Source organism: Vicugna pacos, chromosome 9 (genome assembly GCF_048564905.1).
Source record: "Vicugna pacos chromosome 9, VicPac4, whole genome shotgun sequence".
In the NCBI taxonomy this organism is placed as follows: Eukaryota; Metazoa; Chordata; class Mammalia; order Artiodactyla; family Camelidae; genus Vicugna; species Vicugna pacos.
Genome location: NC_132995.1, coordinates 42,343,015 through 42,487,193, shown reverse-complemented (window position 1 = coordinate 42,487,193; position 144,179 = coordinate 42,343,015). Strand labels below are relative to the sequence as shown.

General features: G+C 43.4%; 2 protein-coding genes across 2 annotated transcripts; one reads left to right on the top strand and one right to left on the bottom strand.

Moving 5' to 3' along the window:
• The first annotated feature begins 6,978 nt into the window (after window positions 1-6,978).
• On the top strand, window positions 6,979-15,493 carry PSMD7 (proteasome 26S subunit, non-ATPase 7). Its single transcript, XM_006203756.4, has 7 exons — window positions 6,979-7,176; window positions 9,294-9,385; window positions 10,271-10,363; window positions 11,064-11,161; window positions 11,739-11,819; window positions 13,732-13,823; window positions 14,542-15,493. Exons 1-7 carry the CDS (start codon window positions 7,103-7,105, stop codon window positions 14,984-14,986), a joined length of 975 nt encoding a protein of 324 aa, XP_006203818.1. The 5' UTR covers window positions 6,979-7,102; the 3' UTR covers window positions 14,987-15,493.
• A 10,113-nt stretch (window positions 15,494-25,606) lies between these two features.
• Window positions 25,607-143,136, bottom strand: WWP2 (WW domain containing E3 ubiquitin protein ligase 2). The gene is made up of 24 exons (XM_031680766.2): window positions 143,054-143,136; window positions 125,721-125,805; window positions 119,878-120,025; window positions 119,406-119,527; window positions 95,001-95,138; window positions 93,114-93,210; window positions 75,110-75,237; window positions 65,154-65,364; window positions 53,239-53,328; window positions 45,459-45,633; window positions 39,437-39,491; window positions 36,038-36,119; window positions 35,307-35,435; window positions 34,889-34,964; window positions 34,520-34,591; window positions 34,206-34,294; window positions 32,194-32,353; window positions 30,887-31,020; window positions 30,479-30,619; window positions 29,711-29,831; window positions 29,269-29,373; window positions 28,246-28,342; window positions 27,981-28,053; window positions 25,607-27,493 (listed from the first exon to the last, which is right to left on the bottom strand). The coding sequence occupies exons 2-24, from the start codon at window positions 125,788-125,790 to the stop codon at window positions 27,394-27,396; spliced, it is 2,613 nt and encodes an 870-aa protein (XP_031536626.1). The 5' UTR covers window positions 125,791-125,805; window positions 143,054-143,136; the 3' UTR covers window positions 25,607-27,393.
• Between the last annotated feature and the right edge of the window lie 1,043 nt (window positions 143,137-144,179).

The window sequence follows — 144,179 nt, the reverse complement described above, 5'->3', positions numbered from 1 at the left end:
ACTACTAACCATCTATGTTCTTCTGCCCTGCTAATATGACAACCTATTTCCAATGATTTCTACTGAAAAACAGTAAGAAGACTACAGAAAAATTGGAAAACCTAGAACAGTTAAAAGAAACAAAAAGAAATATACTACTCATTGTTTTCAAAGACAGCAACCATTAGCAATTTTATTTCCTTCCAGGCTTTTTTCTGAAGCATTATCTAGTAATATTTCATATTAATACTTCAGCCTTCATAGAGTACTTTTTTAAACTAGTATCTCTTTCGTCTTACACTTATAAAGAACCTCACATCACTGTACATTATGAGGCAAAACAAAGCACACCTTCGAAGAGGTTAAAGTTTAAGCAGAAGGTAGTAGACAAATTGAAGGCCATGTTTGCAAACTAGCCATTATTTTTGCATATAGGCTTATTCAAAAGTAAAGAAACATTAAAAACATTCAGAATCAACTGAAAGGTCAGCAGACTCTGCATAAGATCTCTTAGCAATATAAATGTTAGTTTACCTATATTCTGTAAAGAATCAAAAGTAAAACACAAAATTATTAGAAGTTTCTAAAAACATGGCTTCAAGAATTTGACTCATTCAACAAGTGTTTATTATTGGGTGCTATTATGTGTCTGGCACTAACCCACTATGCAATACAAAAATGAACAGTACAAAATCCCTATCTTTTTGAGCCTCTCATTCTACTGTGGGAACCTGAAAATAATCAGGGACTGAATAAAATAAGTGCACGAACAGACCATGTGCCAAATGTTTGAATCTAACTGTCCTGGGGGCCAAGGTCTTCACCAAGGTTCCTGAATTCAAAGGACTCAAAGGACAACTTAGAGGTTCTATAAGCAGACAACAGAAGGAGGAACACTGTAGGCTGAGAGATAATATATGCACAGTCACCAAAGCATGAATGAGCATGGCACACCAGAGAAATCATTACTCTGGTCGGTGTTCACAAGGTATGTAAAGAAGCAAGAAGGGCAGGCAGGTGCCAGACAGTGATGAGCCTTTTAAACCACTTGCAGGGCTGATTAACCAATCAGATTTTTGTGAAAAAGGAATGGAAAATCTAGAACAACATGCAAGTTTCTGACTAAGACACTAAGTTTCTGATTTAGCATCTGCTAAGCTCCTACAGAAGAAAAAGCAACTTTTGGAAGAAAAATGGCAAGTTCATTCAATTTTATCCCGCTCAACTTGAGATGCTTGTAGGACACAGGGCATGTGAGGGGAGAGATCCTATAGACAGAAGTCTGTCCTGATCTAGAATTCAGGAAAGAGTTTTAGGCATAAGGTATTTTAATAAACTGCCTATCACCATCAACCAGATTATACGTGACTATAGAAAATCCATACAAAACTCAGGGTGGCTCAACTAAGTTTTCCCCAGAAATTAAAGTTTTTGTCCTCACACCCAAGATACACTACTCTAGTTTCCACATACTGTCTCCATTAAGGAAAAAGAAAGTGCAGGGTTTGGGGATTACAGTACCTACTGACATGGGGGATCACAAATTTGACTCACATTTAATTTGAACTTCAAATGTGCCCAGAACCTGTACTCTTATTTTTGTCTATGACTAACCTTCCTTCACAACCCTCCATACGCTGATTAACGTGGGGAAAATAACTTTTAAAAAATTAAAGGTCCAAACTGGCTTAAGTTAAACAGTCCCTTTAGAATAGTTTCCATCACTTAGGTGGTTTTCTCCTAAACTCCTTTTTCTCCCTAAGATTGCTGGCATACAAGAGAGGTGTGGGGTGTACAAGACTTGGTAGCAATGGAGGAAAGGGGCCTACTCCTTGTGCTGGTCCCTGGATGTATGTTGGCCAGTATCTGCTGGTCTCTGATACAATGTCACCTACAGCCTGGTTGCCAGGGGCCTTGCTGACCTCCAAAGAACATTTCATGACTGGTGTACTTGGGACTCTTCCTTGTGGCTAAGCTGCTCTAGGAATGCTCCCAGACCAACTGGCCCCATCTCAGCACCTCTGAGGTATACTGTTTAGGAGCAAATCAGGCATCCTGTGCTACAGGATTTAGTGCGGAGCACAGATCTGCCCTACTTCCCACTCATGGGTTCTGTCCGTGCCATACCAGAACCAACAGCAGCTCAGGCAGTCAAACGTGAACGCCTTCACTCCACTTCCCTCACTGTGCTGTCAAATCAATGTGACTGTGCCCAGGCAGATACAGGGCAATCTATGATCTTCCTGAGTCCCAAACAAGGTACAAAGAACTCATCCCTGCCTTTTAGTACCCTCACTCATCCAGCACACTTCCCGCTGAGACAAGGAGACAAAGCTCAAAGAAAGGAAAACCAAAACACTCACATCTGACCACCTTGCTCATCTCCTTCCGTCAGTTCCCTTGGGAGGAAAAGGGGTGGGGTTTTCTTTTACCTCCCTCACTTCATTTCTTCATTCTTCCTGACTCTGGCTAAGCCTTCATGGTGAGTGGGGCATTTCCTTAAACTACATGAAGACCCTATGAACTAAAATCTCCAAGCTAGGGTAGAGACAAAGAGAATAAAAAGATTAGAAAATTATCTCTCAAGACAATGTCCTGATTTTCAAAGGTATTCACTTATTGAATAACCTAATTTTGCATGTTGGAAGGTAAATATCACCTCTTTCTCTCTAACTTCTTCTTGACCCACATCCTCCCCACAGATGGAAGCCTTTCAAAAACTAGAGCAAATGTTTTGTATGGGACAGGCAAAAGACAGGAAGGATATTAATAATTCTCCAAAGATCACCTCCATTGCACATATATAATAGCCTCCATTAGAACAGATAATCTCATTTTAACATAATCACAGTCCAGGACACACATATATATCCCTATAATGCTTTTTGCCTTTGTACACATTACTTCTAAAAACCTTACTTTTTCATTCCCCAATGTTTCCTTGTATGTCATCAACTTTGATTAACATACTACTAGAATTTTTAAACTATTTTCTTACTTTTATTATGAGATGATTAAAGAAAAGTTAAAGGACTCCTCTTAGGAAAAAATGTTTTTTAATGACCAACAGAGGACTTGAGCTATGTATGAAATTTGCAATAGGCAGTGAGATGTTTTTAGATAGTCTTTGTTGAATACGTAATACTATCCTATATACACATAAAATCAGTGTTTCATTGGCCATTGCATTCCACTTGTTACTGCAAGACTTTACTAAGCTTCTCACACCCCAAATGTTTCTCAGAAACTCAGAGATGTTGTACATGCATACAAGAAATGAGCATCCTTGGTTTTATTTTTTCCTGCTCTATGTCAAAACAACCCCCAGGCCTACTAACACTGATAGACACTACCAACTCCTACAGACTAGCCTCCTGCCACCACTATTGTTCAAGTACTGGTGCTTCAAGGGGCCAAAACTGCAATCTGCGTAAGAAGGCGTCTCCTCACGTTTTCTGGTTACACTCTCTTAGAGAAGTATCATAAGCAGAGCTCCCACTTGTGCCAAAATGTCTCACAAAGCTTTTATGAAATAGCTCTTTCAATTTTCTCATAAAGCTTATCCAACATGGCTTTCTGGACTCAGATATAAGTCCATGATGGGTTAAACTGAGAGGTAAATCTGAGTGGTAGATTCATACTATCTCAAGAATCAATGTTCTCCCTATAAAGATGAAGGTTTGTTTCTGGGTCAAACTGGTCTACCTGACTCTTAAGATGAGTTCCATTCAAGGTTTCTCAGTGACTCATGCAAGTAGAGTTCTGGTGGTCCTACCCTGGTGGTCCATCCCCAAGGATGCCTGAACCCCAACAAAGAATACAGCTTAGGCTAAAGGTGGTATATCTTCCTTCTTTTTTTTTTCTTCCAAATCTAATAAGATGATAAATAGAGTCTACAGAGTTCAAAGTATTGCTGTCATACTTGCAGGACATTTATTCCATGTTCTGGACCTTACAAAAATAAGAACTCCTTCAAGATGACTAGTGTCTGTGGGGCTTATTCCCCTAAATTGAAAGACAAATGTGGACTAGAGTGAATGACATGAACAAAACAGTAGTATAGGAATTCTAGCACTGATTCCTCCCCTATGAAACATCAATTTGAACAAGTATCCACATGCAAAAACACCTTCACATGAGGTAAGAATTTAAGGTAAGGGATTACAGTACCTAATCCAATTTTAAATTGGGCAGAGGACCTGAATAGACTTTTTTTTTTAAAGATGACATACAAATGACCACCAGGTACATGAAAGATGCTCAACACCACTAATCATCAAGGAAACACAAATCAAAACCACAAGATATCACCTCACACCTCTCAGAATGACTATCATCAAAATGTCTACAAATGAAAAACTCAAAAAACTAAAAATATAACTAATATATGATCCAGTAACCCACTTCTGGGTATGTACTCAAAGGAAACAAAATCACTACCTCAAAGAGATGTCTGTACCCCCATGTTCACTGCAGCATTATTCACAATTGCCAATACATGGATATAACCTAAGTGTCTGCTGACTGATGAACTGATAAAGAAAATGTGATGTGTGTGTTTATGTGTGTGTGTATGTGTGTGTGTATATATATACATACATACACACACACAAATATTACTCAGCCATAAAAAAGAAGGAAATCCTGCCATTTGTGACAACATGGATGGACACTGAGAGCATCAGGCTAAGTGAAATATGTCAGATAGAAAGACAACTTGATAATCTCACCTATATGTAGAATTGAAAAAAAAATTGAAAATTCACAGAAATGGAGAATAGAATAGTGGTTGTCGGAGGCTGGGAGTAGGGAAAGCTGGAATTGGTGATCAAAATGAACAAACTTCCAATTATAAGTTGGAGATCTAAGGTACAGTATGGTGGCTATATTAACAATACTGTATTATATATTGTAGCTCTTAAATGTTCTCACAACACCAAAAAAATGGTAATTATGTGAGCTGATGGAAGCATTAATTAAGATTATTGTGGTAATCATTTTGCAGTATATACGTGTATCAAATCATCACATTGTACACCTTAAACTTACACATTAGATGTCAATTACATCTCAATAAACCTGGAAAAAGGAGAATTTAACATTAAAAAAAAAGAAAGACATAGGGGAGGGGATTAAGAAACACAAACTACTTTGAACAAAATAAACTACAAGGATATAATGTGCAACATGGGGACTACAGACAACAATTTATAGTAACTGTAAGTGGAGTATAACTGTTTAAAATTTTGAATCACTATATAGTACACTTGTAACTTATGTCATACTGCACATCAACTATACCTCAATTAAAAATAAATAAAATAAAACTACATCTTAAAAAAAAACACAAAGATGGTCAAAGGAAAGTAATAGCCTTATGCTCTCATCAGATCCTCTTAAAGTTAGGTCCAGAATTAAATTAACAAAAGAAATGAATTTCTTGTATCTCCTCCTGCACTTCTCTGAATGAATTCAGCCCCCAGCAGTGGCTACATCAGTTATGATTTCAAGTCAGTTCCATTAAAAAAAGAAAGAAAGAAAGAAAGCAAGCAAGCAAGCAAGCACCATGGAAAATACCTTCCCTATGATTTCACGTTGCCTTCTTTATACTGTTTATATATTTTAGTACAAAAAAACTTCCTTTAGACTCCAATTCTTATGCCTTATTTGACACATAAGAAAAAATCAAAATAAGTCTTGGATCTTAAAAATTAAGGGGAAACCCTTCCAAGCTCTTTTCGTAACAGATATATGTCTACTCTGCGTAGAATAGCATCATACAAAAGACGAAACAAGAATGTCTACTTTGAAAGGCACTAAATACCAACAAGCATGCTTTAACACATCACACAATGTGGCTGACTTAAATTTTCTTAATTTAAAAGTTTTACTGTCTTAAGAAGTAGCAGCAATCTTCTGATAGCCAAATCACAAATATTAAAAGAAATGAGGAAAATCCAGAGTGTTCCCAATAGTAAGAAGAGTATATGAAGAAAGTGATGGGTAAGACCCAGAAAGAATATCAAAAGCCCCCTGGTTATACTGGAAAGAGGCTAAGATTCAGAGCAAAAGTCACTTGGTCATTCTTCAGAGAGGTCAGATCCTCTAGTGATAGAAGGTAAAAGGTGTTTAAAGACAGGATAAACAGTAACTAAACAATTCAAGCTGGTGAAGAATTGTTTTTGTTTAAATAACAGCAACTTAAAGTCAGACAGAAATATAAACTTGTATGAATTTTAAGTCATTTGCCTCCTTCTGCAAATAAGCTTAAGTCCTCGTCTCTAAAGTTTCCCCTTTTAGTGCTCTTTTTTCTCTTTCCCAGCTAAATGAGAAAACGTATTTCCTTACTGCTTTTCATTTTTTCTTCAACTTTTTTATTTGAAAATCAACCTGAATGATCTGACTCTAGGCACAAATTGCATTCTTCTAGCCCTTAGTAATATAAAGACAGGTAGAAAACACAGACGGGTAGATTATTTGCTAAGTGTCCACAGTAAAGATTCCCTGACAATAAAATGACGATAATGAGATAAATTACCAAACCTACTGTAAAAGCATGCCCTAATGCTAGATATTTAAAGTTAGTTCCTCTAAAAAATAAAAAAAAAATTTTTTAAAAAAGCTAGTTCCTCTAAGAAGTTCTGGAGGATTCTGACTGGAAGCAAAGGTGAACATTTTTTGAATGGTGGAAATATTAGTTACTACTATTTACATTTTTTCTCAGTATTTTCTCTAGTCTTCAGGTGGGGGCGGGGGGGGCGGACAGCTAGGAAGGCACTGAGGCATAAAGCCTCCGCGGGTGACGGTACAGGCCAAACACCAGGAGGTCAACCTTTATCAGTCTCCAGAATCCCGTTAGCTTTCAAGACCTGGGAAACCCGCAGTCAGTCAGCCGAGGCGGGTCCCGCCTTTCAGGGCACTTGCTCTCCTCACAGTGGCGACGGGAGCGACAGTCGGGGCCGGCGCGCGCGGCATTCTGGGAGCGGAAGAAGGGGCCGCGCGGCGGCGGCCCGGCCGGAAGAGGAGGAGCCGGGCCTGGAGGATCCCAGAGAGTCGTCGCTCCTCAGGTTGCCCGTGTTTGCGGGTCGCAGGGAACAGGGCCTGGCGGGCGGCGTGTTTCGCGATGCCGGAGCTGGCGGTGCAGAAAGTGGTGGTCCACCCCCTGGTGCTGCTCAGTGTGGTGGATCATTTCAACCGGTGAGCGGGCGGCATGGGGCGGCCTACCGGGATCCGCGGCGCCGCCGCTGCTGAGTCACGGGCGCGCTGGGGACGGCGCGGCGGCCGCGGGGCGCTGATGGACCGGGGTAGGATCTGAGTCTCCGAGGGGCCCAGACCAATCTCCTTTCACGAAGCCCAAGTCACCCGGCATCGTCCCTCCCGACCCCCAGCCGGCACTCCAGGAACTAGGCTGCTCGTTCCTTTTACCCAGTCCGTACGATGCCAGAGTATGGGAACCAAGGTTCCTTTTGGCCCTGATCCCCAGGCTTCATGCCCATCTATCACCTCGTCCGCCCCGTTTCGCTTAAAAGACTTGATGTCTCGTGGGAAAGCCCTTCAGACTCGCCTTTTTTACCTAGGAAGGTTGTCACCGAAATTCTGGTCTCAGCGCCCCGAAGGGCTCCCTGGAAGACCTGTGGCTTTAACTTGTGAAAGTTTCGAAGTGGGAATCTGGTTTGACGATACCTTAAAACGTAGATGAGTTGTAAAGATTTTCTTTTAAAATGAGACTAGGAGATTTTAGCATTAATGAGTAAGATCATAAATCATCCCAGAGATGTTTCTTCCGACTTCGCTTGCTTGTTTTTGAGCTGTTCCTCCTGCTGGACCTGATACACGTGTTCATAAGTTTTACGCGATAATTACTTGAATTGGAAAATTGTAAAGAACCAGTTGGGAGCATCTGCTGTAAAGCCATAGTTGCTGTGTCCATTCTCTTGCTACTTGCTTTGTTCAACTCCTAACTGAACCAGAGCCAAAAACAAACTCAAGATTTCTGTGAGGTTTAGGGCCCCCAGTTAAGTTCCACTGTTTTGTAGGACCCTTAACCTAACAGTATATGTGAGCTGTACAATAATTACTATTTTTCTCCCATTAGTGGAGGTGCTGAGGGGGCAGGCATCATTTCAGTTATATTCAGTAAGTTCAACACTTGTTAAGAGCGTAGTACAGCAGACAATGCAAGTTGCTGTGTCAGATAACAATTGTAGGGTTTTTAAAAGCACAAATGGATTTTTGTAGACCAAAAGAAAAGCCCATGAGTTTGGAAGTTTCCTTTGAATGGTGATTTTCAAAAACATCAGAACCACCAGAATACAGAATCCTTAATTTTGTTTGATCCAAACCCTAAATATAGTATTTATAAATTTGCCAAACCATAGGTTTAGATAAATACAGATAAATCAGTGTGAAAGCCACAACTTTAAGCAATTGTAGTTCATTTCACAGTGGCTTTGTCTTTCCTTTGAACATAGAATTGTATTGTTTCTGTATGTCACATTTGCTCGTGTTTAAAGGAGAATCCTACATGAAGACCAATGAAATGAGATTGTATAATTGAACTACTTGTAGCTCCTTAGCACAAAGTCACTGAGGAGCTTTGATAGGGAGATAGAAATTCTAAAGTAATCTTCCTCACTCATTGAGCACTCCTCCCAGTACGCTTAGTCACCAGCTCACTTCCAGCTTCTGTGTAATTAAGCCATTCAGAGAAACCATAAATGGCACACACATACCTCCGGGTGAGAATCATTTTCTGAGCCCCTAGACAGTACAAAGAATGATAACATCTAGTGGGACTTGTTGACACAATAGATGTTACAGAGAACATTTGCAAGCTGGCATAAAACTGGTTATACTTCAGCATCTTAATCCCTGAAAAGATTTTGAGGCTAGAGAAGATGGGGAAAGTTTAAAAGAGAAAGAAAGGTAAGCTGCAAAGGAAAAAAAAATTAAGTGTGGTAATATAACTTAAGTGTGTTTTCAGACACCAACCATATAACTTAAAACCTTGAGATCCGGGGATTTTTCATTTTCCCCATTTAAAATTTCTATAAAGTTTGAGATCTTTTCCCAAGCATGTATTACTTTTCAGTCAACAGTGAGCAAAACTGCCAGTGTACAAAGTTCATGAATTACCCATCATATTTATTAGAACTTAATTATTAAGGACTAACCTATTAACATTTGCTTAGTGGGATTAGTTCCCAGCTAAGCTAAATTGTATCTGTACCATTGATGTTTCCCGTTGAGTATCTTATTGTTGGGTCCATTTCTGTCCATACCTATCCAGACTGACCTTCTGTTTTCTCATTCAGAATAGGCAAGGTTGGAAACCAGAAGCGTGTTGTTGGTGTGCTTTTGGGGTCATGGCAAAAGAAAGTACTCGATGTATCCAACAGTTTTGCAGGTAAAAGAAAAATTTGTAAATTATACCTCAGTTTTTAAAAAAATAGACAAATTTTATATTTTTCTGAGTATGGTTAAAATGTCAGTTAACTTTTAAAAAGAAAGAAATTTCCGTGATCTCCATTTTTTACTACAACCAAGAGATTCTATTTCAGAATTGCTTAAGTGAAGAAAAGGGAGGCTGAAAGCCACGCACTGAACTGAATAGTCAGTGTTTTAAACTTTTAGGCCATACGGTTTCCACTGCAACTGTTCAGCTCTGCCAATGTAGCAGGAAAGCAACTGTGGACAGTATGTAGACAAACGAATAGCTGTGTTATATTAAAACAATTAAAATAGGCAGCTAATAGAGTTTGCAAACCCCTGCACTGAACTGTTAACCGTAGTTATGGGTAGGCAAGGGGGAGCTAAAGACCTTATTTTTCACTCTGTTTCATGAATCTTTACAAGAAGGTATCCATATATTTAATGATTAAAGCAACAATAATAAAGAACAGAATAATTGCTGGCATGTCCACTAGACTAGAGATCCCTAACTCCAGTATCTAAAAGGATCAGGCAGTAATGTAATTTGCCAGATGGGAAGTATTAGGAAGTGATAGAGCTTTTAGCAAACTGAAGGACATGTGTCCTTTTCAAAGGAGGTGGCCTCTGGCTATAGCCAGTTATTGCTGGACCTTCCAGTTTTTCAAGAGAACCTGGAAGTCTGGATTTGTATGTGAAATCTCCCAGGTTTTAATAAAGCAACTCAAAAATAATTTTAATACTATGTCAGACAAACCAAACACATGGATTAGATCTGGCCTTGGAGTTCACAGTTGTATAAGGAATGTGAACTCCTTAGAGTTCTGTCCAGCACCCTAAACTGTTTTTTTTTTCCTTTTAGTCCCTTTTGATGAAGACGACAAAGATGATTCTGTCTGGTTTTTAGACCATGATTATTTGGAAAACATGTATGGAATGTTTAAGAAGGTCAATGGTAGGTGGCATTATGGCATTGATGTGTGTGTGCGTGTGTGTGTATGTGTGTGTAAATGCTCATGCATGCTCCTGATGCCTTTTCTAAGTATTTGCTTTTTTCTGTTTAATGTCAAAGGCCCTTTCACTTAGCTAAACTATGACTAATAGTAGGAAAGGAATGAAATAGAATAAATGAGAAACTAGAGTAACAATTTAAGGCCAGCTAGACCACCTAGGTTTCAGGGGAGAAAGCCAGCTCTCTGCAGCAGAAAAGCAAAGAATGATCAAATAAAATCCACCTGCCCCCAGAGTTTTAGTACCACTAGGGTAAATATCTCTTTCTGTTCCATTTTCATTTTATTTCATTACAGCAACCACATTGCTTTGGAAATGAGTATTCCCACAGCATTCACAGTTGCAATCTATGTGACATGAACTTGCATTTGTTTATATATTGCCTTGGAATTGTTTTCTAGTTGTTTCATGTATGACTGATCTCCTAAACTAGTCTGAGATACGGATGTCTCTGGATTTCCCTCACTGCTTTTTTTCTGAGAATCTGTTATTTGAGTTTTAGATTTCATGAGTATGTCAAGGTTTAGATGTCTAGAATTTTTGAAAAAGGTACGGAACATAACTACTGTAGTTCTTACCCTTTTTGAGTGAATTATATAGATCTTTAGGTAACAATTCAAACTCACTAATATTTTCCTTCCCAGCCAGAGAAAGAATAGTTGGGTGGTACCACACAGGCCCTAAACTACACAAGAATGACATCGCCATCAACGAACTCATGAAACGATACTGCCCTAACTCAGTAAGTGTACTCTAAAACTCTTGACTGATAGTCTTTGCCAGCTAACTCAAGTAAAAGTGCATTCTAGGAAGGATTTGGGTAATGAATCATTTCACCACTTTTTCTCTGTAAGCTTCCTGTGTTAATTTGCAGTGTTATGTGTAGTATACAGTAACCCAATGGATTTAGTAAATTATAGTAAACATCTGCTAAGTGCCAGGTATATGATTATCTTCCTTAATCCTCTCAATAACTATACGAGGTTGTTATCTTCTTTACAATGAGAAAAGTGAGATTCAGAGTGGTTAGGAAGGTCTTTTAAGTATGGGGTTGGGATTAAAATGTTGGCTGTATTGACTGTAATTTCCTTCTGCTTGGTAACCCACTGTACTACTACTCAGCTTGTTAATGGATGGGGTTGAAGAGCAGAGCAAATGATACGATAATTTGAAATGTACAGTCTTTTTTTTGTGAAAATTCTGGCTCGCATCTGGAAAATGAATGAAAAAGCTTCAGTAATCGTTACCATCAGAATGGCTGCAATTATTCCTTATGTGTTCAATGTGAGATGGTCTGCTGAGATGTTTTTTTATGCCAGGTATTGGTCATTATAGACGTGAAACCAAAGGACCTGGGACTGCCCACGGAAGCATATATTTCAGTGGAAGAAGTTCATGATGTAAGTCATCTTGCTGTGAACCTAGGAGAATAGATTCGCTACTTTTTGGGCCGTTGGGTTTTTTCCCCCCATTTTCAAGTCAACAGATACTTTGTAACAAAGAAAAGCTTGTTGACTTCTGTCAACAGTTTGATATCACCAAGTTTTAGGTATAGAGAGGACCAAAGAAATCTAAAGCCCCTTTTTACAAGTGAAATTGAGGCTTTTACAGATGGAGTTGAAAGCAGTCAAATGACTGCCCAGAGATGGTCTCAGTAAAGTGAATGCAGAGCCTGGTGAGCTTGTTTTAATCTAGTATAGTTTCCACTGTTGGTCCCTCCTGTGACAGTCTTCTCCTTAAAGATTTCTGGTCCCTATAGACTAGATCCTAGGTTTTCAAATAGAGTAAGTCAGAGCTGCCAGGAGCTCGATGGCAAGACCTGTCTATGTGACTCGACACCTGAACAGTCAGCTCCATGGCATTCATCACCTGCTCTGTGTCCATGAGCTTGTGCCTTGGGTATAGACATGAAGAGCTGCCAGAGTGGCTTTTCTCTATTTTTCCAGGAAAATTGAACTCAAATTCTAGGATAGGATTTGATGTGAAACTGTACATGAGTTTTGTTGGGAGCATAAAATATTTGCACTTAGGGTGTACAAAGAGTTCAGTCGTGAATTTCCAAAGTCAAAAGTTGGAGGGATAGATTGAAGGCTGTCTTTCTTCCTTACAGTTATCCATATATTCAGTTTTAAAATCTGGAAAAGGCTATTTTAAGTTAGCTCCCTACCAATGTTCCTTGCACTGAGCTCTAGCCTCCTGTTTCTCTTTGCCTTGCTACCAGAGAGTCTAGATCCAAATTGTTGCCTAGTTGCAGTAAGGCTTTCATCCCTGGTCTTGATACAGTTGTTTTAAGTTAAATTTTTCCCTGCTTCTTTCAAAAAGGGATTTGAAGCTGTTCTTACACACACATATGCAAGCATGCACACACACACACACACAGCAATGAAACATGGCAGAGGGGATGTAACAGTCATAAGATGAAGCCAAGGAAAAAATAGTACCTGAAAAGACACTCCATGAAGTCCTGCAAGATTGTTAAAGGCTCTGACCATCGTAGCATACAAAGCCAAGAAGAAAATGCCATTGCAGGATTCATTACTGTCCTGGCTAAAATAATAGCAGCTAATGTTTATACTACTTGTTTAAGTGAAGTGACTTTCCCAAGGTCTCACAGCTCCCTTATTACATTCATGGCAGAGCCAGGCTTTGAACCTAAGCAGTCTGGCTAAAGTCTGTGCGCTCACTGCTATGCTGCCCTGCCTTGCAGACGTTTTACAGACTTTACAGGCAATATACAGCCTCTTCTGGCACAAGATCTGAGAAGTTTCTCCTGAGTCCCATCAAGAGGTCACTAGGTAATACAGTGAACCACATCCACTAATGGGTTCCTTGATTAATTCCAGCCACCAGCAAGTCAATTATTCTGACTACGTTGTTATGGTGCTGTAATCATTTGATCTAAGGGACAATAGATGGTTAAAAGTTACATTTTCTCACATGAGCTTGCCTCAAGTACAGATATTCTGTTTATTGCCTATTTTTGAATGAACTATTATAGTCCATAAAATTCAGCCTAACCGAGACTTCCCTAAGTGTCCATCCCTGCTGCAGGCTTGACAGAATATCAGGATTGTTCTCAGAAACAAGCTAATGATGATGCCCCAGCACAGCTCATCACTGAGCAGGATCACTGGGACTTTAGCTTAGAAGACTAAGCTTTCAAAGCAAACTTTACCCACCTTTGCCATGGAAAACACAATAATGCACCTACAAAGTGATTTGACTTAAAAGCAGAAGAATCAAGGCGTGAAAATGAACATGTGCCAGTTTGTTCATTTGTAAGTAAATGACTAATTAAGTCTCCTCTCCCAGGATGGAACCCCAACCTCAAAAACATTTGAGCATGTGACCAGTGAAATTGGAGCAGAGGAAGCCGAGGAAGTTGGAGTGGAACACTTGTTACGGTGAGACTTAGCATCAGAATCAGAAGCAGCCCAAGGGGCTGTTCGGTGTAGGGAAGACAGCCATGTCAGGAGTACAGAGGCTCGGGTTCTCGTCCCGGATCATCCCTAAAGTGTCCTGAGTTACGACTTACGACTTTGGGCAGCACGCCTTGTCCGGAAGCTGTCATGCTGACAGTGACAGGAACAGATGTGAAAAATAAAAGCAAGCAAGTGCTCTTCCAACGTACGTCCTTTTCAGTGAATGTAGCTAACCAGTTTCCTGCATCTTGGGGTGGGTTTTATTTTAAAATACTCCACTTACATAACCCTGACTTACGTGAAAGGGTCAGAGATGTTCTCAAAGAATAAGATTCCTTCCAGTTCAAAAAGTTACTGCTAACTGATATAAAAGCTTCTTACAACATTGTAGATGCAGGTGGAGAAAATGCCACCCTTTTTAGGAACAGAGAAGTTCAAGTAGAGAGCCTGTTTTTTTTTTTTTTTCCAGAGTGAAAATGGCTTCATTTTAGTTCTTTTTCTTTTGAAAAATGCCCTGTGATGAGAAAGACAAAGTACATGCCTCCAAATAAAAACAAAATTAAGACAGTTTACACTCAAATCTTAATCATATGGAGAAGTAACATTTTTCTTTTGGAAAACTGGGTGTTTTCTTAGAATGTGAGAAACTGTGTGATAATACACTGATGTGTTTTCCTGCCTTTCTCATGGGTTACTACAGAGACATCAAAGACACTACAGTGGGCACTCTTTCCCAGCGAATCACAAACCAGGTCCATGGTTTGAAGGGACTCAACTCTAAGCTTCTGGATATCAGGAGCTACCTGGAGAAAGTGGCCACGGGCAAGCTGCCCATCAACCACCAGATCATCTACCAGCTGCAGGACGTCTTCAACCTGCTGCCAGATGTGAGCCTGCAGGAGTTTGTCAAGGCCTTCTACCTGAAGACCAACGACCAGATGGTGGTGGTGTATTTGGCCTCACTGATCCGTTCCGTGGTCGCCTTGCACAACCTCATCAACAACAAGATTGCCAACCGGGATGCAGAGAAGAAAGAAGGGCAGGAAAAAGAAGACAGCAAGAAAGATAGAAAAGATGACAAAGAGAAAGAGAAAGATAAGGAAAAGAGTGATATAAAGAAAGAAGAGAAAAAGGAGAAAAAGTAAAACATGTAGCTTTTTAATTTGTAAATTAAAATCTTATAAACTAACTCAGTGTGCCACCAGAGGGTTCTTTTCACTGTAAGCGCTTGTTAAAAAGCTGTACTGATGAGAGCTCTCTGGATAGAGGGACTAATCTTGTACCTAAACTGCAGCTTAGGCTGCTGTGAGGTGGGGATGTGATAGCTCAGGCCTCACTCTATGTGAGAAAAGAGAAGACAAGTAAATGTAACATTTTTGGTACTCTTCATTCTCTTACCTATAAAACCAGGAGTTGAATTTTCCCCATCTCAAAAGACTTGGGATCTGTTTCTGGCAGTCTGCAAAAGTGCAGGATGGAATGCACAAATTTCATAAGTTGTCTACCTTGGGACACCTTGAGGTCTGACCCTCTGGACTCGAGAGTACCACCCCACGGGACCTCTCAGACACATCGCTCTGGCATTCTTGGGGCTTGGGCTCCAGCTCAATATATTTACCTTCAAAGACACAATTAAATGGCTTGGTTTTTAAGTCCGTGTTCTAGTCGTTTTTGACTGGGAGTGGCGATCCATTGTTTTCAGAAGCAGTTGAGACAGTCTTCAATTGAAGCTGCCTTGAGAATTATCTTAGATTTGGAATCTTTTATGAAAGTCTCATTCCTTTTAAAACAGACAGCTGTAGTGAGAACTCTCAACTAAGCCCAGAAGACCTGGGTCCTGGTTAATGCCTCAGATTCTTCATCTGTGAAGAAGTTCTTAGAGCAGTTTTTCATAAGAGACACATTCACTTATTCTGCAGTTGGTCTAAGTACATCAGACCACAAGTTTAGCGGGGATAGAACCAGGTTTCCCCAAAGTAAGTGTTCAAGGTACTTAATCTTTATCCACTTGGATATTGGAACCTCCCTAAGAGTTCTCTAATGTACGATATGGACTACCAATGTTCACACATTTAACAATGTAATAACATAGAATAAAAACTAAGTCAGTTAAATCCCAGAGGCCACTTCATAATGTTACAATGCCTCAAAGTTACCAGATGCATCCATTTTCAATCCACCTACCTGCCTGCCAAAGAACTAGTTAGGGGAAATTTTGGGGCTGATGTAGAGCCGAGCTTTTATTCTACATAAATAGAAGCGCCCACATCAGTGGTCACTTGAAGATACATTAAGATTCTGAGATTAAAAGAAAGTACAGGGAAAAAAACTAGGGAACCAAGTTGTATTTGTCTGTTGCAGTAATCAAAGTGGTCAGATGGTTGTTAGACCTAACTGAATAAAAAATGTGAAATACATAGTTCAAAGCTTGAGATGTATTTTAAACCACAGGTGTGTGTTGAAGTTTTTGAGATTTGGCTGCCATGTTTAGAACAGACTGATGTGAGAAAGGGAACCTTTCTCCAGGGTGGACAGGAAGGAGCCGGGATGCGGTGGTTCTGAAGCTAGGCGGGGAAGGAGGAAAAGGTCACCCTAGGGATCCTAGGTAGGATCAGGGGGCAAACGTGAAATCACACCAGATTCAGGTCTACCTTTAGTAGAATGATCTGGACTTCAAAAGTTTTCCCAAAGTCTAATGAAATAAGGCGATGCCACAGGCTTTTAAGTTTGTCACCGTTTGATAAACTGGAATGTTTACTGAGCATATAAGAACATGGGAATACCCAGGCATTTGTTATATTTAATAGTTTGACCCACATACGGACAAAATTGGCTTCTACCTTCCTAACAGGATCTTCAATTCCTGCTTCTAACAAAAATCCTTTGTAGCCTCCAGAGTCATTTAGGCTCATTTTCTAAGGCAAAATTGCTGCCATGCTGTATAAGAGGGTGAACAGAAATTGCTTTTAGTAGCTGACTTGACTACAAAACCCACAACCTTCACTCAAAATAAAGCCATGTGTTTGGATAGCTTGGCAATCTCAAGATGAGATTTCTAAACTATTTTTGTTGTTTTTGAACACACTGAATAGGTATCCTGGAGAAATTCTGATCCCAATTCTGGATGTCATATCCAGAGTTGTGACATTACTTTTGCTTCCTTTTCAAAACATTTCAGAATGACCTACAGAGTTCAGGCTGCTCTTGCTACACATGTTACAGAGAGGATGGCATTTATTCCTTACTGGTTTTCTGTTTAGTAACTAACATTTGAAATATTTCTGAACTTATAGGTTAGTAATCCCTAATGAAGGGATGGGTTCTATCAGGGTGGAACAACAGCTTTGGGCCCACTAATTAAATGTTCTTTAATTTTACTCAGATCATCAATCACTAAAGAGACAAAGGGAAGTAACCTTTACTGAGGGGCTACCATATTACTTCTCCAGGGTGCAAGATGCAAAGTAAAAACCTTTCTAGTAGGAATGAGCAACCCCAGAATTTTACTCCAGTTTTTGGAGGACCCTCTAGTCACAACATACACAATTACTTAAACTTCAAATAAAAGACAACACAGGCCTTCATAAAAGAATGAAAGACCCCATTCACTGGGAAGTTGTGAACAAGACTTCACAAAGATATCTATGAAGCAGAAATAAAACTTGAGAATGAATTTGGATTGTCTATTACACTACAACATGCTAAGCAAACTACTTTATCTGCCTGTCACAGGAAATAGAAAGGATATCGGGCATGTTGGAAAAGCAGAGAAGCATTTGATTTATGTGACCCACAAGAGAAGACTGCTACAGTTTCCCTAAGCAAATTCATTCCAAATCATCATACATAATATAGGCAAGTGCTGATTTGCATATCTATGCCATGCTAACTCAGCATTTGGTATTATTTTGCCTAGGAGCAACACTGAGTTCATATCTTTCAAAAAAGAAAAAACACACAAATGGCTATTCTCATTGGGGGAGTAGGTAGAAAATGACCCCAGAAATAGGGAAATGGAAGTAGGAAAAGATAGGAAGAGGAAACTATGTTAGTTAATGTTTCCAAGGCCCAAATCAAGAGACATCTTTCTATGCATTCCTCTTTGGAGCCAATCTGTTCTTCAACGCTAGATGGCACCATTAACTAATCTCACCTCTGCAAGAGAACCATTTGCTTGCCAGTTCAGCATGGAATTGGGAACTTTCCCCAAAGGTGCTTCCCGCCATTTCTGTTTTTGGCTGCAACCATGCAGGCAAAATTTTGAAGAAGTTTGGAGAGCATACAGGTACAAAAGGATTGGGTCGAGTTGCCACACCTCCACCCTTGCTGTATTCTACACAACTACTCGGCAATGAATAGACAAGGTTTTCTCTGCCCTTCAGATAGCTCGTGCTTTGATTTTCCTCACTACTGATACTCCTGATTTCTTTCAGAACCATACTCAGCAGTGTGCTGGTAAATGTGTAATAACCAGTTCTCTGAAAAAAAGAAAGAGGGGTGTTGATTTGTGGCCTTTGCCAACTTCCCTGGTGTAAATATTCCCACCATGGCTGATTTCAAGATACCAGCATGAATTAGGAAAAGATGCACTTTAGCACAGCATTACACAGTATTACTTAAAAATGGATACAACAGCTAAAAATAACCTCAAGAACACACATGATAGTAAAATGTAGTAAAAGCATTGATATGATGCCTTTTGAGTATTTATTACTCTTTACAGATATCATTTATTGCATTGTAAATTTATACAATTTGCCTCCTGCATTAAAATCTCTGGGAATCTTTGTTTTTAAGACTCCTTCCATGTGGTTTCTGCACATATGGAATTAAATACCCAAGGCATGTAAACAACCTAAATGTCCATCGACTGATGACTGGATAAAGAAGTTGAAGTTAAAATGGAATACTACTCAGGCATAAAAAGAATAAAACAATGCTATTTGCTGCAACATGGCTTGACCTGGATATTGTCATTCTAAGTGAAGTAAGCCAGAAAGAGAAAGAGAAAGAAAAATACCATATGAGATCACGTATATGTGGAATCTTAAAAAAAAAAAAAGACATAAATGAACTTACTTACAAAACAGAAACAGACTCACAGACATAGAAAACAAACTTATGGTTACCAGTGGGGGTGGGAAGGGATAAATTGGGAGTTCGAGATTTTCAGATACCAACTAATATATATATAAAATAAACAACAAGTTTCTATTCTATAGCACAGGGAACTATATTCAATATCTTGTAGTAACTTATTATGAAAAGGAATATATGTATGTCTATGTATGACTGAAACATTATGCTGTACACCAGAAATTGACACAACATTGTACACTGACTATACTTCAAAAAATAAAAAAAAAAGAAGTTCGAAGACCTTTACTTCAATGTAGATAAATCTACCAAATGTTTGCCTTATGGTTAGCCCTGTGTGGATCATAATTAAGAAGTCCTTTCCCAGCTCAAGATCTCTCCTCATACATATGTGACTGTTACACTCCACAAAGTGTCTTCCTTCTCTGCAGCTTAGCACCAGCATTGACCTCTATCTATACGCTACAGCTAGTGTCTGATCAATACTAACATAATTTCACCAATCTTTTAACCAAAATAACCAACTAAGATATTTAGTTCATCTATTATCGCCTCTTCCTCACTTTCAACTCCGGCTTTATCCCCACCTCCTACCCCTCAGCAGATAGCCTTCGGTACTGTATCGTATACTTGAATGTCACTAAGAGAGTAGATCTTAAATGTTCTCACCACAGCACAGACTTAAATGGTCTCAACAACAATAACAAAATGTAACTATGTGAGGTAATGGATGTGTTAACTAACCTTACTGTGGTAATCATTTTGCAGTACACACACACACACACACACACAGTTATCAAGTTACCACACTGTACACCTTAAACTAACACACTGTATGTCAATTATATCTCAATAAAGCTGGAAAAAATACTTATCCAGGGGCTTCCTGTACCCCATGGCAGACAGCCGATGCCTCGGGGATGTGTGCTCCTGTTCAAAGTAGGGACAGGATAAGAGCCAAAGGTTAGTGCGTGAGCCACTTCTCCCCCACCCCATACACTCCATATACCCCATATTTTAACCAATGTGAACGAATCACAAGAGGTAGCAAACAACAATGACTCTAAAAACTGAAAGTTCAAGGATGAAATGAATTCCCTTCTGGAAGAAAAGAACACTTCTATGCCCATGGTCCCCCAGGGGATTCTTATGAGAAAGGCTCTATTGGGTAGGAGATGTGTCCCTTGAACCAAACCCAGTGGGAGTCCTGGGGCAGCAAAAGCCATCCTTCTGGCTTATTCACTGCTGCAATGGCACCAACTACCCTACCACTCACCCTGTAATTATACAGGAAATGGACCCAAAATTGTGCCTAAGAGATTGGACATGACTCTTGCCAACTGGGTTTGGCTGGAAGCCCAGGTAAGCACTAATGACATACCAAGGCAGAGGGCCACAGTCGCAGGCTGGTCCAGACCCAAGGCCTCTGAGACCCTCAGTGCCACCTGGGAAGCGATGTCAGGCCACAGGCTGGAGGCAAGGACTCAAATTACTACCCCCCCCCCAGTATTTTCTTTCCCCAAGAAAAGGAAGAAGAGTGATACTGGTACCTTTCTGCCTGTATTCCTTAGTGTGATTCCTTGATCTTCAGATAGACTCCATGCCACAGCTCTTTCATTTATTAAAAATCATGACCACATTCAGGACCCTGGACATGGAAGAAATGCTAATCCAAGGACATTTAATCTGACCTGGGATAGTGTATTAGTTATCTATTGCTGCATAACAAATTTCCATAAACTTTAGCAGCTTAAAACAGTACAATTATCTCACAGTTTCTGTGGGTCAGGAACCCAGGCACAGTCTAGCTGGGTCCTCTGCTCAGCGATGCTCACAGGTGGCAGTCAAGGTGTCAGCAGGGCTCCTGCCGTCTCAAAGTTCCAAGAGGATATGGTTGTTGGCAGGATTCAGTTCCTCATGGGATGTTAGACGGAGGGCCTCAGCTCCTCACTGGCTCTTGACATGAAGAGGCCCTCAGTCCCTTGCCATATGGGCCTCCCCACCACGGCAGCTTGCTTCATCCAAGTACACAAGCCAAGAAGGCGATGGAGAATCAGCTAGTAAGAAGTAGATCATAACCCTTTGTAAGTTAATCACAGAAGAGCCAGCCCATCACCTTTGCCACATTCTGTTGGTTAGAAGTAAGTCACTAGAGCAGCCCCACTCAGGAGGAGGGGATTACACCACGAGGTGTGCATCCCAGGAAGGGGGCGTAGGGGCCACCTGAGAAGCCTGCCTCCTACAGATATAAACAAGAATTCCCCAGGGTAACCCACAAGTGGGTTTTTCATTTTTAATTTCAGTACCTAATGAAAGTCTTAGAACAAAGATATTGTTAATAGAAAATGTAGAAGTAAACATCCCTCTCATTTATAAGCAGGACTACCTATTGCTGACAGTGGCTCTGGAGATAACAAGACAAAGCAAAACAGAACAAACTCTTAGTGTTAGGAACCAAGCCAGTGCTCTTAAGAGGTGAGGTGCAAAATCATGACTGATTAGCAAAAATCAGTTCTGACACATATGTATGTTTTCTCCCTGCCAAGACCCCACTACAATGAGTGAATGAATGGCAAACACTTCTCATTTTGCCCTCACCATTTGACCCAATTTGAGAAGTAGCATCTGAGAGGTGGACAAAGGAATCTGACACATTTCTAGAAGAAGGAAAGCAGGAACAATGGCCAGGCAGCAGGAGCCCCAGCCTCAAATTCACGTGAAAGGGGCTTAGCCAACGAGGGTTTGTTCTGAGCGGGGAAAGGAGTTAGTGCCATGGGGGTAAACACAGCAGATTAGCTGAAACTCAATATAATGAAACATCCAAGCCCCAAGTGGGACCTCTGTGCACAGCTGCAAGCCGCCCGCAGGCAGACCTATCGAAGGAAAGGAAGTTAACTGATAGCAGATTAAGCATCTCTTCTCCCTCTCCAGCCTCGCTAAAGTCAAGAAAGCTTTATGAAAGTCTTAATCCACAAGGGCAAAAGAGCAGAAGAGGATTCAGGGATGGACAAGGTTGTTAAACAAAGTATTCAGAGGTGGGAAGCAGGTGGAAGAGTGTAACTAAGCAGAGGGAGGAGTTAGACAGGAAATGAGCGAGTCCTCAGAGACTCAGTACTTGTGGGCAGCAGGAAGGCAGGAGGAGAGGTGAAAACTGGGTAAAGCTTCCACACAGAAGAATGGGATACCCAGGTCCCCAGTCAAGCCCCATACATCTTGGCTACCTCCCCTCTGCCAGCTGCAGGAGACCAGGGGTCAAGTGAAGCCCCAGGCTCAGGGACTGGAGTCAGAGCAGAGGACTGAGGGTAGAGAAAAGGTCAAGTCAGTGACCAGGACTCTGAGAGCCCCACTCCCTCCTGCTCCTTGTTACCAGGAAGCCTACAGGCAGGTTACTGGCTCAGGTACAGTCTTCCCCTCAGGCAGGGAACAGAGGGGTCACCTCTGGAGAAACTGGTCACCCGAGAGAAAAGGCCTCTAAACAGGGCCATTGAAGGCCCCCATGAAAAGGCCCACTTGCCAACTAATCCCCTTATAGCAAAGACCAGCAGGCAAGAGACCACTCATGAGTGTCCTTCTCTGAAATCTGGAGCCAAAAAAAAATTTTGAGTAAGGAATTGTTCTTTAGCTCCTTCTCCGACTGCGCTCACTCTTTCCTGTCTAATGGTTTTGCAGCTGCCATGTCGTGTCCTGCTGGGCTTCCATCCAAGAGCCTGGGCTTTGAGTGCAGTTTGGGACTGTGGCCTGGGGTGACCTGGGAAAGTCATAGATTCAGGTCAGAACCAGGGAGATGGTTTGGCTTGATGAGTTTCTGCCTCCTTGGGTCTCCCATCTTTCTCAGAGCCATAGCTGGGTACACAATGGTGCCCACCCCCCATCTATCATGGAGGATAATGAGACCCCTTGCTCCAGAGCAGCGGAACTCTGCCACCACTGCCAGGCTGTAGGTGCAGCAGGCCCACAGCTTCAGTCTCGCTCAGCGCTTTGCATCTTTGTTTTATTTCTAACACATGAACTTATTCATATTTGAACCAGTCTTTTTCCACCCCCTTCTCTCTTTTTATATTTTATCTTCTCTTTTCATATTATGTGTTTGGAGCAGAGAAGCTGATCAAGTCATGAGTTCATGGTGCCACCTTGACAGAGCCCCATATTTTGGTTTCTAGGAGTATTTTACACCAAAAAGAACCAGTGCTCCTAGGGAAGTAGTTGATTTTAGGCAAGAGAACTAGAGTTGGGACTGGAATATCATGCAGACATTCAAAGACATCCAGAGGGGTGACAAGAGAGTCGAACTGAAGGGGTCAAAATTGTGATAAGCATTAAAAAGAGAACAGTAATTACTGTCACTAGGACCAGCTGAGTTGGAGTTAGGCCCTGAGTCCATGATGATGCTCAAAAGGTAGAAATAAGAGAACATGTGCCAAGGAAAAGTCACATGCTCCAATCTGAGTCAGCTGATTGGGGCTTGACTTGTGCACCATGGACCTCAGGAAACTGAGCTTGTGGCTGTAGAACTCGAACCAGCCTCAGGATCAGAGGAACCTGGAGAAAGGCATATTTAAAATTATATTCTTGGGGAAGACTGTAGGGAAGTGAGCTGGGGGTAATAACTTAGGGCACTGACTCCATTTTCTTCCCCAAGATGAGGCTAGAACCTTGTTGCTGCTTAGTTTGGCTCAAAAACAAGAAGAACCTGCTATTTGTAAGCATTCCTCTGAATGGAAGATCTTTAGTGTAAGTTTTTAGAGAAAGGTGATGTGAGTCCCAATATAGAAGGGCAGCTCGGTAGCAAGAACTGAGCTTTCCAGAATCAGTGAGGTCCCAACTGACACTAAGTCCTGTGGGCACTTGGAAGCCCCACTGGGGGACCTTGGGTGACAAAGGAAGTCCTATCTGCTCTTCACTCCCAAAATAATTTTATAGCTTTGGTTAATTTTATCAGGAACTAATTACAGCCCACAGGGTGGGGAGTCTTCCTGCCTACTAATTTAACTTGCAACACTTCAGAGTAAGAAAAAAATGAGGATATAATAAAAGCAAAGATCGGTAATTAAAACCCCTAGGGTGACAGAGCTGTATGAGGAAGAAATAGTTGTACTGCGTTATACTACTTACTTCTGGGTAAACAGCAATTATATAATCACAGTAATGTAAACAATTTTGTTGCTTTCAGTTTTCTGAATAAACTTTCAGAAAAAGTAGACTTCACTATAGAACATACTCGGTTAAAACAACAACAACACTTTGATCACGTAAAAGTCAAAGGGCAGATGCCCAGAGTTACGAGACGGAAAACTGACAGAAGAATTGGAAGGACAGACAGGGAGCTCACAGATTCACAGGGTGGGGTGGCAAGGGGTCCTGTCCATTACCAAGGCTGGTAAAACAAGAACCTTTTTGAAGGGCAACTGAGCGGAATCTGTTGGGATTTTTAAAGTTTATCTGGAAGGATCCAAAAGAGGCCAGCAACAATGGTTGCCTCTAGAAGGTGATCAGAATGGCTGAGGAACAAAAGAGGGGGTTTCCTTTTGGATCCTTCCTATCTGGAATTTTAAACCTTTATAAAAATTTTTTTTACCTAAAAATAAAGGTGGATAACCAACAATCCAACTCCAGGACTGCCCCCTCCTGGAAGAGCAGCATTGGTGCACAAGACCTGGCTGAGAGCAGTCACAAGCAAACTGGGGGACACAAATGCAGTGCCCGTTAGGACAAAGGCAGGTGTGTTACAGAACGACCACGACAGGGAATATCACACAGTAAAGAATTCATTGGACCTATGTTGACAAACATGGAAAAGTGTCCCTAGTATCTCATTTAATAAGATGAGTTGTTCAACATGTGTTAAGATCTCATTTCTGATATATGTTTAAATTATATGTATATATGATTTTCACACACGACAGTCTGGAAGGACAGCAAATGGAATGGCAGTTACTTCTGGGGATAAGACAGTAGAGAACAGTTTCCACTTGTGATGTCTTATTTGAATTTTTGATGAGACGTCTGTATAGTGTATAGATAATTTCCTCAAAGTATAGCATTGCCCTGTCAAGGGAAAAAAGGCTTTGGAGCTGGGGGGTGGTGAATTCAGGCGATGAACTCTGGGGTGGAGGTGCTCTGCACATCTCTGCCTCCCTCGGAAAGCAGCCCAATGAGAGCAAAGCTTGATCCAGGACAAACTCATTTCACGTCTGATGCATCAAGACCACACTGATGGGTCCCATCTGAACCTTTAAATGTTCAAAAAAGTGGGTGGCAAGCCCTTGTTTGACCATGAGTTCAAGATTGGAGAGTGCCTCTAACATCAGGAACTCAAGGAACCCCAGGAAATGTTTCTCAAATGAGTATCTGCTCAGAACACTATTCCCAGGACCTCATTCCCGAAGCCTGTCCAACCTGCAGCCTCAGCCGTTAGTGCTCTGGCCCCATGGCAACTGCTCAAAGAAATCCAGGCCACAAGGGTGCTGTGAGGCCAGTGACCGAGGGCTGAGGCCCGTGATCCCTGGACAAGGACTCAGCCGCCCATCAGAATGGTGGCTGTCTTGGTTAATGACACACACACCTCCTCAAACCAGCAAGTTCACGGAATTTCCACCCCATCCAGACCTGGAAGGTCTGTGGCACCTGGAGGACAATGATTTGGGACACATCCACGCCAACACCACCCACAACTGCTGATTGTTTATTGCACAAGAAACTGGCAATACCGAGGCAAGGGGGTGGGCATTACAAAACGATCCGGTGCCAACTCAGAGCTACCAAAGGGCATTCCGTACAGACACCTCAGTTACATACACGTATGTACACACGCACGCCCACATGAACACACCCTGCATACCCACGAGCCTGAGGCTTCCAAACCTCGCATGGCAGCTTGCACCCCAACCCCCAACATGGTGAGACGCTGCAGGGAAGCACAGCAAACGATTTGAGGGAAGAAAGGCTGAGCTGCGGTGAGCTGAGTCACTCAAATCAGCACACGCACCACGGGCCGGGGTAAGGATGAGGACCTGGGAACATGAGACTGTCCTCAGAAGGCCCCATGACCGGTCTGAGGGCCTGCCTGTGGACCCAGGAAGCTCCAGCTAGTCTGCAGCTGGTGCTTGGAGCTAGAACCCTGAGGGCCTTAACTGGGGAGTCTGCGACAATCACGACCGCAGCATCCCAGAGGAGCATGTTCACCTTGAAGATCTCCACATGTGGCAGAATGCCCACGGAAGGGACTGGTGCGAGCTCGAGAAATCAAGTCAGACGGTGTGCAGCAGCTCAGGGCCCTCCTGCTGGTTTCCAAGCACATCACTTCTTATGTGAAGGGAAAGCTTCACTTCTAGGCAGAGTGCGCACACTCCACAGGTGGCTGGGATCCACTGCATCCTCAACCCGGACGAATGGCCCCACCTGGAGGTCCGGGGGCCTGGCAGGTCAGCCGCATGTGCCCCATCACTACATCGAGCAAAGGGAGTTCTTCTCTACAGAGGTGGCGAGGCTGGGGTGGCGCTCGGGACAACAACCCTCTTCCCACTCTGTCCAGACTTGGGGACGAGGCTGCCGTGAAGCTGGGCCACCAGGGCGAGCCTGCCTCAGCTCACAGAACTGCCAAGCGGGTTCCTAAGAGGAGCAGCTGTTTGGGAAGTTCTTGGACCAGCAGAGCTGGGTCCCTCAAGGTCCCAGCCACACCTGGTGCGCCAGCTCCTTGACAGAAAGTGACAGCAGCATACCAACAACAAAACACAAAGCAACCCTACACACCAAACGCTTCAAGTTCATGAAAAAGGGAAAAGAAAGTCTGAGGGAGTTTGCTGTTTTCATCCCACTGACACCCAAGCAGCTGGTATGACCCTTTCTCTGCTGGAGAGAACAAACTAGCCAGCACTGAGTGGAGGGAGGGGCCTTGCTGCTCAGCCTCCAGTGGAGAGCCAGCTAGGGAGGGATGCGAGGCAGCCCTGATCCAGAGCTCCTCTCCCTCAGACCTTCATTTGTACATCTCACCGGAAAAGTTCTATATAAAACAGAACCTCTTTTACTGGCAAAGACCCTGGGCTTTCTCAGCCCAGAATGGCTACCCCAAATGGCTGGTCTCCTTATCTAACCAGCCTGTGAGGCCCAGGGCTTCTGACGCGGCCCCTCCCTTGCACACTCACACATGCCTAGGGTTGGTCTCAGGGGAGAAAGGTGAGCTCTGCAAAGAGGGTCAGCCCTCCAGACTTTGCAATGGGTGATGGGGCCAAAGGTGACGTGGGGGCTTTATTCCAGACTGCTACCAGTGGGTAGGAGGGAGGAGCAGGCAGGGCCTCTTGAGGTCAGGCTCTGCTGCCACCAGTCTGATGACAGTGTGGTCCCATGCAGGGCCACCATCTGCAGGGGCCTCCCGGGGGCTGTGGGGCCAGCGGCCTCTTGGGCAGGGAGGACTCATGATTACATGTGCGCTGGGGGGCATGGGAGGGGACAGCCTCGATTACTCCTGTCCAAAGCCCTCAGTCTCCTCGATGGCATACAGCAGCTTCTCTTTCAGCTGTTCGTAGCTCTTGTACGGTGGGAGATCCAGCCGGTTGAAACTGTTGAGAAAGAAGAGTGGAGCAGTCAGCACAGGGAGGTCAGAACTCCGACAGCCTGGCCCCAGCGGGTCAGAAGAGTTCCCACGACTGTGGCTTGACCACAGTACCAGCCAGCCAGACACCAGAAAAGGGTCTTTGAGAGCCCTGCTGTGTCCCTGGACCATGAAGGGGTTAGGGGAGGAGGCAGGGCTGCAGGGGAAATGGAAAACTGCAAGGGGGCACTTGGACAGTGGTTCTTTGCCTATTGGAATGGGAGTGTTTCGATATTTAAAACCTGGTATGGCTCTCAGGGCACATAACTGCTGTCACAACTCCCAAAAGATCAGAGGCCCAGACACCCCCAGCCCCTCCTCTCCAAATCTGACACCTGGGAGCCCCAAAGAGTTGCCAAAGTCAAAGCCCTGAAGCTACCCCGCCCATGGGCTGTCCTCAGGGGCTCTTGGGGTCTCAGGTTCTGGTTACCTCCCACTGAAACCAGCACACTCACCAGGTGTGGCTTCTGGGCAGCCAGGTTTCCTTGCCAACCTTGTCAATGCAAAACTTCTGTGGTCCATTGCTACCTATATCCAAAGAAAAATTGACTGTATGTAACAGGACAGTCTCTTCCTAAGGCAGGACCCTCCGATTCCTCCGACTCCTCCGGCTCTGCCCCACCCCCATTCACTTGCCTCCAGGAAGACACTAGGTTCTGCCCCTACTTTGAGCTGTCCTCACTCCACCCAAGGGCGCCAGCAGAGTAAAGGAAAACATACCAATGAGTTCAGCAAAGCCCCCAACAGGCAGGCGGCAGGTCCCAGTAACAAACTGCAGCAGCCGGATCCTCTTCTCATTGTCCATCTCCTTCACCACCTGCGAGTCCAGAGCCCAGGCAGTGTCAGGGACCCCCTCAGCCCAGCACTTTGCCTGACCCGTAACTCTCCAGTGAGTCAGGGCCCCTCTTTGGGGCTGAGAACACAAAGCCCGGGTTGGACAGGGGATGACAGCTGCCACCAGGGAAACCCCAAAGCCACTCTAAGAGGCTGGGTTTGCAGACCATTCCCACCAATCTATGACATTTCTTGGACTCGAGGATACCTCGGGGCCAGATACTCTCCTTCCTATTCAGGTTCTGCTTTCAAAAACGTACTGAGGATGGAAGTGACTGCTTAATGGATATGAGCTTTCCTTTTAAAGGAGATGAAATGTTCTAGAATTAGATAGTGGTGATGGTTGCACAAAACTGTGAAAAGGCGTTGTAAAAGCCACTGAACTGTCTACCTTAAAATGCTGAACATGGTAAATTTTATGGTATGTGAATTTCACCTCCACAAAAAAACCTTCTTTCTGTATGCTATACTTCATAACGACCACAATGCCAAGACCCCCAAGTACAAAAGCACCTATTCATCACAGCCAGGACAGTGAGCTCGTTCGGCCTCTCTGGAGCTTTCCCGTCCCACCTGGCTGCAAAGAGGCCACATGACCTACAAGAGCTTTCCTTCCTGCCTGCAGGCTGCCCCTCCGCACACCAGCATATGGAGCTGGCCCACGGCTGACCACTGTCAAATGCAGTGGACACAGTCCAGCTGCAACAGCTCCTTTTGTCCCAAGGTTGGGTTTCTCATCTCCTTTTGCAAACTGGGGGAGGCGAGGAGCGTGTCAAACATGAGGGAGAAGATAACACAACAAGCGTCCTCGAGGTGGGGGTCGAATCATGTCTCGCGTCCTGTGGGGACTGCTAAAACGTCCCTGCCAAGACCCTTGCCCTGACCACGGGGACCAGTGCCTGGGCCCACCTGCCAGAACCACTGGATCTGCTTGCTGTTCTTGGTGTAGTGCCGGTAGATGGTGTTCTTCTGCCAGTCGCTCATGTCTATCTCCTGCATGCCGCACAGCATCAGCTGAGGGGCGGAGGGGAGAAAAAGTGTCAGCGATCCAGCGCCAGCTCCTCTCCCACCCGCCCACAGCTTCATCCGCTCCCTGGCAGATGAGACCATCCCACACATCTTCAACTATTTCTGCTAGCAGTTTTAAAAGTATGGATAACACGTCTTGCACGTGGACCCTCTGAAAGTAAGGGTAGTGTGAGACCCAAATCAAAATTATCCGCCAGCTGCCACAGTCCTGGTGGAGTGTGGGGTTCTGCTGGTGAGCTGCTGTGGGGATACAGTGAGGCTATCAAAGAGCAGGGTTGCCCCAGAGGCAGGGGTTGAGGGTCCCAACAACCTTGGCTCTCACCTCCAGCTCTTTCTCATCAAAATAGCGCAACCACTCCAGGGGGGCCACCTCGTTGAAGCCGTCCAGGAAAGCTTTGGTCTGCTCCTCCACGCCCCGAGTGAAACGCCAGTCAGTTAGCAGCCTAAAACCAAAGGCCAGCCATCAGTGGAGCCAGAGCTCACTGCTCAGGAGCCGCTCAGGGCTTCCCGGGAGGTCACTGTCTCAGCTGAGAGTTGACTTCAGGCAGGCGGGGAGACCCTTTAAAACCTCACAGTAACATGGAGACACTTAAATCTTGGAAATCTCCCCCACCTCCCCCCACTGCCGCTGACTGAACCTCAGATCGTGGAGGTGAAAAGACGGGACCAAGGGATCTGAGTGCTTGGGCACACTTGTGCACAAACACACGTGAGATAGTGGATCGAAGCAGGCAGGACCCTGACAGCCTCTCAGTTAGGAGAAAGAAGAGGGAGACGTCTAAGTTTTAAACCTCTTCAAAGAAATTTATCCCTACCGTCCTGAAGTCTATCACCTGGAAAAAAAGAGCAACCCAGAGCTGGAACAGAGGGCCTCGGGCTCTAGCTCCCCTGGCCCTGGTCAGCATTGTGACTGGCCATGGTAGCCACCTCAGGTCAATGCAGACTGGGACGTTCTTCCCATCCCTGGTGACCCACGGGCCAGGCATGGGGGCCTGGCTGAAGGAGGCCCCAGAGCCCCAGCGGGAAACACTAGCCATGTCTCCGCACCCCCGTGCCCAGGCCCGCCGGCTCCCTGGACCTCGGGACTCACATGATGTACTCTTCCTTGTTCTCTTCTGTCACTCGGATGCTCTCACCACCTTCCTTCAGCTCGTGGGTCGTCACCTTGCCCAGGATCTCCATGTCCTGGATGAAGTACAGCTCTAGGCCACACTCTTCCAGGTTGTTCTCTCTGGGGGCATGAGAGACCAAGAGGGAAGGTGTCTGTCTTTGAAGGGTCTTCCCCTGAGCCTGCTCTGTCACTCACTTAAGTGCCCATAGGACACAGGGACTCACAGGTGGCCTAGAACCCAGCATGCTGGCACGGGACATCTCCCCGATGCGAGGAGAGAGTTCCAGAGCTTCCTGCCTGGGGGACCTAGACCTTGTGCGGCTCCACCTGCACGTCTACCAACCAGAGAGCCCTCCCCTTCCAGCCTGGGCCAGGGAAGGGACTCACTTGATCCAGACAATAGAGTTGTAGAATTCGGGGTCGATGGATTCCAGGTCTTTCAGGGTTGGTCTCTTGTTTAGCATCCGCTTGTAGAAAGGGAGGGTGAAGCCTGTATCAATGAACTTCCCATGGTACAGAGCCTGAGGAAGGCAGACAAGGCAGAGGGGCTTGGTTTCCCTAGGATGCAAGTAACAAAGCCCAGCTACTGCTCCTTGCCCTCCTGAGCATCCAGCTACCCCAGGGGGCCGACGGGAGGGTCTGGGAAACAAGCAGCACTCTCGGTCCCAGCTGCAGACTCTCATCCCACCGGCGGACCTCAGGGACGAGCAGAGTTGGCCTGCTCAGGAGCCCACCTCCGGCCCACTGCACGCCGGCTCCCGACTCTAGCAGAGGCCTGCCCCGCGCACACGGAGAAGACCCAGTCAGGGCAGCTCCAGGTGGCAGCCCTGACTCACTGACGCTCAGAGCTGGGCGGCAGAGGCAGCCAAAAATAATGCAGACTTCGCTGCTGGCGGGCCAGTGGTGAGTAATAGTCTAGAGTTTTACTGGTCTGTCCTGTCAGCTGCAGGGCCAGGCGGGTCTCTAGACCTGGGAAGAATGTGCCCACTTCCTGAGCCCAGCACCTTGGCCAAGAACTTCCAGACAAGGGGAAGGGACATACTTAGTCAGGCAGGGCTAAGCACTCACTTGGGAAGTCAGGGGAAGAAGCAAAGGAAAGTCAGCAGACACCTCAAACTACCAAACACGGCAGCGGGTCTGTGGCTCCCACGGGCTCTCCCTCCTCAATCTTGGTTCTCTTCGCTCACGAGACATTCAACAGGACACACGGGACGTGACCCCCTTTCCATAGTCACGCTCAAATATCCGATTTCCCTTGCCTACTTTGCCCTCCTCCTGACAGATGCCTCCTACATCTTGTACCACCTGGCCTACTAGGGTTCTGTTCTAAGCTACTGCAGATTCCAAACCCCCTTCCAGAAGGACTGAGTCTCAGTCAGACACTCCCAAATGCTGCTACCCAGCTCGTGGCAACAGCCGGAGATGGGCAGCAGGCAGGGAGTGCCGGTCATCGCCCACCCTCAACGGGGAGGTGCGGAATGTTAAGTGCAGCCTTTGACCTGGGGACCCTGGGCTTTCACGTGACAAGCCTGACACGAACGAACACAAAAACCTTCTCAACACCCTGGGGTGGCCACTGAGAGAGCTCTGAACTACCTCCAGAACTGTCGCTAGCTTTTTCAGTTTTAATGAGGAGTTCTTGAAGGATGAGGGGGGCGCCAGTCTGCAGGGCTGCTGCTGGTGTGTAGTCTTACCATGGCAATGAATCTGCCAATAAAGCGGAAGTAGGTGAGGTGGTCAGGGTTGATGGAGGAGGCGGGGTTGATCTGCAGGCAGTAATTGTTCTTCCCAGCGTATTCAAATAAACAATACATGGGGTTGAGCACCTCGTGGGACAGGAGGAAAAACCACTCTCTGTGAGAGAAGAGAGAGAAAAACAAGACTATTGGATCTCTCCCTGGGCACCCACACTGGAGATGCAACTGTCCTCTGCCATCCTATTGCACCCAGTCTGGAGACATGTGTCCTGGGGAGTCATCCCCACTGGGATCAGCACCTGGGCTGACCTCTATGAACAACTGGTCAGTCAGTGAACAGGGTGGGGTGAGACCCAGGGTGGACCAGAACAACTGCACTTGATGATGACGCTCAGGAAAATCTGGGTGTGTGCATGCATGTTGGCTCCAGGTGCTGCATTCCAGGACTTTCCATCTGATATCCAGAGCATCTGACGGCAAAGGGGTTCCTTGCATCCTGAGCCACCATGCACAGTTGTCTAAGCTGTGCACTGCACAAGGGCACTATATTAAAATATCATAGATTTGTACTTTTATCACAACAATTTTCCTGCAAACAGCAATCAAGCTGTCTTTTTCTGATGAAATCAGTATATCATGAACATTTTCCAACACATAAGTATCTTGAGAAGGGGCATCTTTTTCTAAATCTTGCAGATGCGCTATATGAAGAGCAGGCACCCTGTTTCCACCCTACCTGAGTAGGCAACATAAAATGAATACACAGTAACATGACCCTAACTCCTGACGCACGAAAACTCTGTAACCTGTCCGGCATCTACACCTCACTCCCACCAGCTATAGTGTAGATATCTCTCTGCCCTTGCACTTTGCCATCCCCTCACCCCAGGCCCCACCACCACACCCTTTCCCATACTTTCACGCATTCATCTGAACCAACACCCATGCCTTAGCATCTCTGCGCCCTAGGTACAAGCCTCAAGCCAGAAGTCAGTCTTTTCCAGCTAGAGCTAAACCAGCAAGGGGATGTCCCAAGGAGGTCAGTCCCTGGCTGCTGGCTGTTTGTGGCTGGGCAGACGAGGAGTCCTTCGATGCAGAGGGTGCCCCGGTATCCTGTCCGTGGTTCTACCCTGTGGTAGAACAGCATGACGTAACCTACCATAGGGTAAAACCACTGGCAGGACACAGAGAGACAGACACACACGGGGCGGGAGCCACACCACCAAGCAGAGCCTGGAGAGGAGGTTACCATGATCACCAAGGGAAAAAGAGCAATTGATCCACGGGGGCCAAGACAGAGGGCAACATCACCAGCAAACAGAGGACCAGAAGCAAGTTAACCCAACACCAAGCGAGAAGATGTCCCCACACCACAAGAGGTCAGTAAGCTGAGCGGTCACCACAGGCAAAGATGTGCCTTCTCTCTGCTGGGGCCCCGGTGCCCCACCATCCAAGGCAATGTTTTACCAGAGAGTATGTTAACTTTTGTAGGTGGACTGGGGTCAGGGCAAGACAATGCTCTGAGCTCTTTTTAGGATTACATTAGCTACTTTAATTTTATTGACCCTGAGCACATAACATGCAGCTTCATATTGATCAATGCCCTTTGGGCTGTGAGACGGCTAAGACATGCCAAGTAAATAGCAGGACACCCAGGCCTCAAGAGGAAGGAAGCCCAGGGTCGATTTTAATGGACACCCACATAATACCGATGTTTAACCACTGCCCACTGGCGCAGCCGGACTGGTTAAAGTACAGAAATAATGACATGTTGGTTGGTAGAGAGTCAGAGCCCTGAGTGCCTCCCCTGGAAGCTCCCCATGACCCCAGCAGGGGACCCCAGGACCCAGCTCCAGCGCTCACTCAGACCGGCCATACCCATGCCCGTTCCTGAAGATGCAGGACAGCTCTGGCAACAGTCTGAGCAAGAAGGAGGCAGCTTTCTGGCCATGGGTCCTGTAGCCTGGGAAAGCGGGGTGCAGCTCAGCCTCCCAGGGCGCCCAGCTCACCTGGCGATACCGCCATAGTCCAGGCCCTCCTCGCCGCGCATGATGATGTAGAGCCGGCGGCGCAGGTCGTAGGGTTTCATGTTCATGATCTGGGGAGACAGGAGATGATGGCCAGCCTGCTGCGCCCGTCCATGGCAGGCTTGGGGCAGGGGGCAAGGTATTCCCAGGCCTGCTTTTCAGCAGATACCAGTCACCAAGGCCCATGCCTTGGGAACCCGACCATTTGGGCTTAACAGGCCACATGACAGAAGACAGAGCAGCAGGAGCAGCCTTCTGCCTGCCCCTGGTCTTAGACACGATGATTATTCTCTAACCTGTTGGAAAGAATCCTCGAAAAGAGTTTGCCTGGAAACACTGATCTTCACGTGGCTGGGGAGAGCATTTGACTGAAAAGAAAAAAAAAAGGCACAAACCTCAAATCGGGCCCTTGGTGGTAACGATTCAGTCTGGTCAGCTGTCTGTCTGAACAGGCTTCCCCATCCCCTGGGCTGGGAAGGGAGAACTAGTTCTCCTAGGAATGGAAGTTAGCTTCCTGGAGACGAGGTCACATAACTGCTCGGGGTGAGACAAGTGACCTGCTCCCACCTAAGACAAGCATTCTGACACCTGCTGCTGGGCTAGGAAACTGCAGAAAGAACTCTATAACCCCAGTCTCTAAGGGAGGTGCAGGTACCACAACTCACATGGCAGAGGAAACGGAACTGGTGATACTTCCACCGAAAGCTTCGGTCGTAGGCACCAGGGGAACCTTGTTTCGCCCTGGGAAGAGCAAAGATGTTCTGGAATCCATGCGCTTTCTCAAAAATTAGCAACGTATCTTGTTAGCCCTAAGGAAAGCTGATGCTACGTTAATTTAAAGACGAGGAAAGTGAGGCACCAAAAGAAAGGAAGTGACTGCCACTATTTGAGGATTAGAAAGAAAATCTAGAAATAAAGCCAGCCTTGCTTTTAGAGAAAGACCACTAGTGTTACTCTGAATTGAGTAGCCCCTTCCCCCTCATCCCCACCAGAGTGATGTCAAAATTGGCCACTAGAGGGCAGTAAGAGCAGCACTATCCAGCCTGTGCTTACACAGTGATGTCACCTGCGCCAAGTCCTTACCCAGATTCAAACCCGGGGCGAGGATCTTTAAAGGTGGTGGTGCGGGTGTTGTGGTCCACAAAGTAACGCACCCCCTCGCTGGTGTACTTCATCTCCCACCCTGGGGGCAGAGCTGGTTCCTGGATCATCCTGGAAATATGGGAAGAGATGGGTGAAGGGCTGGCATCACCTGCTGGGCCCCTGCGCTAAGGGGGCTGGGGTCCCCTACATGCTGCTTTCCCTCTGCTTTTACCCGGGCCCTGAGGAAATGCACTTGGCAATACCCAAGTCCTGAGGACAGTTCTGCAGCAGAGAGAGGTCATTCACTGTCTCAAAGCCAAAAAACCAGTCCCACGTGGACGGCCGTGGCTCAAGTGGCCACCAGCAATCCCGAGGCACCAAGTTGCCCAGTCCCAGACTAGCTTCTTGGGGGTGGGGAGTATAGAGTGTCTGAGGAAGGGGGTAGTTCTCAACCCTTCTGAAATCACATGATCAGCAGCCTGCACAAGTGGCAGAGAACAGCAAGAGCTGCCAGCCAGGCCACTCTCCATCCATGAGGAAAGTCAATTCAAGGTGCCATCTGCAAGCTCTCACCGGGCCGACACTGTATCCTAAGGGTCACAGGGCACTTGTGTGTGGCTAAAGGTGCCAGAACATCGGCCATGGAGAACTAATGCAGTCCAAGGCCATGAGGCCAATGCTGGAGCTGCACAGAGGCCTGGCCCAGCTCCTCTCCGGGCCTGCTTCCTTACCCCTGGGTCCGAGGGTCCTCCCATTGGGTAGTGCGTGTGTTATGGTTCACGTAATACACCCGTCCGTTGTCCTGTCTCTTCTCTGCCAGGGGAGAAGAAAGAAAAGAAGACATTCAGATTGAGACATTTGAGACCATGTCATCTGCCTTCTGGCTCCCACCTCCTAGGTGCCAGGTCTGAATGTCTTTCCCCTATTCCCAACCTGTTAGAGAAGTTGAACCAGCAAAAGCCTGGCTCACTCAAATCTGTCACTGACAAAAATGACAAAGACATCTTTCCCTACTGCAGAGTAAGGAGGTATATACACATTTTTAACTCCACATCAAGCACCGTCTTTGGTTGGTTGATTTGCTGGAGGGAAGGGGGTGGTGTGGCAACATAAAGGGGGAGCAGCCCAGCTGAAACCAGAGGCATAATTGCATCCAGCTGTGTGCAAAGTGGAGCCACAGCCCAGCCTCCCCTCAACCCTGGCCCCCACCCCAGTCCATCACAGCTGCTCGCTGGTCCTATAACCGCTTTGTCCACTGGAAGCAGCCGACCCAGGTGCTTCTGTCCCACAGGCAGGGTCTTTGGGGGGCAGCTCCATTTTCCCTCATCACTCTCTGATCAGCTTTCTGCACCACAGAGCCTGTGAACCCTGGTGCGTAAAGGCTAAGTTTTGCTCTGAAACTCCCACATCCCAGCAAAACCTCTATGTAGCAAATGTGCAAAGAAACACCTGGGGTTGTGGCACTTACAAAGCCATCTTGGTCTTACACCTAAGTGTGTGCTTCAAGACGGGGCAGTGTTTGGGGAGCTCAGACATACTCTCACTCTCCTCTGGACAATATTTACTCTCTTGCCCTTTACTGGTGTAGTAACGATGGCTCTGAGTTGTTCGAGGGAGAAAGTCTGGGCTCCAGGGGCACACACAACTCCAGCTGGCGATTCTGGTCCTTGAGAGGGATTGAAAGGGGCACCCAGCAGCTCTAGGTGGATGGTGGGCAAGACTCCGAACCCAAGAGCTGTCACCTTTCCCAGCTCAAAGTTCCTGAGTTTTCAAACCTGTTTCTGTCCTGGAAACAAATAATGCTAATAGACCTCCTTCTTTTATAATGACAGGGAGAAGTTAAAGAAATTTTAAAAATCAGTTCCAGAAGCCACAGGGAAACTGAAAGCTGAAAAGGGCACAGAACTGGGGAGCCCAGTCACCTCTCCTCAAGTATCAGGCTGCAGTGTTCACAGTATCAACCCAGGGTCCCGGTCTCTCTCTGCCTTACTGGTACTTGATGAAAATTCCAAAAACACAGACAAAAGGAAAGAAAGAAAAGAAGGTGGCCGGCCTTGCTACAGAGCTACCACCACCCAGAACAGCCGGTGGGACCATCCCACAGAAGACAGGCTTTCTGAGAGGGTTCTGAGGGGAGGGAGGACCTGCTCCCAGCCCAGAAGCTTCTACTTTGAACTAGCTCCCCTACCAGTGTTCTGCCAAGGGCCAAAACCAAGCCTGGGAGATCTGTCCAGCCGACCAGTGTCCTGTGGGGTTCTCCCATGGCCCACCAGAACCACCTCGCTACACACGGTATTGTAGTTTGGGGTCTGGAAACGTCCTTAGGTGACCTCATTTAGGAAGAAACGGATTTGGGTGTGTTCAGAAAGGGACCCAGGACTGGGTGCAGGAGGACACAGGGGACTTGACAGCAGGCTTGTGCTAAACGCAGTTCTCCTACGGTTTTGCTGCTCTTTCTGTTCACTCTTAACTCTCCCTGGGAAGATGGCCCTGCCACCGCCCTGGGGAAGCCGACACGAAGTCCGAAGGATTTGATCAGGCAGGTTCCTGAGGCCTCAGCCAGATATTCTTTTTCTCGTATAGTCTTCTGTGTTCTCCTGATCATTCGTAAACAGCACTGACTCCACCATGGCTCCTATTCTCATCTCTAATATTTCACACTTGGCTTCTGGAAGCTGTTTTCAAGACCCTGTAGCTGCTCTTACTTGGTGATCATTTAACAGAACTGGTACAGAAATAAATCACTTGACTCTACAAATCCAGGAACAACTCTGGGTCCCCTGCTCTAGGTCACGGTCTACTGGCTGCCAGACAGCCTCACAGATTCTTACTCTGATGAGTCTTCCACTGCCCAGCCAGGAATCCTGTGTTTGACCCTCCCACATTCGACAAGCTGCCGATCTCTGAGCTACAAATGACCTTTCATCTGTACAGGGAGCCAGGTGGGTCACCTGTATGCATAAGGGATTCCCTAATAGAAAACCAAGCTCTCTGTGGGGACCTCTTTCCCACTAGGAGAGCTAGGAGGCCCTTCCAGTGCTCTGGAATGCAGTGGTAAGTGACTAAGTGATACTCTGCGGGTCCAAGGGGGCAGATGCAACCTTGCAAATCACTACCAGGGAGGAGCTGTATCTGCAGCGAGAGGATCCAGCTCAAAAGCTGCAGTTTTCCAGGAGATGCTCATCCCATCATCGTCAGCTTCTTCATCTTTGTTAGGGAGCACCCCCCTCCAATTTAATACCATCTGAGAACACCACCAAACCAGCAGTCACTGTCTTCTGCTGGCCTAACAAATAAATTCAACCTGATATACACTGATTCCTGCAAAAACTGCCCTCTTCAGCTCCCGGGGGCTCTTGCACACTGAACAAAACCCTGATCCAGCTCAGGGCTGCAGGATGCACTGAGGGCCACCATCTCTCATGACCCCTTTGCGCAGGCCCACTCCTTCCCAGAAAAGCCATAAAGCTGCCATCTCTCCTAAGTCTTGCATGTCCATTCCTCTAACTCATTATTGGCAAATCACACCAAGGACTTGGAATTCTCCGATGACAAGGAGAATCCAGCATGGCATTATAAACTAGCAAAGATGCACTTTCATAACGTCACCAGCCCACGCTCAACTCTCTTATCTGCTTCCCTCTGGCCTCTTTCACAGCCGTATAGAAAAGTAAAAGGTGGCTTCCATTAGTCAAAATTAGGCTGAAGTCCTCCAACATCTCAGCTGCATAGAAACGTTTGGTAAGGTGGCTCCTTCCAAGCAGACAGCCACAGACCTGAAACAAATGCACCTGGGAATCAGCCTTAGTCAATGATAGGATGGATTCTTGAGGAGTCATCTTGCAAGTCAGCACCAAAACCCAACAGTCCTATGGCTGCTCAGGGATTTCTTTTGTAGGGTCACCCTCCTGCAGCTACAGCAGGTGAGTGCTACAGGGGTGCAGGGGAACCCGGTTACTTTCCCCATCACCTGTAAATGCTCCAGCTGGGCCTCCCCAGAGGGTGTGCTGGAGGGAGCCAAAATGGGAAACTGAGGCATGAGAGTGAGGAAGAGGAGCCAGGAAAAGAGGATGGAGCAAGGTAGACCATCAGCTGAGGTGGCTGAGGGCACAGAAGAACTCAGTACTTACCCCAGCCAGGAGGGAGAGGGCCCAATGGGTCATGGTCAGAGGAAGCACTCGAAGACTAAATACAAGAAACACAGCAGAACACAGAGGTTTAAAAAAGCCGCTGGTTAAAAATAAATCAACCGATAAAAATAAAAATGCCAAGGACTCATTTCCACATTTTAGCTCTTTGCAAGGCACACAGTGAGCCTTAGGTGGCATCTGCTCCTCTCGGGAGTCTTCTTCGAAAAAGAAAAACCAAAAAAGAACCCTGCACGCTGAGGGCCCACTTAAGTTTTGGAGAGGGTGGAGCAAGGGGGAGGGAGAAGTGTGCGGGGGGGAAGGTGGGCCAGGGCAGCCAGGCGGCCCCAGGCGTGGCAAGAGGGCCCAGAGCGGGGCTGCCGGCAAGCTCAGCCGGGTGCCTCTGCTCGGCTCCTGCTCGGCCAAGGCGACTGAAATCACCACCACCTCCAACTTTCTCCAAGAACCACACACGGGAGGGGAAAAAATATCGCAGGCCTTTCCAATGAAATCATTCCCACAAGCCCTGCCCACGCCCAGAGCTTCCTGGCTAGGGGCTGGCCCTCCTCCTCCACCTCCCTCGTGGGTGCAGGGGAGAGGGGGCAGCGGCGGTGGGCCACCTCGGCCCAGACTGAGGGCACATTCAGGCCCCAGGCCCCTCGCCTCCCCCAGGAATGTTTTGCTTCCCTTCACAAAGCACCTTTCTTCTCCTCCGGCCTGAACCTGAAGTTGTTCAGTGTTCTGTGTGTGCCTGTCTGCAGGGGTGGGGCTGGGGGCGAGGTGGCAAGAGAGATGGGGAGACAGGAGAAAGAAGGGGGAGCCGACTCCAGGCCTCCAGGGTCACTGTTTACATTAGAACCCCCTACTCCCCGCCTGACTGCTTCGAGGTCCCTGGGGCAGGGCTGCAGTTGCCTGAGAGTTCTCATATCCTGCGGGGAGGGGGTGCTGTCAAAAGACTCTTCATAGTTAAATAAAACAAGTATTGTTCTGTGCTTGCTCTCTCTCTCTCTCTCTCTCTCTCCTTTTTCTCTTTTTTTCCTTGCTGAAGCATTTTTATTTCCCTTACTAAAATTTAATCGTTACATTAGGGGGATCAAGTTCACAGTGCAGACTTCGGGCTGCCTGGCTGGCCCCGTCTGGGGGCGAGGGAGCCACACACGGGCAGGAGGATGAATGGAGCTCAGTCTCGGCTTGAGAAAACATTGGTAGAACTTAACTGCCAACAAACCCCCTTCCACAGCCCTCCCTCCACCCCAGGCTGAAAGGACAGAGAAACTTTCTTTCTAAGGTGGCAGTACAAGCAACTCTTCCAAAGCAAGTTCCAACAAAGACGTTTAAGTCTTGAAACCATAGGTTCCTTGATGGGACGGAGCCCCCTTTCAGCAAAGGGTCTCCCAGCCAGGAAGAATGCAACTGCTCGAAGGTGCGGGAAGCTGGGCTGTCCTAGACTTAGGGCACATTGCCCTCAACCTCAAGGGTGGGCTTACAACCTCCACCACAATTCAGATTTGTCTGCTGGTTACTGAAAAAAATCTCCCAAATTTACAGAGGTTATTTTGGTGTCTGTGGAGGGGGGAGGGGGGTAGGGGGTCAGTATCTTATAAAATCCAAGCTCCTGCAACTTTGTTTTGTAGTTAATACATAAAAACAGTAGGGATAAAAGCATTTGGCAACGGAAGGAAAAGAACTACCTTGTGAAATGTGCAAGCGCTTCAGATAAGGAGGCCAAAGAGGAGAAGGCAGCGGGGAAGTGCTGAGCTGGAGCAATGTCCTTGCAAAAGGGAGGGACTACAGAAAAGGTCATTTTAAGAAATCAAAAGAAACAGCATTTGGTGTAAAATTGTTTGCTGATTTGGGTCTTTTTTTTTTTTTCCCAGAGTACGTGGGTAATCTGCAAAGCATTCAGGAACTAGGATAGGAAATTAGCTCCCAACTGGTACCAACTGGGCTTCAGTGGGTTTAAGTCATCTCCTGCTTAATTTTACAAATCAACACACCAAAAAAGTCTTTCCTGACCGCCTCCGTGACCTGCACTGAACTAGAAATAAAAAATGTTTCTCAGCTCCTTTCTGAACCCTTGCCTTTTTTTAATGTCAGAAAGTTCACACAATGTTGGCTCTCTTTCGTTAAGGTGGTTTTTTTTAAAACAATTTCGTCGCTCTCCTCTCTTTCCCATCCTATCCAATCATCTCCTCCCCAAACCTGTAAGAGGGGGAGAGAAGAGGAGGCAGAGAGGATGAGAGAAAGACCAGAAATGGATAAACTCAAACAACACATGAAATGGAGTCAGCAGAAGCTGACGCTCATCACAATTTTCCCTCTTACAGTTAAAGCAAAACACTTGATTATTTTGGATACTTCTTCCCCAATGTATATAGTCCAACTTGAAAAATTTTTAAAAGAAGCAAACAGAAGCCAAAGAGATACAAAAAATTAAAGTTATGCATCATGGCCAGAAAAAACAAAACCCACAAACCCCCCATCTCCAATGAGCCAACTATCCCTCCTCTCCCAGCACATCTTCCCCTGAGATGCAGATCCTCAGTGTCACTGAGAGCATGGCTGGAAAAGCACAGAGAAAGGGGCAAGGGTGGGGGTGGGAACTGTGGTTAGAAGAGAGATCCTGGGATGTGCAAGTGAGTCTCAGGGACAAGACAGTTTTCTTTATTACCAGGAAGAGAAAGGAACGCTGTTGAATAATTTTCCTGGTAACCATCCCTGGGTTGGGAGAACTGGGGTGCAGGCCACCAGCCAGAGGGCTCACGTTGAGTTCAAGTCCCTTAGGGACAAAGCATTAAGTCCTGTAATATTTTAAGGTACAGACTCAGAAATAAAGAATGTCTAGCAAACACAGCTGAGGACAAGAAAACACTCTGGGAAGGGCATAGAGGTTACAGTGTAGAAGGCAGGCTCCTTTTTTTTTTTTTAAGGGTGCACCCAGTGGGTGCAGAACAAAACCCAGGTGCTTCAGAATGTGATCCAAGGGGCTCTCTGCAGAGTCAGAAACACCTTGTCTGTTGCTGGATAAAGCACTTTGGCATTTGCACATTAGGAGCCAGTGAATGATCTGCTTCTGTCCCGCCAACACCGGCTATTCCTTTAGATATTGGGGGAGGACCAAGGCAGGAGTGGAGGAGGAGGTGCCACAGAAACAGTAGAAGGCTATGTCCAGGGTCCCATCTAAATATGAGATGTGCAGGACCAGGCCGGGCATGGTCAGTGGACCGCAGGAGGACCGAGAAACAGAGGGCAAAGCAGAACCACAAGGATGAAACACAAGTATGTGTATGATGATCACAAGTAACAAAGGCATGCTGGGGCATCAGGGGAGGGAAGTGTGTCAGAAATAAGGGGACAATAACAGAGAGACCGAAAAAGGTGTGCGTTGAGGCAGACGGCAGGAAGGAACTACAGGAGACTGCCATCTGGGATTCCCGTAATTTCCCGTGTTGCACTGTATTTCGTGCTCTCTGCAGGGCAGCAAAGAAGAACAAGGTCCGGTTTCAGCCCAGCAGCAGCAGCAGCAGCAGCAGCAGGAGGAGGAGGAGGAGGGGAAGCCACTGGTATAGTATCAGCTCTCAAGTCTTCTGAGTCAAATCCTGGGCCAAGGCCAAACCCCAAAATAACTCTATGAAAGCGACTCTTCTTACTTGTAACCAGGACATGGCACCACAGCAAACCAAATCCAGAGGGGAGGGAAATCAACACAGAGACATTGAAAGCTGACCCAAAAAAGATTCCTACTAGGTTTTTCAATATGAGTTTTGTTTCACGGAGGAAAGGAAGGGAACCATCACCTCCATCCAGAGCCCTCCTGCATCCCCAGCTACGCTGAGAAAACCATGTGAGAGGACTCAGAATGCTTTTTTTTTTTAAGCACAGAATTTTTACTTTTTGGGGACACTTCAAGTCAAAGCTCCACCTCTGCAGGCCTGGAATACCGTTGCTAAAATGACAGAGGCAGGAGAGAGGAATGAAGCTCCAAAAGATTGAGCAGATATGCGCTCCAGAATCTTCCCTTTCACATACCAAATATGTCAGTCAACCGACAGGACCCACACGGTGTACGGTAGGGTAGGAAAAAGATTCCTTCAATGGATTTTTCTTTTTTGATTTGAGAAGCTGGGTAAGCAGGGAGACAAAACCATGTGAGACTTCTAAAGTACACCCGTCTCTAGGTTGAAGGACAAAGATGCCCAGACCTTGCCAGTTTAGTAGCCATGGCCACCCAAGAAAATGGCAGGGAAAGTCTTTGGAGCCCAGCTTAAGGGGAACAATTTCTGAAATACAGAGAATGACCAGACTCCATCCCATTTTAAAACATGCCAGACCAGATGGCCAGCATGTGTGATAGGAGCTGTGGAGTGGGAGGCCTGGCACAAGAACTCTGCAGTGTTGCACCAGGTGGACCCCTGGGCACGAGTTGTAGACAGGCATCATCGTTGACCCTGGAGGCAACTTAACATGACAAATACCAGGCTTTCTGCTCATCTATACTAAGGAAACCGGGGTCCTCATCAGTTTCCTCACTATATCACGGGCAGTCAGCTCCCGCAGACAGAGGAAGGAACAAGCCAGCCGGGGCAATGCTACCATGTCTTCCGTTTGAGGGGTAGTTGCTGCTTTGGGTGCACAGGGTAAGAGCTGGAAATAATGGCAAAGCTGATGATGAAGGCTACTTAATTAAATGGAATTACAGGTTTTCTGAGCATTTAGAAATGGGTCGTGGGGTTAAGGTCCACTTCAAGTAGAAACAATGTGGGTTAAATGTGGTAATGTCGTGGACCAGCTCAAAAAGTTCCCAGCCTCTAATGCACCACATCCTGTGCAGATTCTACTGCAGATCCTAAGCTTCATGTTCAAGGGGCTCTAAGAAAATGCAACCAAATTTGGGAACCCCAACTCTCTTTGCCAAAGAGGTTGTGTGGCTGGGCTCCCTACCAAGTACCAGGTCGCTAGTAGAGGCTCTAATGAAATGGAGACCCAGGAAGGAAGGTTCCTAAAGGGATACAGAATGGGAGACCATTAGACAGTTAATCTGGGACCACAGCACTCTGAATCCTGGACTAGAAAGTTTAAATGTTATTCTGTAGGTAATGGCCACAGAAGGTTTTGAGCCAGTGATCAATGTAGACTAAAGCCCTCCCCCCACTTCCTTAACACCTCGACAGTGATTTTTTTTTTTTAATGACAAAATGACTGTGAGATTTGAAGATTGCTCTGCTAAGACCAGGCAGGACAGGCTGGAGGAGAGAGAACGCCACCAGAGAGAACAATTTCGAGGCTGGCCTGACCGTTCACTTGGGAGGGAGAAAGAAAATCAGTAATCAGATAGAAGGAGGTTGATTTAGACCAAGGGTCAATAAACTTTTTCTGTAAAGAGCCACATGAAATATTTTAGGCTCTGTGGGCTACCCGGTCTCTGTGTGACTGCTCAACTCTGTAGCATGAAAGCGGCCACAGTCAACATCAACACGACTGGGTGTGCTGGGTGCCAATAAAACTTTATTTACAAAACCAGATGGGGACCGATTTGACCCAAAGGCCACAGACTGCCCACTTCAGAACCAGATGAAATTTAAAGGTCCCTCCATCCTTGAGAATTTGTCAGATAATAAAGATCTAAAGAAAAACAGCAGTAGCAATGGAAAGAAGGATTCGGGTGACTGCTTTGATTTGAAAAGGCAAGGTATGGGAGAGGTCACAGCGACCTTCAGGTCTCAAGTCGGGGTAAATGGACTTGGATGGGGGGACCAGATGAGAAATCCAAACCTGGAAGAAAGATGGGGAATTCAGTTTCAGACATACATACTGAGTCCATAAACACAGAAGCTGGACATCCAAAGTCAGAAACACTGGAATCTGAGGAATTTCACTGTGATGAGTAAAATCTCTAGGGTCAGAGCACCGACGTGTCCAGCTGTTTTCCCTGCTCACCAAACAGGTCAATGGAGAATGTGTGAGGCTGCACATTCTGCCATGCCCAGAGGCTCCCTGCCCTCATGGCAAGCCCTTGGCCTCTCACCTGGTAGAGGAATCTTTGGCTGAAGTGCTGCATGGCACCCTGGAGCTGGTTCCGCTGCGACTGCCACTGCTCATAGTTTCGCACGTACTCGGCGGTGGGGCGCTGCCAGGTGGTGGTCCGGGTGTTGTGATCCACATAGTAGAACCTGCCTCGGGGGTCTGTGCGTTTCTCCCAGCTGAAAACATTAAGCTCAGAATGAACACTGTGCCCATCTCACCCGTACCCTCAAATTCTAGAGAAATCTCAGAATGGCTGGCAAGGAGGACCTCAAAGAAGGGTTTGGTGTGGCTTCTGGCACAGGCGCTTGGCTGCTCCAGGGAGGCACAGCCAGGCAGGCCCCAGTCACAGAGGCTTCTGGGGCTTGGATGATTATAGCAGATATCTGTGGTTGCCCTCACAGCAACCAACCCCTCGCTACCAGCAGCTCCTGATTTCCATTTCAGAGATCGAAGTGGTTCTAGGGAAGCTGACTCTACTTCCATCACTGGAGATGAACTGTTGACTGGACCAGGAGTGGGCATGTGACCTATGCTGAGCCAATCAGGGTGACTCTCATAACTTTTGCTAGGAATTCTAGAGAAAATTTCTCTTCCTTGCTGGATATGACTGAGAAAGCATACAGTTCTGTGAGCCATGGGCTGCCATCTTGGACCCAGACACAAGAAGAAGTTGACCCAGGAGATGGCAGAGCAGGAAAATGGGGGAAAAGCCAGTCCCTTGGTGATGCTGTTGAGCCACTAGATCATGAAACTAGGATCCACATGTAGAATTTTCAGTTACATGAGGCCAATGAATTCTCTTCATTATTCAGGCCAATTTGGATCCCCATTTTTGTTACTTGCAACTGAAATTGTCCTGATATAAGGTGCCAGTGAAAATACACTGCACGGTCATGATGAGAAGACTCAGTGCAAACAACAGCAGGACTCTCCACATTATCTTTAGTGAGGAAGCAGTCTCTCCAAAGTTGGTCCTAAAATATCCACGGGCAAGGCAGGGCTAAAACAGAGAGCGAAAATTCTCAGCTGCGCTTGGTACAAGGTGTAACTTGATTTCCAAACACATGGGGAAGAAGTGATGAAAGAAAGCAAGAAAGGGAACTATGCGGGGTGACGGAAATGTTTCACATTTTGATGGAGTGTGGGTTACATGAGTGTATGCATTTGTCAAAACTCAGTGAACTGTACACCTGAGATCTATCTCACTGTATGTAAGTTATATTTCAGTTTTTACAAGTGAATTTGAATCTAATTAAGCCTCCATATCCAATGACCAGTTTACCATGAAAGATAAGAAATAAAGGAGCATGCGTACAACACGAGTCACAATCAGTCACATTCAGAATATGAGAAATTCTGTAAGACAGATGCCCAGGATCTTCAACAAACAGCCAGAAAATAAACAAGAAACGGTGGGGGAACTTACAGATTATAAGAGACAGAGATTTATGAGCTATACCAGCCAAAAGCTGTGTGTTGATCTTGAGTTTGGATCTGATTCAAAAAATACCAAATGTGAAAACAATTTTTAAGACAATTGGGGAAAACGGAACACAGACTGTCTACAACGTGAAGTAAAAAGAAATACTGTTAATTGTGTTGAGTTGGATGATGGTATTTTGGTTATTTAAAAAAAAACTCACCTGTTAGAGATGTATGTGATGTATTTATGGATCAAAGGGTATGATGACTAAGGTTTGCTTTAAAATTCATCATCCCCTCCCCTGAAAAGTGTGAGGTCAGATGAAACAAAATGTTATTAACTGTTAGTACTAGGCAATGGTTACAAAGGATTCACTGTAGCATTGTCTCAAATTTGGTGTAGGCCTGAATTTTCCATTGTAAGCTTGAAACGGGGATGGGGATAAAAGGAGTGTAAAAAAGATAAGAGAAACCACTGAAGAAAACAGGATTAACTCAATGCAAAGGGAACCCAATATAGATTACACTGTATGACTCCAAAGTGCTGAAGCGCTTGTTCCTTAACTCCCTTCTCATATCTTCTCTGAATTCCGATCTTATTCCTGTGACTATCGTGCTTTGGTCTGATAGTTTCCTCAACTTTCAGGGTTAGCCTCCTAGCTAACTTTTCTGGCTATCTCTTCAAAAATTCTTTCAAACTGACAGTCTCCTAAAAATGGCTTCTCCTCAAGCGGCTACCAGCTCCATGGCCAGTTCCCAGGTTGTGTCTGGATTCCGCCTGCTGAACTGACCATCCAGCCTTCGTGACCTGCTATCACTTGGGGTTCAACTAAATGCCACCACTCTCACCCCAAACCTGAGACTTTCCCAGTCTTCCTCCCATCAGTTCCCTTTGCAGGGACAAAACCACACCATCATTCAAGATGTCAGTAAGCCATTCAGCCCAGGGGCTTGTTTTTGTTTTGTCTCCTTGCCCTTGACTTTCCATTTCTATGTCCAACTATCCCTAAACTAATCTCCCCATCCAATCCTGCTGATAAACTACCGTCAGGGTAACCCTAGCAGACTGAACCCTGATGGCATGCTCCTGCTCAAAAACTTCAATTCACTCCCCACTGCCCTCACATCAAAACCCTGAATCAATGTTCAAGGTGCACAATAATCCGGAACCTTCCCACCTTTCTCATAAATTCTCTCAACTAGAGATTTTTATTTATTTTCATCGGTTAGCAAAGGAATCATGTATCTGTAGTTTGAAACACAAATAGTACCACAGGGAAAACCAGTGTCACTTACCCAACCTTTCCCCACTGCTGACTCCTGCTCCTCAGGGGAAGCGACTACTTTCAACTCTCGACTACTTCTTCTATCGACAGCCATGCTTCTAAATAAACGCTCATTCCAACTTTCTTGACTTCTGCCATATTAGATATTATTTACAGACTTTCCACTATCAAAGCTGAGAATTTAGTCATTGTACTCCAACCCCTAAAACACACAGTGCCCCCTCCCCTCCATCCTCCCAATTTAGAAAGTTGTCATTAAATCAATATTCAGAGTTTGGATTATGACTTTGTAGAGGTAAGGACTTTGAGAACTTCGAGTCTAGAGAACTTTCACTCTCTAACAAATATGACTTTCTAGAGTTAAGAACTGCATGTTTTATTCTGCTTGGTTTTCAAGGCTCTGTCGCTAATTCACCCCCAGATCCTGACAGGACAGATGGCCCCTCAGTGTCCCTTAACTCTTAGCCACATCTCTCTAGGCACCCTCTGTCCAGCTTAGACAGCTGTCCTCTAGGCCTGCTCAACCTTATAGTCCTGAATCATCTTCCCTCACCTTCCTCTTGGGAACATCTTTGGCCCCTGAATTGAGTCCCCTGTGTCCTACATCTCAGGACTTCTTTCTTGATTTCCTCTTGTCTGGTGGAATAAATCATCTAATAGTTTCTGAGAAAGAATGCATCAAAGGTAATTTTTTGAAACCCTGCATGTCTGAAGATGCCTTTATTTCAACCTTCATGGACTTGAGGTTCAACTGAATTAGTAACAGTTGGGGGGAGGGTATAGCTCAGTGGTAGAGTCCGGTGCCTGCTTAGCGTGCACAAGGTCCTGGGTTCAATCCCCAGGTCTTCCATTATAAAATAAACAAACAAATAAATAAAAATTTAAAAAATAAAAGGAGTAAAAGTTGATTTCTGGATGGGAAATAATTTTCCATCAGAATTTTGAGGGTACTGCTCCATAGCTGCTATTGAGAAGAAGGATGGCGTTCTCAATTCTTGACCCCATTTTCCCCTCTGGAAGCTTCTAAAGTGTTCTCTCGGTGTTCCAAAATTCCATTAGGATGTGCCTTGGGATGGGTCTTTTTTCATTCCCTGGGTTGGGCATTTGGTAGTCCCTTTGAATTTGGATATTTTATCCTTCAGTTCTGGCAATTTTTAAATTCTTTCTTCAATTCTTTCTTTCTCATCCTCTATTTCTCGCTTCTTTCTTGCCAGAACTACTCTTTAGATGTGGGATCTCCCCAGATTCAACCTCTAATTTTCTTATCTCCAACTTTATCTTTTAATCTTTCCATTTCATCCTTTTACTTCTGCTGTCATATATATTAATTTCTAAAAGCTCTTCTTCTTTTCTGCATGGTTCTTTTCACAGTTTCCTGTTCTTCTTGCCAAGATGCCATATTTTCTCCCAAATCTTTGAGGGTAGGAATTATAATTTTGGCTTTACTTTTTGAAGTTTCTTCAGTTCCCCACATTCTCACCAAGTCCCCTTTCTCTCTGTCTGCTGGGCCTTGGCTGTTCACTGACATTTAAAAGTGAGTCAGTAAAACACTGACTGGAGGCTCCAGGTACGCAGGAGGGGGCAGGCTGACTCGCAGCTTCACTCAGCTGTTTCACAAGAAGATGCCCCAATATCACAATCTGTAGTTTTCTTCTCCTAGACTGGTCACTTTCCCCAGTGAAAACAAAACAAACAGACAAACAAACAAACAAAGAAACTTTCCAATCTTTATCCTAGGGACAACAACCTCACTTAATCCCTTTTCTCTAAGTCTACGCCTGCCTTCGGCTCTGGCTGTGTTCTCCAAGTTGGTTCTGCTCTCCCAGTAACTTCTCACACTAGCAGGAGTCACATGGCCACATGTGTGTGTACACGCATGTGTGTGGCAGAGGGTTGGGAGTGATGGTTGGCAGCCTAGGAGTCTAATTGCTCCCTGCACAAATTTTAAACTTAACTTCAGGTTTTTAATCTCATTACGTGGGCGCGTGCACACGTATCCCATATGTCTCTGATCACTGAGGCTTTCCAGGGCTCCATGGTGCAAACTGGCTGCCTTCCTGGTAGAAACCCCACACTGTAAGTTTGGGTTTCAGCTTTCTCAGCTCTGCCATTTATCTGTCAGCAACTAAACTTTGATTGCAATCTCCCATATGCTTTTCCTCCTCTTCCATTCCTTCATCATTTTACTTTTTTATAATCTTTATTGCCATTTTAGTGGCTTTTCAGGAAAGAATGGAAATAAACACACGTTCAATCCCTATGTCTAACTAGAAGTCCTCTGCACTGGTGAATTTCAAACCTCTAAGCAGCAGCATCACACCCTTGACTTCAGGTGAAATACTATGCAGAATCACAATCCATAAAAAGAGCTTTGGAGGCCCAGTCGGCCCTTTCATGCTCTGGGCTTCTGCACCAAGGGCCTTGCTGTACACACCCTGAGCATCTCTGTTTCACACAAACCTTCTACTCCAGCAAAACCGCTCCATGCATCATTCCCTAAGCACATCTTTTACATTCTCACTGTCCTCCTGACCTGGACCCCCTTCCCCTTCTTATTGAAGTCCACCTCCAGCCTTTCCCAAAGACCAAGCCTGATCCCTCTGTGAGGGTTCCTCAATACCATGCTCTAAGGTGATCACTGTCCCTGCTCACCCCTGGTCTGAGAACCACCTAAGAGTGACTACACAGCAAATGACCACATCCATCCTTAACTACCAGGTCCAATGCTTCTTGCTCCTGGATGAAATGACTGGTCTTCATCCAAGTGTCCCATGGGTGGGACAGAAGCATGTGGCCATGACCAAGTAAATCCTCTGACTCAGCCTTGCTCTGGGATGACTAGGTCTGCTGAGACAATGGCTCCACCTGTAGTTTCAAGATTGCTCTCCCCATGGCAATACTTCCCTGGGGCGGAACTTCTCTCATTAGTTAGGGATGCAAGCTTGAGCACTCTGTTCTCTCTGGGTTCCCTACTACACAGCAGAACTAAGTGCCAGAGGCTCAACGGTCTGGGCTTGAAACTCAGGAAGAACTAATAGCGCTGAGCCACCTCCCAATACAACATTAAAACTAGCCTGGAAATAAGGAAACTGGATCGTATCCCACCTCAGTACTTGAAGAAGAGTAAATCCTCAGCCTATCCTAGAAGACACCATTAAATATCTTCAATTAGATTCCATCCAAATGTTCATCAGGTCAAGGCCTACATAACTTATAGACCAGAGAGGTTAAGAGGCAAGAAACCAGCACGCTTAACAGAGTTGTCACTGCTTTTAAATACATGTGCTGTAAATACACAAAGTACAAGTGCGCAACACATCCAGTTAAAAGTCAGTGATTAATTTTGTGAGGCAGCTGGAGAAATCTGACTACTGACTGGGTATTTGATGGTGGTAGGTAAATACTGTTAAATACTGTTAACTGTTAATATAGTAGGTGTACTTTTAATAAGAGAACATTTTTTAGAAATATACTGAAATATGGATAAAATGATACGATGTCTGGGTTTTTTGTTTCAAAATAATCTGTGATGGGGTCGGGGAGGGATGAGCGAGGATTACAGAGCAGGAGTTGGCAAATTTCTTCTACAAAAGGCCACAAGGTAAATATTTTAGGTTTTGCAGGCTATAGTCGCTGTCACAATTACTCAGCTCTGCCAGTGAGCACACCAGCGGCTATGGACAACAACTAAACAAGTAAGAGTGGCTGTGTTCCAATAAAACTTTATTTACAAAAGCAGGTGGAGGGCTGGATTTTGTCCAGAGGCCCACAGTTTGCCAACTCCTGGTACACATGACACAAGAGTGGCCATGAGTTGGTAATTATTGAAGCTAAGTGTTGAGTGTGGGAGCAGTCTCTCTACTTTGCACATATTTGAAAATGGCAATATGAAAACTTCTATAATTTCCATATATTAAAAAATGTTTAATTTTTTTCTAAGGAGTCAATGTTTAACTCTGTTAAGTTCTCTGGACTTAAAGTCAAAGGAGAAAACAGAGTGAGAGCTCATGACGACGGAGTATGAGTCTGAGTTCCAGAACGGTAAGGGAAGGAAAGGAAAACACAAGTATTCAGCTGGAAAACTGAAACTAAAAGCAGCCCGTCCATGGAAACTGGTAGGACCGGAAGGCGAGGTGGTATTTGCCTGGCACATGTCTGACGGTGAACACACAGAGCACAGGGGTTCTCCCGCGACGCCCCACCTCCAACATCCTCTCCCACCACGAGCTCAGGACGGGGAAGTAAGTGTTCCTATTTTCTGCAGGAGCTTTCATGGCTGCTCTACGTGGGAGGTGGGTGATTCTTTCCTGAGAGCTGAATACATTCCCTTTTGAAAGCTCTCAGGACTGGGAGACACATGTGGAAAGAACTTTCTGTCCCTGGCAGACAGGGAACCAAACCCCTTCTCCTTGAACTTGGACAGTCTTCCCTCACTTGGAAGCCTTACTCATCCTCTGGCTTTGGAGAACTGAGTTGCACTCTCACAAAGCCCAGCTGAACGAGGAGTATGCTATCTTCAGGGGCTGGTTGGACACCGGGCGCTCTGAAATGCATCAACACCCTTTCCACCTTGGCTTCCTCATGCTCTGTTCCTCTATAGAGATGCTCTAAACATCCTAGTACGTCATAAGAAATGAGAGCAGAACTAAGGTAAGTGAGTAGGAAAAGCAATTAAGTAACCCAGGAGAAATGTCCCTATACTTTGCTACCTCTGCAGAAAGAGACTGAAAACCAGGCCCTACAGGAGATCTCTGTAGGTGAAACGACTGAGGCCACTGAGACACCAGTGACCCAGGAGGCCTCCGCAGCCCTCCTCCTCCAGAACCCAACAGCCATGCAGGCTGTGAATACCACTTAATAAAGCCCATGGCCAACACAGTGCATGTGGGGAGAAGGGAAAGTAGAAAAAGAGGGGAAAGATGTAGAAGGGGATGACTGTGGGAGGAGGGAGAGAGAAAGGAAGAGAGTGGGGGGAAAATAGAGAGATGACCATGGCAGCCAGTGGCAGAGAAGCCGATGGGGGGCTCCTGGTGTCAGTTTTAGAGCCTCAGGTCTCATTGGGCCAAGCCTTACCCTGGAGGAAGAGGCCGCTCCCAGGTGGTGGTCTTGGTATTGTGGTCCACATAATAGACACGCCCGTTGGGGAGTTCTCGCTGCTCCCATCTGCAAAATCAAGTCAAGGGAAGCATGAGACACACAATAGAATAGAAAGGCCTAAGCCCTTGCTCAAAGGAGTCCTTCACTAGTGATGTGGCTAATCTGACAGGAAACGTCCAAGACCACATGCACGACCAACCCTCAGGGAAGACCAGCTCCACACTGTCACTGACGGTGGCAACCACAGCTGCTTCTTCAGAAAACTAGAACAGCTCCTCTTTACGGACTCAGTGTACTAGGCAGCCCAGAGATTGCAGTAAATTCCCATAAACGATCCATATGAATCTACATTCTGTGGATTTTTCTGAATCAGTGTTTCTTGGACATTTCAGGATCAAAGATCCCTTTAGGGATGTGATAAGAGCTGAAGGCTCTTTCCTTCCAAAACATATTTACCAACAAAAACGTGTGCACAATTTCTGGGATCCACGGACCTCTCCTAAAGCTCACCTATGGACTTTATAATGATCACCATTTTATAAAGGATGTTAATGGTTCTGTGACCTTTCATGTTTTACTTTGAGTTTATTTTCTTCTACTTTTGGGTACTGCCTGGAGGAAGGTGACCTTTTCCAGGAAGCTAGTACAATCAGTTCTGCTGAAATGCTTGTTTAGAAAACATAAATCTATTCCAATGTGATTGATACGTAAGAGAGCAACGTGAGCATAGTGTGAATTGGGTGTTTGTTTATGTATGATTTTGCCTTTGCAAAACACTAGATGAACACAGAAGGCTTCCCTCGGCTGAACCGAGTCATGCAGGAATACACAAAACCACACACGTCTACCAACTGCCTCACTTTACTGTGTGTCATACACCATATGCATCCACATCAGGTATTACAACCCCCGTCTGATTCCAGAAAACCCTCCTTGTACTACTTCACGACAACACCCACAAGCTCCAACCCTTCTGACACCTGCTTGACAAGCAAACGTCAGGTCTTCTCATGGAAACACATAATATTTATTGTGGTGTTATGATCTCAACTATTTACCATGTGTCAAACTGTGCGACCATTGTTATTAGGTTCCTATTTTTGTGTGTGTCACTAACAAATTTTTGAATGTTATGCCCCAACCCATTTTTTTCCGGTAAGCCCTGTGGTTTTTATCGCATAATTTGGGATAGCATGGTGATTTCTGGGAACACACATGTTACAGCAGAGTTAACGCTATACCAAAAGAAATGTCCTAGCTCCTATTACCAAGCCTGGTGTGTCTACTCTGACAGGCATCAGCTTTATTCAATACCACTTCACAGGTCTAATCAGCAGATTGCACTGATGAGCCCCTCCAAGGCTAATTCAGATACAGATATACATGAGGTTTTTAAGGCAAAGACAAGAAGCAGGTAACCATCGCCCACTGAGCATCCACAATGAGCTACAGTCTCATGTTTTACCTAAATCAGTCCCTGCCTCCATCCTTTAAGGTGGGACATGAGGGCACTGAGGCTCAGAGAAGCTATGTAACTTACGTGGCATTCCAACTCAGCTCTGACTCTCTAGACCATGAGTTTTACCATGTCATGCTGAAAGGAGTAACAGGAAGGTCAACTGGAACTTATAAGGAACCACTGTGCAGTGGACTAGGTGTGAGGTGCCTTTCCGATGCCACCTCCATGTAAACAGCTTTCCCTAGCAAAGAGTCTAGATAGGGGGCCCTGCAGGCTCAAGAAGACTGAGGAGGAATTATCATGAGTTCACCTTGTTAATTTCTAGGCTCCGTTTTAATCATGACCCTCTACTCAGATACGACCATGGGAAGAGAGTTCATATTTTGCCTCACTGGGAGGCTTAGCCCTGGAAACTGTGAGGTCTGGCAGTTCCACACCCCCACTTCTCAAAATGGATCAACTACTGGGTTGAGGATCCAAGTGCTACAAACACCATTAAAATGTGCTTGACGACATCTTTTCTCCTGGGAATTCCTGCTCAAGGTTCTGGTTGAAGTGGATACTGGTGACTTTCCCAGGTGCCCTGGTTCCACACAATACAAAAGGAAGATCCTTGCACTTCATTCAGTCTTTTATTAAAAGGGCAGAATCTTCACATAAAACTGACCAGATGAAAATACACACAGAGTAAAGTTAAAGATCTCTCTCTTAATACCATTCTGAATTAAAGACAAAACAATAACAAATATTGCCAAATAACAAATACCAGTGCCTGGTATCCCATCTGTGGGGCTCTGGTGGGGACTTTTCAGCAAAAAAAGTCTGGCTAACATACTGTGACTTCACACCAGCTCTCTAAATTCCTCCTGTCTGCTAGCTAATCCAGCAGCAAATCCAATACCCTCTTTCTTCATCTGAATTTGGAAATAAGAAAAAGTCTTGAGAAAGATACTTGGCTTAAGGGTAGGTACTGAAATGTGGAAGCTCCTCAAGGCAAGGGTAGCAAACCACTCTTTCATAACATTTGCTCCTAATAAGACTTAAGTAGCTGAGAATTCCTCAGCATTTCCTAAGAAGTTCACTATATCCTTCCTGTCCTTGGCAATTTCATGGCACAAAAGCACCAATAAAACAAGTTTGCTCATTTTGCAGTCGCTATTTGGGAAAACCATCCATAATCCGTGGGTGGGGCTGCCTCTTGAATAAAGACAAAATATTTGTTGTTGCAACTGGAGAGAAAAGGCGCCTAAAACACATTTTTCTTTCTTCCAACAATTGTTTTGTTATGCCTTTCATCTCATTAGTCTCAACTTTTGACTTCTTTTATAGTTCATTTGAGGCAAGGAGAGAACTTTGGTTTGGTTATACTTTGGCTAATATTTTCATCTGAAGATGGGATAATTCTTAAAATTCCATGAAGGAAATGCCTTTAATGGACACAGTGGTATCCCTACACTGCCAGAAAGGAAGTCGGTGTGAAGTCCCCTTTGCTTATATTCACAAGTTATGGCAGCTCTTCCCAAGCCTAGACAAGACCTGTGTATCCGATTTTTGATCCCAGCTGATCCTAGAAATGAAAGGCTCTCTTTCGGGGACTGTCATTGTCCGGCAAATCTCAGTGTCCTTCTATGAACCTTCTCAATTGGCTTAGCTAGAAAAAGAGTTACCAGAGGAATAAGACCTTTCTTCCATTACCTTTTTTTTTTTTGATATCTACATTTTTCCTTTTAAAATTGGACTCCTGCTTGGATTAAATGTCCATGTGGGTCCTCCCTGATCCGTGACCTGGCCTAGCTGCTTTTCTTAGAGAACTCTCAACTCCTCCCTACCTGCACGACTCCTCAGAATTCATACAAATCCCTCCCCTCCGTTTGTACAGCAGAGTTGGTCAATTCTATCGTCAATCAAAAGAGCCTCCCGATTCTCATTTCTCCTCAGTACCTGCTGACCCACAAAGATTAAGCCTTCTGACTGTCTTGGTTTGGTCTCCCCATGCCAAGAAAGCGATACTGGCAGCGACCTTTCATCAGCACATCCCTGGCAGGGGTTAGGTTTCTGAACCTCATAAGCATCTTCTTCACGCTGAGATTAAAAGGCTTTTCAATCAAACTACCCATGGGTCTCAATACTGTATCCTGGTCACGTGGGTCATATCCTCTCCCACTGAATAGCTTTCTTTGATGCTCTCAGAAACAGTGTTCAAAGCATCAAGCTTGATTCAGGTCCCTTCCCAACACATTGCTCCTTGGCCTTCGATGCGTAACATTCAGTTGGACCATGGACTACACAGGGTCTTTATATTTGAAAGTACTTAAAAAGCAGTCTCCAATTTCAATTAATCTCTGTACCTTTTTTTTAACCTAAGCTCTCTTTGCTTCTATAGATTTTAACTACTCTTTATTCAGTTGTATGTCTCCCATGCCTATGCCCCAATCCCCCATCCACTGTCATAATCATTAAAAAAAAGCTAAAGGCTGAAAAAATCTCAATTCCATTATTAGGATGACATCCAATCATGTCTCTCCTATGTTATTTGAAAGGAAACAGTCTGTTCACATGAACCATATTTTCTTGCAGGAAGTTACTTAACATTTACTCAAAAATTCTTAGAACATTATTAACTTGTATTATTGATAATTTGCTAATACATTTTATTAAGACAAGCACTGGGTATTAGTAAAGTTGACTCTCATTCAAAATACACTCTCTCCATCAGAAAACAAAGTCACGCCAGAACACTTATGCACCCCCAAAGAAAAGATGCCTTGATGGCTACTTAGACAAAAACTAAACTTCGGAAAACTACACTGAAAGTATTCAGGTATTCTTAAAGCTGCCCATGTAGAAGTTCAACTCTCCTCATGCAAATATTATATGGAATTTGTATTTTCTTATTTTATGCTTCTGTAATAAATTGACTCAATCAAATCCTATTCCCCAAGCTCTGGCCACTTCCCGGGTAAACCGTAAGATTTATTTCCTCTCTAGAAACACTGTCAGACTGTTTTATGAGTCAGAAATCTGTGTGCAATGAAACACATTTCCTACTCTGTTTTCACTGCTTCAGTAGGTCCTCTGTAGACTGGGTAAGAAATGTGTTAAACTCAGACCTTCCCCCAAGAATCCTTCTTGAAATACTGAGCTTTCCTTTAAATCTAAGCACACTAACCCTCTTTTTTAAAACTATCAATAACCAGCACTTTTTGCCCTTTAAGCACAGGGTGGCACAGTGGTAGCTAGAAGGACTCTGAATTAAGGTCTGTTTTTTCCTTCTCCTGTTTTTCAACCATCCCATTTTCTTTGCCTTGGAAAAGTCCCCAGAGCTCTTCAATGGAAGATGGCAACATAAAAAGATAGATTTTCACTGACAAGCAAGACAACTTCTGGAGATGGTGTGTATTTAAAAAAAAAAAAAATTAACATTTTTGCAGACCAAAAAATTTGCAGGTAATTTTGGCAACGTAGCAAAATAGTCACTCTTAAAAAATAGTGGGTGGAAGCAAAACTGGGTGTACTCTTTCCAAAGGGCAAATTATTTTTGGGTGGGGCTATTCAAAAAAAAATTTTTTTTTTTAATGGCAGTCTAGGTGATCTACAATGTTTTAGGTATATCCACAGGGCAATTTGGCCAAAAATCTTTCCTATGTGAATACCCTTTAATTCAGCAACTCTGCTTTGAGGACACAACCTACGGAAATAATTACGTGTCAAATATTTAACTGTAAGTGCATCTGTCACAGACAGTAAGTCGCAGCATGTTACAGATAACTGGAGACCATCTAGATGCTCCAAAATGGAGGATCAGTAAAATAAATTATGTTATGGGTATTCAGTCATTTAAAATACCATTGTAGATAATACTGAATTGTTCACATGTTTACAATATATTGGGTGGAAAAAGCAAGTGAAAAAATAACATACACACGATAATCAAAATTTTGTTTAAAAATTATATAAATATACTATTTTTCATTAAGGTTAAATTGCCACCAATTGTAAGATTTTTAACTTACCACCAAGAAAGAAAAAAATGCTGCCAATTAAACTGTAACACTCCAATGCTTGTAAACCTTGATTTTAAAGAAGTTAAATGTGAAATAACATGCATATCAGAATTAACAAAGCATGCTGGGGGAGGGGAGTTCATGTATGTGCACAAAATTTTTACAACATCAGAGTAAGAAAGTACGTCAGACAACACACAAAAGGCACACGAAAAAGATTAACAAATTTGGCTATTTAAAAATACAAACTCTTGTACAATAAAAGGCAACAATAAAAAAGGGAAAAGACAAGCCACAGACTGGGAGAAAATATTTGCAATGTACACCATTGAGAGGCGATTAGTATCTAGCCTATATTAAGAAATCCTGCAGATTAAAAAGACAAATAGCCAAAAAGAAAAATGGACAAAAATATATGAATAGATAATTCACAAGAAAGGAAACTCAACAACCAAGTTAAAACACACACACACACACACACACACAAACATTTAAAAGGAGGTTTAATCTCAATGATAATCAAGGAAATTCAAATTAGAACCATCAAGAGATACCATTCACACCCATCACATTGGCCAAAGTGAGAACAACTGACAATTCTAAGTTTTAGCAGGAATGCTTATGCGTGCTCATGGGAGTGTGAATCAGAGCGCTGACTCAAAAAGCAATTTGATAGTATCTACTAAAATTGAAGACCTTCTTAAAAAAAAAAAAATTGAAGATCTCATCCCCCTATAAAGAAGAAAGTCCATGCCACAAAAAGGCATGCAAAGAAAAAAACATCATTGTAGCATTGTGTATAATGGCAAACAGTTGATTATAAATAAATACAAATATAAAATATGCTATTTTACATTTATATGATATGTAGCATATAAATTAAATATAAACAAATTTTGATTCTAACATAAATAAATTTTTATCTACTCATGCAACAGAATACCACATAGCAGCTTAAATGAATGTACCAAATTCCATGCATCTCTGTATATAGGGAATGGGAACAGGGACACACTCACAGGGACTTTCAACTTTATTAGTAATGTTTTTTCTTCATCAAGGAGTTAAAAAAGGGGAGAAGTTTATAGCAAATGCAACATAATGCTACAAAGTTTGACTAAGCTGGGCAGTGAGCCCACAGATATTTCTTACATTACCCGCTATTCTTATTTGTGTGCTTAAAATATTGTAGAGTAAAAAAACAAAATTTAAAAGCACATACCCTGGGGGATGGTATAAGCTCAGTGGTAGAGTGCGTGCTAAGCATGCACAAGGTCCTGGGTTCAATCTCCAGTACCTCCACTGAAAATAATAATAATAAAATCATTACTTTTATATATAATTATATAATTTTATATAATAATAATAAACAAACATAATTACCCCCCCAAAAAATTTTTAAAGCATATACCCTAAGATTATCAAATATTGGTAGATGTGTGTTCATGTGTGTATGTCTGTAAACGTGATCCTGGGTAAAGCGCTTGACGTCTCCTCATTTGCAAAATGAGGGTAAAAGTAGCCACTACACAGAGTATTGTGAAGACTGCAGGAAATAACCTACGTATGAAACAGTGCTCCCCAGATACTGGAAACATTTACACATGGTTAATTCGCACAAGGTGTGTGAAAAGCACCAATGGTTAAATCTTGATGGGTATTTATTTGTTGTTCTTCTTCTTCTTTTATGGTTTTTCCCCCCTAATTTTTCAAAACAAAAACCTTCAAAAAAGAAAAAAAAAAAACTTAGGGCTTAGGGCTACTGAGAACGAAATCATTTATCCAGTCATTCAACAAACACTTCTCACTCCATCTCCCTATAAGCCAAGTACTGTGCCAGGTGCTGGGGATACCAAGATGGAAACAATAATCTCGGCCCTTGAGGACCTCTCAAGAGAGTGTAATAAAAATGAAAATCCATAATTACACAGGAATACATACACACAGTAGGGTGAGAACATCTCACAGGCCAGACCTGACAGCAGTAGACTCTTTGGAAATAAGGCTTTTGCTCTGAGATGAGGAGGAGGAAGCCAGAGAAACAAGGATTATCTGGCATTACCTAACTAATAATTCTTGCAGAGTCAAGAACTAAACCATACTACTTAGCAAAAAGGCACAGATTCTCCTAGTATAATCCTTTAATCCACTGCTACTCAAAGTATGGTCCATGGATCAAACTGTTACCATTTAGAGACCGGAAAAGTACAGAAATTTCTAAGCATTTAGAACTTTTGCACCAATTTGGCATTACCACAACATCCAACTATGGGATCTGTAGATTGGTGTCACTGAATAGAGGACAAAAGTAAGAATTTGGAATAGACTGAAAGACAATTAAAACAAAACAAACAAACAAAAAAGAAAAAAGGGAGTTTGTTCTTCACAGTTTGAGAAGCACTGTTTTAAAACTCCTTGGGTAAAGATCTTTGGCTAGCGCCAAAATTGAATTTGGAATGAAATTCAATGGCAACGGCTGGTTTATAGCTTAGCAGAGAAGCTCCAAATTCCAGCGTCTCTTTAAGTGTCTGAACAGAGAAAACATCAAAGAATTCTTAACAGGTTGTCATCCTTGATAGTGTCTCAAGGACCACCTGGAGAAAGGACCTCTGGATCTCTATAATCGGGCCTGGGGGTAGGGGAGATGGCAAATTCAAAAGATCTAGAAAACACCCTCCTCAATTAATTCTACTCTGAGGCAGGAAACAGACAGGGCAGCCAATGACTGCGGGAGAAAAAGGATGGCGTGAAATGGCAGCGCTGAGGTAAGTCGGCAGTCCAAATACAACGGCCTCCCTTATGTAAGAAACCACAGCACAGAGCGGGTTGCCAGGGTGAAATAATGTGCCTCTGTGTGCGAGCGACGGGGTGAGCTGCACAGCCTGGGACGCGCTTGGAGTTTATCTAAACCATGTACACACGATCTGTTAATGAGCATTCAGTCCCCAAAGTGGGCTCCGTGCTGATAAAAACCAGATGCAGGGCCAGGTGATCAAAGTGGCTTCCTTCCTTACTGCCCGCTGCCTGGACCACTGTCTCACCGTGTCTCCTGAGCCTTCCTGGCACCCTCTCCTTTAACGGACATTTACAAGTTGAAAACACCACGCCCTTCCAATTGGCTTCTTTCATGCTAATTAAATTAAAAGTTACAGAAAGCAGGAGGGTTTGGAGACAGGGAGAAAGGAAAGGGATAAAGGCTATTCTATCTGGACTTCTGCAGCCCAGCTTTCGGTAGCCTTCAGTCAATTAAAACACAGATATGTGTGACACCTTTATGACCAGTCCCAACTGCTACAAGTTTCAGAAAGGCAATGCAGCAACTGCAAACATAAAAGCCCCTCGGATCCCTGAGTGAACCTCGCCCAGACACTCAGGAAAAGAGACGGAATGAGTTGAGAAAATAAAGTTGGAAAGAGACAGAGTCAGCTGGATGCCTTGAAAAAGCAATCTAGTGTGGCTCAGAAATGCCTTAGCAAAGGGGAGGCATACTCCACAGTGTCTCGCAGGGCATGCGGACCCCTAGTGAGCAGGAAAGAGCATCCAGACCCTGTAAGAGATTCATACTTGAACCCAAAGCCAGGCAAACCCAGCCAATGACCTCTTAAGGTCTTGCTCTTGGGAAGAAAGTGCAATATTCCTGCCATAGTTGCTCTTTATTTGAGGCATCAAAGAAGCAAAAAACATTCATCCAGGTGGAAGGAAAAAAAAAAAGATGGCATTTAAATTGATTCATTTATTCATTACAAATACGTCTTGGGGGCCAACTTTGTGCCAGGCTCCTTGCCATCTTGGATTTAAAGCCCAGCAGGGCACAGAGACGAAAAACAAGCAATTATATGTGTGAGAAGAGTTACAGTACACAGGGCGGTCTGACCTGGTCTACGGGGGATAGAGGAAGGACTCCCAGAGGAAGTGCTGATTAAGCTGAGACTTGAAGATAGATAGAAACTAACCGACAAAATGGTGAGGATGGTTTCTGAAAGCGTAACCAGCATGGCAGAGGGTCCCCAAGTCCAGAGAAAAGGTGGTACACTTGTCAAACTGAAAGAAGTTATTATAACTTGAGCTTAGAGAGCAAAGTAAACAGTGTCTTCCACGGAAGGCCTGAGGGCTAGATGAGGTCCTATCCTGCAGGGCTTTTTAGGTCTTATTAAGAATTTGAGAATTCATCCCTAAAGACAATAGGACGCCACTGTAGCATTCTAAGTGGTGAAGTGTCATGCTCAGAGTTTAATTTAAAGTGGTCCCTGACTCCCGAGGACAAGACACCAGGAAGAGAGGATTAACTATCTCGCCTGGACCTTCTAAACTTGTAAATAAGCTGGGGTGGGGACGGCAGGTCTGTGAATTGGAAGGCTGGCCGTAGCAAGTGTGCCCTTTCTGGCCTGCCATCAGAGAGCAGTGCCCTGAAAGCCTGCCATCCCCACTGCCACGCACTCAGCAGTGCTGGTGGCAATCTAGGTAGCCGATGATTCCCAGGCCCTGAGACAGCCTGCAAAGTAGCGGAGCTCCTCACTGTCTTGTGGATGGGCACCCAGAAGCCCATTTGGGCTGTAAAACTGGGTCTCAGTACCCTTCTTGGGCCTGTCATATGTGTTATAGTGGGGTGTGGCCTCCCCAGACCAGCACACAGGGCCTCATCTCATTCTACACAGGCCACGGAGAAGATGCTGCCCACACTCTACCTAGGAAAAGCATTTCAGCCTCTGGCGGGGACTGTGGGGTGGGGGAGCCGGCTTCCCTGCACCACTCCAACCGCCAGACTTAGAAGAAAGAGAGTTTTCAGGGCCTGGAGTTTTCCAGCTGCCTGGAAACAGGAAGAGCCCAATCCGGGAGAACAGTAACCCTCACACATGCCCTACATAAAGACACGTTGAGCCATTAGCCCTAATTGCCTGTGACTGACACAGGAGTGAAGCCCGCCCTCCAGGCATTTGCTCAGCGGAAAGAAAACAAACAGCTCACGGGGGACTCAGGCGGCCATTTTCTCCCCTTTCTGCCAAAATGATTCCGCTCTCCCCCCCCCAAATTATAAACCAAACAAAGGTCTTTCGAGCAATCCTTACCACATACAAGAGAGGGGGAAAAAAAAAACTTCCGTAGGGAGGAGTTGCACACAAGCAATTCATTATGAATCTTTTCACAAAATCAGAAACTTCACAACAAACTTTTCAGAGCTGCCCCTCAATACCCCCAAGTCTCTACAGGTCTGAGGTTTTAAGAACTAGGTGCAATGCTTTTCATGTGTTCATCGTGCTTTACTAAGAACCCTAAGTTAGGCAGTGTGCCAAATGCTAGGAATGCGAAATGTATGTGGTAAAAGTCGCAAGTACCTTTAGATTTAGGATTTTTGTTTGAACAATTGGATTTTCTAAAGTGGTTCAAGAACAATACAGTGTGTCATACATCAAGCAAAAGACAGTCCACCCTTCCCTTTTCCTCTATGAATTACAAGGGCTCAGAGGAACCACCCACCCACCATCACTACCATTGGCCAAACCACGGTGACTGGGGGCATATGGACATTGTCTCCTCAGCACCAAATTGATAACCGGGATGGGCTGTGGGTCCACAATAGGACTGGCCCTGGCTGTGACTGGTAATCCTGAGGTAAGACTGTTTTCTGGTTCAGAACCATTCCCCTCCTTAATGGTTCCTTTACAACCGCTTCCAAAATATCATTCACCAGGTATAACACCCACCACTGGATGAGGGCTTCACATGTGCTTTCTTATTTGAGCCCCTAAACCTCCCGGGGAGATATGGATGACTACCCTCTCCTCCTCACTGAGATGGTAAGTCATTCCTGCAAGGTCATGTAGGGTTGAGTGGGGACTTGATTCCAGGTCCACACTCTTCATCTCCACTTACTATATGGCCAACCTTGAACTTCCTTTTGGCTTGCTGGGGCCATCTGCTTGTCATCCAAGGCCTTTAGCATCAGATTTAATTCTGAACTAAAGGATGGCAAGAAAACTAGTAGTCCCTCAGCTCTGGCCATGGGGGTAACAGATAGTAACATTCAGAGCCTCAAGCCCTCCATGGCACGTTAAGATAAAATGCAAGAAAGAATAGCTGTTTTCCAGGCAGGATCTAGGCAAACACCCTCCCGTGATTTCGGAAGGCAAAATGAGCTCCTTGTTCCATGAAAGCCACACTCTCTTCTGAGTCAAGCTGTTGGTGTCAAGTCACAGTATAAGGTAGCATTGATTCTGCCCCAGATGATTTAGGTTCTTTTCAAGATTTATGCAGAACAAGCAGTTCTTCCATGCCTCCCTCACTCCTATGCATGACAGCCTCCCTAGAGACTCCTAAGCCACCAGGTAATAAATAGCCCCTTGTTTCGGCCCTGGCGAAGGAGCCCCCAGTTGTTGTTGTTGCTTTAGGAGGTGGTGGGGAGGGCTGCTGTGGGACAGAAGGCTACTCACCCAGCAGGCAGAGCGTCGGGGGCCTGGACAGCGGCTGGGAGCTGCTGTGTGCCCGAAGTGCTGGGCTCCTGTCCCTCGGCCGGCGTGGCCGTGGCAGGGAGAGCCGCTGCGGTGGGGTTCGGGGTCACGCTCGACGCTGCAGCAGGCGGGGACGTCACACCCACAACAGAGGGTTCTTCAGGATCAGGGGCTGCAGTGGGTTCATCGTTCACTGAAAATATACAAATCATATTTTAGAGATCAGCTAAGAGCTGAGTTCACATTTACTAGGTTTTTCACTAAATAGGAGAACACAAGACCTACAAGGTTATCCTGCATGTTATCCGGTGATGGCAAAAAGGTTTACAAAACGTATTTTGGAAGTTACAGTGAGTCAGTAATGGCCTCCGTGAAGAAACCTGGGAGATGGATCTGAAATAAACAGATTATTAAATATCACCTCTTTTATAAAACTTTATTAAAACTTTCTAACATACTATGGTTACAATTACTGCAATAAAAGAGTAGGAGAAAAAAACAAGGTAACAGGGAAGTGTGTTAGTGCTTCACGGAGCACAGCCAAGGCCAAAGCCAAGTTTATAGGGCTGCACACTTTCTTTAAACGTGTCATTTGTCTGCTAGGCATAAACAGCATCTTCCTTCAAAAAGCTCCATACACAATAAGAGGTAGAAAACTTCCAATAATACACTCGTCCCTTTAAAGCCTCATGCTCAAAGTGGGGAGCAAGGATTAACACCCTAGATGCAAAAAGATGGGGCTCCAAGAGAAGGGACTTGTCTCCAAGGTAGAAACAGGCAAAGAGACAAAAGTGAAATAAGCTGTTTCCTGAGTCTCTTCATTTCTCCATTTCTTTGATGATCACTCCTGTTCACCAGGACCCCAAGGCACTGCAATATCCTCTCACTCAAAAAAGGGATCAAACACCATTTCAAAGAATTAAAATTCTTTGAAAATGGAGAAGCCATACACAGAGAATTTTCTACATACATGATTATGTACGTGCACAATGCCACTGGAATTTCAAAAGAAAACCCCTTGGTTTAGCCTCATCTTCCTAATTCAGAAACTCCTCTTACGGTTTCCCTAACAAATGGCCAGCCAGATTCCCCTTGAACATTTCTTCTAACAGGCAGCTCGCTACAGAGCCATTTCACTGTTGAACAGACACAGCTGCTGAAAAGATGTCTCTCACATTAAACTGAATTCTGACAGCGGTTCTTAGTCCCCACGCCCCAAGCAGTACAACGTAAGTATCTGGCCACCCTGTTTCTCATTCTCCTTCTCTGTTTCAGTACAGAGGCCAACTATTTCTTTAATGTTTCTAGGTCACCCTCCTCTTACCACCTGGCTGCCTCTCGTAGATAACTTCTATCGCCTCCCATTTCTAACTACTGGCATCAGGAACTAAACATAACAAATCAAACACCATCAGACCAGCAGAGTCAGATTTCCAATAGAAATGACATTAGTCGTATGTACAGAACACCAGTATGTGCCAGGCAAAGTGCAAAGCATTTTAGATTTTCTCATTTCAGCCTCAGACACAACCCCACAAGTTAGATACAATTAATATCTGCCCATTTTACAGCTGAAGAAACAAAAGTTCCAAGAGGTTAAACAACCTTTCAAGGTCACAGGGCACCTAATTCACATCCCCACCATCTGACCCCAGAGCCTGAACCGCTCACTCGCTCCACTCTCCCTCTCTAATGGGGCCCAAGATCAGAATAACTCTGAAGCAGCCACGTGATCCTATTGGCTAACATGAGGCCAGTGGCCAGCTGAAACTAAAATTTCTTCACATGATAGGAAGCTAAGCTTGATCTTAACAAATGAAGAGCCTAGGAACTACCTATGATTAATTTACGGCTTTCTCTCCAATATATGAAACATTGTCTGGCACACAGACTACGTTGGTTGTTTAATAAATGACTATATTTTGCACAACTAATGTTTCCCCAACAAAAATGCAAGAATTTATATTTATATTTCTATCTTAGCTGAGTTTATATAACACAACAGATGGCAATTCTCTTTGTACAAATCTATAAATTTTACTCAATTCCATTTAAAAAACCATCATGACTTTTTTGAGAATTAAATATATTCTAAAATTTATAAGGAAAACTAAAAACAGAAGAATAGTCATAAAAAGTCTAGACATGAAAAATTCTATGTGCATGTGTGCATAGGGTGGGGGTGGGTTTTAGTTCTCCAAGGTACTAACACATATTATAAAGCTACAACAGTTAAAACAATGTGGCACCAATACATGAATAGGCAGATGCTGATTAAATAAGCAGAAAGTTCAGAAACAGAATTAAATACACATTGGAATTTGGGAATTTAGTATATGACAAAGGTGACATTTTAGATTACTGCAGAAAAGACAGACTATTTAGTAAATGGTACTGTCACAACTGGGTAGAGTACTGGACAAAAACTGAGTAAGAGCACTCCTCACTCCTTAATCAGATCAGAAATTTTGACATAAAAAATGAAATCACAGAGGAACTAAAGAAAATAGAGAATCCTTTTATAATCTCAAAGCAGAAAAGACTTTCTGAAGTATCACACAAAATCTAAAAGTCATAAAAGACTGATGAATTCAACTACATTAAATTTTTTAAAATCTAAATGGCAAAAAATAAAAAAATAAAAACCACCAGAGGCAAAATTAAAATCAAAAGAAAAACAACAAACTGGGAAAAATTATCATCAACTTTATACAACTACACTTAGAGTCCGTGTTCACAAAGAGAGTGTGTTTGTTTGTGTACCTCAGAGATACTGTGGGTTTGGCTCTAGACCACCGCAATTAAGCAAATCTTGAGAGAAAGCTAATCACACAAATTTTTTTGGTCTCCCAGTGCATATAAATTATATTTACACCGTACTACAGACTATCAAGTGTGCAAGAGCATTATGTCTTAAAAAAAAAAAGTACCTTAATTAAAAAATACTTTATGGCTGAAAATGCTAACTGTCATCTTAGTGAGTCGTAATCTTCTCAAGGATAGAGGGTTTGAAATATGCAATAATTACCAAAATATGATAGGGAGACACAAAGTGAGCAAATGCTGCTGGAAAAATGGTGCTGACAGATTGCTCGATGCAGGGTTGCCACAGACCTTCAATTGCCAAAAATGCAGTATCTGCAAAGCACAATACAGTGAAGAGCAATAAAACAAGGTGTGCCTATATGTACACACACATTCTTAGAACATAAGGGCTTGAAACCTTAGGGGTAAATCCACCCCATCGCAGCTTATACTTAGAAGAAACTAAAGTTCAGACAGTTCAGTTACTGTCCCACGGTCACCTCAGTAAAGTAGTGACAGAGCACCATAACTGAGCCATGATGTGGCTTCAAGTGGAGAGAAAAATGAGATTGTGGAAGACGAGGAGTTACAATTTCACCATGCCCTGGAGAACTGCTGCATTTTGCATTTTAGCTCTATTCAATATAACCAATGTTCACTATTAATCCTCATTACTTGATGTACACAACTTATCTCTCCCAAAAGACAGTACCCTTCTTGAGAGTGAGGGCACATTTGTTCGCCTTCATTTTTTTGCTGCTTCCACTCTCTGCCTCCTGCATTCTTGCCTCCATCCCTTTGCTCACCTCACCCTCCTCCCAGAGGCCCCACCACTGCTGCCACTCAGCCCAGACTCGGCCCTTTGCAGACCCCCAGCGCCTGCAGTCTTGGCTACCCAACCATTCAGCCTAGTGACATCTGCTGTGCTGGTACTTGGCTGCCAGTGTCTTTTCAGCTTCTTTTCCTGAAACAGATGATAGGGCAGAGGCCTTATTTGATACTTCTTTGCGCTGTTCACGGTGCTTAGCAAAACAGCATTCGATAAATATTTGTTGAATAAATACGTGTGCAAAAGGCCTAATAATCTAGCCAAAGATATTTGAAATAAAACCACTTCACATTTTAACAATAGCATTTGCAAAGCAGGTTCTTTTAAAATTGTTTAAATTTTGGAATAATTTTAAATTTATAGAATAGTCACAAAGATAGAACAAAGACAACATGCCCCTCATCCATGCTATGTAATACTACTACCTCGCTTAATTATGGCACATTTGTCAAAGCTAAAAAAATTAACACTAGTCCATTACCATTAATTAAACTCCAGACTTTTTATTTGGATTTTGCCAGCTTTTCCACTAATGTCCTTTCATGATTCCAAGATCCAATCCGGGATCCCGGGTTGTTTTTTGCAAGTTCACTTTCATTAGCTCATTTATCCTCCATGCAGCCCCGCAAGGAAGACAATATTATTCCTATTTTACTGAAGACAAAACTGAGGCTCCCAGAAGTACCATTCAGAGAGGTGCCAAGCAAGGAGCAGAACCAGCACTCAAATCCAGAAGACCATTAAGTAAAAACAGGGGTTGGGGGAGAGAAACGAAGACAGCTGAGAGGGCTTTCCTGTATGGGAAGAAGAGCTGGGTACCAAGATGAGAGGGTAAATGGGGTGAGGACATAAAACAGCAGTGGGATGGCCTCGGTTGCTGCAACTGTGGGCATTTCACAAGGTTCCCTCTGTGATGTTGGTTAAACATTCTAACTTTATGAATCAGATATTCATTCAGGACTAAGACATACCCTAGTCACATTTAGCCAAAAAAAGATCAGGAATTGGAAATTCTTTTTCTTAGTCCTGGCCAGCTCACTGTGTGTTCCAGGGTCTTTAGGTGCGTGTGTGGTGTGGCACAGGCTCTAGCTGCACACACAGGTCTGTTCAGCCCCCTCACCCGGGCATGGGGAAGGCGGCTGCTGGCAATGGTAGCTTTTTAAACTGAAGATCAGCTCATAACACAGGATACACGGTAAAGCAGTCAGTATCTCTCACCCGTGAAACCCAAGCAATGCTTTCCAATGCATTCGATCAACTCAGCTCTTCACAAGAGCCACCAAAACTAGAAAAATATTTCATAGTTAGCGTGACACAGGTGGGTGAGGACTATATAAAGAAGAGCAATTAAATTAGATGGAAAAAAGAAGATGGATAAAGCCAGGGGGAGTGGTTATAGCTCAGTGGTAGAGCGCATGCTTAGCATGCACAAGGTCCTGGGTTCAATCCCCAGTAACTCCATTAAAAAAAATTTTTTAATGGATAAAGCCATACCATGTCACCTGATGGGAAAGTTCAATCTTTCCTCGGTCAATACATAGATTCATAGAAATTCCATTCATATTCCACCACGCTTCTAAGCATTCAGAGTCTGAAATGTGTTTTGAAAATGTACAAACTATCAAAGAATATCGTGAAGAAAAAGCAATAAGGCAGGAGTTGCTATTTCAGACATTAGAAAAACATCCTGTAACAAATCAACAATCAAAATCACACAAGACTGGCTCAAAACCAGAAACAAATGAATGGGATGAGTAAGGGGTCCAGAAATGAATACTCAGCTGCATATAAGATATAGTAAGTGATAAACACTAAGTAAAACCACAGCGAGAAAAAAACTAATGTTTATGGGATAATAGGACCTCATCATAGACAAAAATTAATTTACACCCAGCCTTCAGTACACTTCTCTATGTATAGATACAGATATACTACTATAAATTCCCCTGGGGTAGTTATTTTTTAACATGAAAAAGAGTAAAACAGAATAAAGTATTTATTCCATTTATAGACAAGAGATAATCTTTTTACTATTGAAGCAAAAGGTAAAATTACAAACATTAAAAAAAATGCTCAGCACAATTCGTTTTTAAGTTTTTAACTCCTCCTCTACAAAAACTACAGAAAATGAGATTTTAAAAACAGTGATGTAGGGGGAAAACTTACAGTCATAAATATAACAGATAAAACTTATACCTAGGTACTTCACACCCATTAGGATGCTATTGTCAAAAAAACAAAACAAAACAGATAAAAACAAGTGTTGGCAAGAATGTGGAAAAATTGGAACCCTCATTCACTGCTGGTGCGAATGCAAAACAGTGCAGCTCCTCTGGGAAACAGTTTGAGGGTTCCTCAAAAGTTACACATAGAATTATTTGACTCATCAACCCTGCTCCAAGGCATACAGGCAAAAGAACTGAAAGCACAGACTCAAACAGATACCTATACACCCATGTTCACAGCAGCATTATTCACAAGAGCCACGAGGTGGACACAGCCCAAATGTCTATTGACAGAGGAATGGATAAGTTAAATGTGGTAAAGACATACGATGGAATATTATTCAAACTGAAAAAGGAACAAAATCTTGATACATACTACAACATGGATGAATCTTGAAAGCATTATGCTAAGTGAAATATGCCAGAGACAAAAGGACCAATTAATTCCACTCATAATATGAGGTACCTGGAATAAGTAAATTCATAGAGACATAAAGTAGAACAGAGGTTACCAGGGGCTGGGGCTGAGTGGGCAGGAAGAAAGGAGAATGTTTTTGCTTAAAAGGTACAAAGTTTCAGTTTGGGATAATGGAAAGTTCTGGAAATGGATAGTGGTGTAGTTGCACAACATTGTGAATGTACTCAATGCCAATGAATGACACACTTAAAAATGGTTTAAATGGTAAATTTTATGTTATGAGTATTTTACCCCAATTTCAATTTACAGACTACATGAATCTCTAAAACAAACTTCTAAATCTCCACAAAACAAATAACCAGACACTATGAGAAAAGTCGTGTAAGAGAAAAGAAATAGTCAAGCAACTGATAACCTGTAGAAATGCAGTGAGACCAAACAATAAGGTGGCACTTAATACCTGTCAGCAAAATGACAAACCAGCATTTACAAGATCAAGGGGAAAACAAACCTAATATACCAGAAGGAAAATTTTACAATGCCTTACAAGGCCTTACAATGCCTATGATTACTTCAAACTTTTGGAAGGCAATCTAGTAATATACATTAGATTTTTTAAATTCTTATCCTTTGAATCAGGAAATTCATTCCAGAAGAAACAAAGTTGCGTGCTAAGATGTTTGCATCAGGATTTTGTTTCACAAAGGGAAATACATTAAGGACTGAGAAATGGTTATATGAATCATGGCATATTAACTGCGAAGTAGTACGAGGCCACTAAAAAAAGGTAAATAAGAAGACCACAGGACATGGACACATGTATCAAAAATTATGAAGTGGGAAAGAAAAGAACATTTATCCACACTGCATAATTACAATTGTATGAAATTATTCATAAAGATAGAAGCTAACTCTGAGAGCTTACTAAGTCCCAGGTGCTGTGCTGGACTCTCTATGTTTTATATAATTTATTCCTTATAAGAACCCTATGAGATATACACTCCTATCTTAATTTTATTAATGAGAAAACAAAGGCCCAACGAGTCACTGGGCCTTATACACATGCTAGACACAGGGGACAGAATCTGACCACAGCCAGTGTGACTCCCAACCTTATGTGCATGGAAATCACATTTGAGGGAGGAGTGAGTGAGAGACATAATTTTTTTCTTTTTTGGATAAAGTTTTCAATAAAAAAAATTAGAAAGTAAATCATTGCACACAAGTCTCAATAAAGTGCTATGGCATTAGCCTAGGTCTCAATCCACCACTTCTAAAACTTAGAAATAATATATTTATACAGACAGGCTGCCATTCACTTTCATTTAACAAAAATGGATACTTTACAGTTGTGACAACATGAAAAAACCACCTGGAACTCGGCTCTGTTTCTGCCCCAAATGTCTTTTTCATGCATAACTGCAGAGCGCAGCCAAAAAGGCTTGCTAAATAAATCTTGTATGTCTTTGGAAACATTTCCTGGAGGCACGGCTCACTACCACCACCATCTTGGAACCGATCCTCATAGTTCTAACAGCGCCGTGTTGATGGACAGGGATGTCCTCAATCAAAGCCTCAACCCCTCTTCTAGCTTTGCACTGCCAAAGAGGGGTCCTCCTGTCTGCTCCCCAAAGGAAAGGTGAGCTCTTTCTATACCCCTTGGATAGACACTGAAAAGCCGACAAAGCCCAGGCTGGCTGGGAAGCAAAGGTGAGCCGTCATCACAGCAGAAAGGAGAGAGACGAGACAGGGGCCAAAGCCTTAGCACTTTAACAGAAACATTCAGCAACTGTCCCTTACAGATGCGTTCTGGGAACAGTCTGCACTTTCAGGTGCAAGCAGCATAAAGCATGTCTGAGGCAGTCTGGGGTTACAGATATTTGGCTTTCTGAAGATGTGGCTGGCACCTGCCTTGTCTGCTGAAATACACCATGTTCCTGGAGATAAGGACAATACGCAAAGATTCCTAAAAATAAGTGTAGGGGAAACAGAGACCTGTTTCAATGTCCAGTAAGAATGACTCAAAGACCGTCACCACATAAAGTCAATTTGCTGATAGCTTTTATAAGAAAAGCAGAGATGGCTGAGGGAAACCGGTATCACAATAACGTAGGCCCCTCGAAGAACAAAGCGGCTGGTGTCACGGCTCGGCATCCAGGTAACCACTTGTTCCAAAAGCCAGTTCCCCTTGCCCATCTGTGAGTGACTTATTCCTCTATGAGTGACTTATTCTTCTAAGAGAAGCATGTTTACTGGTGCTTGTGGAGCTTCATATGGTTTTCTCTGACACGGTCCACAGCCACCACCCTGCTGTCCCCACCACACAGACAGGCAGCCAGGCCACCCCTAGCTCCTATGACTGGCTGTTCCAGCACTTGGATACGGTGGTTGGCACAGGAGCGCCAAGTGGGCTGAGACAGCAGCCGCTCATACGCCTCGCCTCCAAGCTCATCCTCGTCCTCAAGGCTCAGGGCGAGCCAGGCAACTCAATTACTGCAGGCAGGTCCCCAACCGCAGGGAGAAAGTCAGGCCACCGCACCCACAGTGACACAGGCCAGCCAGACTGTCACGACAACACGATAACCAGGCACCATAAGCCATCAAAGGGGCTCCGCAGCCCTCATACGGTGCTGCCAGAGAACTGAAAGGCATTAGCAAGTAATCCAAATCACTTTCCCCTTCTTGATGAGTCTGTCACACAAACGGCGGTGACAGTACCATGGTGACGAGTATCTGCAGAAGCTGTACCGCCCCACATTTCCCATCTTCATGCCACAGCTCTGCTATCACAAGGATCTACAGAATTATTTCAACATCAACTTACTGATTTAAACACCTGCATTTAATTCACCTACAGTTTAAATCGAAGCAAACGTCTGGGTCCCTTCCCACCTGCCCCAAATTAAGACAAATTACCAAATGACCAGCAGTCACAAAAGATTCGACAATCTTCAAGATGTTCAGGAAAAAAGAACTTTTTTCTTTGTCTTTTTCCTTTTTAATTCAACACTGTCCCAATGAGACAGAAGAAAAGCATGACAAAAACTGATTTGTGTTGAAATAGGTCCTTCTCCTCCCACTTACCGGAGAAGCAGAACCAAGTACAGAGACTCCTTCCACGTGGCTGTGGAATGGCTCTCTACTCTCAAAAGGGGCAAATACTCTCCCTGGAACAGGCACAGGAGGCCCCCCAGTGGCAGCTGGGCTTCGTTCCTGGTCCAGCAGCATCCCCACCCACTCGACAGCGTGGCCATCTTCTCTAAGCCAGCTCTTAACGATAGTTACACTTCTTTCTTCCTAGTCTGATCATTTCCTTAAATTAAGGAAAATTTTTTGAAGTGTCATGTATAAATAAGATACTCTTCCCACCAGGAAATCCAACATCGATAAGAAAGAAATCTAAAAATCAATACTCTCTTATTTCTGTGCAAAGGAAGATTTGAGAAGAGTCACGTGGAGAATAACTTTGGCTGTGCAGGATATGCCAGAGAGAAAAGAAGATGGGTCATGGAGAGACTGATGGATTCAAATTTCATCTTGGTATGGGAGTCACCTCTCGCCCACCCTGCGTTCTGATACGGCAGGCAGAGCCCCCACTCCGGGCACGAACAGGTAAGAGGACACGCTCTAGTCCGGGCTGGTGCTCTGCAATGTCACTCACCTGTGCCATTGGCCAAGCCACTGTGGCTTGGGTTCTTGACGGGCTGGTGGTGCCGGCTGCTAGTACTGGGGCTCTGCTCGCCGGTTGTTGTGGCTGTTCTGGCCGAACCACCTGAATGTCTGTGCGTCCTGGGGGTTCAAAGTATAAAGCAGACAGATATAAGTCACTGTGGAAAAGAAAGGAGTGTGCCCCACTGAAGTCACCATATTCCCTCTCTTGCTATTTATGGGAAATCAGCCCTGTAACAGTCCTTCTTGTCTTTGACTTGACAGAAGCTGGCCCCGAACGGAGAGATCCAGGTAAGCTCCCTTCTTGGTAAAAGCACAGAAGGCAATTTTGGGTAAACTTTTCCACTTGAAGTAAACAAATCCAGAGTGAACTGCCCCCACATCTGAAATAACTGGCAAAATATCCTGTAACCATCACATTATTTTTATTGGGCTTGAATGTAAGAAATAAACAAGAATCACTGGACAGACTACAGATGACATATTTCTACTATTAGCCAAAAAAAAGAGCCCCAAACTTATTCAAATCCATTTTCTTTACAGCCAGAAACAAGCTTCCCTTGGCCATAAAGGTCAAGGGGCATTAGACCACTTCAGCCAACATGTACTTGACATGTTTTATCTAGAAAAGGTGACTCTGGTCCATGCAAGTAAATGAGGAACAATGCAGAGAGGGATCCATCCCACAAGGAAAATGGTGGGATCCAGCAGCAAATAATCCGTCTGACGTCTTCAGAGAACACAAGGCAACAGGTGGTATGTGTTCTCGTGGTCCGGTTGTGGCTTGACTTCATTCACTCAATGAAAATGTCACAGCTCCCCTGCTCTTCAGTTTCAGTTTTGTCAAAGGAGATTATTCTACTACTTAATCATTATATACTACTTTTCAATAGTGAGATGATTTAAATACTACCCAGTGAAGAAAAGACCACCCCCTCCATGCAGAGAAACAGAGGTCCGGAGAACAATTTATAACCATGGAACACAGGGCAGTGAAGATACCACCAACAATAAACTGAAAACAGTGACTACGGAAGTTAATGTGCACTGAGCTAGAACATCATGCTCCAGGTACCTGCGGTGCACTGTGCACTTTACATGTTACCATCTCATTTAACATGGCAACCCTAGAGGAAGCTTACTATTATCACGCCCATTTTACAGATGAGAAAACAGACACCAAGAAAAGTAAGCAATGGAGCAAAGACTCAAAGCCAGGTGCTCTAAGGTCAAGAGCCCATGCTCTTTGGTTGAAGGCTGGGTGTGGGAAACCTGGGACTTAGGCTTAATCCCTTCCAGGCTATTCATTCACTGGTCACTTGGCCAATGGCAAGATGAAGACCCTAGTAAAGAGAGTTCCCCAACTGGGAGGCTCTATACCCACCCAGAACACCTCTCCTGGTGAGACCCTCTGGTCCAGTGTGTTGGGACAAACCTACAGCACAACAAACTCAGGTTCCTAGGGGAGTCAGAAGCGCCCCCATCGACTACAATCTCCAGCAAGATGGGTACAAACCAAAATGTTCACAGTGATTATCTTGGGACATTGGGTATGTGGATGCCTTTAGTTTTTCCTTTGGTGCTTTTCTAGGTTTTTCTCTGCTTTTCTTCATGAAGCCTGTCTACTTTTGAACAAGGGAAAAAACGCAATTATTTAAAAAGAAAAAAAGTTTTTTTCTTGGGCCAAAACAGAAGAAGAGATGAATAAGGAGAAGGAGAAGAGGAGAAGGAGAAGAAAGATGAGGAGGAGGAGAGACCTAGCAAAGCCCGGAGTCCTTCATACCTTAAGCCTGTGTGGCAGTTAAAAATGGAGAGAGGGCACAACTGAGCTATGGAAATAAAGATTTAATTTGGACTCTCTTTTTCCATCTTGTTTTTCCCTGAGCTAATTTTATAAATCAAAAGCTGTCAACCACACCTCAGTCAAGAAAAATATCTCAGTGTCCCCACTTCATGGGAAGAAACATTAGGATTGAGCATTTTACCACAATCGAAAGCAAGATGAGTGTAGACTAGTTCCAGAGGGAAAGACAGTCTCTAGCCACTGGTGAATGTGTATATATGTGTTGAGGGCAGAGAGCTTGAGAGAGATAAAATTGCTTAACAGAAGGTTTATGTCAGCCAACCCCCTTAAAAGGACCAAAAAAAAAAAGCCTCTGTGATTCGGTACTTACAGCCCATGGCAGAGGGCTGCGACCCTCAAGGCATGGCAGGCCATGTGCGGCAGCACAGAAAATGCGACATCAGTTATGTCACATGCACGGGCTCCGTGATTACTTCTAGTGCCCTGGGCTCCCTGTCCCTCTGCAGAGCAGCTGGGCATGACAACAGGGTGGGTCCCCTTACTCTCCTGGCCCCTCCCTCCCTTCCCCAAAAGGGCATGTGGTTAGAGTTGAGAGAGAATACTTTCAGAAACATTTAACCACTAATGACAGCAGCTTACCCTGAATGACAGGCTGGAGCAGAGCCGGGATTAGCCCTAAACCAGGGGCAGCTGGGACCACTTTGCGTGAATTGCTGCCTCCCTGCCCGTGGCCCACAGCCACCCCACTACCCATCCACCATGCACACGCACACACGCACACACACCCTCCCTTCCCCCAAATTCTTCACTTGCCCTAAATCTGGAGCTTCCACTTTTTCCCTCTTGAATTACCAGTAAAATAAGACTCTTAGAAGGAGGAGCAAGCCTCAACATTTAAGGAAAATCTTCTCTTCAGGAGTTTCTTCTTTTGGAGGACTCACTCAGCCCTTAAAAGATGGGACTGTGTCATGATTAAAAGCTGGCCCAAATGCTGAAACCACACACCGTAAGCCAAAAGAAGATCAGGACAAAAGCAGGGCGATGAGGTGGGGATGAACTGGGCTCTACCACAGGCAGCCTGGCTTTGGCTCTGGCCATGACTTCAACCTTGGCCTGATCCCTCCACCATTTTGGGGGTGGGGGAGGAGTTATGCAGGCCTGGGGCGGTCGGAAGGAGGCAGAACGGCAGAATTCCACAAATGGTCTCACATCACCCAGTTACAGAGATACAGCTCTCGTTACAGCCTGTACGCTTTACAGTGCTGGTGTGGACTTACCTAAGTTCCTCCCTTAGAAACTGAGGTCTCCCTAAAAAAATGCTAGTCAAGGTCAGGGCCCTGGGATTCTCTCTCCACACTCTGGAAAGCAGGTAAGGTCCCCAGGAGAGGGCTCTTGGCTGCTCCTTGCCATTCAAGCTTTGACATTCACAGTGCTGGCCTAAGTCCTGAGCTGACCCTGAGAGCCACAGCCTTGGATGCCATGGGACATCCTGCATTGCCCTTCATGAAGGCATTCATCGAACTGCATTCAGTCATTATTTTCTGAGCATTAGGCCCTATTCTAGGGCTAGCAACAAAACAGAGAGTCCCTGATCTCAAGGAGCTTACATCTTAGTGGACATGCAGTGATCTGTAATTCTGCTCAGACACACCTGCATCACACCCGACAATGCTGCTGTGTGGGGGCCACTTGGTGAGTGAGTGAGCCTGGCTGACAACTTGGCATTGTCACCCAGTGCAGCTCTGCTGATCATCATCATATAGGTAATAGTTTGCGGAGTAATTAAACAAGACAAAACTCTGTTTCTTTGTGTTAAAAAAAAAAAAAAGCCAGCCCTAACATCAATGATGTCAATGAAAACAAAATGAAGAGGGAAAAAAGTGATGGCTCACAAGACAGAAAAAAAATTTTTTTTTGCTAAATTAAAAAATGAAATTCAAGATTTGATGGTGGCTCAGAATTTGAGATTGACAAGTGTATCATACCCTTTACGAGGAAATTGATTTAAAAAGCCACTGGCAGGTTCAAAATTCAAAACTCTTGCTCTTCCAAAGGTACTATCAAGAAAATGAAAAGACAGTCCTTAGACTGTGAAAAATTATTTGCAAAATACCTATGTGATTCAAAAACTTCTATCTAGAATATTAAAAAAAACTCTCAAAACTCAGCAATTAAAAAACCCCAAAATTTATATATATATGTATGTATATACATATATATATGTAAATCAAAAGATTTTAAAAGCAAAGATCTATAAATGACAAATAGGCACATGAAAGATGCTCAACATCATTAGTTATTTGGGAAATGCAAATTAAAACCACAATGAAAAAAAACTAAAAAAATTTTTAAAAAACCACAATGAGATACCATGATACAACTGTCAGAATGGACAAAGTAAAAAAATCAACCACACAAGCAAGAAACAAAAAACACCTGGCAGTAACAAGTGCTGACAAGAACGCAAAGCACCTGGGACTCTCAAACATTGCTGGAGGGAATGCAACATGGTACTACCACTTTGAAAAACAGTTTGGCAGCTTCTTATGAAATCAAACATGCACTTAGCATACAAACTGCCAATCCTACTCCTAGGTATTTATCCAAGAGAAACAAAAACATGTTTTGCGTACAAAACCTGTACGCAAATGTTTATAGTGACTTTATTCATAATTTCCAAAACTGTAAACCCCTCAAAATGGTGAACGAATAGACAGACTGTGGTAAACCACACAGTAAAATACTATGCAGCAAATAAAAGGAATGAACTACTGATGCATGCAGCAACATAGATGAATCACAAATGCACCATACTAAGTGGAAGAAGACAGACAAAGAAGGCTACAGAGTATATCATTCCATTTTTATGACATGTAGGAAAAGGAAAAACTGCTGGGAAAGAAAACAATTAGTATTTGCGTGTAGGTGGAGAAAGAAGTAGGGGCTGACTACAAAGGGGCAGGAGGGAACTTTTCCAGGAGATGAAACTTTCTACGTCTTGATTATGGTAGTGGTTACCAGCCTATACTTTTGTCAAATCCCATACAACTGTATACTGTATAGGGTGCATTTTACTGTATGTGAATTATACCTCCATAAACCTAACTTAATAATTTTAAAAAGCAGTTTATGTGTTTCAGTCACTGCAAAAACAGCTCATCACATGAGAAAAATTAACATAAGCAAAAGTTTTTTTAAAGGTAGGTAACTTACAGTATGAGGATATGCTAAAACAAACAAACAAACAAAAGCCCACCCAGAAGGCAAAATCCTTGGTGAGAATGTGAGTTAATCAATACTCAGGACTCTACAAACACTCTGTATTAATAAACACAAAGATTCTTCAAAGCCTGGGGACACATCTCTCCCAAATGTCAAGAATTCATGGCTGACCAGATACCAAGTGCCAAGCATACTTTTCTATCTTGGTAAAAGAGGCCCAGAATGCTAAAGGGAGGTTCTTCGACCTCAGAATTCTGGTCCATTAGTATCCAAGCTCAGCAAGAGAAGTTCCAGGGTGGAACCACTGATAGTCGGTTTTCATTCCATTAAAAAAAAAAAAAAAAAGACACAAGTTAAAATTGCTTAATAAACTTAAAACTCCTCACATTCCAGTCCAGGGAATCCATGTTTGCCTGGATGACTAGAACCACGAGGCGGCTGTCCTGCCCCTCCTCCAAGTCCTCTTAACTGGGCATTGTCTTTTAATAGCAGCATGGAAAGAAAACTGAGTGAGGCTGGGCCCGTTTCCAGTAAAGAACCAGAAGGAAAAAAAAATAATAATAACCAGCCACTTAAAATAGAGGCATGGAGAAAAAATGGGAAGCAGTGATGGGAAAAGAAAAGGTTTCCACCATTCAGAGAGGCATCAATCAGCAAACCTGCTCCCACCTACATCCTCCTCAAGTCTTCTCATTCAAAAGTGGATGGGGAAGAGGGGGAAGGGAGGGGGAGGAAGAGGAGAGGTGAAAAGGGAAAGGCGCAATTAGAGTTAAAAATGGGACCATTCGAGTCATTCCAAGGGTAATTTACGGCTCCACTCCACACCCTGCCTCTAGCTACCAGCCTCCAAAATGACAGGAAAGGTAAAAATAAATCTTCTGTCAAGTCCATTCTACACTACAGAGAGACAAGTGACTGACTTGGGCCCAACCTGGGGTACAGAGCAATCTTCTCAATGGTGGCAGCTTTTTGAGACTGAAGAATTCACTAACAGAGAATATACAAGTGTGGACTCATCTCATCTCATTCCAGGTTGAATGTCGGGCTTTACTGAAGAGAATGCTCAAACATCCTCCCAAACTTGAAAGAGAGCTGAAGTCCAAGGGAAGCAGTCACGGTCTCACCCTGCCCCACCCCAGCTCAGGGCAGCAGTGGATGACCCTCGGGTTCCGTGACTGTAGGCGGCAGCCTGTGACTTATCTGTCTCATGTCCTGAGATGGTACAAGGGCACAGGATGCTTGAGCAGCTCAGGCAGGCAGCAAGGTGGGCATGGCCCTCCACTCACCTGCAGGGGGCAGTGGCCTGGGACTGACCCCGAGCTGCAACTTCAGGTACAGGGGTGGGGGTGGGGGGCAGAAAAGTATTTCCACCTTCTTCCCACGGGCATCAGGTCTGGTGTGAACCTGGACCAGTCCCAGACCCTGTGGTACCAGGGATGACAGTATATTGGGGCATTATTTCTAAGCGTTCTGACACAAGTCCCAAAAGCAAGAATTCAGCAGGAGGAAAGTAACCTCCTAAAAGAACATGCTCAACGGACACTCCTCCAAACCTCCCTCCAAACTCCTCCCAAGGAAAATTCAGAGCCTTTGCTGATCTACTTGCCTGGCACACTCTTCTCTGGACTTTTCACCCGGCTGGCTCCTCAACCAAATCGTTGTCTAAATGTTCCTCGTCTCCCAGGCTGCACTCAATTCCCTTGAAGTCTCTCGTGTAGCATCCTAACCTAGTCCTTGACAGCACTCCTATTTGCAATGATAAGTTTACCTGTTTAACGTCAAAAAGGTCCATGGTGGGGGACCATGTCTGTTTTGAGTACCTTTGTACAACCGGCACTGAGCATGTGCTTGGCCCCACAGTAGGCATATAAAAACATCTGCTGAATGAATAAAAGAAGCAAGCTATGAAATAAATACAAAAGCACTCTTGGGCCTGCAATCTCTAATACTTCCCATGTTCTTGGCAATCCAGTCTCTCCTCACCTCCCCATCTCCCACCACCCTTTTACAGAGTGGAATCCACACCGAGATGGAATCCACAATTTACCAGGCACTGAGAGTGTCAGAACTACTGTCTTCCAGAAAGATTAGCCCTCAACATCATGTACAAACATTCTCCCTTAACAGGATCTAGAAATAAAAATCATTAGACTCATTTTGTGCCAATACATTTACTAAAACTGCAAGACAATCTCCAAATCCAACCAAATTTTATTTATCATGGGGTTTTTTTGTTGCTGTTCTAGCTATAATTTTCAAGCACTCTCCAAGAGGTAAAGTCTAGGCAAGTGTTTAAACAGGAGAATTAAGAAGGATACTTTCTGTGGTAGGCATAATTTCTGAGATGCTCCTCCTCCAAAGACCCTAATGTCTAAAGCCAGGGAAAATGATGACATATCACACCCCTGATTATGTTGTATTATATGGCAAACACTATTATCATATATTATGTATAATAATATATGATAATATTATGGTATTATATGGCACAGTTGATCTTAAGAAAGGGAGATCATCTAATGACATCATCTCCCAAAAGCAGAGCACTTTCTCTAGCAATTGTCAGAAGTGGAGGACAGAAGAGAAAATCAGAGATTCAAAGCACAAGGGAAATGTGACACACCCTTGCCAGCTAGAAGATGGTAGGGTGGGGGCCGCACATACAAGAAGGAAAGTGGGTGACTTTAAGGAGCTGAGTGAGGCCCCAATTGATAGCAAGCAAGGAAATGGGGACGTCAGTCCTACAACTGCAGGTAACTGAATTCAGTCAGTGACTCGAATGAGCTTTGAAGCAAATTCTACCTTAGTTTCCAGATAAGCAAGCAGCCCTGCTGATGCCTTGATTTTGGCCTCATGAGACCAAGGAGACCAGCCAGCCAGCCACAATGTCCTGGTCTTCTGACCTACAGAATTGTGAGCTAATACGTGATGCTGTTTTAAGCCCTAAATCTGTGGTGACTTATTACACAGCAATTGAAGACGAACACATCCCCTCAATACAAATAAATGTCCTTTTCCACAGAAGAAGATATTAACTTTCAAACATACCATTAGGCAATAGCCTCGGCCTGAAATCCTGCCGGGCACCCCACCTCACTCTAGGTAGAGGGCCTTACACAGAGATGGCAACGCCCTACGGATTCAGGGCTCATCTCACAGGGACAGCACTTCCATGATCCAGATGTCCTTCATAAGACACACACATTCCTAACATTTAAGGATCACTTGGGGGTTTGAACAGCTATACATACGTGAGACATTAGTGTTCTCAGTGAGTAAGTGACACTTTTCTGGTGGGATTCAGGCACAAGGACTTCACACATTCTTTTTCCAAACAAGACATGTGTCACCATGTCTCTGACTCCAATGTTAACCTTAAAAGCTGAGAGAATTTGAAAAGAACAGTCCATGAAAGGCTTCAAAGTGAAAATATCAATCATAAAGGGAAAAACAGATGGAACATGAGAGACTGAGGAGGCAGTGGGAACCCACCAGGCTCCTGGCGGTTAGGCCACGCCTTGGAACGCACAAGGCCATCCTGATAAAAAGCCCTCCCTGTACCCGGTGCCCCTGAAATTATCACTTCTCAGAAGCCGAGGTGCCAAGGAATGTAAACCAGTAGCAAGACCCACCCCGAAGTTCTGGCAAGTGAGAAGCAGGAACACAAGACTCTTTCAACTCAAGTATTTACTGAACTGGTGCTACGTGCAGCGAGGCACCACTCTAGGCCCTGGTAGGGATACAAGACCCAGAAGGCCCAGGTGAGTTTGCCTGAGAACGCAGCGCCGCTGCTGCTATGGCCCTCCTCCCTTCCAAAAAAAGAGTGCTTTAGATGGAAGAGGAAAAGCTCACTCCTCAGGGGTCCCCAGTGTATCATTCCTTTCTAAGTGTAAAGCGAAATCATATGATGTGATTTAAAATAAAGCTCTCTGCTTACCTTTTTTTAAAAGGTCAGATTTTTGAGGTAAAATTATAAAAAAAAAAAAAGGGACAAAACCAACTACGTCCTAATCTCCCTTTCTCCTTCACCAAATGTCAGTTATTCACACCATATCCCACTCTAGATTTTCACTAATCTCATTTTTTAAATTGTTGTCATTTTCTCATTAAAAAGTTGTACCTTTAAACACCATTTATAAGCACACGAAGTAAACCCAACACATAGGTGTGCTATCAAAGTCCAAGTAAGGCCCAAGTCCAGACAGGAAATCTTCAGACAGGGAGCCAGGGGAGGAATTTTTGATCTCTTTACACCATTAGGTGCAGAATTCCACACTCCATTATCGAATAATCAGTGAGCCAAAAATACCTACAACCTAACATGACAAAGAAAACGCAGGTCCAAACACAGGCTTACAGTGGAAAGTTAGCTTAGCGAAAGGAAACCAAAAGGGCAGGAGAGAGAGCAATTAAAAGGCAAGATGATGAAAAGATCATCTTTGAAGAAAAGAGATCAAGAATTACAAGAAATATAACCGTGACAGTTTAAAGACAAAAGGTATCGTATTGGTTTGGGTTTTTCTTCAATCTTTTTTTTTCCCTCCTATCAGTTTTTGTGAGGAATCTTCTTGTATTTTGAAGTAAGAGATAGTCTGCCAAAGTTCAGTAGGTGTTCTGTGTGAATTAATGGGTCTGCAAAGGTAATTCTCAGTATATTTGTGGGAGGGGGTGAGCTGTGTGTCCTTCTACTCTGCCATCTTGGCATCCTCCCCCTTCAATCTTGTTTTTAAAATGAAGTATAGGCGACATACAATATTTTACTAGTTTCAGGCATATAACATAGTGGTTGGACATTTACAGACATCCCAAATTGATCACCACAATAAGGTGAGTAACCATCTGTCACCACACAAAGTGATTACGATAGTATTGACAATTTTCCCTGTGCTGTACGTTACATCCCCATGGCTGGCTTATTTCATAACTGGAAGTTTTTACCTCTTAATCCCCTTCACATATTTCTCTCAACCTCCCACAACCCCCTCATACTGTTTTTTTTTTAAATCCAGTTAAATGCTATTATGAGCAACACCATCTAAAATATAAGCACCCAAAAGGCTGAAATGAAATGGGTGGGGAGAAATATGCCCAGAAAATATAAAACAGAAGGAAGTTGAGGAAGTTACACTAATGTCAAACCAATCAGATTTTTTAAATGATTTTTAAAATTCAGGCAAAATTTACATATAGTTAAAATTCACCCTTTTTAAGGCCACAGTTTAACGAGTTCTAACAAATGTACACAATCATGTTACCAACACCGCCATGGAGACACAGAACATTTCCGCCTGGGTTCATGTCCCAGCCGTACATTTTAACCTAAGCTCTCTGAGTTTCAGTTTCCTCATTAACAAATTTGGGATAATAACAGATTGTGGTGAAGGCAATGATTTAATACACTTAAAGAACTTAGAACAGTGCTTGGAATAAACCAAGCACCTAATAAATGTTAATAATAACAACTCTAAAAAATTAATTAATTAATTAATTTTTTAATAAGACACAGAACATTTCCATGGCCCCCCAAAATTTCTTGGTGCCCTTGGCAGTCAATCCCTCCCCTCAATTCCCAAAAACTGCTGATTGGATTTCTGTCCTGATGATTTCATCTTTTCCATAATGTTATATAAATGGGAATCATACAGAATACAGCCTTTTGTGTATGGCTTCCTGTACTTAGCATAAGGCTTCTGAGAGTCATCCGTGTTCTAGGTTGTTCCTTTTTATTGCTCAGAACAAATAAATTTTAAGAGAAAAAGGCGCTAGGAGAAGAGAGGATCACCAGATAAGGATAAAATGTTCCATTTGCCCATAAGGCATATTTCAAATTGGTATTGTGGACCCAAAAAAGTAACCTTGAAATACATAAAGCAGAAACTCATGGATATGATCTGGCCCCACCCATTACGCCGTCATCTCCTCCTATTTTCCCGTCACCCCCTCCACTCCAGCCAGGATGGCCTGCCTACCACTCCTTCAGCCCCAAGGCACACTCCCAACTTAGCTCCTTTGCAATTGTCATTCCTCTGCCCAACATTCCTCCCCAGGTATCCTCCTGGATAAATCCCTCACCTTCTTCAAGTCTTTGCTCACAGGTCCCCTTCTTAACAAGACCTCTCCTGTACGTCTTATTTAATAATGCATCGTGTTGTTATAGCATACATGTGTTTTCACATGGATCAAATGCATTTCTTAAAAAACAGAGATCAATAAAACCAGAAAAAAGAGGAACACTCTGGGATTTCACATTACTATAGATGCCAAGCCAGGCAACGTTTTCAGAAAGGACGGGTCCACATGGTTATTAAACGTGCAGATAGGTCAGCTGGGCCTTCATGGCTGTAATTTTGGCAGAATGACAGAGGCGGATGCCAGAATGAAGTAAATTAATGCATAAATAGAAATAAGGATGGGAGACCCAAAGAATATTGAGACCAATATCTTCTTTGTATTTTCAGTAAGTTATAGGCACATACTAACTTCAGGAAACCCGGTGACGTGTAAAGCAGAAAGCAATATAAATTCTGTACTTCAGTTCTGTGACTATTTTTACCTAATACGAAATGAAAAGCCTAAATATAGAATTGTTCCAGTGTTTAAAAGGAGTCGTTCTATTTAGGTTATTGAGCATACCATCACAGAGACAGTCACTAAACCAAACCCCAAATCTCCACTTCCACAGACCTTGGCACTTTCAAAAGGAGCCGTCCCGTGCCAACAGAATCCTAAAGGAAAAGTCTAACCTCATCATACCAAACCACAGCCACAAACACCATGGCTCAAGGAACCCTTTTCCCTGCCATCCACATCTGTCCAAAGCATTTGCAGTCAGTTCTGTTCTGGTCTTCAGTCATCACACACCCAAACTGCCCAGTCTCCCACGACTAAAAAGTCTTTTCTCTGAGACCCATATTCTTTTTACTGGCTTCTCTCTAAACTCTTTCCCTTTTGGTCACAATTCTGTAGGACTGAGAAGTCCTAGAATCCAGATACAGATCTGGTTACAGTAGAAATGTCACCTCTGTGCCCTAAACTGTGGTGACCGTTCCATTGGCCCCGTTGTCAGGAACACATTTTGTTTCGCTCTGCATCTCCGAGGGTTGGTTTGCATTCCTCCTCCCACGGATACAGTTTCCGGGGAATGACTCTGCCCCAGAGCCACACGGTAGCACTGTTCCACCGAGCTAGCTAAGCACCGATCACAACTACTACAGGGGATGCCATTTTAGAGTGACAGCTTCATAAGCTGCTCCCCTCCTGCATTTCTCATTTCCACCAATGGCATCACAGAGCTTGGGAGTCCCCTGTATGTCTCCTTATCCTCCACCCTGTCTTAGCGAGTCGCCCAGCCCAGTCCACCTCAATGATTACACCTCCCAGTTATCTCTCCTGTCTCCTCTCCAATCTGCCACCACCCACAGCTAGTCATCAACTCCTATCTCACCATTCCTACAACAGTGCTCTTATTAGTACCTGAGTCTAGTCTCAACCTCCACCGTGTCACAGCCTCAATCCTATTCCTCACGTACCAAGTGCTCAGAAGAGAGCCCCACAAGCTCCTTGTGTGCATGGCCGGGTCTCAGGTATCACTGAATGAGTAAATGCATGACACGGGTTCCTTTTCTTGCTCCTTTCTCTTCCCCAGCAATCATACTGATGCTACAGTCAGATTTGGGGACGGGAGGCCTGAATGGAAACTGTAAAGATGCTCAGTTCAGGGTTGCACTGACAGGGTGACATCTCCAAATAACTACAGTTCCAAATCAAGTAGCCTTTAGTCATCTCAGTGCAAGGACAGGCGGCAGGGGCCAACAATGACAGAGAATGGCCCAGTGCCCGAAGGCTCGGTTCCCGTCCACCGCTTTCCCCGCTCGTTTTGCTTCCCAGTCCCCACTGGCCCTCCCAGGACTCCCAGCAGTGTTCCCAGCAGTGTTCCCAGCAGCCTCACACCCTGCTGAGTTTGTTTTTCTTTCCTTTCTGGGCTGGGCTGTCTGCAGACACAGCTGATGAGCTATTTAGAGCTCACCAGAGACCTTGGGCCTTTATGAAAGTCTCCAAGATGACAGCTCTTTTAAATGTCCAGTGGTCATTAATGCCAGGGCAAGCAAGTCAATCAATCTGATATGTTTTTATCAGAGCAGCATAAAAAGGGAGAGAGGAAAGGAGGGTGGGTGAAAACTCTAACAGAGAAGGGTCTGAAACTTTTACATGTAAAAGAACGACATGGGAGCTTGTTAAAATGCAGATTCTGACCAACACTGGCCAATGCTGACAGCTGATGGGGGACGAGGGCCTCCAGCCCTTCACACCAAACACACACACACACACACACACACACACACACACACACACACACTCATGCACATTCACCTATCCTCTTAAAATAAATACGTACCTAATACAGAATTTAGAAAATTAATTCTTAAGCTCATATAGACAGTTTCTTAACTGAGATCCCTTTCACAGTTTGCAGACCTATTAATGAAAAACTTTTATGAACCAAAAAGCAAATTCAATGCCTTCTTCCATTTGTTGGTACCATTTCCCTCTAGGACTATGGAAAATCTACAGGGCTTCTAGATGGAGGAGCGAGTACTTAAGTCAAAAGAAATCTTATGGTTGTGCCTGGAGCAGCAGCATAGCTCACAGACAGTCCTGTGGGTTTCATCTGTTAGCTGACTTCACCTTAACTCCTGGATTTCATGTAATAGCTGGGGAGGGGAAAAACTCACAGGTGATGAAGAATCAGCAAACCACAGAAGGACCCTAACGTCCTGGCTTTCCACCTTCAGTCAGGAATTTCACAACCCTTTCTCACCTCAAAGTGACTCCAAAGGGAGCTGCCAGTACCAGCATGGCTCCCCTCTGCTGGGTACTTTTTCCCTCCACGTCGACCCCACTGGTTGCTTCTCCAGCTCACCAGTTAGCACCTTCAATTTGTCAGTCCCTAAGATACTACACAGAAGCCTTGGGCAACGGACAAGAGTCTCTCTACAAACTCCCACCCACCCTCTCCTCAGTCTTCCCCTCTCCACACACTGCTTCCTTCTCTCTGAGCTTCTCACGGCGCCCACAGTTTCATCTGCCTGTTTCACGTACATCTCGTGCATCACAAAGGCTGTGCACTCATTGTGGAAAGTGGACGCCATGCTTCTGGCAAGCCCCATGCGAGGCGATGAGCGCACGGTACCGGGGACACATTAGAGCTGCAAAACCTGAATTGACTTAGGCACCGATCCCAAGCCAGCCCTCATTCCAGCAAAATAAAATAAACACTGGGGGATTATTAAAGGGTGTGGTAGGGTGTGCCAATGAGCACACACTCTCCCAGGGGGCTCCGTAATACACAGGAACAAGGAACACTGGTGGAGTTGCCCGGACAGGACGGCACACTAACAGACAGAACCCTGGGTGCACCGCATCACGGCCCACACTCCAAACACCAAATGGTGCTGGACCAGCCCTCTTGGGCCACCAAGATTAGTGCTGTTCTGACACATTATCTGGCAGTGAATCAGCTTTCATGTGGAACCCCTTCCCTGAAGGCCCAAACTTAATTCTCCAACCTGAGATTTCTCAGTGACAAAAGCAAGACCTACAAGGCCAGCATGGAGCACAGACTTAGAATCACTGGCTAGGCTGCTACATAGATAAACTGTAGGGGAGAGGAATGAGCCGTTATCAGCGAGCCTGGAGAAACCCTAAATTCTGAAATCTGTCCGCCTTAACAGCAGACAACAATTTCTCCAACCTAACACCATGCTGTTTTAGTTTACCTAAGTTGCTGAGTGATACATTTTTTTAAAATTGTGAAATATACCATGTAAACAAAAGAATACACTAAATATATATTCAGTTGGAAAAAAGAATAATAAAATGAACACCCAGGGACCCACCATCCAGGCCAAGAAATAACATTTCCAGTACCCAGAAGCTTTCATCGTGCTTTCTTCCTCATTAAACCCCTACGTGATAACCCTGAATTCAGGAGAATGGTTCATTATTCCCTTCCACTTTTTATAGTTTTGCCACCTGAGAAGGTACCCATAAAAAAAAAATAGGGTTTCATTTCAAATTTTTAAACTTTACATAAATGACATCACACTGTACACTTTTTTGTGTGATCATCTGCTGCTCTTGTTCAACACTATGTTTCTGACATTCCACCATACTGATGTAACTATCTCTCCCCCATCTTTGCTATGGGACAGTATTTCACTGTAGGACTATACAACAATTAATGATAGTAACTCTTTCTTTACTCAGCCAGACCCACTAGTGGGACGCTGACATGGTCTGTCTGCTAATAAATTCCTGACCGTGAATTGTTGGTGGTGATCCTATGCTGATGTCCATGTGGCAGAGCAGATGGTAAAACAACCAGAGGTGCTTCACCTGATGATCAGTAAAGAGTGGGCAAGATCCCACTAAGAAATGGAGCTGTGAGGCCGTGCTTAGCAAGCACATGGGAGCTTTGCTGGATGAACATGGGTAGATGAACCCTTAAGATAAAACCCTTACATGGTGCCAGTTCTAAGGCTTTATGAAGCAGGGAGAGGAGAGGAAAAGGTCCATCTGACACTGCAATCTTCACCTTCATGGGCACGTCAGAGCACCTTTGATCATGGAGAACAGCAACAAGTCCAAGAAAAACCTACCCTTCAGACAGCGAAAGCTAAATATTTAGTCTGAGAGGCGGCAGGCAGAAGCCCATCATTCTCTCTACCTCAGGAAACCAAGGACAGCAGAGGATTGTCCCTGAATCCTGAAGGTTTGATTCATCACCCTCCTAACTACAGTCTCCTGGATGTGAATGTTTCAGTAATGCCATACTTCCCAGGTTTGGCAGTGGGGAAGTGGGGCACAAAAGACAGTCCCCAGATGCAACCCCAGCCCCGTCACCTTCACAGAGCCCTCCCAAAGTACGAGGCCCTCAGATGGATGTAGTTCAGCTCAGTTCATTCCTACAGTGACCCAGGTGATAGCCCCATTTTACACCTGAAAACACTGAGAGGCTGCGAAGTTGAGTGACTTGTCCAATATCATACAGCAAGTAAATGACAGACCAGGATTCAATCTGCGTCTTCTGATTCCAAAGCCCCACGCTCATCCAGCAGACGACTCTGCTGCCACCTAGGCATGCAGGCTGGCCTCTCTAAATGCAGCAGCAATGGGGAAAGGAGGGTTTTAGGGAAGCAGAAGATGTTACATCTCGGTGATACTTCCAAAAGTGCTGCTGAATGGCAACAGGTTCCATGCGAACACATGATAAATTTAGATGGCAGAGGCCTGTGGAAACTCACAGGCCACACATAGAAAATGCTACCATAGCTGGGCAGACAGAGGAGGCCTCCCCATACGACTTAAATGACCTAGAAAGCACTTTGCCCATCAGTAATTAACTAACAGTGAACATGTGTTATGGGCAAAAGTGCACCCCATTTTCTGCTGAAGCCTGGCTGCTGCTGTAACAGTCAACAATCCTCAACACAAACAACACCAGAGGAGGGGTATCCAGATATGTGACTTTCGAGGTCTATCAACTAGAGAACTTCAGAGAGCAACAAACAGGTCAAAAACTGAAGTCCAAACCTGTCAAGAGCTGAACTGTGACTTTCAGCACCAAATTAAGTGACATCAGTTGTCAGACATCAACTTTCCAACCAGCTAAAGGACCAAGATGGCAGGTATTAATGCCAGAGCTAAGAAGGCATTATTCTCAAAGAGTGAATGGCTGAGGTGTTCTTCTCCACCATCTACTCGCCCCTGAATAGATTCTGTTTTCTCTAGTTCTGGGTTCCAATCATGCCTCTCGTGATACAAGATTTGCCAATTATACTGTTGGTCCTTAACTGGTAAGCCTCAACTATTTATCCCAACTTAGAGGTCATCTTGTGAGTCACAGAGAAGAGTGACCAGTCTTCAGGGTATGAGATAAGACATTTGCAGAGGCTTGAAGAAAAGATGACAAGGAAATGGTACCTCTGTTTCTAATGATGCTACAGACAATAGAACAAAATATTCAACCCTCTCTTGTTCCTGACACTTGCCAGGCACCAAAACCCAACAAACCCTCAAAACAACCAAATCCAGAGAGGCAGACGACTGTCCTCAGAGGGACCTTTCCAGCTGCTGTGGGTAATGGCTAAAATATACTCTGTTTCTTAAAGCATTACACCCCTACTCCCTGGGATTTGTCTGGGAAGACTTTTACCAGTTATTCGCCTACTCTGCGCAAATAATGGTTTACAAACTATATTCCATATGATTCTTTTCCTTAATATTCCCTTAAAATGTCTGGGGATTTTGTACATTGTAATAAGCAAGAAAACGGGTTCCCAACCTCCTCATCTCTCTAATGCACTTAAAACTATTCCCCTGCCTGGGAATTCAACTGCCGTGGAAATGGTTTGCACCTTTAACACAACACAAGTATAAGATGGGAATGTCAGTAAATAAAATTACGTCATTTGTGATGAGTACCAAATATAAGGTAGCTCAGACTCTGAGTGCAGGAAGTCTTCACCAACACTCCCAAGGGAATCATGAATCAATCCCCACAAACAGGAATGCACAGACAGAAAACTTCACATGCAAAGAACCACTGCTCTAGGTGTTTCTATGTGCATCCTAGAAGGATAGCTGTGGCCGCTGTATCGGATGTATTAAAAAAAAAAGCAGTCAGGCTCTGTTCAACAGTTCCTCTTATCCAAATATCCAATTTGGCCAGTCCCTATCTTGTCAAGGAATCCACGACCCTTCTGAGAATCCTGAGTTTTGTCTTCCCCCCAGGCCCTCTTAACACACTTATAAGTCTTTTAAGTTAGTTATAAGCTCTCTGGAAATCTCCAGCAGTTTCTAACATAAATTGTTCCTCACCACTTCCCAATGTGTTTTCAAGAGCTCTAAGCGACTTCCCAGCTCCTCTCATCCATAAGGCCAGCGGTGGGGCGGTGGATGGGGGTCTTACCGGGATCTCCCACCAAAGCAGTTTGTGCTGGGAGGCTGGTGCCGGGTCTCTGGAGCGACAGCTGTCCCGCTGGACTCTCTTGAAGGTGGCTGTGAACCTGGAAAGGGGACCCATCATGGGAAAAGACAGAAACATTGACACGCTCAAACCTCTGTGTGAGATGTGGGTACAGGAACGGGGCTAACTTCTGTTTTAGAGCGTCCCACCCCGGTGGGATGCGGCCCGTCCAGCAAGCTGCAGCCGCCAGCAGGAGAAGGACAGGGGCGGCCAGGTGAGATCTGATTGAGGCCACAAAACAGAGGGTCTCAAACCTGGGAAATAATTTTTCTTCTCCAAGATCTTCAAGAACGTCGAAAGCACTTACAAGCATGCTGTCTTATATGTTAAATGAACTTCGGCCACACCACATAAGACAGAGGACGGATGCTGGCCATGCAATGGGGGCAAGGAACTGGGGCGTCGCTCGACATCACAAGCAGGGAGCTTTTAAAAAGCCAAATCAGTTTTGATCCAAATCAAATCATGATATTCTTCTGATCAAAAACTCTTCAACAGCTTTCTGCTCCTTTGGATGAGGTTCAAAATCCTTACTAAGGTCTCTGAGGCTGCAGTTCTCAGCCGACCTGCTTCTGTGACCTCACCTCCTACCACTCCCCGTCTTGCTCCCCATGATCCAGCCACCCTGGCTGCCTCTGTACCCGCCTCTGTACCCACCGCGGGCCACGTTCCCTCCCACCTGAGAGCTTCTGCACCTGAGATCCCTCCACCTCTTACTCAGCCACCCCTTTATCCCACATCCCTTCCTTGGCCTGTCTAAACTCCTCATACTCCAGCGGGTTTCAGCTTCCTCAGAGAAAGCTTCCCCAGCCCCCAATTTACATGAGATCCCCTAAAGCACAGCACTCTTCCTTTATAGCTTGTGTCACAGTTACAATTATATAATTATGTATGCTTTTCCTCATTTGATGCTTAACATCCCCTGCCCCCCGCCCCAAGTAGATAAGTAAAGACCATGTGAATTCTGTCCCTGCCATCTGGCTAGCACCTGGTCCAAGAGCTAATACAAACCAAGTGCTCAATTATGGATCTATGTGTTGAATGAGTCAATGGCACGTGTTTTTCTAGATACAGCAAAAGTACCGCGAGCACCACACAGCCTGGTTGAATAAGGAGTCTTAGCAGTCAAGGCCCAGCCAATCACTGAGATCTTACCCAAATGCCCTTGAAACAGAATTCAAATCTCACCCCTGAAGCTACAGAAAGCCTGTTAGGGGCCTGGAAAGTGCCACAGTTACATCACATTTAATGAGAAAAATTATGGAGAAAGCCAACCCATTTCAGATCTCAGCCTTCATGAAGTAATTTCCTGCTAGATCCAAAGGTGACTAATTTCAGACTAGATCAAAAGAAACAAACTGCCCACATTCAGGACAGAGCAGGAGACACTCCAATATCCCCGCTTCTTGCCTATAATTTGCTAATGTGAATCTCTGAGACATATGGCTCCTCTTTCCCGACCAAAACTGGCTCATAAAAGACAAGATCCCCAGGAAGTTTAACTGGATTGGGAAGAAGAAAAACGGGCCCAATAACATTTAATAAAGATGTCTTATTTTCCAAAGCCCGTGTGGGATGAAAAGATGTTTTTCCCTGCTCTCAAACCAAACAACATGCTTACAAAGACTTGACATTTATTTTGGTCCTTTATCAGGAAATAGTCCTTGAAAAATCATGCCATGATTTTGATCCACGACTCTAAGAAGAGTCAGGGCTGGCTGAGTAGTCCCCAAACCCAGGGATAGAACCAAGCTCTGGGCACCTCTTCCGGCCCCCCTGCCCCACCGCGCCCCGTCCCGGCACAGCCCCGGGGAGCAGGGCGGCACTCACCATCCGTCACGGCACTGCCATTAGGCACGCTTCCCAGATCAACAGTGGGCCCGTCCAGGAAAATTGTCAGCTCACCACCCGAGACAACACCGCCTTTGTTTTCAGTCTGCAGGTTCAGGGTCAGCTGCGTGTTCTCCACTGTTGGACACAAAAAGCAACATGGGTGGACAAAAGCAGATGTACCCCGAGTTAAGATTCTGTGAGTTATAAGCCCCTACTTCAGCTACTCTGGCTTCCCTGGCAACATTTCTCTGCATCTTCAAACTTGTCTTATGGCATGGAAGAAAGAATGGGAAGGAATATGCCTGACTGTCATCATTGTATTAGTCTGGTGGGAAAGGCTGTACTCGTTTTTTCCTAAACATTTTACATCATTAGGTTAGCAAAGTAATTTCTAAATTACTTATTTGTTTGCTTATACCTGCAGGATCATAAGAGAATAGTAAAGGATATGGATGGCATACAGAGGAAGAAGGAAGTCACAAGCAGCCATCCCCCCCCATGCAAAGAACGGTGGCCAAAAGGACTGAAACAGGTCAGGAGAGCCCCAGGAGAAGCCATCAGGAGTCATCTCTAGATAAAGGATTGTAGGGACTTATTTGTGTTAAAAAGTTGCTTGTTTCGCTAATTTTCAATCCTGAAAATGTTTCACTTTGAAATAAGGCAAAAAAAAAAATTTAAAGAACAAAAATTCAATATGGGCACAGTGACAGGGACCAGGGTGAGTCCCGTAAGGCGAGACTAGTCGACACGTGGCTGTATGACTGGGGTGAGAAGACAGCTCAGAGTCACCCAGCCCCTGGAGCACTAGGCAAATCCAGCCCTGTGGGCAAACAAGAACAAACTGACACGAGGCAGAAGCACCAATCCCTGGGCGGGCTGGAAACCGCAGCACACACACCCTACCCCCCACCCACCCCACTGCCAAGCCTGGCCACACTGAACGGCTTCCATCCAGTTACTGCCCAGGAGCAATAGCCTCGGCTTCAGGGCTGTTCGATAATTACCAAGAAACAGCAGCATTTATGAGGACTTCCAAAGGGTATGCAGTCCTTCCATGCCTCCCCACATCTTACAAAGCCAGATCAGGAAAGTGCCACATATTCCAACCTCCCTCCCCACCCACACTACCCATCAAACCACTACTTCATTTTATCTCTTAGTTGCTACTGTATTATTATAAACTTGTTTTCTAGAACAAGGCAGGGTATGTATAAATAACTATCTCCATGAGCATTTCCTAGAGACAATCTCCCCCTACCAAAAAAAAAAAAAAAAACCTGCCCTACATCTAAGAAACAGACACAGCCCTTTAAGAACTTAGCAGAAAAATAAGTCTCCATCAATTTGATGATCTACCATGATAAGGCAGAAACCAGTTATCCTTCAGGTATTCAAGCTCTCAAAGCATCTCTCCCTTCCCTCAATCTTTCCTCCCTGAAATGGATCACCCAAATCCTTTCGAGTCTGTTTTCAGTCAGTTTCCCTAAGTGGGTTGGTGAGTTCCAAATATTTCTATAAATTAACACTTGTAATCTGAAAACTAGTTCCTTAAAAAGCCCAAGGGGGAAAGAACTGAGGCCCTTCAACCAGCAGCAGCACTTGTCAGCCATGCAAATGAGCCCCCTTGGAAGTGGCTCCTCCAGCCCCAGTCCAGCTTTCAGATGATTACAGCCCAGCCAATATACCAACTGCAACCTCATGAGAGATCCCAGGCCAGAATGCCCAGCTAAGCTGCTCCCAAATCCTGATCCACTGAAACTTTGAGATAATAAATGTGCTGTTTTTTTTTTTTTTTTAAGTCAACTATCATGCTGAGATCCAGGCCCTAAGTCAGGAGAGCTGGCAGGAGAGCACAGAGACTGAGGGCAAGTACCAGTCAGGCAGACTGGATTCATATCTCAGTTCTACTACCTAGTAGCTATGCAGTACTACACAAATTACTTAACATGAACATTGGTCTCTCTGCATGCAAAACAGAGGCAGCAAGAACACATTTTTCAGAAAACATATGTAAAGAATTAAACAGCACCTGGTAGGTTCCTGGTAAGATGCCATTTTTATTACTTCCCTGTTGACTCTCCTGTTTTTCAGCTGAAGAGTCCCAACTTCTCTCAGTCTAACCCATTCGTTGTATTCTTGCTCTTCTCTTGACTTTTCTAAGCCTTTTTCAGGTTTTGGCAACAAACTCCAAGGTCAGCCAAAATCTTCCAATGTCAGCCACATTTGTACTGCAAGGATGAACAATCTTCTAGTCTTGTTTCTAGGATACTTCTTAAAGATGCCCTGTCCACCACTGTCAGAAATGTGCTGAGATGAGAATTCTCAAAGGGCTCCTTGGTTCCCTTCTTGAAATCTCAAAGGCCATCACTTTACAAGTGGAGTGTACACTTTTCCCCTCCTTCCTGGAGGGATGATAATATTCAATAGGAAGAAAGAAGAGCCCAAGGCCTCTTGCTGCTCATTTCAAACTCCTGACAGTCACCCTACCATGGTCCTCTGACAAAGCCTGGGCAGAGCCTACATTTCTCTCTTCACGGTCTCATCTCAAGGTTCCAGCTTAGCTCTTCTGTCTGGTTTTCTGGTCACTGTGTCCAGCAGTCATTATATATGCATAGATTCAGAAGTTACTTTGCAACTCTTTGGGAGTTCAAAAAGAGCCAGTAAAGGGGGAGGTCTTTTTTTCTTTAAACTAAGCTTCTGAGAACATAACCCTCTACTGTTCTACTTACCATAAAGAAAGTTCAGAGAGACCTCAGTCCATCCCCATCATACCCAAGTGATTGAATTGAACATCACTAACAGCAAGACAACCTGACACCCACATGCTTCCTGACATGATACAGTATGAAGTACACAACATCGCTTTTAAAGTCCTCTTGCAAAAGCATTTAACCTAAGTCCAATCAAGCCTCTAAACCTCCTTCCCAGTTTACATGAAATAAGAGGACAGAGGAACAAATTCATGAGGAAACAATCAGACTAACCCAGAATATGGGGCATCTATACAGTGACTATCCTGGACTCCTCAAAAAGTCAGTGTCATTAAGCACAGGCAAGAAGACTCCTTAAAGGAACATAGCTACCAAATCTCTTGTGTGAATTTTAATTAAACCTTGGTTTGAAAATATATTTAGACAACTGGAGAAATTTGCATCCAGACTGGATATTGAATGATGTCTGAAATTACTGCTGACTTTCTTAGGTTTAATAATGGCACTGTGGCTTTATTTAGGAATGTTCTTACTCTTGGGAGATTCAAGAGTAGATGATGATGACATCTATACTTATTCTCAAATGGTTTTGCAGAATAGGCTGAAGTGTCATGATGTCTACCTTCAAATGGTTCAGGGAAAACAATGCACATGCACACACCTCCAGGCTGACACATCTAGGGTCAAACAAATGGAGCAAAATCTTAGCAAGTGTTGGTTCTCGGTGGAGGGCATTTGGGCATTCATTGTGTTACTCTTTCAATTATTTTGTAGGTTGGAAAATTTCATGATAAAAAGTTTGGGAAAGGGTTTTTTTTTTTTAATTGGCAAGGCTATTAAAAAATTAAACCTCTGAGAACAGAACACTCTATTATTCTCTTTTAAAAAAAAAAAAAAACCTGAGCCAGGGGAGCCCTACAATGCATAATAGGACTAAAGAAACCATGAGCTAACTGAGTGACATGCTTGAGCATACAGGGGAGGCTGAAAGGAGTAAGTGTGGCTGGAAAACATATACTGGAATCCGAGCTATAAATAGCAGCATTAACCACCTCGCCGTGGGGCCCTCAGGTTTTACTGCGGCCACACTGTCAACTCCACAAAGGGCCTTTCTCTCGCACCAGGTCTTCGCGCTGCCTTTTGAGGTACTGCTCAAAAGTCACAAAACTGATGAAAACATGGGTGTGGTAAGGCGAGTTCCAGAAGGAGAATCGGATTTAGCGTAAGAGACTCACCAACTAGCCCTCGACCTCGCCCGGCCCTGCTCTGCCTGTGAGTGTGCAGTTCCCACGTGTGCAGTGAGCACCCATTCTTCCCGTCACTGAGATCCAACAGGCTCAGAACAGACAAAAGGCTGTGCTCCTGGGTGTTTCTATTCTAGCTGGGGCAAACAGACAATAAGCAATGTGGCTTTTTTTAAAAACTAAATTGCATAATCTGTTAGAAGGTGGTAAATGCATGAAAAATAAATGAAAGGAGGGGAAAGGGAAGGAAAATGCAAGAGTTTGGAGGAGGGTTTGGCATGCTGAGAGTGTCTCACTGGGAAGGTGACAACTGAGCAAAGACTTAAAAGAAGGATGAGGCAGGGGAGCCACATAAGTATCTGGAGGAAGAATATTCCAGGCAGAGAGAGAAGGAAACACAGATAGGGGCATGCTGGGCAGGTCTGAGGCACAGCAGGGAGGCTGGTGTGGTCAGAGGGGATGAGGAAATAGGGGAGCAGGAGACGAGGGCAGTCAGAAATCAGATTCACAAGGAAGACCTTGGAGCCCCTGCAAGGTCTCCGGCGTTTATTCTGCATGAGATCAGGAGCCATTAGACGATTGTGAGCAAGGAAGGGCTGTGACTTCTGTTGTAGCACAACCACTATGGCTGCAGGAGGAGCAAGAGCTGAAGCAGACAAGACCTGGGAGGAGGTTACTGCAATATTCCAGGCAGGAGCAGCTGGGGGCTCGGGCCAAGGCGACAGCAGTGTCTTCTGGGAACAGGGTGCCTATGGGAGACTGCCTCTTCCTCCTTCTTTCCAGCCCGTTAGGAAAGACCCATGGCTCCCCGCCGAGCACATCGCCAGGCCTCACAGGCCCCCCAGGCCCCGCAGGCTCTTGGAATCAAAGCTTTGGGCAAGTCATAGGCAGGGGCTGCAAAAGAGCACCAAGTGAGAGCATGGCTAGAGGAAGTCAGATTCAATTACGACCAAATGGAACATATATAATGAAACTATTCCGCTGGCAAGAGACCTTAGTTCCTTCAAGAAAGCCAAGCCCCTGAGCTCATGCTAACTTCAGCAATCAGCAAACGTACTCCTGTTCTAAGTACCCACTGGTGACCAAGACCTGGTAACTGGTGATGCTACTTAATGGAAGTTGACAGACAGCAGCAGGGCTGGCTATTAGAAGCTAGAGGCAAAGAATTTGAAAAGTCCTCAAGGGCTGTGCCAAGAGATCCCTTTAAAAGCTAGCACACAAGGAGAGACAAGCGGAGAGCAGGTGCTTCCTGATGGAAGCGCACACCACCTCATCAAAAGGGGAGAAATAAGAACTCTGATCAGATCAAGCCTCTAGATCCTGAGCTCGATAAGGATGAGTTTACAGGAAACAGAGAGGGACAGAGGAACATGCTGAACTACAGTTCAGGGACACAAACAGCAAAACCCAACATGTGGGAAACTACGGGACAAACTGTCCAGTTTCTTCAACAATGAATTGCAAGGGGGAAAAGGAGGAAGGAGAAACATACTGATTAAAAGAGACTTAAGAGACATATCAATCTTGTTTGGATCCTGATTCAAACAAACCCATGGTGGGGGAAAAATATTTCTAAGACAACTGAGGAAATGTAGAATCTCACTGAACATCTGATGATACTAAATGATTACCATTAAGTTTCTTGGGTATGAAATTGGTTTTATAATTATAGCTGTTCAGAGTCCTTATCTTTTAGGGATACATACTGAAATATTTGTAAATGAAACATGTCTGGGACTTAAATAAAAACAGCCTAGTGGGAGGGAGGGCAGGAACTGCAATCCGTATCTGTGCAGCTGGGCGACAGGCACGTGGGGGCTCACGGGCTACACTTGCCATGTACTCTTGGCAACTTCTACCACTTTATTTTTCAAGCCACCAAACCTAAGGTACAAACAGTGACTGGAAATTAAAAAACTTACATGAATTCAACATTCACACATACAGTTTGAAATACAAAAAAGTAGAAAATAAACAATCAAACTGCTGAGGGAGTAGCTCCTACTCTTATTTTCAAAGTCTCAGATTTGCAAGCAGCTTCAGGTTAATAATTTCCTATGGGGAAGAGCTGTTACGTGCAACAGGGATGAGTAATATTTTTCTAAGAGTTACTTTTTCCTTTTCCTGACTTGGATTTTTTAATATGTTTTTTGCATATGGTACTGATAAGTATAGATAAATAGGGTATGGAAGCTGCTTTCCTTATTCCAACAGAATAAAAAACCTACATAAACCAACACTGCCAAACTGTGCCCCTAGAATGCAATTCAGTTATGAAATCCAGAAGTCCTGCCTGGACAGTTTTACTACAGTGTATGAAAGAACTTTCTGCTCTAGAATCTTCCACCATCACTGTCCCTCACCAAAATGTATGTGTACAGGCTTATATCTTTTAAGAGGAAAAATCTTTTTTTTTCCTTTTTTTTTCCTAACTCAGAATATAAATATAAGGATTTACCTGAAAATTTGAGAAAAATAAAACAGGACACAAAAGTGGGATACTTTGAAGAAAGACCAAGTATTCTCGGGCCAAGAGTCTCGGAAGCTTGATGAAGATGTGATTGATTTGGCCTTAACAGAGCTGTTCAGTGGAACAAACAAACCTCCTTCTTCCTGCCTCCTTCTGCCCTCAGTCCCATAGGCCCATCAAAAGAAAGTGAAAATAAGCAGGGCTTTCATTAACAGGTCAGCGTCCATTCTACATGGAGCTGTGAAACACTGGTGCACAGAGGGACGGAGCCGGAGGACATTCCAGAAGGGCAGAGAGAAAACAGCCTCCTTTCCAGACCCAGTTCCCCATAACAGACACACACAGACTGGAGGCTACCCCAGGTTTAAAGAGAACCCTCTTTCACGTCCCCTTCGCAGTAAAGGAAGCCAGAGGCTTCCAGGATTTACTGTTACAACGTCTCTTTGGCTTCCAACCTTAGCCAGAGCCTAACAAGGGAAAGTCTTTTCTCCCAAGCTAGCAGCAGGTTGTAAACACTGGAATTCCCACCGGGGTACCAATGTTGGCTCTGCTTCATTCCACCTCCCCTCAGTCCCCTTCACCCCCACCTTGGCACTGTCTTCCCAGAACACAGGGTGTAAGGAAGACTCCACCTTTCGTAGGCTGCTGCTGCTGCGAGTTCATCCTTCATCATCTCTAAATTAAAGTCTTGATCTACTGAGGGTTGCATTAACTCCTCTAAAAATGAAAATGGCTTCATTTTTCAAAGCCAGTTTGTAAACTTTTATTTTTCTCCTTTTTGCCTTGTTCATTCATTCAAGAAGCATTTTCTGGGCATCCACCCTCTGCCTGACACCGGGCTAGAAGCTGTGTTATAATGAAGAATGAAAACAGATACAGTCACTGCTTTTAGGAACCTCATAAGTCAGTGGAAGAAACACAAGTAACTAAAAACATGTAAAGTTGCACCTGTGAAACAGATTTCATACAAGAGAACTTATGGTCCCATGAGCGCTGGGTATCTGGCCTGGTCAGGGCATCAGGAAAAGTTTCCTGAGGAACTGATGACTCAACTGTGATCTGAAGTTTCTGGTAGAGAGCTAGCAGGTTAGGGGGTGAAGCAGGCTGCGGAGGAAGATCCTTCCGGGCAGAGGAAATACCATGTGCAAAGGCCCCGTGGCACAATGGACTGGCTGCATTCAGGAAACTGAACACAGATGAGTGGGGCTGGACCGGAATGTGAGCCAAATGGGGTAGGAGAACTAGGTGGTGAGAAGACACTGCAGTGGCTTGTGGACTCACCATGTCAGAGTTCTTCTCTATCCTAAGAGCAGCAGCCTGATACTTAAGGGCTTTTAATCAAGATGTGACAATATCAGCATCGTGATTTCCGAAAGCATTCCATAGCATGGAAAAGAGACTGGAAAGAAGTAAGATTAGATACAAGCAGAACAGACAAGAGGCCAGAGGCAAGGGCCAGGACACTAGAGGTGGGGCTGTAAGAAGTGGGCAGACTTGCAAAGGTAAAAACCAAGAGAATCTGAAAACAGATTAGCAAAAAGCGGTAGAGGGACCAAAGACAATTTCTAGGTTTCTAACTTACTTAACTAGACAAACAGAGGATCTATGCACTGAAATACAGAACACTGGAAGAGGACCAGGTCTGGGGAAGAGGTGATAAGTTCAGATTTGGACAAGCTGATTTTGAGGTGCTTCTGGCATATCCAGAAGGAAACAGCAAGACAGTAGTCATGTACTGGGTGTGCAGCTCAGAGGAGAGGTCTAGGCCGGAGATGCAAATCTATGGATTCCCTGCACAGGATGGTCATGCAGTAAGAGGAGGTACAGATGGGAAGGCGATCACAGAATAAGAGGAGGGAACGGCAGGAAACTCAGTTAATAGTCCAACAAATGAAGATGACCACACAAAGACGACAGAGAAGAACGGTCAGAGAGGTGGAAGTCAGAAAAGATTCCTGAGTAGGCAGGAAAGGGTGGGCTCCAAAGCATGGACGGAGAGTCTGCCCTTCCAATGGGAGGAAGAGGGACAGCTCCCCTCCTTCCACAGGAACGAGGGAGGAGAGGTTAGGCACGTGCATCCTCATTCTGGTACAAGACAGAATCATCAGTCATGATTGCCCTTGTTTCTGTTGCATCAGGGTCCCAGCGTTCTATGGCCAAAGCCCCTGCAGCTACGCACACTTTTTCTTTACTTACAAAAACAAAAAGTGCACATGCATACACACTTCAGTACTGGCTGTTCATCACAGTCATCTATCTAACAAAGTATATTATAAACAGAGTCCCTCTTGAATCAACCAAGGGTCCCTTTAACACAGGAAACAAAGAAAAAGGCCTCATCTGTCTTGGTAAATCTCATTGTTTGTCAAGCTATAGCCTATTTTTAATTTTTTAAAGTGACTTAGGCGAAATAAATACGGATCTGGGAAAGTTACGTCTTTAGAATAAACTGTCGGTTCACATTAGTTACTGCTGCCTTGTCATTAGGGCTCCTCCTCCTCCCCAAGGCAGGGGGAATCCTCATCACCCAGCAATTCCGAGGATTCCTAGACTAGGCCCATCCTAACGGCTCACCCACACCACCTTCCCCACTGCACAGAATCAAAGCCATGTTTATAAACACAGCAGAGGCAGGCTTTCAATGAACAAAACCTCCTTTTCAATGATCTTTCAATGGCAAAATGCAGGAGCCCAGCTAGAAAAAAACTTTTACAGTTAAGATTCTTCTTTTAAAGTATCAGGAGAGTGAAGGAACTGGATGAAGATAGTCAGGAAGTATAAACTTCCAGTTACAAGATAAATAAGGACTAAGGATGTAATGTATGTACAATGTGGTGAGTAAATACTGCTGTATGTACTAAGAAAGTAAATCCTAAAAGTTCTCACCACAAGGAAAAAAATCCATTTTTTCCTTTTTATTTTTGTATCTACCTAAGATGATGAAGGTTAACTAAACTTACTGTGGTAATCATTTCACAATAAAAAAAAAATTTCCTGCTTTTAAAAAATGGCTTGTTAAAAATTACAGTTTCATATGAGTGAAATATTATGCTACAATTAAGATTCGGATTAATAACCATGAAAAGTGTACAAGAACATGGAAAATCATTTACACTACAATGTTAAGTTAAAAAAAAAAGAATATGAAATTAATAGAAAGCATTCTATTATTACAACCTTGTAAAAATAAGTATGTAGAAGGGCAAAGAAATAAATGAACCAGAGAAGAATACTAAGTTGTGTTTGAAGAGTCAAATTATGAAATAAAAATTTTACTTTTTAAATTTCCATTAACTGCAGTGAATATATTTTTCTCTCAATTTCCCATATCAGTTACACAGTTACATATGTATGCATAAGTGTTTACAAATGAAATGAAGGTTGTTCCTTCGGCCTGGAGTGCTTTTCTCCTGTTGGCCTGGACAATTGCTTCTCCTCCTTTAGGAGTCCTGGCATCACTTCCTCAGGGAAGCCTTCCATGACACCCCTCAACCCCAGGCAAGGTTAAGTCCTCCGTGATACAGTCCCAGAGCACCCTGTACTTTCCTCCAGCCTCTCCATCACAGCTGGAACAGCTGGTCCACTTTCCTCCCCAGATCCTAAAATCCAGGATTGTCTGCCCTGTTTCCTGCTGTATCTCGAGCATCCCGCTCAAAGGGATTCACTGTGTGAATGCTGCAAGTAAACTACACCACCCCCCCATCCCAACCCAGGCACATCTCATAATCCTAAGAAAATGCCCTACAGAGAAGGAAACTTCCTCTCACACAAAATCCTGATCCAACACTGACAAATTCATATGTCTTAGAAGAAAAAAATGAAAAGAGGGGAAAATTCTCTTGACCATCTACTATGGATTCAAAAGCAAAAGGTCTCAATATACCTCTAGAAAAAGAAAAAGGGGGACAGCCTCGGCCAGCATTCATTCTTTGAGGGGTGGAATCACTGCTCAAACACAGATTCCCATGAGGTGGGCCAACCTCCAAGGCCGGTACGTTGACAGAACACGGCTGAGGCTACAGGGAGGCAGCCACGTACAAGGGAAGGCTTTCCTGACACAAAGCTTTTCTTCTTTCTTCAAGTGAGGTTTCACAAGGCAGCCTCTCAGCCGGCGACACAGAGAGCAGGTCTGTTTTAACATTCAGTTGCAGGAGATGTATGTTTACTTTTCAGACTCTCAGCTAAAAGGACCTTTTCTTTCCCAACAGCCCTCCGTGGACACCGAAGCAGCGGGCTGGGTCTGGCTGTGACTTGGAGAAGCTGGGGGCATCGGGTCGGGGGAGTGGGTGGCTTTTGGCTTCTTCGGGAATTCCTTGAGGTTCTGGCTTGGTCATATCTGCCTGAGGTACAGGATGATGGAAAGCAACACACACAGCGCTTTCAGAGACTAGTCAAGATGGTTTTGAATCCCAACACCTGGCATCTGGTACCAACCAAGAGAACAGGAGTCACTGATGTAACTGCAACCGGATGGAGGCAAAATGACACAGAGGCTTGCATTTGGAGGCTGGGGAATGGATTCAGCCTGATGCCTCCCCAGAGCAGGCACCCAGCACTACCCTGGTCCTACTTCTGCCTCAGAGATGGGCCATGACACTGGCCACCAAAACCTAGGTCACACAAAAAGATGTCCATCCTCCCTAATCTAATTAAATACAAATATAATATATAGTTTGCTAAGATTATTCAGTATTATATGTTATATTATTAGTATCTTCTTTGTGTTCTAGGCACAGAGGGGAGAGGATGTAAAAGAGTTAACAAAAATCAAACACCTGCACTAGTGGAGCTTACATTCCAGTTGCAGAGAACAATAAGTGAGAGAAACAGTCAAAATAGATGTATTATATGGGGATACTGCTAAAGATAAAATAAAGCAGGGAAAGGAAATAGGGGGTGGTGGATAGGGAAGAATCGTAATTAAGATAGTTTGGTCAAGGCCACATGTATGATTCCACTGGTAGAAAAGGTCTAGAAAAGGCCAATCCACAGAGATAGAGAGCAGATTAGAGGATGCCAGGGGCTCAGGGTGGGAATGGGAATTAATGGTAAATGAGCAGGAGGGAATCTTACTGAGGTGGTGGGAAAGTTCATGGCAATGTTGCACAAGTTGGTAAAAAGCTTTAAAATCATTGAATTGATCAGGGAAGGCCTCACTGAGGTGACATCTGAGTGGACTGGAAGGGGGTGAGGAAGTGAGCCAGGAGGACCCAGGAGGAAGAGCATTTCAGGAAGAAGGTAAGGCTGGTGCAAAGGCCCTGAGGCAAGAGCAGCGGTGGGCTGGAGGAATAGCAAGGAGCCTGTGGACCAGAAGCAGGTGTGGTGAGGGCGAATGGCTAAGATGAGGTAACAGAGGTAACAGTCTGGAAGGCTGTCAGGGAAGGACTTCAGTTTTTACTCTCAGTGCAATGGGTAACTGCTGGAGGTTTGACTTATGGGTTGGATCATTCTGGCTGCTGGGTTCAAACATGAGCTATAGGGAGACAAAGGAAAATGAGGCAGGGAGACCAGTTAGGAGGCCTTTGCCTCCTGAGTCGGGAAGTGGTGGTGAGGTGGACACGGGTGACAGCAGCTGTCACGCTGAGAAACGGTCAGATCCTCGAATGTATCTTGAAGGGGATGTGGGTGGGACATGCTGATGGACCGGATGTGGATTGTGACAGAAAGTGGCATCAAGAAGAACAGCAAGACTTTTAGTCCAAGCAACACCTGACATGGGGGAAGCCACGGGAAAGCAGGTAGCTCAGCTTTTGACATGTTAATTCGAGGATGATAATCAGACACCTGGAAATATATCAAGTTTCCCGGGGAAAGGCCCAGGGTGTGAATCACAGGTGTGTGGACCACATTTAAAACCATGAGGCTGAATGAGATCATGAAAGGAAGAGGTGTCAATTAACAAGAGGTGGCTGCAGGACTAAACCTACTTGGGATACCCCAGAGTTCCCAGGCTGGCGAGGAGGAAACCAACAAAGGAGACTGGAAAAGAGTGACCAGAAAGATACACAGACAGAACACCAGTCAGGCATTGTGCCCAGAAAACCAAGTGAGAAAAATGCCTCAAGGAGGAGAGATGGAGTCCTTGTACCCAGTTTGCAAGGCAAGTGAGCTGGGGATGAGAACTGACCACTGAACTGAGCCACACAGAGATGACTGGAGACCTCATACAGCACTTGCAGCAGGCAGTGAGGGAAAAAAGCTACCTGTGAGTTCTCTCGAGAAGAAAAGGGAGAGGAGGAAAGAAAAGAGAGGCAAATTAAAATAACAAAGAGTAATCGCTTGCGCAGCCAAACAGACTGGCAATGCCCAGCGAAGTCGATGCAGGGTAAGGGGCACAGGCACACGTGTGCACACAGTGGGTGTACAAACGGGTCCAGTTTTTGCAGCAGATGCAGGCCATGGGCATCAAAAAACTTAAAACACGCCTGCCTTTTGACCCAGCCATGTATGCCCAGGAATTTACTACCCTAAGAAAAAGAAAGGCAGGAGAACAAAGATACCCTTACAAGAATTCACCAAAAAGTCTTGCTTATAGTAGTAAAGAAGTAGAAACAGGCAATAATAAAAGATTTGGTTACACCGTGGTGCAGTCATACAAAAAAAAAAAAAAACCCACTACTGGAGTCATTAAATGGATCTAGTTTCACTGAGGTGGAAAAAACGTTATAAAGCCATATGTATAGTGAGTTCCAAGTTGGGGGAAAAAGTTATACATTCATATTCATATATATGATTGACATACCCCAAAAAGCTGAGTAGATATATAACAAAATGTTAACAGGATTAGCTCTGAATAAAAGAATTTCCAGGGATTTTAACCTGGAGGGTCTTTGGAAGAAAGTATGTACAGAGGTTTCAGGCAAAGGCTTCAAGACCAAAAGGCCTGGGTTAAATCCGAGCTCTGCCACCACCTACTATGTGGCCTGGGCAAGTTACGTAACATCTGCCTATTTCCTCATGAAAAGGGATGGCAATACAAGTTACCTCATAGATATGCTGGATGATTATACGGGAAGAAAAAAAATTTTATATATATATATATCAAGAATTCAGAACAATGCCTGGTACATACTAAGCACTCACAATAGGGTTTTTTTGGTCTTTTTTTTTCAATAATTATGAAATAATAATAATCAGAAAAATAACAATAACATTTTCAGTTTTAGGAGCATATGTTGCTTTTAAAAGCAGAAAAGATATTAATATAATCAGCACCCTCTCCCCAACCCTGTATCTACAGGTTCCACATCCACAGATTCAACCAAGTGTGGATCGAAAATATTTGGGGAAAAAAAATTCCAGAAAGCTCCCAAAACCAAAACTAGAATTTGCTGTGCTCCAGCAACTATTTATAAAGCATTTACATTTAGTAAGTATTATAAATAATCTAGACATGATGTAAAGCATATGGGAGGGTGTGCATAGGTTACATGCAAATACTATGCTGCTTTATAAAAAAGGGACTTGCACATCCGCAGACCGTGGTTTGGAGTCAGGGTGGGTGCAAAAGATACCAACTATAATATTTCAATTTGGGGAGCAAGACAAAAATTTATGAGAACTTTTCTGTGAGCATTCTATGAGACTGAAATAAAGAGGTCTTAGGGGTTTACTAGGTTCATAAAAGTAACTAGTTGGCTACGCGGGACTGGTTTGGCCATTTCTACCATCAGGCTGATCACGGCACTGGAGGCTCTAGCTGTGCCCTAAACAACAGCCCCCTGCCAGCTTACAACTGTCACACACTTCCTCTCACGTCTGTCTCGTGACCACCTCCTATTCAGCTGAAGAAACGGTGAATAATTTTTCAAGCTTGAATTTAAAATTGTTTTTAACTGAGGAGCAGTTTTTTTTTTAATTTTCTCTTTTCTTCCTCTGACTCAAGTTCCAAGGATCAGTGGTTTGATTTATCTTTCAGTTGAAAAACTGGAAAAACAGCGCCGTGTTTACTTTCAAATAAATGCATGCAGTGTCTGTCAGGCTTGCCTCCTCGAGACGCACAGCGCACCTACTGGAACACTCCATCCTCACGGAAGAGTGAGGGAGGCCGTGCCCCTCTTGTGACTGGCCTATCTGTCCTTCAAACGTAAAGTAACAACCCTTTGCTTATAAGATTTTTAAATAAACAGGGAGCTGTTTGCTTATACTCTCGCTTCCCTTTTTTTTTTTTTTTCCAAATCTGGGAGACATACAGGGGAAGAAAACAGACATACATAGAAAACAAAGAGCATAAGCAGGGAGCTTTCCAAAGGTATTTCATTTTCACAGTGGGTCTGGGTACAGCAATTCTCCAACCGCCTCCTGTGCATTATCGAACTGAGGAAAAGTGTACATATATGGATGATGCTGAGAGCCAGGGCTCTCCTATAGAAAGGAGGAAAGTCAGGAAGAACCCTGTGGGGTTGAATTAGAATTAGAGGTTTCTGTATAAATTCATTATGTTTAATATATAGACACAGAAATAGATAACTTTACATGTCTGTGCGTATATGTGATGTGTGTGTGCACGCACATGTGTATATATGTGTGTGTGTGTATATGTGTGTATATACAGAAAGCCTTTTAGGAAAAATGAAGGCTCAAGAATCAAGAAGGTTTTTAAGAAAAAGAGCAGTGAGAAGAGGTATGTCCAACCTGATATTGACAATCTCTCCAATAAAAACAGGGAGACTATGTAAAACCCATTAGGAAAAAATACAAGATCCTCATCCTACACCAAACAGCAAAATGAACTCCAGATTGATTAAAAAGTTAAAAGTTGAAAAACTAAATAAAGAACTTAACCATCTCAAGTGTTGGTGTAGGGAAGGTATCTAAGTTGATTTCTTCCTAAGTGGTAACACACTGGTTCTCAGACTTGAGCGGGCATCAGAATCCCCCAGAGCCCTTGTTAAAACACAGATTGCCAGGCCCCATCCCTAGGATTTCTGATCCTGGAGGACTGGGATAGGGCCTGGGAATTTACATTCCTAATATCTTTCCAGCTGATGCTCAGGCTGCTGGTCTAGAGACCATTTGAAAACCACCAGGTTAGCTGATGGTCTCGATGCCATTTGTTCATCTTTCTTTACTGATTTTAAATGCCACCTTTATCACATAGTAAATTCTGTCTACATTGGATGCTGTTTGGAAAAACACAGATGATGAGAACAAGTCAAAAGGACACAGGAGCCGGTGTGAAGAGTCACCCACTGGGCAAACCTGGGATAACTGAGCATCAAAATAATGGCAGTAATAAATTATAACCCACCAAATAAAATAAGAATCCATGAGTTGAGACTGATCATTCATACCTACATAAAGGAAAAGCCCTTCCTTGCAACAGTATGCCAACCAATAAATGTAGAAGAAATGACTAAATTGGGAAGAAAATTTTTGCGTGGGAAGAAAATTTTTGCGTGGAAAAAAAATTTTTGCAACCATCATGATTAATAACTGATTCAGACAACAATCATCAGTGAATGCAAAAGCTAGGTGAAGGTATGATGAGGAACAGATATTTACATAATCTCAAGGTACTGTGTATCACTATAAATTACTTTTTAATTACAAAGAGAAAATAGTAATTTTACAGTGGAGAATCTGGCAGACACCTCCTTCACCAAACGGTCAAAGTTAACGTCATCAATAATGAAACAAGGTGAGCAGTGTGCCCCCTGGTGTGACGCACCAAGATGGACACAATGTTGCTGCTGCAGCGCTCCTGCCGAAAATGCATGATCTGACTCCAACGAAGGAGAACCATCAGACAAAGCCACACCAAGGGGATTCCATAAAAAGACTGGCCTGCACTCTTCAACAAGGACAGTGTTATCAAAGACAAAAACCGGCTGAGGAACTGACCCCAGATTTAAGGACAACCAAATGCAATGCATAATCTTGCATGGGATTCTGGATGGGGATGGCGGGGATCACTTGAAGTGCATTTTTTGCAACAACTGGAAAATATGAATTATATAACAATATTAAAAAAGTTGGGGGAAGGTATAGCTCAGAGGTAGAGTGTGCACCTAGCATGCACAAGGTCCTAGGTTCAATCCCCAGCACCTTCATCATAAATAAATAAATAAATAAACAAACAAACAAACAAACAAACCTAATTACCCTTCCCCAAAAAATGAATAGGTAAAAATGTTAGACAGCTTCAAGTGGTTAATTGTACAGTGGTTAGGTAAGAAAACATCTCTCTTCTTAGGAAATAAGACACTTAATATGTGGGATAAAGAAGCACAAGATTTGTCATTTTAAATGATTCAGAAAACCATTATGCATGTCTATACAAAGAGAGATGATGTGAAGGCAAACACATCAAAATATTAACAGTCGGGTGAAAGGTATAGGGGAGTTCTTTGTCCTATTCTTGTTGTTTATGATTCTGATATTATTCAGAATGAAAAAGTTCTGTTTTTAAAGCTACTTCAAGGCTACATTTCCCTCCTTGAAAGCAGGGCAATCTGGTCGTGCCAAGGTCTGCAGTGCTCAGGCCAGCTGCACTGCCGGAGAGGAACACTGCAAGACACAAGAGAATCTCAGACCCTACCTGCTACCCAGATAAACCGAAATTGAATCATCCAGTGGGCGGGTACAGATGAAACCTATGTTGATGACAACTGCAGCTGGCAGATGGGGATTATGTTTGACAATTCCTCTAATAAAAAGGTTTTTCAAAATTGATATTCAACCTCAAAAGCTAGCTTACACACAGAGATGACTAGAGCTATCCTTAAGAGCCAAACTAGGACTTTTGGTCAAGTCCTCTGTGCAGCCACAGCCAGGTCAATGTCCCCGCAGAGTCAGCCAAGGCTGACCATTACGTAACTGGCGGACTTGAGTAAAACCCTCCACCATAGCATCCCTTGGCCAGGGGCGGGGCGGGGCGGGGCGGAGTTGGGGAGGCAGGAAACATCAGCTGAGTTTCCCAGTCAACTTCCAAGTTCACCCAGGGGAAAACAAGGGAGCGAATGAAAGAATGAATGACGTCTTGTGGAGCAGAAAAACGCCCTTTCTGGGGAAAAGTGGTTTCAGGAAGACAGGGCCACAGTGAGAGGAGTCACCTCACCTACTATGACCCGCTACCCTGTGAAACCATGTTTGTATTCAGTCACCCCCCTGGTAACACTGCCAGCCCAGCAGTTCCCCGAGGAGAGGAGGCGCCAAGACCGCGGTGCTGAAAGGTCCCAGGTTAATGACAGCCTTCCCACTCCACACCCCCAAAGCTTCTGCATTTGTCCAGTCTTCGAGTTCTCTCTTGAAACAACCTTGGGACTGCCTCCCATTTCGGAAAGGAGGTTCCACATAGGAGACTGGGTCTCTGCTGTCCATCTCTGGGATTTGAACCTTCCAATCTTTGGGAAGCAAAGTATCAGAGGAGACAATAATAACTACCATTACTACTACTACCACCACCATTCCTCCTCCTCCTCCAGCACTTCCACCTGTCAGCACTGCTATTAGCTCATTTAATCTCAAAACAACATTTTATACACAAGGAAACAGAAAAACAGAGAAGTTAAGTGACTGCCCAATTTTCAAAGCTAGTGGAATCAGGATTCAAACCCAGGTAGCCTGACTCCAGAAGCTACATGTTCTTAATTACTTCTCTACACGACAAATTTGCAATCTTTTACCAGACAGCCTTGCTCTCAACAGAAAGCTTTATGAAACATGGCCAGAATACAATCTATATTGGCTATGCCACTGTCATCCTAGATTTGTTTTCCTAAGAAAAAGCAGCCCACTGCTCTATTACAACCCAAGTTTTCCATCAGACTGGGATCTGATGTGCCTCACTACTCAACGCAGCCACGTACCCTAAGAGCTAAGGCTGGTGTCGGCAAGAGCAGCAGGAGCTGCAGCCACAGCCACAGCCACAGCCCCTGGGAGCCATGGAAAACATCTTCTTGAATAATTCTGGGCTCAAAGAGAAAAATCACAACAGTAATTACAAACAAGGAGCAGAACATGGCAAAATGTATGGGATGGCAAACTGGTTCATCATCAGAAAACTGTTTGACAGTCTCTGCCAAAGCTAAACATACACCCACCCTATGAACCAAGTCCCTAAGATAGACAGATATAGATAGATAGATAGATAGATAGACAGACAGACAGACAGACAGATTCAACATAAGTACATGTCTGTGTCCTCCAAAACACATGTATAAGAATGTTCATAAAAGCTTTGCTAGTGATGGCTAAAAAGTGGAAACAACTCAAATGTGCACAGACAGGAGCCTAGACAAATAAATTGTGGTATACTCATAGAATAGTATACTATACCTTAGTAAAAAAAAAAAAACTTAAAAAAATTTTTTTTAATTAAAAAAAAAATTTTAGGGGAGGTAATTAGGTTTATTTATTTTTTTAATGCAGGTCCTGTGGATTGAACCCACAACCTCGTGTATACTAAGCACACACTCTACCACTGAGCTATACTCTCCCCACCAAAACAACTCTTGTCACATGCAAAAGCACGAATGTCACATATATAATGAAGGGCCAGGCACAAGAAAACATACTATCCAATTTCACTGATATGAAATTGAATAGGCAAAACTAATCAATAGTGAGCAATAGTGACTGAATTCCAAACAGTGGTTATCTCAGCATGGGGCAAGGAGATGGTGACTGGAAGGGACATGGGGAAACTTCTGGGGCCCTGGAAATGTTCTATATCTTGATCTTGGTGGTGATTATACAGATGTGAACATATGTAAATATTCACCGAGCTGTATCACTTAAGATTTGTGCACTTTTCTTAAAAAGGAAAAAAATTTGAATACCCGGAGGGGGTGGGAATCGAAGACAAGTTTAAAGCAAGAATGTTTTCATTATTAAACAAGACAGGACAAAAATAAATGTACTACGCTTTCAACTCAAAAAGCTATAAATGACTGACTGAATAAATAAATAAGGCAGATCTAGAGCAAATAGTTGAAAAAAGTTAACAAAGTTAAAAATAGAAATTAATATTAGAAAATACAGTAAAATTGATAAATAGGTCCAAGTAGCTGTCCTGTGAAAAACAAATTAAAAACCAAAAGTTCAAGCAAAAATGTTTACCAAAAAAAGGGGAGAAAAACACACAATTACCAACATGTTTAAGGGAGAAAAATCAGAAACATTTTTTTAAATGAGAATGCTATCTAAAATCTTTATACTAATAATTTGAAAATCTCATGAAACAATTTTCTCAGAAGATATGAATTAACAAAATTGACACAAGATAAATCAGAAAAGTTGAACAAATCAGTCATTATGGGGAAAAAAACTGAAAAAGTCATCAAAGAATTTTTTCAAAGAAAGCTGGCAGACTTTGCTGGTTTTATGGGTGAGCTCTTTCCTGCACTCATGGAACAGATAATTCCCATGTTATAGTCTATTCCTGAAGCTGGAAAGCACTTCAATTTACTTTATAAAATTAGCTTTGCCTTGATTCCAAAGCTGACAAAAATAGTACAAAACTACAGACAGATATCATTTAGGAATATAGTTGGGAAAACCCCAAATAAAATATTAACAAGCGATTCTAACAAAATTTTCAAGGAATAATCTACCGTGAGCAATTAGGTATATTCTAGAAGTTCTAAGATGGCTACTACAAGGAAATTAATATTATAAATTGAAAGAAGAAAAATCATATAATTATCTCAATAGTTGTTTTAAAAATATTTGCTAAAATTTCAACCTCCATCTTGATTTTAAAACAACAACAACAACAACAATGATTAATAAACCAAGAAGACAAGTTACCAGCTAATACCCAACCTCACAGCCAGGGAAGAATCACTAGAAGTTTGGTTATCAGGAAGGGCAGGATACCCGCTCTGGCACCACTAAAACAGTAAGTTGTATGCAAAGCAACTAACAAGAAAAAGAAATATAACTATCTCCTAGGAAAAGCAAAATGATCGATCTTAGTAACCACATGAACGTCTACCAAAGAAAACCTAAAAGAAACTGTTGAGAACCTATACTAAGAATTCAGCAACTGATTAATTATTTTTTAAAAAGTACAGAAACTAACCATCATATACCAACAACAAACATGAAGTTAGAAGACGTAGTAGGAAAAGATCCCACTGAAAATTACATCAAAACTATTTTAAAAAGTAAAAGAATGTATCTGAAGAAGATGACTTCAAAATGATTTGAGTGAACTTAGAGACATTCCATGTTCCTGGGCAGGAAGAATCAGTATGGAAATTCTCTGCAAAGGAATTTTACATATGATAGGATTCCAACAAAATCTCAAGGGATTTGGGTAGGAGAGTAGGAAGAGGAAGAACCTGACAAAGTAACTTAAAGTTCATGTGATGGTGTCATCCACGCAAAGAAGAGGCAGAAGATCTTGAAAAGAATAGGAACTTGAATGTCAGATATTAAAAATATAACATTATAATTGTTGAGTCAGAGTGATTTGAAAAGGCAGATTAAAAAAAAAAAACAGATGAAATGGACAGTTTCCAAATAGGCCCAAGTCAACATATGTTTTTAGTATATGCTTAAGAGAGCAATTCAAATCATTGGGGATATAGATAGATCATTCAATAAATAGTGCTAAATTAACTGGTTAACTATTTGGGAAAAATTAAATCAGATCCATTACTCACAGTGCACACAAACATAAATTCATTTGGATGAAGAAGTAAATGAAAAAATAAAATTACAATGAACTAGGGGAAGATAGAGATGATCATTTACCTAATCTCAGAATAAGGGAAAGACTTTCAAAACATAAAAAAGGCTGAAAATATAAAAGGTGGCAGATTTGACTACAAAAAGTTTAAAACATGTACGGAAAAAAGAAAAAAAGCCTGCAAAATTAAAAAGCAAGTGAAAAACTGGAAAAACATTTACAAATTATAAGACAAAGAACAATAGCCTTAACATATAAAGAGCTCTTTCAAAACCAAAAGAGAAAAACACATTTCAGTATAAAAATGAGTAAAGGACATTAATAAGGCAATAAACACACTTTAAAAACATGCAGTCTCCTTCAGTAAATCACAGCTTTAAAAAAAGGTGGAGTGGAGTTAGGGGGGACCTCAAAGTCCCCAAATAAACACTAAATGCAATGAGTGGGCCTTGTCCAAATCCAGGTTCAAGCAAACCAACTATAAAACAATATTTGGAGATAAATGATGAAATTGAATATGAACTGGGTATTAGGTGATAATGAGGAATCCATATAAATATTGCTAGCTGTGATAATGGTACAGTAATGATGTTAATAAAATGTCCTTTTTTTTAGTGAGATGCATGATGACGAATCTAGGACAAAAGGCTGAGATATCTGTAATTTATGTCAAAATACTGCAGCCAGAAAGAAATAGATAAAGCAAACCTGGCATAATGTTCATTATCAAACATGCAAAAAAAATATATATATATATAAAAAAATAGATCCAATAAATGCCAAAGTGCAATAGAAACCAGCCATTTCGACGACTGCTGATATAAAGATAAACTGGTAGATTCTGGAGGATAGTCTGGCAACATGTGTCAAAACCTTGAAAAATGTTTAAACCTAGAAAGTTTGTGTTCAACAATTTATCACAAATAAATAAATTTTCAACAGTTGGTACAAAGATTTATAAACATGTAAGTTTATCACCATAACATTGTTTGTGACTGTGAAATACTAAAAACTACCCAAATGTTCAACCTTAAATTTTCACACAGCCAGCCATCTGATAGACTACTACCAAACAGTCATCAAAAACTGAATTCTGAAATAGATTTTTAAAAAGAAGTCTCTGCTGTATAGCACAAGGAAGTATATTCAATATCTTGTAATAACCTTTAATGAAAAAGAATATGAAAACGAATATTTGTGTGTATATGCATGACTGGGACATTGTGCTCTGCACCAAAAATTGACACATTGTAACTGACAGTACTTCAATTAAAAAAAAAAAAAACCAAACCTGAATTCTGGAATAATAATCAAAGCTATACTGGTGTATTTTATGATATAGCAGCTTTGGAAAACAGTATGGCTACTCCTCAAAAAATTAAAAATAGAATTACCCCATGATTCAGTAATTCTACTTCCAAGTATATGCCCAAAAGAATGGAAAGCAGGGACTTGAAGAGATATTTGCACCCCCATATTCACAACAGCGCTATTCACTCTAGGCAAAAAGTAGAAGCAACCCAAGTGTCCTTGGGTGGTTGACTGGATAAACAAAACACAGTCTATCCATAATACAGTGGAATATTATTCAGCATTAAAAAGGAGATTCTGCCATGAGAATAAACCTTAAGGACATTATGAGGAGTGAAATAAGCCAGACACAAAAGGGCAAATACTGTATGATTCCACTGATATGGGGCACCGGGAGTAAGCAGATTCACAGAGACAGAGAGAAGTATGGTGGGGGCTGAGAGAAGGGAGGGAATGGGAGTTGTGCTGAAGGGGCACAGACTGAGTTTGGTAAGATGAAAATGTGCTAGGATGGATGGTGGGATAGGTGCGGCAAAGGAATTTAGTGCCCCTGAGCTGTACATTTTTAAATGGTTAAGATGGTAAGCTTTATGTGTTTTTTAACACAATAAAAAATAAAGATACGTTAATACATTTTAAAGAGAAAAAGGCATGTTGCAAAATAGTCTGTTCATGTATGATCTCAATTTTGTTTCAGTGACGTCTTAAATATTAATATACTGCACGCAGGAAAGAAAGCTCAGAAGGGTATACGTCAAAATGTTAACAATAATTATCACTAGGCACTGTGCCCAGAGCAGAATTTTATTTGCTTTGTGTCTGTGTGCTTCTGTGCAACTCCCAATTTTTCTGCAATTACTTTCATAATTGAAAGCAAAAGTATGCCAACCAGACAAACAAAAAAGAAGAAAGGACACTCATGTCGGCTGCCGATCCTAACATGAGAATGCCCACAAGTTTATTTCCCAATGACATAATAAATATAACCTTCCTTGAGAATCAAATTATAAAAAGCAGGCCAGCATTTGGGAAAATAAAGACCAACTCAGAAGACAGAGCATCAGGGAGTTTTCTGCAGTACTAGAACAGAGGCAGATCCTGGTTTTAAATGATTCCCAAGTCCTGTGTGGGTTCACCAGTCTGTGCGCGACCAGCAGAAAGGAAAAGACCACGGGGGCCTCAAACACCGCTCAAGAGGCGACTCAGAAAGAACAGGCTCGCAAATCAACGCGGTGCTCTCCCTGGGACTCGACGTTCCCCACCCCCACATCTCTCTTAAGCTAAATCCACGTTCAGAAAACATTTGCTAGACAGCAGACATCAGGAGAAAAAGGAGCCTTTCTTTCCGAGGTGTTCTGCCACCACAGCTGGTTCTGCTCTGAATAGAGGCTTTATGAGGAAGGGTCCAGATACCCGAGCCACGAGCTATGCCACTGACCACAAACAGACGCTGGGAGTTAGACTGCCGTGCAGCATAGGCAGCCTGCATAATCACCATAGAGCTTCCGTCACATTCCAACATCCAGGAAATGTTGATCGCATGCCTACTAAGCACAGGGCATGATGTGTAACACCGCCACACACAGACTCGCATGCACACACCCGCACACGCACGATGCTCCTTTGTTCTGTTTGGAGGATCAGACGAGGAAAGCAATGATATAGGCTGGAGGCTTTTGACAGTTTGATTTTACATGCCACACATCTCCTGTGTCAGGAAAAGAGGGGCAGAGGCAGAGGGAAAGTATTCATCCCTGAGGAAGGACACAAAGTGTGCACATCACGGTATCCCACCACTAGAGGCCCTGGTCCAAGGGGGCTGAATTCCACAGACGGGACAGAGAGCTGCTTTCAGCCTTCCTAAAACTCCACGGACGGCAGCCCCAGGGAACAGAGTCACTGTGGCCCCTGGTCCTGGTTGAGACTGTATCACCAGGTTTATCTGCCATGTGGGAGAGAGCCACACCTTCCAATTCTCTTCCCCCCCGCCACGAAGAATCACGTTAGCCACGCATCCATCATACATACTTTTGCCCCCATTGTTCTTCAGGACATTGGAGAGGTTGACGGAGGCGGTGCCCAGCAGTTCATTTCTCAAGGTGTGGCAGCTCCAGACCTTCAGATCTAAATGACTCTGGGCCGTGACATTCCTGGAAAACAAATACTTGATTCATCACAACCAAACAGATCAGTCACTCCTGTAACTTAGAAGAAGACAGACAAACTATATGGCTGACATCTTGGAAGTGGGGAGAACCCCAAAGAAGAAGACACTCACATATACCCTTTCCCCCACAAAGCTGCCCTGTAACCATCTAGCTAATAATGAATGCTCTGTGAGCTCAACAATGTAGAAACGCCTCAAGAGAAGGTGCCTCAGGTGCCCAAGGCAGAAGGGGCAGAGGCCATGCAGGAGACCTGGATCTCCCACAACCCCCTTGCAGTGCCTTCTCTCCCCCTACCAGGTGGCTGCACTCAGAGAGAAGGGATTTCCTCTTACAAAATGATGATCTCGTTCCAGAGAAGCTCGGAGCTCCCAATTCGCTTCCCAGTCTTCTTGGTCTCACTGGGGAGTCCGTCCACTGCCACTTCCACAAACGAGTTAATTCGAGGTTGACGACTATGCACCTTGGGCTTTGCTGACACCACTGGACAGGAAAGAAAGAAAAAGTCAAGGATGAGTGAGAGGGCTCCCAGCTGCCCCCCTGTGGCAGGTGTTCTTCCTCTTTTTCGTTCTTTCTTTTTAAAAACAAATTTTGTTTTTTCCTCATTCTAAAAAAGACTTTTTTTTAATGTGAGGATATAACTACACACACACACACACACACACACACACACACACACACATAAAGCACAAGGGGAAAAAATCACTCCTAATCTAAAAACACTGGGAAAATTACCATTAAGATGTTGGTAAATTCAGACTTTCTAGACTTGCATCTTTTATGCCCCTAATTCTTTAAAATTCCTCTCCCTGGGGGGAGGGTATAGATCACTGAATGGTAGAGCACATGCTTAGCATGCATGAGGTCTTGTGTTCAATCCCCAGAACCTCAATTAAAAAATACTAATAATACATAAATAAATAAAGTATATTACAAAAAATTCCTCTCCCCCCCAAAATCCATTTTAAAAAGCTGCAACATAAGCCCAGTGTAAGGATACATAATATTTAGTCAACTATTCTTTCACTGTTGAATTGAATGCTTCCAACTTTTTACTTGGGGAAAATGACCACACATGTATACAGTATCTGCATGCATTTCTGAGTATTTTTCCCAAGGATATGAACATTTTTTTAAAGTTCTTGAAACTGCTCAATTCCTTTCCAAAAAGGGTAAACCCACGTAGACTCCTGTCAGCACTACAGAAACATATCCATTTCACCAAACACTGCATAGCACTAACTACAGTTTTTCACTCTTCAAAAATCATGTAGGTAGAAAAAAAAACAATATAAAGATAATAGCTAAGATTTAATGAGCACTTACTATAGACACTATGCTATGCACACACTATCTAACTGAATCCTCGCAATGAGGCAGGCTATAACATCCCTCCATCTCACTCAGCAGGAAACGGGCTCCAGGAAGCTAGGTCATCACCCCAGGCTACACAGCCAGGGAGCTTTGAACCAGGATGTGCACCCGGTAGCCTGACCCCACACTATGCTGTGTATCATTACCAGACTTTGCTTATTTGTTCTAATGCTTTTCTTTATTTACTGCAAGACTGAATATTTTTTCCATGGTCTTGTTAACTATCTGCCTTTCCTCTTCTGTTCATTTCCTTCCGGTGGCAGCATTTCTGATGTCTGCATGGCATCAGAAAGCCAGGGACTCAGCACCAACTAGGCAAGTACACACCCAGGGCTGCATGCTAGACAAGCTCCTCTTGTAGCTTTATCAGCCACAGTGGAAACTCCAGGTCACTAGGACAAAACACATCCAGACGGCTTCTACTGTATACCCCAAATCAGAGCACACAACTGACTTTCCTTACCCATGGTGACAAGACTGCCCGAGCCCAAACTCCCATCAAGAGTTCGCAAACCTCTCCCTCCTGGACCCTTCTGAGAGGTGACTGTGCTAAAAGGGTCCACAATTTAGCGAAAGGAAAGGGCAAAGCCACATCCAAGTGTTTTTAGCAATACCTGTCTTCCAGGCCCAAAAGAACAGTAGGGAGAAAGTCAAGGAACAACAACAAAAGTTGTGGCTAAGATACAGTAGCAACAGAGGATGGTAGTAGGAAGAAAGGTCATAGTAGTGCTGGTAAATGCAGCCCAGAGTGGAAAAATGAGAATGCTTCACACATAGACCAAGGTTAACTGAGGCCACCTGGTGGTGTGAGAGTAGCTCTGCATGCAGACCCTTAAATTGAAACAAATAAAATAAGTAATAGGAACTAGCTAGAGATTCCTATCACTTTCCAGCTAGACAGTTTCTTTGAAATCAATAAGTTCAAACCCTTTATTTAATAACTGGGCCAATTAAGATGCAGGAAGGTGAGCTAACATATCCAAAATCACGGAGTTAGTCAGAGACAGTGCTAGGCTTGGAACCAAGTCTCCTAGCTCCCAGGCCAATTCTTTAAACTCTGCCATGTTTCCTTTTTTGTCCTCTAGGTTGCTTTATAGTTTTAACTTTAAAAAAAAAATTACATAATTTCAAATATTTAGAAAGGTTGCAAGAGTTATACCAAGAATTCCTATAACCCCTTCATCCAGAGTCACCAAATATTAACTTTTTACTATATTTGCTTTATAATTCTCTCTCCTCACCTTAATTTTCTCTCATACACATACACGTTTTTTCCCTAAATTTTGAGGGTAAGTCATAGATGCTGTGCCCCTTTACTTCCAAATACTTCCCAGTAGGTCTTTTCTAAGAACTAAGAGATTTTCTAACATAACCATAGCATCATTACCAACATCGGGAAATTTAACACTCTTTGATACTATTATCTAATGTATGGATCTTACTCAAAATTTGCCAGTTATCCTATTAATATCCATTAGAGCTAGAGGAAAGAAAACAATTTTTTCTAGCCCTTGACTCAATCTAAGATCACATGTTGCAGTCAGTACTTTTACTTTGAAGTTTCCAATCCACAGAAAAATTGAAAGAATAAATAATTGTGCACTCCTCACCAATTGCTATCACTTTGCCAAATTTGCCTTTTTCTCTCTGTATGCATCTTTATCAGTGCTAGCCAGAGAACTTCCACCATAATGAAACATCCCACCTCAGTGCTGTCCGATACACTGCAATGAGGTACACGTGGCTATTAAGCATTTGAAATAAGGCTAGTGAGATGGAGGATTTGGACTTTAAATCTTATTTAATTTCAATTTTAATGTGAATAGTTCTATGTGGCTATACTGGCTACCCTATTGGATAGTAGAGGATGCACAAAGATATCTATGTCTGTATTTGGACACGTATATATACCCACACACGTTTTTTGTAAACCATGTGAAACTAAGTTGTGGACGTCGTGACAGATCAGCCCTAATTCCTCTCAGAACACAACTCCTAAGAATGAGGACACTCTTCCACCTAATTACAGCACATTACACCCAAAAAAATTACAGTCACTCCCTCTATCATTTGATATCCATCCGATGTTCAAATTTCCCCAACTGTTCTGAACATATTTTTATAGCTGTTTTCTCCCTGATCCAGGATCCAAGGAAGATGAACAAATTGTTTTCAGTTGCTGTGTCCTTAATGTTTTAAAATCTAGAATGTGCTCCCTTATTTTACCATGAAAATGACTTTTAAAGACTTCTACCAGCTGTCTTATAGAATGCGCCAAATCCTGCATTCGTCTGGTTGTTTCCTCATGGTTAGATTCACACTGAACATTTTTGTCAAGCATACTAACTACACAGGTTATGCTGTATATGTACTGTACACCCTAAGCCGTCCTCCTATTGGTGATGCTAATTTTGATCCCTTGGTTAATGTGGGACCTGTCAGGTCAGTCCACTGTAAAGATACGTTTTCCCCTCAGTAATTCATAATTAATAAGCAGGGTGTATTTTGAATGTTTCTTATTCTTAAAAGACAAGCCAAAATATCTCAGGTTTATCGAGAAAGCTTATTTACTACTGATGAAATATAAATGCCAGTTTTTTATAAATGGAGTCACATCTTCATATAAGATTTAGCTTTTGAAGTCAACAAGGTAAAAATCATATATGGCCAAAATTACACCCCTGAAAAGCTCTTAGGAAGGCAACAGAGTAGTCTGACATATTATCCTTCAAGAGGTTCCAAAGAGCCAGCTTTTTGCTCTGCTTGCTGTTTTCAGTGTGTCTTGAGTTAAATGTCAGATAAAACAGTTGGCTTAACATTTGAAGGCCTTGGTGTATTTAAAAAGTCTCTTAAAACCCTAGGATTGCACTACAGAAAGGCACAGGGAAATGAGGCAGAGAGAGGGAACAGTATAGCGACAGCTCCCAAATTACACCAGGGGCTCTATCAACGAAACGCGCGGGAGGAAGAACCACTCACACTATTTAAATGGTTATTTCTCTCCTCTTTCTCTCCCACCATATTCCTAGACAGTATTATCGAATCCCTACAGGTTAAATGCATATATATAATGAGATGCACCTGAATTATCAAATAGCTCTCTCCACCCTAGTAGCAAAATACACTCTGAGGAAAGGCAACAGAGAAACCTTTAGAAGTCAGTGCACGTTCCTGAATAACATGCCCCAAAACACAGACCTCAGGATATCACCACATTCCACGGGCAGGCTTCTGTTTAGACCTCTGCCTGCTAATTATCAAATAAGGCAGTAAAGGCTGCAGTCCCAAGTTCAAAACCCTATCAGTTCACTCTAATCTTTCTCCTTCCTCAGAAGGGCTGTAGTAGCCATGAGACACCAAAAAATAATAATAATAATTAAAATAAATTAAATCATAATTTTTTAAAAAATCAATAACTCAGTAAGAAACAGGCAAAGAATACGCATGGACAATCCACAGAAAAGGAAAGACAAATTTTCCTTCAACATATAAGACACTAAACACCACTGTAATTAAAGAAATGCAAGGTAAAAGTATGCTGAGGGCACCTTTTTTTTGTTTACCAACCAGACTGGCAAAGATTAAAAAAAAAAAAAAAGATCTGACAACATGTGTTGGTGAAGATGTGGGGACATGGGCACCCATTGATAACGTAGGTTACCTCCCAGCAGGGGCACCGAGGGGCTGGAGGAAAGAATTGTATGTGAGTGTATTACATAAATGAGTAACACTTATATTTCAAAAATAATAATTTTTAAATTTTGACAAAAGATACAATTTTGCCTCCAGATGACCATGTTGAGAGACTTGAGCCCAGGCACTGAGTGCCGCTCCCCATCCCAGGGCATCTTTTGGTCCCATGACTCCTCCACAGAGCTTCAGATGGGGAATCAGGGAAGCTCTCGCAGAAGAGGGTGACTTTAGGGTACAGACCTAGAGAAAGTAAGGAAGCAGACCAGGTAGATAACTCGGCCAGAAGAGCATTTCACTCAGCAGGAATAGGAGGTGCAAAGGCCCAGTGGTGGAAGTGTGCCCGGTACAGGCAATGAAGAGCAAGGAGGACCATGTGGACCTATGTACGGAGCCAGAGCAGAGTAAATGCGGAACAGGAATGAGGAACGGCAGGGGTCAGAGCCTGTGGGAGCTTTAGCTTGGGCGCTGAGTGAGAGGGCGAGTTCTTGATATGTTTGAGCAGAGGAGTGATAAGAGTTGGCTTACATTTAACGATATCACTGGCTGCCGTGTGATCAACAAAATGAAGGAGGGCAAAGGGCAGAAGCCAGGAGCTGCAGGAGGAGGCTATCGCCTTAATCTAGGGTAAGACAACGGAAGCTAGTGGGACGGTGCAGTGGTTAGAAGTGGCTGAATGTTGGAGACACTCTGAAGATGGACATAACCAGATTTGCTAAATGGTTGAATACAGGAGATTGTGAAAAAAAATCAGGAGTTCCAGGTGTGTCACATTTTAGATGTTTACTAAATATTCAAGTGGAGGGGACAAGTGGACTAGTGGAGTTCGGAGACAAGGCCAGGCTGGAGATCTTGGTATTGGGGGCATATAAAGTGGTATGGTTGGATGAGATCACCAAGGGAACGAGTGTAGATAGAGAAGAGCCCCAGGAAATGAAGGAATTTTTGCCAGAAGTTCCTTTCTTCTTTCTTATTCAAGGATTCCAGCTACAATAGGACAACACCCTGAGAATGAAGAGTTAGGCTCACAAGCCAAGGTGAGGTATAATTTCACCTCTTCCCCGTAGGTGAGGCTGGACCTCAAATGACAAACAGGTCACACAGTGCCACTCACCTTTCAAAATCAGCTGAGACTTCTCAAAAGGCAGGGCCACTCCTGCCCGGCTGGAGCTGGCAGATGCCATGTCATCACCAGGAAACTGAAAGACAAGCAAAGCAGTGGGTTTAGAGGGCACCTGATAAGAGACTGGGAACCCAATCCAATTTTAATATCTTTGTGTTTAAAGAGGCAAAGCAAGAAAATATAAACATCCAAGCAACCACGGCGATGCTACTTCCGGCGAGTGGTGTTTCTCTCATAATGACTACTGAACCTGGGCAGGACCTGGACAGGCTAAGAAGGACACGGCACTATTATGTTAAAATCTTGAGCGGGGACCGCCTAAAATAATAGCTCCAAAAACAAAGTCATAGTTCAACAATTTGTTTAAAAAGTCATATTAATCTAATTTCTTAAACTGGCAAAAGATCTTAATAAACATTTTTCCAGAGAAGATAAACAAATGGCCAATAAGCACATGAAATGATTCTTGATTGACATCCTTAGCCAGAAGACATTCCTGTCACTCCATCTTGGTTAGAAGCAGAAGTCTCCCTTGCACTTTGAAGGGATCTTTTGCTCATATATAATTTGTAACATCGTCGTTTGTCATTTGGAAAATATTGGTTCATTGAGTTCTGTAGACATTCCAAATGTTGACACGTTTCATTATACACTATCCAAAAAATGACACTTGTGAATGTCACCACTGATCTCAAGACTCTGAGGACTGGGAAGCTGTCAAGCTGTTTGTGGTAGCTGTAAGTGTTCCAAAATTCTAATTTTCACTTAAAAACTCCTATTTTATCATTGGCAACAGTCAGTTGTTTCCTTGAGCTCACTTCACTCATCTTCAGAAAAATGTCCGCTAAATACCCAACTCTATTAACGTTAGTTTGTTGATTTTTTTTTAAGTAAAAATGGTATTTCATGAAAAACGCAACTATCTAATTCAGCTCTCAATGCAAAGAACCATACGAGTACTTTTTCTCAAACAACCATCATACTTCAGCGTGCAGGACAAGTGCTTTCTGCACCTGTTTCAGTTTTCCATTTTCATCACCCAGAATATTAAAAAGATGTGTGCACAAGAGTAAAGACTTAATAAAATGAGTACCTTTTACTGCTTCATCAAGCACATTCTTAAGTGAAACTGGCTTTTTCTTCCCTTTTTACTGAGTGTGCGGTGGTGAGGAACACATCACTGCCCTGATGCGGGCTATGGCAGCAACAGTTTCACTCACCCTCTCTTCTGCACTACGAGTGCAAATGTGTCACAGTGGAAAAGGCAGAGTTATTATGAAAACAGTTTTGATCTTGCAAAACCCTAAAAGTCTCAAGGGGCCACCAGGGATCTGAGGGTCACGCTTGAGAACGGCTGCTGTAAAAACAGTATGAGATTCCTATTCTATTCAACACCACTCGCACCTTCTTTCATTCTGTTTGTACCTGATCTCTCCTCCTAACTCCCTGCTCGGAAGGGCTGTTACAGCCTTAAAACGTGGTTATTAACTCACCATATTACTCAAAGGATGGAAGCTCTTTGTATGAGTTAAATGTGGCTAAGTCACACTGATTTTGATATTTTCCGTAGCTCAAGTCAAAGAATTTTATGCTTTGAGATATTACCCAAAACAAAACAAGATCATCTGCCTTATTTGTAAGACATATCCAGTCCAAAAAAATTGAGTGACCCGTTTTTTATCTGGACTAGTCCATAATAGGTATTTTACTTCAAATCTTACATATGGAGTAGCAGTGAAAACCTCTAAAATATTAGGGGCAACATATATGAAATGCAGTACTGAAACTGTTCTTACCAAGATTTCTAGAGACCAGACCTCCATGCTGTTAAATCCAGTAGTGAATTCTCAATCCTTGTCTTAGATGACCTACCAGCAGCATCTGATGTGATGGCTCGCTCTTTCCTCCCTGAAATACTTTCTTCTCTTGGCTTCCGGGACACCACACCTGCCTGATTTTCTTCCTGCCTCACAGGCTGCTTTTTTTGAGCCTCCTTCATTGGCTCCTTCTCTATTGCTTAACCTCTAACCATCAGAGTGTCCCATAGCTCAAGCTTTGCATGTCTTCCCTTGTTTATCTCAACCTGCCTCAGGGATTTAAATACTATGTATCTGTTGACAGTTCCAGATTGGTGTGTCCAGTATGAACCTCACCCTTGAACCTCAGATCCTCTTTGTCTACTGACCAAACTGAGCTTTGATGCGCCCCCTCAGCCATGTCCCTCAGCTTCATGCACCTCAGTTCACAACAACTCCTTCCAACCAGTGGCCCAGGGCCAAAATGCTGGGGCTCATTCCTGCTCCCTCTTTCCCTCTCACATCCCACATCCAACCTGTCAATAAATCCTGTCAGCTCTCCCTTTAAAACAGTTTCAAGCTCAACCATTTCTCTGCACCTCTACTGTCACTGCCTTGGTCTAAAGCACCATCATCTCTTAGCTGGATTATTGTTCTTTCTGCTTCTGCCCTCTGCCTCCTTCAATCTAATGTCCATATTCAGCAAGAGTCATATTTTTTACATGTAATCAGATCGTATCACTGTGCTGTTCAAAAGCTGGACGCTATCAGCGGCTTCCCATCTACCTCAAAGTCCCTAAAATGACCTTGGAGTACCTACGTGATACACCTGAACTCATCTCCATTTCTCTTCCCACTCACTCCCTACCCCAAAGCTACAAGGACCTCCTCACTATTACTTGAACATGCCAGACATGTTCCCCTATCAGACTTCTACCTCTTGGTCTACAATGCTCTTTCAAGTGTCCACATATACAACTTAGTCCTTCACTGCCTTCAGGCATTTACTCAAATGTTGCTTTCTTAAGGAGCCTTCCCTGACCACCCTACCAACCTCATCCCTCCACACACATAGTACCCATCCTTCCCTATTTCACCTTTCCACCTTAGCACTTATCACAGACACGGTTCACATTTTATTGATTCATTTTATTTATTATCTCCCTCCTCTAGTATGTAAGCTCCCTGAGGGCCGAGATGTGTGTCCCATCTCTTAGCCCTGTAGCCTACTGTCTAGAATAGTGCCTGGCTCCTAGTAAGAACTCCATAAGTATTTATCAAACAAATGAAGAGGAGCATCAATTTTATGAAATTCAAAAGGATGACATTTTGACTTCCTTAAAGTTTTTTTGGTAAAGCAATAAAGAGATCAATTCTCTTTTACTCACTAAATTAGCAAGAGATTAGACATCTGACAGTAAGTGTTGGTGAGAAGCCTCACACACTTCTGGGGATAGTGCAAATTAGATGGCACCTGGCAACCTCTGGTAGAGTTAAAGATGCATATTTTGTACCTCCCAGGATTCCACTTCTAGGTATGTGCCAGGGGAAAGTCTTCCAACAAATGCAGAAGAAGCTATGCTCAAAGATGTTCACGGCAATGTTTATAACAGCAAAAATTTGTAAATAACCTAAATGTCCATCAATGGGTATTGAATGAATTAATTGTGAAATCTTTTAAAGTGGAATGCTATATAGTTCTTGAAATAGATGAATTCAATCTACATGTACAAACCACAAACTATAATACTAGAACAAAAAAAAAGAAACAAAAAAAGCAAGTGGTAGCCTAAGTTTAGTATAATGCCATTGGTATACACTTTAACCAACACAAAATAATTGTTTATCTACTGCCGTGGACACACATAAATGGAAGAAAAATACGAAGCATGGACAGGAAGGTACCACACCAAGCTCAGGACAGAAGTTACCTGGGGGTAGCAGCAGAGAAGGGAGCAGGGGAACTGAGTAAGCAGAGAGACCAAGGGAACTTCAACTGTATGTGCAACATTTCATTTTTTAAAGGAAAAAGTTCTGAAGCGAATATGGCAAAATGTTAGCATTCATTAAATCCAGATGGTGGCTTTTGACGACTGCTTGTTATCTTCTTCTCTGAACCACTTCATATGTCTGATCTTTTTCATAATTTAACAATAATTTTACAGAGGAAAAAAGATGATATCTTGAGTCATGAAGGAAAGATTAATGATGATAAATCAAGCCTCAGGGCTTTTAGTAACAGAGGTTAAAGCACTAAAAGCTGGGAATTCATTATTTATAGACTTTAAAAAGAATAATTTAAAAATCTTTTCATCTACTGGGACTCTTTCTCTCCTAAAGCAACTTGACTGAGGGTAGTTTTTAAACTAGCTTGTTCTCTCTGAGCTTTAGCTGTTTTCAGCCTTTGGTCTGAACTCGAGAGAATTCACGAGAATGAACCTCAAAGCCTCCACATGGCCTGTTAAATGGGAGAAAGACCAAACCTCTTGATCTATATACTTCATGGCCCCAAAACAAAATCAATCAGACAAACTCCAAAGAAGGCTCAAACAAAACCAACTGGAAGAGCAGGAGAAACAGAGTAGATAAGACCTCCATGTTTTCTTCCTCCATGTCTAACAATAACCCATGTTATTTATGTGGGGCTTTGTCTGTCTTTCCAAATCCATTAATAAGATACCACCCTGATACTATAAGACAGTAAAACCTTTCCAAACCATGTATAAAGACAAATAACCATTACTATAGAGGGGGAGTCAGATCCCACCCCAAAGTACCTACAACTTATTAACAATTTCAAAAAGTACAAAATACACATAATTGGAATACCAGAAAAGAGAACAGAAAATGAAATAATGGCCAAGAATTTCCCCAAATTAACGGCATACACCAAACCATGGATCCAAGAAGCTCAGAGAACATCAAGCAGGATAGATACAAAAAAATCAAAAAATAAATTTAAAAAGGAAGCAAGTCTTTGTGCAGTGAAATATTTAAAGTGCTGAAAGAAAAAAAAAAAAACCCAACCTAGAATTTTGAATCTGATGAAGTTATCCTTCAAAGCGAAGGAGAAAAAAGATTTTCTCAAATAAAAACCGGCCCTGAGGGCAATGTTAAATGAAGGTCCACCTACTGGCCTCTTTATACAGTCGGAGACTGATACACAGGGAAAGAGCACTGCAGGGAGGGGATGCCAAATACGAAACAAACAAGAGAACCATAGAGGTGACAAGTGGTATGGAGAAAAACAAAGCAGTGAAGGAGGATAAGAATTTGGGGTGGGGGTTGGAAGGAGAAATTTTAGAAGTTGTGGACAAGGAAAGTCTCATGGAGAAGGTGAATTCTGAGCAAAGATCTGAAGAAGGTGAAGGAGGGAATTGAGGGTATCTGCGTTAGAACACTCCACGCAGGTAAGAGGGCAAGAGTAAAAGCTCTGGAGATGGTTGCGTGTTTTGGGAGTGGAAAGAAGGGGGCCAGAGTAGCTGGAGGGCAGTGAAAGAGGAGGAGGAGGACAGTGATAAGAGATGCAACTGAATTTATCTTGTTAGGCAAATTACCCTTAATGAAATATGAAACGCCTTGAAGCACTGGTTCTCAATTCTTTCTGCACATATGAATTATGTGGAGAACATTAAAAAAAATCCACTGACAACCAAACCTCAACCTCAGATATTCTTTTTTTTTTTTTTACAGTTTATAATAATATATACTTTGGGTCTTACGTATAAAGTCTTTTTTCTTTGACACAGCATCAGCATATATACTAATATGCCAACATATATGTTCAAGAGAATCTCACTCGATTGTTCTAGAGTTGGGTGGGGACAGTTGTGTTATTTAAAAGTTACCCAGATGATCTCAAAATGAAGTTGGGGTGAGAAGAACTGGATTAGTGTTACTGAACCAGGTGATACCTCAACTAATTTGACTGCACTGAAAGAAGCACTTTAGCTCTATCACAATGTTCAAGGTGAAACTAAAACTATGCAAATAAAAAAAGCAGATGAAAAAATAAGGCAATATATAACTCTAGGAACAGAATGAAGGAGCTGTGTCAGGAATGTTTCCAAGGAGACTATTGTACCAACTTCGCTGATACCAACTTTTCCACTAAAGGAAATTTCAGGGGCTCTCAATAAACATGACAGACTAAACACGTATTTATCTCAGCTTCCTTCTCAAATTCCATCAAAATTGCAAGAAAGAAACCCCCAAAATATCAACCCACTGAAAAAGAATGGAAAAGGAGAGGACAGAGATGGCAGCAACATTTTGGAAAGTGGAAAGTGAGTTGAAACTGAAACCTAACTGCCTGCGATGGGGGGGAGTGGGGCTAAAAACAGGAGGACTAGTCAAAGTCTGTATGGAAAAGAGCCCCAGACTTCCGTCACCATCTAGCTCAGCTAGGCAGTTACCTCTCCCTAATCCCAAACAAGAGAGTTAAACTTTAGTCTCTGGATAGGTTAAACCAGACCTGAGAACATCAAGCATAGCTGAGGGTGGGGATAAGGCACCATATGAGGATCCAAGGAGATAAGAGAAAGTCTACGAGGTCACTGTCCCCCAGTTTCACTCACCTTCCCTCATCTGGATCCGAGCACACTTAAATACACACAACTCTTTAAAGAGAGCCTCAGACATAAAAGCCAGGTATCAAAACAAAGAGAAAAGAACTCAATTGATAAGCTGATCCTAAAATTCATAAGAAAATGCAAGAGACCCAGAATGGCCAAAACAATCTTGAAAAAGAAGAAAATTGGAGGCTTTGTACTTTCTAATTTCAAATTTTACTTAAAATCCACAGTAATCAAGACTGTGTGGTACTGGTACAAGGACAGACGTATAGAACAATGGGAGAGAATTGCGAGTCCAAATACAAACCCACACTGATGTTCAATTGATTTTAGACAAGACTGCAACACAATTCAATGGGAAAAGAATAACAGTCTTTTCAGCAAACGGTGCTGGGACAACTGGATATCCATGTGTAAATGAATAAAGTTGGATCCCTAACTCATACATCAGACAAAAACGAACTCAAAATGGATCAAAGACCAAAATACAGGAGCAACCCTCTAAAACTCTTAGAAGAAACCACAGGTATAAATCTATACTAGGTATAAATTTATATTAAGAGACGGTTTCTTAGATGATAGAAAAGGCACAAACAACGGAAGAAAAACCAGATAAACGTGACTTCATCAAAAATTAGAGACTTCTGTGCTTCAAAGGACACCATCAAGAAAGTGAAAAGACAATCAACAGAATGAAAGAAAATATTTACAAATCATGTATTCATAAAAGACTTGTATTCAGAATACATGAAGAACTTTTACAACTCAACAATGAAAAGACAAATAATCCAACTAAGACTAAAATGGGCAAAGGATCTAAACAGACCTTTCTCCAAAGAATATATATAAATAAACAGTAAGCATATGAAAAGATGTTCAACACCATTAGTCACTAGAGAAATGTAAAATAAAACCACAATGAGATACCACTTTACACAAACCAAAATGGCCAAAATCAAAAAACATACAGTAACAAGTTTTGGTGAGAACTTGGGCAAGCTGGAATCTTTATACATTGCTTGCAAGCACCTTTGGAGGAGCTTGGCAGTTCCTCAAAAAGTTAAACACTGAATTACCATAAGGCCCAGCAATTCCATTTCCAGGTATATACCCAAAAGAACTGAAACATGTGTCTACACAAAAATACGTACTCTAATGTTCACAGCTGAATTATTTGTAATAGCCAAAAAGTGGAAACAATCCAAATGTCTATCAACTGATAAATGGATAAATAAAATGTAGTCTATCAATACAATGGAATATTATTTGGCCATGAAAAGGAATGAAGTAGTTTCACGCTGCAATATGGATGAAACTTGAAGACATGCTAAGTGAAAGAAGCTAGACCAAAAGGCCCAATTATATGATTTCATTTATATGAAATATCTACAGTAGGCAAATCCATTAAAACAGAAAGTAGAATAATGGTTACCCAGGGATGAGGATTGAGTACAGGGGTACAGGTTTTCTTTTTGGGCAATAAAATGGGGTGAGAAAATGTTCTGGAACTGGATAGTGGTGATGATGGCACAACTTTGTGAAAAATACTAAAATCCACAGAATTGAACACATCAAAATGTTGAATTTTAAAATATGTGAATTGTATCTCAATTTTAAAAACTCAGTTAAATGTAGCTGAGGTCAAAGAAAGTCTCAAAACAATTCAGACAGATAAGAGAAAATATTGCACCCATGAAACAAGAACAGAATATAATTTTAAAAGAAGGAAGGGAGGGAGGGAGATTGGTTGGTTGGTTGATTCACAGAACAAGAAAATGCTCTTGGAAAGGACAGTTCTGATAGCAGAAACAAAGCTGATAAAGTGAGGATATATTCTAAAAAGTAGAACAAGAATAAAAATAAGATGGTAAATAGGAGAGAAAACACTTTTGTTAAAATAGTGGATTTGTTTAAAATGTCCAATGTCTGACTTACTAGAGTAAGTCCAGAAATAGAAAAGAGAAAAAGAGAGAACATCATCAAAGAAATATTACAGAATCATCTTAAGCTGAAGAATATTAATTTCTAGACAAAAAGAATCCAGTTGAGTGGCCAGAACAATGTATGGAAAAAAGAAACACACACCAAGGCACAATGTCATTAAAGTTCAGAACATGAGAACAAAGGGTGTATCAGCTTCCAGTCACCTTAACAGAGAACAGGAATCTACATGGCATCAGACCTCTCAACAGTAACACTGGCTACTAGAAGACCATGCAATGCTTTCCAATCTCAGATAAAATTATTGACAATCTGCAATTCTATAACCAAGGAAACCAACAATCAAGTATGACAGGAAAACAATGACGTTTTCAGATTTGTAACGTCTCAAAAAAAATGCTTACAAAGCTCATTTTCTCAGGAAGCTACTGCAAGATGTGCTCCAGGGGAGTAAATGAGAAAGTTGGAGGCTAGTGGGTATTCACATGAGAGAGGCAAAAGGACCTCCCAGATTGACGGTGAACAGAAATCCCAAAGTATTACTGTGCATTAGCCTGGAGAGCAACCAGTCCAGATTAGAGAGTTTATAAGAAGTGTCATCTCTAGGCGAAAGAAAGAAAATGGCCAAAATGGATTACACGAGGCATCTGACTGCACTGAAACTAGTATTATTTTAGCTCTATCAGAATGTTTGGCGCTCAACTAGTAAAATATACAAAGAAAATTATGCAAACAAGAAAAATTAGGAAATATGCAACTCTAATAAAAACAAAAGCTGTATGAGAAAGGAAATGTAGTCCTAATACACTGTGTGTCTCAACAGTGAATATCTATAATCATAATAGCATGAACAATATCCAGAGAAAACTCTAATTCAAAAAGATACATGCACCCCAATGTTCACAGCAGCACTGTTGACATAGCCAAGACATGGAAGTAACCTAAATGTCCATCGACAGATGACTGGATAAAGAAGATGTGATACATATATATATATGTATATACACACACATATACATACAATGGAATATAACTCAGCCATTAAAAAGAATGAAATATGCCATATGCAGCAACATGGATGGACCTGGAGATTATCATACTAAATGAAGTTAAGTCAGACAGAGAAAGAGAAATATCATTTATATGTGGGATTTTAAAAGATGACTTATTTACAAAACAGAAACAGACTCACAGACAGAGAAAACAAACTTATGGTGCAGAAGTCAATACCAGAAAAGAGCTCAAAGAGTCAAATTCACTGACTCTGTAGAGTAAGAATCAAGAAGAAAAAGGAGTGAAGCAAGGAACTGCTGTTGTACTGTAAGCCAAGTAATGCTATTTGACTTTCCCAACTTAAGTGTATGCATTATTTGGGGTATAAATAAAATTTAAATTCAAGTAAGGAAAAGGGTTCTCTTCAAATCAGGTCATGAGATGATGTCCTTATTTCATTTTTATAAAAGCATCCCATCTACATTTAATTACTGTAGTGAGCTGAATGGTAGACCCCAAAAGATATACCTAAGGGCTCACCCCCTTGGAACCTGTGAATGTGGCCTTATTTGGAAATAAGGCCCTTGTAGATGTGATTAACCTAAAGATCTCAAGATGAGATCATCCTGGATTTAGGGTGGGCCCAGCATCCTTATGGGAGACAGAAGAGAGAAGAGACACAGGGGAGAAGGCAAGGAAGACTGGGGCAGAGATTCGAGTCACACAACCCCAAGCCCACAAATGCCTGGAGCCACAGGACTCTTCCCTAAAGCGCAGAGGGGTCTCACCCCTGCTCACATAGCTGACACCTTGATTTTGGACTTCTGGTCTCCGAAACAATAAAGGAACAAATGCCTGTTGTTTTAAAAATCAAGCTTGTGCTAATTTGTTACACATATAAAGAGTTGGAAATTAACTCCATGAGCAACAAAGGCTTTTAGAAGATATGGATTTTATCAGGTCAGGCTAAAACTGGAAGTCCTCTTCCAACAACACATCCTGGGGGGACCCAACTCCTATGTCCACCTGGACTCAGGCCCCACTGGAACTTCCCTCAAGAAATAACCCCAGCAGTCACAGGCAGCATGGTCTTGCTGAAATTGTCATGTTTCTTAATTGTGATTCCAGACACAAAACAGAATCCTAAATGTACAATTATGTTTTACTATTTTTTATAAAAAGAATATTTCTCATGCTCTATTCAAAACAACTTGTTGATGCCACTACTAGCACAACAACTGATTATCTTTTGAAAATATAAGAATACTCTGCCTTAATGACAAGTGACAGGATAAAGTAAAAACGGCTACAGCAGAAAAGTAACAGGCAGCCTCTCTCTGGTCTTCACATGACAGCTTTACCATCCTCTTCCTCCTCTTTACCTCTTTGCCTTTCTACTTTGCTAGCTCTTCCTGCCCCGTGATTTCTTCCTTTTTCCTACTGTGCCCCTGCCTGGGTACCAGTGTTGGGCTCACAATCTAAAGAGTAACCACCCTCAGTTCAGAGTTCATCTGTGGTACAACCTGAACTCTCAGCTGCCGGGGCTTATCAGCTCTGCCCCAAAGGAAGAAACAGTGCCGTTACACTGATAACTCTTAAAAAAGACACTCAAAAAAAAAAAAAAAAGAAAGAAAGAAGAAAAAGGTAACTTTCTTTGCCTATAAACCACTGGCTGTTCAAAGAGAAGAAACTACTCACTAGGGGAGTAATTCTTGAGTCCTTATTAGTGAAATCAAACATCTCGAGGTCCACCTCCTGGTTCAGTTTCCTAAGACATCCAGAAAGACAACCAAGATGTATCACAGTAATTTTGGTTAAAATACTTGAAATACCTGAGATCAAAAAAGCAGGGAGAATTTTTTTTTAACATGTTCAATAGGGAACAGTCGAGGAAGCTGAATAACATGTGGCAGGCAGGAAAAAAAGGATGGTGGCTGCTGTCACCTGCAACAAAATCTTAACCTCCACACAATGCAGAGGAGAGGATGTGTGTTTGATTCTTTTTTATATTTTATTTTTGTTGAAATATAATTCACATGCCGTAAGTTCACCCTTTTAAAGCACACGATTTGGTGGGTTTTAGTATATTCACTGGGTTGTACAACTATTACTGCTATCAAATTCCGGAACATTTTCATCACCCCAAAAGAAATCTCATACCCGTTAACGGTCAGTCCTCATTTCTCTTTGCTCCCCAGCCCCCAGTCACTAATCTACTCTCTGTCTCTGTGGATCTGCCTTTTCTGGACATTTCAAATAAATGGAATCACACATCATGTGGTCTTTTGCAGCTGGCTTCTTTCACTTAGCATAATGTTTTCCAGGTTCACCCACACTGTAGCTTGCATCGGTATTTCATTCCTTTTCCTAGCTGAATAATATTCCATAGATAGATAGCCACATTTTGTTTATCCTTTCACCAGTCAATGGACAACCCAACATTTCTGTTATTAGGACAGGTTGATTCTTGAAGCCAGGGAACTATAACAGTCAATGGCACCTTTAGCAGGAAGGCAAGCAACCTTCTGACTGGACCTCTTTCAGACCCTGTTGATTCACCCTGTCCAGTCCTGAGCCAGGGTCAGTCTTTCAACAGCTGCTCATAGAACCCAGTCTGGGCTGGGCCCTGGAAATACAGAGGAGAATGCCATCGGGCCCCGACCCTCTAGGAGCTCAGGTACCTTGCTCTAAGAGACCCCCATTAAATAAATCCTTGAAGAGCTTTTTGTGGGAGAAAGCAATCACATGTCTGACTTCACAAGTGACAGCTCTTGCAACACCTGAAGTAGCTGATTATCTGTATCACCTGACTTCAGCAAGAACCTTTCAAACCAGTCAATCTTTTGGAGACAAATAAGCTTGACCACTCACGAGCAATGAGTGGCATTGAACAAATTACTTATCCTCTCTAAATTTCAGTTTCCTCATCTGTGACATGAACCTAATAACAGCACCCACCTTATAAGATTACTGCGGGGAACAGATGAGTTCAGGTAAAGCAGCTGGCACATGCTACATGCTCTTTAAGTATTAACTACAAGCTAAACTTGTTCTTCTTGATGCTGAAATTTTAGGCTCTGAGATGCCTGACATTCTTGACCCAACTTCAAGTCAAGAAGCCACTGAACACTGATCTTGAGACCTGTGGACCTGTGTGGCAGATGAGCCTCGGAAGAGTAAAACCTACTCACCAGCACCAAACTTTTCCTTCTAATTAGCCTGCTGTAGAAATAGACAGAGCTTCTAATTTATAAGTATAGATCCACGCTGCATTCACTTCTCAAAGATGTAGATGAGAAAGGTCTGCTCAAAAGATTCCTCCTTTCCTTCACACGCTCACGGTCTTCCGGTTCTTTCCAACACTAATGTTTCTTTCTTGGCCTCCTTCCTCTGTCCTGCATAGAATTACCATCCATTCTCCCAAGGCCCATATTGAAAAACAATCAAATGGAGTTGAACTTGGCCAAAGGACATCCGTACGAAAACCAAGCACATAAAAAGAGGGGGGGGACAAGGGAGATTGTATCGTTGGAAGCACAGTGGAATTATAAGCCAGTAATAAAAGAAACTGGAAAACAGTTCCAATGACAAAACAGGAAACAAAAGGCATGGGTAACAAAGAGGAAGAGGACCTACCCTAGGTCAGGGGCTACCAAGTCTTGGTATTCAGTAGTTTCCTAACAGTAGTTACTAACAACCTGACTTACATCACTGAACGACCATTTTCAAGCTGCAGGGGAGAGGCAGGAGCAGGGGACTGCAACCTTCCAAAAAAGAGTCAGCTGGTTCTTTTTAAGGGAAACAAGATCTTCCCTTTTGTCCCTACCTCTCAGAAATCCTGGAGTCTTTGATAATCTGAAGCGACTTAAAGTCATGCAAAAGCAGCTCACTGATTTGATTCCAGTGGAAGTTGATGCTTATGCACCTACTACTGCACATCTTCCAGAAAGAAGCATCAGATCTGGACTCAGAGGACCGATTCAAATCCCAGCTCCTCCATGTCTTAGCTACATGACCTCATGAGGGTCACTTCACCTCAGTGAGGTTCTGTTTGTTTTAAATCTATAAAACAGCGGGATGCCTGACAACAACCTGCATTCAGTACATGTCAGGTAGAACCAATATTTTAAACATTAAAAACCCATTACCCACAAGGAACTATATTCAATACCTTGTAATAACCTATGATGGAAAAGAACCTGAAGAAGTATATATATATGAATCACTTTATTAGGTACCTGAAACACTACAAATCAACTATACTTCAATTAAAAAAAGGCATGCCAAAAAAAAAAAGACCCCATTAACCATCATTCCAGGCTCCATCCTTCTACGAGATGTCTAAATTGGCTGACAACCCAGAAAGCCCGACTAATTCCAGAAACTGGGACTCAGATTGATTTCAGCGGCCCTACAAAGATGCATGCTTAGAAGAGTAGCCTCCTCAGGAAAAAAGAAACCCATTAGCCTGTGGTTTTCAAAAGGGTCATTAAATGAAAAGTGAAAAGGAGAGAAAACCAAGTTCCCTGAGACAGACTACAATGCTTTGCTATACTTAAAAATTACTGATGTAATAGGATAAACTGAGATTTCTGTTTCAAAATTTACCTTCTAGCAAGAAGCAAGCCTCTTGGATACATATCCCCATTATGCCCTAAGTGACCTTGCCTGGTCTCTTAACTCTAAATACCATCCTCATGCTAATCGCTTCCACATGGACACCCCCAGCCCAGGCCCGGCTCCACACTTCCTTCGAAGTGCCCACGACACCTTCACCTGGATTTCTGCGAGGCATTTTACAATCAATGTGAACAAAACTGAGCCCCAGCCCTGCTCTCTTGCAGTCTTCCCACTGCAGTGAATGACAACTCCATTCCTTGCTGTTCACGCCAAAGTTGGTGGAGTCGTCGGTGCCTCCTTTCTTCCACTCACATCCCACCTCCACACACCCGGCTGGCTGTATACTTCAATATATACCCAGGGCCCAACGGCTCCTCACCATCTCCATCACCAGCACCCGACCCATCCTTCACCTGGATCCTGGCAACAGCCTCTGAACTTGTCTCCCTGCTTCTACCGTTATCCTCTTCACTCTTTCTCCACAACCGGAATGAGCTTGTTAAAAGGCAGGATGAAGAGGGAGGGTAGAGCTCAGTCGTAAAGCACATGCTTAGCATGCACGATAGGAGGTCCTGGGTTCAATCTCCAGTGCCTCCATTAAAAAAAATTTTTTTCAATACATAAATAAACCTAATTACCCCCCCCAAAAAAAGAAGGCAGGATGAATCATGTTGATTCCACTTCTCAAAACCCTCTAGTGGCCTCAGCTCACTAAGTGAAAATCAACATTCTCACAATGGCCCACAGTCTCTCCCCTTACCCCCAACACCTCTCTTACCTCATCCTCTCCATTCCCTCTTACTCACGCCCCTCCAGCCACACTGGCCTCCAGGCTGATCCACCAACCTGCTGAATGTACCATTCCCTCTGCCTGGACCGCTGTGTCCCCATTTAGCCACACAGCTCCTTCTCTCACCTTCAGATCTTCACTCAACCACCAACTTCTCAGAAAGACTTTCTAAGGACCCTATACAAAACTACAATCCCCCATTGACACTCCACATCCTGCCTCCCACCATAATGTGCAGTCTACCTGGTTGTTTTGTTTATTGTGCCTTTCCCCACTAAAATTTAAGATCCACAAGCACAGGACTTTTTGCCTTCCTTATGTACTACATTCCTTGGTGTTTAGGACAGTACTGTCCCATATAATTTTTAATTTTCTAGGAAACATTTTTAAAACATTTAAAAAGAAACAGGAAATTTCAACTCTATTGTATCTAATTCAATAAACTTAAATGTTATCATTTACAGCATATATTTATACTATCATTTATTATTAAAAGAATCAATGAGATATTTTACCTTTTTTTTTTCATACTAAGTCTTCAGAAAGCTGGTGTGTATTTTATACTCATAGCCTATCTCTAGTGCTCAACAGCCCCATGTAGCTAGTGACCACCACGCTGGACAATGCAACTCCAGAACAATGCCTGGCACAAAGCAGGCACTTATAAATATTCATTGAATGAAAAAATGTTTTCTGAGCAAGGGGCAGCTATGGCATTGCACAGGGTTTTCTAAATTTCAAGTATACTCTATATTCACAATTTTTGCTGTAATCTGTACTATTTTTCCCTGAAAATGTCATACTTTGTATACTTGAAAAAATTTAAAATAAAACTTCATATTGCTTCTATATAAATGGAAAATAATGGGTCTAAGGGTAAAAGGCCTCGGCATGAGTCCCTGCTCACTCCCTACTTCTAGATTCTAAAGCAAAGTCTTCACTAAGCCTCAGTTTCTTCATCTGCAGAATAGGGACAACTCCAGCCTTCACAGGATCGTGGTGAAGAGCACATGAGATGTTGTCATAAGCTCTTGGTAAATGGAAAAGTAGTCGTTAAATTAAAAAGACTGAGAAGCCAACTCAAGCCTTTTTTTCATGTCTGTCATTTTCATATGGACCAATAAGAGAAAATGGCAAGGTTGTCTGACAAGAGAAGAGCTAGGACTCAGGTTCAAATCTCTTGTCCTCCACTTACAGGTCTACAACTCTTGGAAATTCTTACTCAGCACTTACCAAGCACCCACAGCATGCCAGGCTAGTAGCCAAATAAGCCAAATAAGATGTGGCCGCCCCCCCCCCCCAACCGCCCATGAGGAATTTGCAGTCTAGCAGGAAGGAAAAGACCAGTAGGCAAGAAAGAGCAAAACACCGTCAAAACACTCTCAAGTCATCTCTTAGGTCCGTTTGTCCATTGTGAAATGGGAATAATGCTCACCCAACCTAATGCACAGGGCTGCCACAAAAACCAATTCTTAAGTGTTTGTCAAATACTCCAAAAACCTGAACTCATAACACATTAGCAAAGTACTTTTTTTTTTTCCTATTTGTAACCGAAAACAATTCTGGCTCCTGTGAATGTCCAATTTGAACATTCACTCCAGGTATACCACAACCATGAAATTCATTCCACTTCTGCAAATGTCAGTGAACACGAAGAAAAAGAGGATGAACAGCTTTAACACAGGCATTTAATCTCATAATCATGATCCAGGTCAGAGTTCTAAAGAACACAACACAGACCTATCAGTCATGCTACCTGGTTACAGTTTGTCAAGATAAGCAGTCACATGGTAAAGGAAACTGAATAATTCAAAGTGATGAAAGAGGAAAAGTAATAAAGCAGTGTAGGTAGTCCAAGGTTACAGCAGTCGCTCTGTTGTTGAGGTAATGCTGGCATTAGGTCTGCCCAACAGGCTAAAAGCCTTTTTATGGCCACGGTGCCCACATACTTTTTTTAAGCCTAGAAGTTGATTTGATCTGAGAAAATCTCAAAGAAAGATGATCTGAAGAGCTAGGTTCCCCCGAAGTGGAAACCCTACCCAAGCAGGACTAAGTGGGTGTGACGAAAGCAAGAGGATCAAGATTCTGTGATCTCTCCTGAAGTTTAAAAACTGAATGGGACCGAAATCAAAGTCTCGGGTACCAATCATTTCCAAACAGGAAGGAAGGAGAGTTTCAGGTGCGGTTCAGGCAGCATCTTCCTGATTTCTCCTTCTTTCCCTCCATGTCATTCGCCCATCCTCAGGCGACCCATTCCAGCTCAGTCCCAAGTCGCCCCTTCCTCCAGTTTCGATCCCTCCACAAAGGTCACTCCTCTTCATCCCTGGCACCTAGGATGCGTTCCCCTTCCGGAAGGGCTCGATGGCCGCCTCACCCCCGGCTGCCTTCGCGCCCACTTCGCAGCAGCCCCCGCGCCCACCCTGCTCGGGCGGGAGCCGGGACACCCCTCCTCGGAGGCCGGAACCGCCGCGCCAGGCCCCTCCCACAGGAAGCCGCCGCCCCCCGGCGCCCGGGCCGCGCCGCCCCCGGCCCACGCCGCGCCACCCGCCGCCCCCGGCCCGCCCCGCGCCTCCCGCCTGCTCGCCGCGCCCCCGCGCTGGCGCTCACTACCTGCCGCGGCCACAGAAGCGGCGCCCAACTCCTCTCCCACTTCCGCCTTCCACCGCCCGCACTCGGTCCAGGTCACGTGACCACGCGCGGTCACCTGACCCGGAAGAGGCTGGCCGGGCCCGCAGGTGTGGGCAACCTAGGCCCGGCCTGGGAACCCTGTTCAGGCGTTCGTATCCTTTGTATGTTTAGTGGTGGATTTTCCACCGGCTAGATGGTCCCCGAGCGACCAAGTAAAATGAGGGCTCGCTGAGTGCCAGGCGCTTCATTTACTCCTCCCATCAACCGCGGGGGCGGATCTATATTAGCCCCATTTTACAGGTGAGAGGAGGCATTCAATCAATCAAGCCGGCAGATGTTTTTTGAGCTCTTTAGCGTTACCAGATAAAATACAGGACGCCCAGTTAAATCTGAATTTCAGATAAACTGTGTAAATGTAGGTGTGCCCCAAATGCTGCCTGGCACATATTTACACTAAAAAACTATTCGTTGTTGATGCTCAAACTTAATTGGGTATATTGTGTTTTAATTTGCTATACCTGACAACCCTTCACCTACTATGTGGTAGGCAGAGTTCCAGGCCCTAGAAACGAAAAAGTAGTTTTTGTGGAGCATCTGTTCTTATGACATAAAGCAAAGGTAGAAAAGCTCCAAAACCCTTGCTGGAGTCCATAAAATGCCCCACCACACTAACTAACCCCCATTTCCGTAATATACAGAGTAGAAAGAATTTTATGAATTAGAAAAACGTTTTAAATCAATATTCTTTACTGATGGTCGAGAACTTCAGCTTTTGACAAATTGAATGAAGGCTCAATTGTTCACTTTTAATCACCATTAACTAAAATTCATACTAATCACCTAATTAGCCTTAAGCACTGTGCACTAATTATTCTGTTATTTTGGGGTCTTACAGTTCGGCTGGAGCCTGTAATGAATACAAATTAAACTGGTTGAGCACTTAGTCTCTACTTTTCCTATCCCCATTCCATATCCATCCAGGAGATGGCCTTTCAAGCTACAGCCCTTTCTTAAACCTTAATTCCTACATTAATCCCATCTATAAAACTATTAAAACTTCTCTAGCTCCACTGATGGGAGTTGTACTAATTCTATTCCAGGGGATTAG

What these genes read in the sequence shown, in the direction of transcription:
- WWP2 (XM_031680766.2), bottom strand. Translation starts at nt 125,790, where the DNA reads ATGGCATCTGCCAGCTCCAGCCGGGCAGGAGTGGCCCTGCCTTTTGAG. An exon ending in TTGGCAGATTCATTGCCATG is followed by an intron (nt 31,021 to 32,193) that starts GTAAGACTACAC and finishes TGCCTTCCTCAG; the next exon opens with GCTCTGTACCATGGGAAGTT. An exon ending in AGATCCAGTGGTTCTGGCAG is followed by an intron (nt 28,343 to 29,268) that starts GTGGGCCCAGGC and finishes CTGGACTCGCAG; the next exon opens with GTGGTGAAGGAGATGGACAA.
- PSMD7 (XM_006203756.4), top strand. Translation starts at nt 7,103, where the DNA reads ATGCCGGAGCTGGCGGTGCAGAAAGTGGTGGTCCACCCCCTGGTGCTG. An exon ending in AATGTTTAAGAAGGTCAATG is followed by an intron (nt 10,364 to 11,063) that starts GTAGGTGGCATT and finishes TTTCCTTCCCAG; the next exon opens with CCAGAGAAAGAATAGTTGGG. An exon ending in GGAGTGGAACACTTGTTACG is followed by an intron (nt 13,824 to 14,541) that starts GTGAGACTTAGC and finishes GGGTTACTACAG; the next exon opens with AGACATCAAAGACACTACAG.